The sequence below is a fragment of the Crinia signifera genome, chromosome 6 (assembly GCF_055691185.1).
Source record: "Crinia signifera chromosome 6, ASM5569118v1, whole genome shotgun sequence".
Classification (NCBI taxonomy): Eukaryota; Metazoa; Chordata; class Amphibia; order Anura; family Myobatrachidae; genus Crinia; species Crinia signifera.
The window spans coordinates 214,991,028-215,134,039 of NC_139222.1; the positions used below are offsets into that span (position 1 = coordinate 214,991,028).

Genomic DNA, 143,012 nt, shown 5'->3' on the forward strand with positions numbered 1-143,012 from the left:
AATTTCACCTCAGTGCTACAGCAACCCTGATAATCTCATTCATGGGTCCCCCAAAAGCTCTTCCATCTATTCTGTGCTCTCTGTGCAAATTGGTCCACACACATGACCTTTTCATTTCCAACTCCACCTGGATCTCCTAGGCATTACAGAAACCTGGATTTCACCCTTTGACACCACTTATCCCACTGCTATCTCTGCTTGGGGCTAGGGATGGCAATCGATAATTCAAAATCATTGATGGTTTATGGCCAATGTCAAATACTTTTGTCATCGATGGGGGAGAACCAGAGTTTCCCTCCATCGAGGTTAGTTTGCCTCAACCCTGGCTTTCCAAATTCACCAGATATCTGCAAAAGTATTCACATACCGCTGAGCGGCAATGGAGGAAATTGCAATTTAAAGCAGACTTCCTCCATTTTGAATTTAGGTACTTGTGTATGATCACGGCGCCCGATTTCATCTAAATCGCATACGATATCGCATCTGATTTATCGGCCGATTCGATCTGCGATGCGATTTTGCGGCTGATTTGCTTCCGATTTTTTGCCATTTCCTGCCGATTTGCATGTTATTCCATCCTTGCACACCCCCAGGTACTATGCGATGTGATTTTCGGGAAATTGCCGATTGTACAATTAAATATTGCATAGCATTGCATGCCAGCAAGTGGCATGCGATGAGATTCGCGTCCTTTCGACCTTTTCATACCCCAACTATCCACGTCGGCGTGGAGTTGATTTTAGATAGTGTGGCGAGCCACCGAGCCCGAAGCGTGGCGAGCGCAGCGGAATACATGTAAAGTAATCCGCATCCCCTCGCTACGCTCGCCACACTATCTAAAATCAACTCCACGCCGACGTAGATAGTGGGGGTATGAAAAGGTCGGAGGACGCGTACCGCCACCCCTCGTGGGCTCGCCACACTTCGGGTTGGCGTTGATAGTGGGGGTGGCGTTAACAATGGGGGTGAATTTAACTTTGCGAATCGCATTGCATGCCACTTGCTGGCATGCAATGCTATGCAATATTTAATTGTACAATCAGGGGCATTTTCCCGACATTGTTAACGCCACCCCCACTATCAACGCCAACCCGAAGCGTGGCGGCGGTACGCGTCCTCCGACCTTTTCATACCCCCACTATCCACGTCAGTGTGGAGTTGATTTTAGATAGTGTGGCGAGCGTAGCGAGCCACCGAGCCCGAAGCATAGCGAGCCCCGCATTACTTTAAATGTATTCCGCTGCGCTCGCCACGCTTCGGGCTCGGTGGCTCGCCACACTATCTAAAATCAACTCCACGCCGACGTGGATAGTTGGGGTATGAAAAGGTCGAAAGGACGCGTACCGCTGCGCTCGCCACGCTTCGGGTTGGCGTTGATAGTGGGGGTGGTGTTGACAATGGGGGTGCATTTAACATTGTAAGCACCCATCAGGGTGATTGTACAATTACAAATCGAATCACTTCACATGCATCACATGCCACTATATAGCATGCGATGCTATACGATGGAAATCGGGGGTGTGTAGGGTGTGCAATGATGGAACAGCATGCAAATCGGCCGCAAAATCGCATCCGATTTTGCATGCAATTTGCGGCTGATTTCGTGGGCGCCGTGATAATACACAAGTACCTAAATTTATGTTCTCTTCCTAAAGTGCTAGACTTTTCGTCTTTAAACATACTCTTAAGTCATATTTCAAAAACCTCATCTCGTTCTAATCTAGCCTTCAACGTCTCAACCACTGTAATCTCACTCCTGTGCCAAATCACACCTTGCCCCCCTTCCTCACTATCTGCTGAGGACTTTGCAACCTACTTGACTCAGTGGGCAGTAGTCAGTCGTTTTTCACCAACATTTTAGCTCACTATCCGTGAGGGGCGGTGAGCTGAAATGAGCGAATGCGTAGCTAAAACCTGACTATAATGAGCACGATATGCGCAAAAAAAAATTAGATCAGTAGAATATAGCCATATGATCTCATCATTTTAGATGGAGATTGGGGCAAAAAATAACAAATGAATACCATCCAATATGTCTGAACATTACATCCAAATCCTCAATAGCCTGCCCCCTTCCTTTCTCTAACCACCCCTCACCATACATATATTAACTGACTTCTTCACCCAGTATCTGGAGATGGCACACCCACCCAGATCTGTTCCCACCTCTTCCTCTCCTCAATCATTCTCCTCTGCCTTCAAGCATACCCTTGTCTCTCCTATTCTTAAAAAAAAAAATCTACCCTTGCTCCTAGAACTTATTCTCCTTGGCATCTCTGCTGCTTTTGACACCGTGGAACAGATTCTCCTTCACTCACATGGTCTGAATGCTACTACTCTCTCCAGGCTATCGGATTGCTCTGACCACTCCTTCTGTGGCTCCTCCCCCCCCCCCCAAGGCTCTGTCCTCAGACCTCTCCTCCTCTTCTTTTTTTAATGTCTTCTTTAGATGAAGTCGTTCTACTTCCAATGCCACCTCTATGCTGGTGATACTCAAACCTACCTCCTCTCCTGATCTTTTTCGCTCTCATTCTTATTTTAAACTGTCTCCTTTATCTCTTCTTGGATGACTAAGCACTTTAACATGTCTAAAATTTTGCTGATCTAGAATATATCACACGTGTTGAATAACTAATTCCAACTCCTATTAGTTGTTTTTTTTACCAGTCAAGTTCTTCCACATAACGCAAAATGTATGCAGTACTCTAGCACTGACCCTATTTAAAAACAGATTCACTTTAACCCTAAATTTGTGATTAAGCTTTCCCTTCACTGACCCTTTGGATGAAACCACGAAAACCAGCTCTAGACCATTTTTCCTTTTCCACCAAAGTTTACAGTGGGCAGTACACAGATAGATAGTAATTTGCAAAAGCCTGGAAAATGCTTCCAGACTCATTTGTCGGATGACCAAAAGGCAAAGGGTGATGTCACTCTGGAGCACTAAAAGCATGTTCTCCATAGTCCAGTAGTGGTGTAAATTACATCATATTAATTTGGCATTATACATAGTGATCTGAAATCTTGTACACAGCTGGTGTGATTCTCTGGACAAAACGCATCTGATGTTTGAACTCTGGGCCGGCTTACGAGATGTGCGTAAATCAGCGCAGATGACTTCTTTCTGAAAACTACAGGGTACTCAAGCCATAGAGTGATTGACATGCAGCGTGGGGGCAGTGAGTCACCCCATCCTCTGGGCGTATGTCAACATCACAAATTGCATCAGTAGTTGACCAATTTGCATGCAGATCTCCATTCTTGCACACAGTAGCAGATCAGAAAAGCCAGCTGGAGTCTATTTACATCAGGTGCCTCCTGCAGCACTAGATTATTACACAATGCAGTTGCTGCGAAATGACCACCATCTCCAAAACAGGACCGCTGTTGCAACACTCACCAGACTTGATCTTCTGTACTTGGTGGTCCCAATTTGGGAGCCTGTATGGCCTACCCCTTTACACTTCCACCTCAACATTTTCACGTCACAATACCACCTAGTTGACTGTGGCAGAAATGATTGAATAGGCATCTTAGGGCAGTAAATAAGGTCACCACCCATTCTACTGCTAATGTAGACTACATAGAGGGGACAGTAGTTCTTAAGCTCAACTGATCAGGTTTATGGTTTTCTATCATTTTTGCAGAGGTAATTTAATAAAGGTCATTGGCTCAGTAATTTCCATTCTGCTTTGACAACCATAATTCTTAAAATCTTATCTTCTTTAATCACGTGTTACAGCCTCATGTAAATATCAAATAAATTGGTGTACAGTGGTTGGCACTAATGTTTCACATAGCTAGGACTCATGAGTCCAAATCCAACCAATGTTCTATATACAGTATTAACCCCTTGAATGGGGGGTTTTGCCACCACAGAGTGTAGGGCCACCCCCTACCCCTCTGGCCCTGCCACAGCCACCATTCACAACAGGTGGCAGGCTCGGGGATGTTCGGGGCGGCGGCCGAACTCCCCAAGCAGAACATCCCCAAGCAGAACATCCCCGAGCCTGCCGCTTGTTGTGAATGGGAGGGGAGGTGGTGGGATGCACCACTGGCACACACCATTTTGGTGGTATACCCAGAAAGTTTCCAGGACCGCCCAATGTGGCAGCACAGCTGAGCCCGGAAAATTTCCAGCCATACCACTCAAATGGTTAAGCTACATAAGAAAACTAAAATGTTCAGTTAGCGTAGTTAGTACTTTGTTAGCACTGAAGTTAAGTATTGTGTACATTTGGAGTTTTAATAATGCAATGATCAGTTCTGTCAAGGTATAGGCAATTACCAACATATAGAAATATCAAATTTTCTTAGAGAAATAGAAGACCAGACCACACTTCATTTATATAATATATATTTATAGAATATTTTCCTTTTTTATTCCATCGGACCATATTGACATTCCCAATACATTTTCTTTTAACTTTTTTTCCTTAAAAAATGTCTTAAACAACACAAAAAAAATATTTCAGACAATCTATATACATATTTCCAGGAATTTGGTGTTTTGTGTGTTTTTTTTTTTTTTTAAAACAATAAAAGCATTTAAATGTGACAATTTTTTTAGATACTTAAATTGTCTCTCATTGCCCACTTCAAGTCCCTGCCTAGTTCCCAAGTGCTTTTATTCTCTGTATCCCCCATTATAATTACAAATTATACATAATTCCTAATATTCCCAGCCTTGCCATAGGACACAGTGCATAATTTATATTTTAGCGACAGCAAAATAAGAGGGTATTTCTATCCCAATGATTTTAGTTGTATATTTTTTTTTAAAGGTTTTTTGTTTTGTTAATAAAAACTTTCCAAAAGAAATTCCATATTTACACAGTGAATAAATAGATAATTATTACACCTGATCCTGCCTTTCAGGAAGAAAAGCTGTTAAGAGGTACTGGGGAGAATATGGCTTGAAACTTGAGGCTGTTGACCATAAATTAGGAAGAATACAAAAAAAAAAAAGAAAAAGTAATTACAAAAAAAAAAAAAAAAACTGGTGTTAAAATGGATGGAGCAATTTTGCTAAGAAATATCGAGTTTGATACTTGCATCTCAGAATTAAACATGTGTAAATTTTGATTGTGAATGGATTCACAGCAGTTTCCATAGTCCTTGTGTCTGGGCTCTTGGTTGAGTATGCATTTAGGGCACACGGTCTTGGCATGTTTTCTGAGAAGACTGCTAAGTGCCATAAAATGGAAATAAATACCCTATGGTTTTATGTATCGTTTCTATCGAAGCTTGGGTCTTAATTTCTTTGTAGTGTTTTGAAGTGCTACTGTGTACCACCTGATGGCCGCAGTGTTTTCTGAGGTTTGGATAGATATATAATACTGTAGGCTGGATAAGCAGGCATTTACTGTGGCCATGTATCAAATGAAAAAGACTTCCCATCATCAATGCTTGTAGCCCTTCTGGTATCAGTAGGTCTGTTTTACATTGCTCGTATGGTGTTGTGTGTTCTAGACTCTGACTTTAAAGGGAGTCACTTTGTAGATCTGTGTGAAAGGGACTGATCATACATTGACCGTGTGTTTAATTTGTTTGGTGTAACATATGACCTTATCCTAACACCATGAATAGATCCCTCATATCCAGACTCTGGCCTTTCTGCCATGTGTGATAAGGTTAGGTCACACTGTTTGGTGGACCACTCAATGGCTTCCAGGGCAAGCATTAGATGTGCTTTGTGCAAACCAAGGTCTGGGATAATAAAAAAAGAAAAAAGAAAAGAAAAAGGAAGAGATGCTCAGATTTCCCATGTCACAGCTCCCCTGTAGTGCAGGGTGTCCCAACTGGCTCATGCAGCATGGTGGTATGAAACGTCTTCAGAAATGTGTAACCTTGTCTCTCTGCAGGAGCAGATCTACCTATACTAGTGTGTAAATACACACACTGCATGTTTAGGTGGCTGGGATTTGTGCGTATAAGTTTGCATGACTGCATTTGTTGTGTAAGGATTTAGTGTATGAATTTCTAGATTTGTACATGCTACTTGTGAGCCTGCAATGTACTGCTGTAAGAAGTGCTGTTTAGAAAGTGGTACCCTCCCCCCAGCTAACTCCTGGTGGCATTTCAGCATAGCACTGGCACACCCTCTGCAGTCACCAGCCGCCCAGTTCCTGGGTCATAGGTCCCTGCCAGGTAGTAGAGGTTTTGCCGGTCCTGGTAGCGCTTGCTGTGGCTCATTTTGTCATACTGCTGGCGGCTCACCACCTGGCACTTATGTGAGATTGTCTGTACGTCATTCTCATCCTCATGGGATGACTGGTACAACGCGTTCTGTGGGAACAAGCGGCAGAAGTTAAGATCAAGAATATTTCATATGATTTTATGAAAACAGCGGTGCACATTAAAAAGTTAGCAATGTTGTGTATACGTTTTATAACAAATCATGTCTTAAGGCCCATACACACTAGAAGATTATCTTTCCAATCTGGGAAGTTTTAAGCGCAAATGGCAATTGACCATTTGCTCCTAAACATGGAAACAGACAAGTTAAATCAACTTATGCAGAGGACTGCTTTTGTCCATTTTACAGCGTTTGGGAGCAAACTATATAATTTGTTATCAGAAATTTTCATTCCAACCAGCCAGATTGGAAAAATAATCTTGTAGTGTGTATGGGCCTTACGATGATGCTATTAAATGGTTATCTAGTGGAATAATATAAACGCATACACTATTAGTACAAATTATCTGCAAATCTGGCTGGTTAAATGAACATTTAGTAATGACCATTTGCTCCTAATCACTGGGAAAAATAGGCCCCTGCTATGGAGGATAGGGCAATGCCACCGGCAACAGTCCATAGCTGCAGGTGTCTGACTGGTCAGACATACATTGCCCAGCATTATTGGGATGCTATCTTTTACATAACAGTGCTGATATAGACAGTGCACCCATAGTAATCTAAACTGTCAAAGAACACAATGTATTATTTGGTCCTCATCAAATCATACTTGTCATTTAATAATGCACTTCATTCGTACATGAACAATGCATTAAAAGTGCATAGAAGTAAATAAAGCAATTTAGAAACCTCAAATCCTGTAAATCCTGGAAAATCATCTATATCTCACCTTGCCATCGCTGTGCCTCTTGCCCAACTTTGTTTCTTCAGGATGGTAAAACCACTTTACTTTAACCACCATGTTGCCACCCCAGGACTCCCACATGCTCTCAATGCGTCCAATATAGGGCAAGTTTGGGCGTCCGGCAGATAGGAAAACGGCACATTCCCCCACATGCAGAGTCTCCTTTCCCCGAACTATCGACTTGTAGAAGAGTTTTCTGGCTTTCCCTTTCATTCCCCGCCTCTAGAGGTAGAAGACACAGAACTTGTTAGCCATTAACAGAGATAAACTGATGTACATGAACACTAGTGGAATTCATTCTGGACACTTTCAATGAAAAATGTTTGATTTAATATTTATGCAGAAGATTCATATTCTGTTAAAATAAATCATTATTTTAATCTATGATGTTTCTAATTAATATTTTATTATTTGTCTTGTTAATGCTTTTAATTGTTTTATAAAAAAATAAATAAAAAACACTTAAGATACACCGTGCAATTTTAGGGTTAATTATTTTGATGCAATAACCAATCAGGAAGGCCTTAGCAATCGTTAGGAGTAATTTCATCATTGTTTTAGCCAACTATTGTGTTTCAGAAGTGAAGACGGGAGTTTAACGGATTTCTATGATTTTAACTACTATCAAAGTGGGAACAACAACTACAATGGCTCTGAATACCACGAAACATGTTGAATGGTCATCTGGGAATAGAGGCAATGCCACGACATGTGTATAAGGGTAAACCTACGAAGAGATTACAAAGAGGTTGGGTGGTGGGACAATGAAGTGAGGTGTAAGGAAACTGCATAATGGTTGTGAGCAGTGAATTGACAAAATCAGCCACAAGAACTGAGAGAAAGCCCTCGCTTACAAAACAAGATGAGCGCAGTATCTGTCACCTGGCCCTGCAGGACCACCAAAGGTCTGCAAAAGCAATAAACATAATGAAAACATTTGGTGTCCAAGTTTGTGACCATATCATCCGGAAAAAAATTGATAGCTAATGGTTTGCGAGCTAGGACCCCAAGAAAGAAGCCGTGCCTATACCTGAACAGAGGCAGAAACATATAGATTGTAAGCAGGGCCCTCCTACCTTTTGACTATCTGTAAATACCCCGTTTGTTGTATCACTCTCCTTTTGTAAAGCGCAACGGAATATGTTGCACTATAAGAAACTGTTAATAAATAATAATAAATAAATTGTATAGCTTTGGCACACAAGTGTGGACAGAAAACTCGGAAAAGATTTGGAGCGACAAGACCAAAAGCAGCATCTTCGGGAGTAATTGAGGGAAATTTGTTTGGCGTCGGCCTTGGGTAGATCTTTTGCCCAAGTGCACCATGGCAACTATGAAGCAAGTAAGTGTGAGGGTGTGGGGAAGATGGCTAGCAAGTGTGTATGATATTTTCCTTTTGTTGATGTCAATATCAATGCCTAAAAGTATCAAGAAGCAGTGCTGGAGGTGAAACATTGCCCTCAATCGAGGATTTGTTTGAAGGTGACCCACGGAAGTGCATCTTTTAGCAGGATGGATTGCCATGCCACACTGCGAAGAGTTCCATGAAGTGGTTCGGTCATCATCAAATCACTGCCGCCTTGGCTAGGAAATAGACCGGATTTAAAGCCGATCAAAAATCAAGGGCTTATAGTGATGATATCACGAAAAATATCCAAGTAAAGAAACCATATTCCAGGCCTGGTATCACGTGATTTCACCTGAAGATCTGGGACATCTGGTTCACTCGATGCCTCAGTGAATCTAAAGGTGTCCATACACGTTACAATTATTGTATACAATATTGCATCTCATCGCATCTGGGTTTTGCGAGGAGATAAGATCTAGTACAAAAAGTATGTGCAGCACATACTTTTTGTACTAGATCTCATCTTATCGCAAAACCCAGATGCAATATTGTATACAATAATTGTAACGTGTATGGGCACCTTAAGCTATTCTTAAAAACAGCTGATATCCAACATATCATATATGATTTGTTGGATATTTTTTTCCATAATAAAAGCATACCTGTAAAACTTGTTTTATGGAATTTTTTACTGGAAATTTGACAAATGACAACTTAACCTTTTGCAGTCCAAATTATTTTTGCAATTCAAAGAGTGTTTTAAAATGTAAGGTACTTGTTTCCTAGCATGGCGCCACCAATTTTAATTGTATGCAATTGGGTCAATCGCATCGCATGCAACCAAATTGCATGCAATGCGATTGACCCGACCGACCCGATTTTTTACATTGGAACCAAGTTAAATGGTCCCTTAGACCCGATTTTACATTGGCCCCAATGTTAAATGCCCCCCAGACCCCATTTTTCATTGTATGCCCCCCCATTGTTAATGGCATGCGATGGACCCGATTTTACATTTGTCGGGAAACCTCAAAAAAGCCAGAAATCGGGTCCGTCGGGTCCCATCGCATACCTTAAGTTAAGGTATGCGATGGGACTCGATGGGCACAGTGCTAGGCAACAAGTACCAAATGTAATTTATTTATTTAATATTAAAAAATGGTCTACATTGAATGTTGAACGATGTTAATGTTTTTTTAAAGTGGCTCACCATTGGCTCTGCTACTAGCCCTAGGGATGTTGAGTCTGACTAGACGGACTTGAAAGGGTTAAAAATAAAGATTAATGATTATACTCACATATAGTTTGAATGGAATATAAATTGTAAGTGATTATAATGTAAAAATAATGAATAAATGCATAAAAAATTTCTAAAAAGTGTCCAGAATGAATTTCACTAACGTAGACATTGAACTTGAACTAAATTCTAAACACACAGAATATTAATATTAACATCCCTTAGCTAGCCTTAGGACACCTGTGTTACTGTTTGACAGGTGTACCGCACCCCAGTCAAACTTCCACTGCGATGGAAAAGCATTTATAATATATTTTTTTTTTTAAACCATTTCATTGTTCTTTATATGCTAAATTAATATTTAGTTTTGTCTTTAGATAGTTTACCGACAGGTCTGCTGTTTTTCATAGACAATTCTGCCTGAATACATTTATCTTAGGGCAACACAAATTAAAAGCTGAGAAAAAATGGTCTGTATTGAAAAACAATTTTTTTTTTTATTTCTTGCAAAAAAAAAGCATTCAAGTGAAAAAAGGCTGCTTTCATAGGTTTGTTTTGCCCCGAGGGAGGTGAAAAAAAAATTGCCAACAAGCCACATCCCCCTTTCTGGGGCTAATTGAATAGCCCCCTATGCTGCAATCACCCACGGTAATTATATACCCTCCTTTGTCTGAAGCCGTAAAGACAGAACCATAGAGAAACTAGAAAAATTAAGCCAATGCGCTTTGTGAAAGCTGCAGTTGAACAAGCCCAGAACAAGGGAGATCAGGATCACACATTCTTACCTGAGTAGGCTCTCCAGACCATTTCCAGAGCTGGCGTGCAGGGAGAAAGGCTGAAATCTTTGGCCGATTTTCTACAGAGGGCAGGCGTTGCTGTCTAGGTATGGGCTCTTTGGTTTTAGGAAAGTTTGAAGGGGTTCCTTTCCTCCTCTGTTTTGCTTTCTGTTCTGAGGCAAAGCACCCCCGCGAGCTTTGACCGCTTTCTTCTGTGTGTTGTGCCAGCAAGGTAGGTACAGGGTGTGTGAGGCAGGGCTGTAGGAGCATGGTAGAGTCCACTTCATCTGAACTCTCTGATGAATCCTCATTGTCTGTAGAGCAAATACTAGAGCTGGACATGGATCCAGAACTAGAAGATGAAGATGACCCAGAGGAAGAGGAAGAAACAGTTAGTCCTGCCAGAAATCTTGATGGAACCCTGGCTCGTAGACCCCCCTCATTTTCATCATGGTCAGAGTATGAGCAGTCACTGTCACAGTTCACACCATACTCTGCTTGCCCAGTGTACTTTCCAAGTGCTAAGCCCATGGGTAGGTGGTCATGTAGCGGTGGCTTTCGCTTCTTGTCCTTAGTCAGTCCTGATGCAGAACTGTAGCTCTGTCCAATACGGAGCCCAAAATCTTTATCACACAAAAGGAGAGCTTTACCATTTTTTGTCTTGGGAGACATAACTCCCTCGTGATCAAGTTTCACTAAAAACTCATTTGTCTTCCGTTTACCCACTTTCCCCTTTTCCTCCTCCTCTGGCCTCTCCCCTCTCTTTGTCCGTACAGGCTTCTGCCCAGTTGTAATCCCAGTATTGGCACTGCCTCCAAAGGGACTGTACGAGTTGGCCAAACTGCTGAAGGAATCTGCACCAAAGCCATTACCAAATACATGAGGCTGCTCGCGGCACTTTTGTTTCTTAACACTCCCTTGTGACTGGAAGGGATCATGAAGCCCACTAGTCTTGTTCCCAGCTCTGCGCTTGCCTTGAGAAGGCCATCCCATTAATTCTACGTTCGTTGAGCGGCCTAGGAAGTTGGCGGTAGGTAGCGGAGTCTTTGCACCTGAGTTGAACACATCTATTTTATCTGTAAAATAAAACAATGAAATAAAAATATGTCCAAAAAACGTTTGCAGTTTAAACCATTGTGATCAGTAACATTGACACAGATCTTACACAAAGGTAGGTAGGTCAGCATCATGCTCATCTGACAACACTGAACATTGATAGCACTTCAGTTCACCTGCAGGAACTAACTTACAATTTGTAACCCTTTTATGCTGTGAGTATAGGTTGTATATAGGGAAATGTAAGGCCAGCTTCTGGGAGGACATAAACCAATAGCAACTAGATTGTTTGAGAATAGCTTAGCAAAGGAGTCTGCAGAGAATTCACTAGTGCTGTTTATTTCAGTGTCTGTGAGAAGGTCCTTTCTTTGACCCTCTTCCATGTGCCCTCACTGCCTCAACTCTATGCGCACCTGTTTTTTCTTTGCTCGATGCTTTCCTCCCACTGTTTCTGGAGGCCTCTGCTGCCTCTCGGCTGTCAGGGCCTGGGTTCTGAGAGGACTCTGATGCGGAGGTGGTATTACTGGCAATGCGCTTAGTTCTGCGACTTTCTGCTGACAACAGAAGAGCAGGGGAGGGTTCTGTACCTGGAAATAGATCAGAAAGATAGTATCATACTGATGTCTTCTGGGAATTATTTATGTGCCAAGCAGGGTAATACTAGAAGCATTGCATGCCAACTCCAATAGATCCCACTGTCAGCTCTTTGCTTTTCACCCCATCTAGAGATTATGCTTTTCACCCCATCTAGAGATTATGCTTATCTTATGTTGTGCGTGTGTGCGTGTGCGTGTGTGTGTGTGTGTAAGGGTTGTGCAAAAATCTGCTCACACTGGATGGTGAAGTCAGGAGGCAACAAGCGAATGTTGTTCAGTGAGATTCTTCCCCGATCGCCATCATCAAATGCAACAGTCACAGAGTCAGACTCTCCTTCATCACTCGAGGAACCTGGGGAATATAACACAGATATTGATTGCCATTTTGTATTACTAGATGATTTGTAGAGAATCCTAAAATAAGTGTTCCATTAACACCAGCTACATTTCAGCAGGATTAACATTAACTTGAAAGCTAGGACTTGTCCAAATGGATAAATAATATTAACTCTGATTTTGAATAAGATTAGAAAAATGTAGAAAACTGTTCCGCTAGCTGAACACTCTGGGCCAAATTCATAATTGTACGCGATTTCAAAGTTCACATATTTTGAGCATTTGTCTGCGCATGTGATTACAATAAATAAGGATTACGGACAAATTGAGAGTTTGCAAGTGATTGAGAAGAAGCAATCGTTTTGTGTGTGTGTGTGGGGGGGGGGGGGGCAGCAGAGAGCAACCACAAAAATGCCGGCATGGTCAACTTGCATCTCCGATTCCGTGCCCATATAGGATGTCTTCAAAGTCTCCATTATGTCACCAATGCTGCACAACCATACGTTTACAAGACCTGCATCCGATGCTGCATGTGTACGCGGTTGCGGACAGCTGCAGCGGTGGGCGTTTATATAATTTGACAATATAAGTTGACAGCCGTTGCATTAGCAGATTTTCACACATCCACAACTCTGGAAAAGCGTGGCAGCAACAGAGCACAAGTATGAATCCAACCCATACTTCACTTCTGAGGAGGACACTGTAACTACTCAGCGCCTGGCCTAGTCACTGACACGCACAAAGTTGTGAGCTATCCAGGTAGTTCTCTGTGATAAAGAAATCACTAACTAAAACAGCACTTTTGGAAAGGTATAAATTACACACTTTAATGAGGTTTCACAATGATAGGATTTATTTTGATAAAGGCTTTATTGTTTTAAAACATTTCCCCCTAATACATGTATTTCTTTCTAAATAATATATACACATCATAAGGTTCCATAGTAAGTGTGTTGCATGACTATTATGCTTCTGTCCCATCATCCCCTTCCAGCCTCATTTTTATAAGCAATAATACAATATTATGAGGCAGTGACGTAACTACCGAGTGCAGCTGCAATGGGGCCCAAGCTGTTTCTAGGGCCCGTGGCTCCCCCTTCACCACTGAAGTATTCCATCAATGCTTATATAGCTTCTCTTCCTGCACTGGAGATAGCGGTCACTGGCATAGACCCCTCCTCCTGGCCCCCGCAGAGGCTATAGCAGCGCGATCCTCATCCTCTGGACAAGTTTTCACCAGTCTGGCCAGCTCCCTTTCGTGCTGTGATCCACGGCCTTTTTGGGGGTAGAAAGTACCCGGCCATAACAGGCCTGTGGCTGTCTGCTCTGGCTGCTATAATGGAGGTAATGCTCTCCCCCCTTCCCCCTGGTTATGGTATAAATGGTAGACAAGGTCTAGGTCAACAGTCACTAAGTTGACCACTAACGGTGGTCACACCCAAGCTCGCCATTGACAGAATGTCAACACAAACTTAAGGGTCTATCAGACATGGTTGACCTGAATAAGGTCAACTTGAGCGTTTCACCTTTTTTTTTGTCGTCTATGTTGACATGGACAGCGTGTGGTGTGTGTGTGTGGTGTGTGTGTGTGGTGTGTGTGTGTGGTGTGTGTGTGTGGTGTGTGTGTGTGGTGTGTGTGTGTGGTGTGTGTGTCTGTGTCATCCTGTACCCTCCTATCCGTGTGTGTGTTTGGGATGCCTTGTACCCCCTCTCAATCTGTGTGTGTCACCCTATAGCCACACTGTACCCATGTACCTCCCCCTCTTTGTAGAGGGTTGCTATGGGGGCCACCAAGTTCTAGTTTTGCCTCTGGTATGGGATGTTTTCTATTGTGCGTTAATGTAAAAAAGATTCTGGCATCACTGGGAATAAAAAAAAAATATATATAAAAAAAAAAGCTGAAAATGACCATGCTTTACATTAGGTGCCTCCTAAATATTTGAATGTGAAAGGCAGCAGACATTTCATTTTAGTTATGCAGGTCTTTTGGGATACGTTGCGTCGTTTCAGGTTGAAAAATAAATAAATATTAAGATCACCTAAATGAATAAAATGTGTGCGTGTTCCTTAACCTGACAAAATAGCGCATTGCTTGAAAGTATTTGAACAAGGCAGGGATTAAACTTCTTAAAATACTGTTGTGCTTTCTATCTTTCATTTCATCAAGAAATCAATCTGGATTTCTATAATGGTCATGTGACTGGTCGGCTAGTGGAACTGGTTGCTAGGCAACACTCCCCAGTCCACAAGTGACAATTACTGTATTGAGCGGGAGTGGGTTCTTGAGACTGTAACACAGAGGGAAAAGCCAACTGAAGATGATTGATGTGGTGATATACAGGATTGCATGCTTTCTATGATAGGTGGAGAATTTTTTTATTTTAGCTTCTTTACAGTGTGCAATTTTTTTTAAATAAGAAATTGTGTGCTTGTGTGACATTTTACCAAATTTGTCAGACTTGCCGCTTAATAACCTCCTGCTGCTAGTCCCCAGCTGACAACTGCATTTTCCTTAAGTGTCTCACTAAAATGTGTGCTCTCCCTGCAGTAATTTGAGATAATGCAAGCTATTTATTGGCAAAAATGTAAATAAATGCAGTTTCAGTTTTCAATAGGCTTCATCTGGTGTGAAGTATTTTTAGGAGTGTTTACCAAGATTTTATTTAGTCTGCTGATGTCGGCCTTGGTGTACACTTGTAGGTCAGGATAGATGTCATCTTAAAAACTTCCATTCATGCTGCCAACTAGCAAACGTCACAGGCCAAGTAACAGGGAAATGAATGGGCAACCAATCACCAAGTAACAGGGAAACGAATGGCCAACCCATCACCAAGTAACAGGGAAACGAATGGCCAACCCATCACCAAGTAACAGGGAATGAATGGCCAACCCATCACCGATTATGAAAGAGGGGTATCTATTTAGGCAAACCATTTCCATTGTGAAAATAAGAAGTTACTATAGGCAGAAGATGAACTTCTGAATTTATTAGCAAACATTTACACGAAGGCTTGTATACATGCAGACATTTTCCTTGTATACCTTGACCCTTAATATCTAGTTCCATTTAATGGCAGCACCCACCTTCCCTAGTAACCATTTCAGAGAGCTTCGTACCTCTCACCACGTTTCCTGGGTACAGGCAGCGAGATTTCTGGCTCCAGTAGGCACAGACTCGTGTCCCAAGTGGAACGCAACGTTTTGACTGGGGCCTCACATCCACCACCTGCAGGGACAGTGAAGAAAAAATAAGTTTTCCCAACATATTAAGCAGCAACATATACCTACTGTTCTACCTGACTAATACCCCTTTTACATCACAAAAATAACCCGGGTTATTGCCAGGTCCCCCTGGATAGAAACGCAGTGTGAAAGCACCAAAGTCAACCAACCTGGCATTTCCACTCGGGTTAAGGAAAAAAAAAAAAAGTGTTGAAGCCAGGCCGCAGTGAGAAAAATGGGAGACTTAAGCTATCCGAACATATTAAGATTTACTGTCCACTCTGGATGGTTGGAACAAAAATCTGGTAATTTATGGGAGCAAAGGACAGTTGACCATTTGCTTTGAAATGCTGGAAAACTGCCAAACACACCATATTTTGGTTCTAACCAACCAGATCTGACAATAAATCTTTACGTGTATGGCCATAAGTCAAATAATAACCAGTAAGATATTTGCTTCAATCCACCCAGTCAGATTTAATGTAATGTAAATGTAATGTTGCAACATGCAGCTGCTTCCCAAGGCCAAGTAATTTAGGACACTCAAATTAATAAACCCACCATATATTAATATTAGCACATGGGGAACTGGAGTTAGGGTTGTGGGAATAATGGAGCATGACTGGGAGTAGCTGCCCAGCAGGATCCGCCCCCTGGGGCCTTAGTAAGGAATTTTACTAGCTAGTAGTACAGCTTTAATGAATTGCTGGCGAGACAAAGTCACCAATACCAATATGTTTATTCCCTAAGAACTTAAATTCATGTTAAAGACGATAATTCACAAGTATACAAAAAGAAACATCAAGAGTGGTATTTGTTACACATCATCCAACATCTTTAAAGAAATGGAAAATGGCTTCCGCCATTGGGTGTAGCTGAAAAATCCAGGCGGACTGTTTGAGGAGATGGTGACATTACTCAGACATCATTAGCTCCAAGTGAACCAACAAGTATTCTACAATTCTGGGGAGATCATTTGTGGTCAGATGCATCAAGCTTCAAAAAGTAAGAAAATGGAGAGTGATATACAGCCAGCCAATCAGCTTTTAACTGTCATGTTACAGACTGTGTTTGAAAAAATGGCAGGTAGGAGCTGATTGGCTTGGTCTCCACTTCATCACTTTTTACATGCTGTGTTTGGAAAATGAGGAGTCGATTGGTACTTTAGGTCTCTCCACTACCTGATAAATTCCCATCTTAGTCATTGGTAAAGCCCCGGTTACCAACTTACTGTAAACCAATAACTGTATTTAATAAAAATAGAAAGAATGGACCAAATAATATGTTTGCTGTGTAATAAATTTACAAAAACACTGCTTTGATGCTACTCCTTTAAGTGTCACTTGTGACTATAAATTACAGCTATTGTTTGTACAGCAGAGCGGAGTGAGCGATGCTTCCTGCATCATGCCACGTTCCTACACAAGGAACTCACAGCTTCCTGCAGCAGTTGCTCCTGGGAGTAAACACGAGGTCGGTTTCCTCTCTCGCCTTCTATCACAACGCTGTATCTGTAAGGAAGTACACAAATTGAGAACTGGTACTGCGTAGTAAGCCACTACAACACTGGCAGGAAAATATTTCCTTTTAACCCTGTATTGCGTGAATTCTGCAAAACGCCTTAATTTTTTGTTTTTGTAAAAAGAACCAATATTCCTTAGAAAGTTTGTAAACATTTAAAAGTTATGCTACAGGATTAGTTTTTTGTCCACAGCAAGAAAACCACAATACCTGGTCAGACCCTAAAGACTATGGGGGGTATTCAACCTCGGCTGAAATTTTAGTCAGGTGAAAATTTACACCCCTCCCCTTGGCTTTGATATTACGGTGTATTTATAACAGTCTCATGTGAGACCTAATACACAGGCACAGAGCAGCTAAAGTGACCACAGTGCTAAGTACAGCAAGAGCATTACAGTTGCGATCAGCACCCGTGTACAAGCTAAAGTTAAGGATTTTCAAACCTAGGGGCACAGAGGATGTGACTGCCACAGGTTTTATTGCTAAGTGCATGCCCCATATATGTATTAACCATTTCAGTGCCAACATCTGAGAGAGATGTTCAATATATCCTCTAAAAATGCCAGTGTCACCCACATTTGTCATATAAATTCAAATAAATAGGTTGTGTAAAAATAAATTATATTTCCTATATAAAAAGGTAAACATTACAGGTCGTCATGATAAATAAAATAAAAAAATGTTTGATTGCCAATTTTGACACTTATTTTGACACCTTCACTTGGCACTCAAAGGGTTAAGCAATTACATACTTTTGTGAAGTTAAATGCTGGACTAATTTTTCACTTAACCTTTGTCTAAAAGAAGCTTCCTTTCCGTTCCACGGTGTGGCCACTTACATATCAGGTGGTTGTAGACTCCGTATACTCGCTGCGTACAGTAAATTGTCCTCTTTGGGTATCAAAACATGCAACCCTTCCCTCAGATCCACCTTGGAGAGGGAGCAGATGTGAGCTGGGGAGAAAAACAAAACAGAATTTTTTTTAAAATGTATTTAGAATCCCCACAAGTACTACTTAACATGAGTGTTACCTACAGGGAAGTATCCTTCATCTAGGCAAGGTTAAAAAGGTTTTGCATTAGCCATGTAACTACTTGCACACAAATACAACAGCACAAGAAGTAGGTAAATACAAAGTGTAAGAATTAGCAGGAGGTAAAAATATACTCCTAATAGATTATATATAGATATACACATACACACTATATTTTACATACAGGCAGTTTATAGGTCTTTTGAATAAGTGCCTGAGGCTGTAAAAGGTCTAATTGAGAGATCAAAACACAATGCCCCATCCTACAATCTGTTGGCAGTGAGTGAGACTACATATCTGTCTCTCACACATACACAAACACAAGTTGGAATTGAGCCGGGACATGGCCAAGCCCACATGTGCCATGCAAATACCCACTGACATTATCTCACCTTTTTTCTTGCCCGAAGAGCTGGCTTCCTCTTCTCCTTCTGAAAAACTGCTGTTATCATCAAACTGGAAGTCATCTTCTACAGCAAAGCTCTGCAAGAGTCTACTGACCGCACGTCCTCGTTCCTGCACAGGAAGGAAAAGGAGCAGCTTCGTTACATTAAGGACATACCAATTGTTTGGAGATGGGATCAATAAAAATGAAGAAATGGAAAGGAAAATGTATTACATTCCTAGTTCGACAAAGGATACACATTGGTTATGAAGCTGTTTTACTATGAACTTGTAATTCTTAAATGACGTAAATAAGAATTAGCAACTGGTGCCATGAAGGGCAGCTCATATGCTTCAAAACAATAGCCAGCCTACAAACCTGTTTAGACTTCATCTTCTCCATCTTTATTCCATCTTTCAGAAGATTCTTTGGGGAACGGGTGGTCAGTGAAAGGCTCAGCACTCCATTCTTTCTCTGGGAAGAAACAAGTTTCTTTAATACAGAAAAAAATGATCTCTATTGGCTGTTATGAAACTGCAAGTCCCAGGATGCTATCTCAGTCCATTACAGTAACCACCAGCTGAAGTTCAACCTCCACTCTGGTAAATAGAATTTCAGCTGTAAATTCTGGTATAATCACATGACTTTATTGCATGCAAGCTATCTACTGATATGATTATAGATTATAAAAATAGCATGCCCTTTCACAGAAAAAAAAAATTACTGATTTTTTTACACCAAAAATAGAAGAAAAAAAACCCTTTATTTTAAAAGATCACTTTCCAGTTCACCTAAAAAAGAGGTCGAAGCAAAACGGTGAACCATGGCAAAAATCATGGAGAAAGCAGTTCTCCATCCTAGCACTGAATCCCAGTGAAAACCCCATTGAAATACACCAGCAAATTGCAGAGAGCATGAGACTGAGAACTGGCCGGCATTCGCTTTTGGCGAACAGTGAACATTAAATCGGGTGAATCAGATTTTCAGTGAAAAAGATTCACTGCAAGGAGTGAAAATAGGCCGATTCGCCAAAAAAACAAACAAAAAAAAACCCTGTGAATCGGGGGGCATTGAATACTGGCAAATGTTTATTATATATACAAGGTAAGTTACGTCGGCCATAATTTAAACCCATATGTTTGCATTAAATTACTGTAGGGTTTTACACCACATGTAGAAACTTCGATTTGTTAACAGACCTGGATATTTTTGCTTTTGTCCTTTTTCAGGCCTTGGTTAGCAGTGCAGAACAAACTCTTGTTGGGCGCTCGTGTGTCAGATTGTATTCTATGCCGTATGTTCCCTTCAGGTTTCCCCTTGTGATTCAAGGACTTCTTCATGGGTTTGTCCGGATAAGATCGAGCTTCCAGCTTAGCAGAACGCTTACGGATCTTGACGTCGCTCTCAGTATTGGCAGCACAGCACGAACCTGAAAATAAAACCATATTAATAGCACAATTTTTAAAGGGGTTTAATCCCACACCTTAATTGTGTGTCCAGTAAGCTTACCTAGTAGTCCCTGTCTCTCAATTTTCTTTTTTGCTTTTTGGTTGGCTTCCATCTTCACTACTGCAGATGCAGAAGGACCCACCAGTGAGGAGTTACCGGGACCATTTAGAGATAAGCTAGCCTCATGGTTGGACAATCCGGGGAGTTCCTGCTCCCCATCTTCACTGTCGGAGTCCTCATCATGGTCTTCATCTAAGGAAGAAAAAAAAAAGTAATGTTCAATGTATTATATGTATTAAAAAGCATCTAGGTCCTATAGTGCCAAATTTGTAAAAATCAATTGTGTGGAAACACCCTTAACAAAAAGGAAAGGAGTAAGAAAATATTAATACAGTCTCTACACATTATATGGGACACACACACACACGTTATAGGTATGGGAGCCATCTTGAAGTTGCAAATCTCTTTTCCCCATTTCAGATTAACCTTGACCAATGTGTCCTGATTAATCTGAATACCATCCTCAACAATTTGTTGACACAGATCTTTTATTTCCACAGCATAAACACATTCTCTCAGGTTACCCCACAGCAAGAAGTCCAATGGAGTTAAACCTTGGTAGCCACTGGACTAGACATCTATGGGCAATCGACCTTTGTGGAAACTGCACATCAAAGCCTTTTCTGGCTGCTGCTACTATGCACTTTATTCTTGGTGTATGCTCCTTTATGGACCAAAACATTGACAACTCTTGCTATGTGTGATCACATAGATGTGCTAGGTATTACTAACAAATGGTTGGCTCTTGGCTGTTCACTGGTGAGTGCCCATCTTCATTACTTTACCTTTGGATTATGGGAAGTCAAATTTTCGAATGAAAGGCTATCTCTCTATACATATCTAGATCTATATATCCATCTGAAAAATCTAAGAATGTTAATACTTTCTCACCTGCTTCCCCAGCTGCATCCAAGTTACCAGCTGGCCTGGGTCTCTCCTGCCCTTTCCGTACAGCTCCTTCTTTGACCTTGAGACATGACACTCTGTGACGCGGAAGTTTCTTCTGCATCTTGCTAGTTGGAAGGATTTCCTTATGGTGGAATGTGCTGGTGCTAGAACCCAACGCCTTACTTTTCAACTGAGAAACCTTCCGTGCCAATTTGGATACCAACTTGTTCTGAGGGCACACCATCTTCTTACAATGCACCTTAACCTGAAAGAACATGTTTATAGGTGCTATCCAGATATACCAATATGCTGAAGTAATCTGTCCAGCACATTTCTAAATTTACAATAGTATTGTTTTATATTCAACCCAAAATCAAGAAGATAGAGGTTGGCGAATAGGGTTTTTTAAGTGGAAGTGTTACTGCTACAACCACAACTTATATGACCCTTGGGGTTTGTGGCACAGTAGATAAGTGATGTCAATAACACTCACCTCTCTGTGAGAGTTGTCCTGATCACTGTAGCTTTCCTCTGACAATTTGCGCTTCTTCTTTTTGGGCCCCCCATCGCCCCGTAATTCAGCACACAGGAGACTCAAGCTTCTATTTAAAGACCTGAAAAAAATAAAATCCCTTATGTGAAGCTGTGTAATTCACATACTGAAACAACCATACACTCAGCTAAAACCATCCAGCCATGCAACACTGTGTGTGTTTCACACCGGACCCCGGCTCCTCTCTAGTCACTCAAACACCACAGATTATCATGGATGGCTCCGTATATTTTTTTCTATGGTCTTTCCTACAACTACCAGTTATAGAAACCAAATATCCCTCAAACCTCAATGGATGGACATCAATAATAAGTAGAGCCACAGTCCTTATAGAATGGGGAAGGTTCTGTGTATTCATTAGGTAAATGGCAAACATCCAGGAAAAAAAAAGGCATTTCATGGGTCTTCAAACTGTGGCCCTCCAGATGTTGTGAAAATACTAATCCCAGCATGCCTTGCCACAGTTTTACTATAAGGGAGTAAAAACTGTGGCAAGGCATGCTGGGATTTGTAATTTCACAACATCTGGAGGGCCACAGTTTGAAGACCCATGCATTGGCTAAATCCTGGAAGCAAAGATGCGACCCATCTGGAAGCATTATTCTGGCGTGCCTTCCTACAGCAAAATAGGTGCTATATAATGGAGGATTCTGAGGTAGAAACAGTTGGTACGGTCTCTTCTAACAATTTTTTTTTTTCATATACTTTGAATAAGATTGTGCAAAAAATGTTTATTACCCAATAGTACACAGTAGTAAAAATGTATCAAGGAAATCCCAGATAAACAGACTAATAACCAATGTGCTAATGCTGGCAGCATGTGGAAGTTGGGAGGAGGGGTTGAGGACATCTACAAGACTGATGATAGGATAAGCAGGTACATGCTCACAGTCTGCATTGCTTCTGGGCACAGTAGGGATTAAATGAAGAGCATATCTGAAACTTGTCACTTCCCTACTCACTTCAGCACAGAGAGATGTGACTTCAGCCAGCAAGAAGTTCCCTGCCTGCTGTGAACCTCACCTCCATGTGCCAAATTCCACGCAACTATAAACAGGAATCGGGAATCCCCCTCTGCAGTGCAATCTGCACACAATACCGTTTAGTTTATTTTCACAGTAATCATGTAACAGTAGGCTGGATAGACCCTTCATATTACACAGATCAAATTTAAAAAGTAGTATCAGCCTGACACAGGGCACACCCTAAGCTATTGGGAGCAAATATGGGGAAAAGATGCTCGAATTTTCAGATGCTCACAGGCTCACTGATTGGATATTAGATGTAGGTAAGGTATTAAGAGACCGAAAGGGGTCCAAGTTTGGATGAACAGTTAGCAGCAATTAACAATTGTTTTACATTATGTATTTTTTTTCAATACTGAAAAAATATATTTTTTCTTCTGTTAACTGAAATGAAAGCACAGAAAAAACGTAATGCTTGATGGAAGTAGTTTGGCGTGATACTATAAAAAGATGGAAAGACAAAGCTGGTCCTATAGAATTTGGGATCACTATGGAGCTGGGTCTACCAAAAGGTAGATTGGAGGTCAGTCTGACCATGGGGATTTGTTTACAGACTTTGCTTCTTACAGAGCAGATTTCAGCCAGCTTTTTAAATCTGTAGTAAAAGCATCTCCCGCAGGCAGATCCATCAAAGCCTCTTAAATCCGCTCTGGAATCTCAGCTGGAATGATTTAACTCTTGCAGTGCTCACACTCTCCCAGGATGAAGCTCCCAATCTCATGAAATATTTAGAGACTACGCAATCGGCAAGCCCGAGCACTTTGCAAGTTGTGTTATTCTGCACTTACTCCCCTGCACTTGACTGCAACCTTGTAAATGCTGCAAACATTAATGGTGAGACATTAATACAATATGGTTACATGAATAATGCAAAATGATCTGAAGAAAAGCATCTCTGGGTGTCCACACATTAGAAAGAAAAAAGTGGATTATATGCGATCGCAAGAGGATTCTGAAGTAGCCTTTTACTTGCAGTGATGGTAGGCTAAGACAGGGGTTTCTGAAGCACCATCACCTTATATGCTTTACTTCACATATAACATTGAGCCAAAATTCACCAAACAGCAGGGAAGAGCCGAGGGAGGAAGCAGGAAGGTTGCTAGGCAACTATCTGCGCTCTCGGCCTAGGGATGCATAGCCTCTATGCAGGCAGAGGGGGGGAAGCAATGGATTTCTCATTAAGGGTCAGTGTGAAGAAGAGTGAAGAGAATACATCCATAATGGGAGAAGAATGACCACAACATATAAGCAGGATATAGATAGATATAGATATATACATATTTACAGTTTCTTATATAGCGCAGCATATTCCATTGCGCTTTACAATTGGAAACAGTGATTAAACAGACTGGGTAGATACAAACTGACATGGAGGTAGGAGGGTGCACATGTTCTAGCACAAAAGCTAGAGGGCACTTATTATTTACTAATAATTCTGGACCTTGCTCAGCCCTCTCTCTGACACCGAGTACTATCTCACAGTATGAGTAGAGAGATTGATATATGCACAAAAATACACATACAGGATATTGCGCAGAACAGTTCTACACCAGCAGTATGGCAGTCCGAGCCCTCTTCAGCTCTGCACAATGTATCAACTAGCACCAAAGAGCATGGCTTCTGGGAGATTCTAATGCCAGACAAACCTTTTCATTCAGATCCTGCCTGGTCTGTTTTTGCTTCATTGAACATGTGGTAACTACAACTTGCAGTATAGCCAATAAATACAATTGAAAGTACACATTTCTCATGGACCATAATACTTCATCAGAACAAAAACCAAGTTGCAACTGTTTTGGTATTTTCAAATAAATACAATGATAATGCAGAACAATGAATCTGCACCAAGATTTCCAATAAAAGACATTGATCAATGGATGGGCGATAGGCAATCATGGCCTATAAGCAGAACATGCTATTGTTACATCTGTTACTATGAACACATGTAACTGTGTGGAACACAACAATGTCACTACCTATATTATTTTTTTTGTAATACTAATGATTCAGCCACTTCTTGTGTCCACGGTCTGTAAAACAGCTGCTTGTGTAATAGGGAGGAGGGAAGCACCGAGACGCAGGGGAATGTAGGCGAGCCAGCAGTCGTACAGACACTAGCAAGTCCCTTAATAGCTCAGTGGTTCAAACCTGACCCCCTACAATGGCCAGGAGACATACGCTGCTCCCTCGTCTCAGTGGTACTGCCAAGCAAAACAACATTTTTGTTGAAATTCTTTTCCTTTCCTTCATCCGTGCACCATTTGCTAATGTTTTCTGACATAAAACTCAGACATTTATTTTTTTCTCTCTCTCTGTCTTAATTGAGGGAGTCATTTAGTAGAGATTTAACTATTATTACCAAATCATAGCGCTTGATGCATTGCACAGACTCTCCAATCATGTTTGGACTAGGCTGCAGGATTTATGCAAATTGCCCTTCCGGGAGTGGCAATTTGTAGCAGAGAAGGACAATTATACAGGGCCCGTGAGTGCGGGAATAGCTGCACCAGGCGGTTAATGGGTAATAGCAGAGCGCTGGAACCAGTGAGCGGTGCCGTAATGTGACCAGAGGCGGCTGCATGGCACAGACAGGGGATTTTCTACACAATGCTGTGTGCCACTTTTGTGGAAGTCCCTCCCCCAACAACACAAGCTTGAGAACAGCCATCATTACATCAAAACAAGATGAGGGAGAACAGAAACTCAACAGGAATAGTTAGCATTTGTATATTATAGACATCAATATAAAATCAAATATAAAGTTAAACTGTATACGTTATAACGCGTGTTTCATTTGTAGAACTCATCCTGTGACAAGTACTCAAAGCCATTCTAGGACAGGACTGGGCAATTTGAAATAGCCCTTCTCGCCTTTGGCAAACACACTTAAGCAGAAACCTTCAATAGTTTGCATTGTAAATTATAATTTGCAAGACTTCCTTAATTTCTCATTAACATTAGATACATAATGCCAAACTGTTAATACAGGCAAGAGCAGTCTCTCCATACTGTATTGTTGCATTAAGTGCAGGTTTAATGAGAAGAGGGAGATATTTGCATATAGTGATTATGCTAACTGACTACACAAGGAATACAAACCTCTTGGTATTATTAAGCCTACATAGAACAGTTGATAATGAAAGTATGGACCTGCATTGAGAAGTAGGGAAGAGGAGCTAGCTGTACTTTTTTGGGTCTGTATTAAAAAGGAATAAGGAAGGAACAAAAAGGTGTAAAGCACTGGACCACTGAGGAAGGCTTAGGCAAGCACAAAATTCATGGGCTGTGATTATACAGCATAGTAACATTTGTCTTACAATAATAAAAGGCATAGGAACACTATAAAATATGCCTTCTAGCAACTTACTTGCTTTTTTTAGTCTCATAAAGCCGATGTGAGGAAGGAGCACGGCAGTGTGGGCGTTTTCTTGGTCTTCCTGGCCCCCGTCGGACAGGGCTTCTAGAACTCTCCTCCTTTCTGTGAAAGGAAAGCAATAATCTAGTGTGAATGTTAGTTCCATGGGTCACGGAGTAAAATCATTGCCTCAGTAACTTAAACCTTCAAACACTCTGTGATCTAGGAGTTCATACAAAACTGCTGGAGTTTAGGAGAGAACATCGCTAAATATGATTAAATGGTGGAGAAAATCAATACAAAATTGCCTGTTCTAAATGATCATATATTTTATTGTTATTATTAGAAAATGCAAATTCGAGTAAAAAGATTGGTCTTGTGTGGTACACAATAGATTAAAACTTAAATTTTATTAGTAGCATTATTAAAAATAATACCTTCAAATTAGCCAATTATAAGGTAAAGACCAGGTTTAATAAGTTGCTGAGCACAATAAAATTGCTATTTATATAAAACTGTGGGCCCTTGAAGATATTTTTTTATTTTAAAATATTATCTTTAATCTTTTCCAGTCCAATTTTTTTGCAATGCAAACAGTCTGGTTTAAATTAATTGTAATTATTTTTTTTAAATTAAAAAATGGTCTACATCGAATGTTGAAAGATGTTAATGGTCTTATTTTAAAGTGTCTCACCATTGGATCTGCTACTAGCGCTAGGGCTGTTGAGCCTGACTAGACGTTGGATTTGAAAGGATTACTTTATGAAGGTGCCAAAGTCAAGGGGGTAAACATGAAAACACCACAAAACAGTAAGAAAACAAAAAGTATATACACAACAGCTAACCAAATAGTGTAACTACAAAACATTACTATATTACAACAAACCAGGCAGGACCAACATGAAAAACAGTACAGCATGACTACAGAGAGAATTGAAATACACAATGGACAATCAATAACAGTTTAGAGACTAGACAGATGAGAGCTTACAGTCTTATAGGTAGGCGGAAAGAGACAATATTAACAAGGGGCATTTAGGCTTTGTAATCCAGAATTGTGGCAGATGAGGCTATATTGTCAGAGTTGCTGGAGGGTTGGTTAAGGTTTGAGAGGTACAAGTCAGATTGATAAAATAGGGATGGGAGCAGGATGAGGGGATTATGGAGAAACATGGAACTTAGTCACTATTGTGTGTAAATGTACATGGTAAAAATAGAACAGTTTACATACTGTAAAATGAGGTTGGACAGAACAGTATGCAATGTGGTGTGACATCACAGTACAAACTCACTCATGGTCGTGTCGCCGTTGCAGTCTCACCAGCTCCCTCTGCTTCTCCTTATAACGCCGCTGGATCTCAGCCAGCTTCATTCGCATGTCCACCTCCTGTGTATCCAGGTGGTCAATGGCAGCCTTGAGAGGACAGACCTGAGCACAGGGGAAAAGCCATTGTTACATTTTTTTTTAGCTTAATAGAAGAGCATTTCACATAAAACTACAAAAGTATTATTTATGTTAAATACATAACATTCAATTATGCAAATTGTTGTCATGTGTTTGTAATGGATATAAAAGGAAGCACTAATATCTTGCGCCATTTTAGGACATTGGCACCTTTGAAGAGCTTTACATGAGTGACTAAATTCCTTCATGATTCTCAATCGAAAATGCCAGAGGGTAGATTATCGTGATAAAGCAATGTACTGTAAGTTATAAACTTTGGTTCTCAGTCACTGATAGGGTTTTGCAGGGTCAAATAACTACATATTCTTGTGCACTTACTGGTTTTGTTTTCGGTGTCCAACTGAATGTGCGGCGGGATAGGCGGACACGGGGTGTGGTATTTGGGCAACAGGAGAGATGACAGGTTGGTTTAGCACCTTGCAGGCTATCAGCCTCAGCCAGAGACCAGGCAACAGCAATGGTAGCAAAAACTTGAAGATCAGAGACCACCAATTCATCTTCACTGGCTAAAAAAATAAAAATACTTTGGATATTATAAAGTTATCACGAAAGAACCAATAAACTGTAACACCTACAAGGTGTAGAATTCAGTGATTTCATGAAAACGCAGCGTATTCAAGTGAAACCAATACGTTGCCAGACCTGCATCAAGTGATGTCACTGTATTCTAGCCAGTTGGATTGGCTGCCTTCTCATAAATACTGGTACAGCCTACACACCGGCTGCTCCACCATGTGTCAGCAATGGGCATAAAGGCAATGTGAGCGACCTGTCTGGCTGTCAGGGCATGGGATGCAACACAGAAATAAAAGGCTGTAATGATGGAATATAACCCCGCTCCCAGTACATTTTAAAAGCGTATATAATAAAGATAAAATTAAATACTCTGAATTTACATGAAATCATCAAGATAAAAGAAAAATATATAGAATGTTTTTTTTTTTTTTTTTTAGTTTTCAACTCCTAATTGTATGTACCTGGTGGTCCGATAAAGGCAATAACAAAAAGACAGGCAAAAAACTAAAGAAAAATGGCAATGAACATAAGCAATGGGAAAAACATGACAACTTCCTGACATTAGTAAATGCATAGCATATAGTATACTATTTACTGGGGCTTGAAGGGGATAAAAAAAATGGATTCCCAAATCTAAGTGTACAATTACATGCTGCATAAATAAAAGGTCATTAAGCACTATAGGTGCGCACTAGCTTCTAATATATGGTTCTTTTGTTTCATTTTTCCTTAAGGTTGATGAACCGGTTTAGTTTGGACATTACAAGAGAACAAAGCAGGTGGTCAAAGAAGAGATGTTCCGTTTGTATTACATAATTATATTAAGAGGGAATACAAATTCACTAGTTTCTATGCTATTAAATCAGAGTAATTAAAAAAAAAAGAAAAAAAGAAAAGCAGTTTGATAATGGAGCAGTTCTGTCCCACAGAACAGGTGTAAGATTACATGTTGCCGGTCCCCCTGGACTGAGTAGTTTGCCAGTTCTTATGCAGCTCACTGTAAAGATGCCCACACAAGTGTATAGAGAACCATCTTCCAGACGGTTGATGTGGTTGCATTTCCGTGCATTACCTTATGCACTATGGCAAGAGCAAATCGATGCTAAAAGCTGCTTGGAGAACATTGCCCTATCCAAGTATGGCTTCCTGCGCTATATTGTAGCACATGTACCCATCTGTCTTCCAACTGACAATGTGCTTCCGATGGCTCCCATGACAGACACTAAAAAGGGCCCGGACTGTAATATGCAGCTAATTATCACCGCCACTGCACTACATGGCTTATAATGGCTCAGCTGAAAAAGCATGCCACATTTTATTGGGCAAAGTTTATGCTGCTGTAAATGACAAGAAATGAAAGGGTTAAGACTTTTGGAAGGGTTGCTCCTTTCTGTAACAATGGAGTGGAAAGGTAGGCAGGAATTGGACAAATAGTTAATACTCCACTTTAATCTCTTAATTGTGGGACTATACAGCCTTAAAGACTCTTATATGCATTTTTTCTTTACAGTAATTATAACTTACAGGGGAAAAAATTTGGCCTGTTGTCTACATAGGAGGAGGCTGCAGCACTAGTGCGTCTACCAACTCACTAGGATGAAATTACATCACCTAGGCACCCAACATTGGCTGCATTCCCATCAATATTAGTACAGCCCAGACAATAGCTGCCTGCATCATGTGTAGGAGACTGTCCACTTTCATTTTCTCCTCTTTTTATGGTCTTTTAAACCAGAAGGGCTTGATTCTAAGGTGGACACAGAAGTGTATACTGCAACTTTATGCTTCCCTGGGGTACATATGTGCATATGAAAGCACAAAGACTGAGACTTCCAGTGTAAGTACCTGCTGTAAATCCAGCTGGTGAGTCTTTAGACACAAATGGTCATACCATCAAAACTCAGTACAGATTTTACATCTGAGTATGGCATCCAAACTGAAGATATGAGTGTCTGAGCATGCAAACACTTCAATGACACTCATATAACTTACCCATGTCACCGCCCAAGAACTCCCAGCACTTCTCCAAGACACCTGACACTGTGGGCCTAACTCAGATACCAAAGGATCTGAGACACATGGCGCAAAGTACTGATGCTCAGTACATTGTACATGCACCAGATCCATACTGCGGATGTTCAGTATAGGTCCTGTGATGTTGGGTGCACTATGGCTGCAGACTTCAGTACATTGACAGTGTGCAGCTGTTTGGGGCGTTGGTGACACATTCAGTTTCCCAAAACAGAGTTGTCTAGCCTCAGTCTTGGTTAAGGGCTGGGGCCAGGTTCTCCATTGGAAGATAGGAGATTCCTGGTCTCCTTGACGGAGCTGATTGTGTTGCAGGCGATATGAGCGCTGTTGGATCACTAATGCATAAAGGAGGTACCTACTTATACAAGACACCGCCCACTGCATTACCATACTAGTGCTTTGCTGCCGCTTAGAGCTTAGGACCTATAGGTTGTTTGCACATACACAATAACACAAAAATCCCTCAACGCCATCAACACTGCATACGACATAGACCATGGCCGAATGTAATACCGTATTTTCTGCACTATAAGGCGCAGTCTCAATTATGGTTCTATTTCTGTACTCGACCCATACATAAGGCGCACCGTATTATAAGGCGCATTATAAAACAGCATGTCTCTTCACTGGTGCCATTGTCTGGGGTCATTGCAGTGTACGTATTACGTCCCGGTGTCAGCAGGAAATGGTCCGACAGTCAAACTCAGTGCACACATAAGGCGCACCAGATTATAAGGGGCACGGCCTTTTTTGATGAAAATTTAAGGCTGTTAGGTCCGCCTTATAGTCCGAGAAATACGGTATACAAAATAGTCCATTAATAAGCTATGATGGTAACCAGTTAGAGGAAGAAACGGACCTTAATATACTTCACACAAGTGACCTATGGTAATTTCATAAAACAATTAAGTCCAACAAGTTAAGATGTTGCTAGGGTTCATGATTTATATGCAAATAGAGTATTTCATTTTTTGGACCAATGCCAAGATTTAATTTATGGTGGCCTGTTCTAAAAAGAATAAACGGCCACACATTTCCTTAGAATTTCTGACATGGCTGAAACTTCTGCAGTTTGTCAGGTAGGAGACTGGGAGCTGTGTGATACACATATGCTGTAGCGGGCTTAATAGCTGAACTAAGAAATCAAATCTTCCCATTAATGGCTGCTCTAAAAAAGTGGCTTTGTAGGGTAAGGTTGGGGCTCAGAGTCCCTGTGGAGCAGGAGAGTCTGTGATTAAGTAGCACACTGCACTTAGAGCCCAGGCTGCAGTGTTTGTGTTTAATAATCTCTGAGGAGAAGACAATACTCAGGCTGCAGAGAAATTAATGGCATAAGATCAGTGGCTTTTAGTTGCTCTTAGCATGGGAAACCCACCCCTCCAGACCTTTGTCAAAGCAATATAGCCAAGGACTACTCTTTCATAGCTGCACTAGGATCTTCCGTGTGTCTCACTCCTTTGAGCTAACAGTAGGGTTTGTCAACAACTGTTTAGTAACAAGGAATTTACGTAAACTGTAATCTTCAGTTTCTAAAAGTGCAATATTATAGCACATTAAATAATTCCATCACTGAAATCAAAGACGAAAATCCCCAAGGCAAGTCAGATTCATGTATCATTAGGCAACGTGTCAACTCTGGACGCTTAAGAGAAATGGAAAGAACAGTTCAGGCACCTATCGGTTGTTGTTAGTGCTCATTTTAGCAACAGCCCCTGAAAACCACATAAACGGTTTCTTAGGGCCCAAAATGTTTAGGTGAAGTTTCAATTTTAGAATCAAGAGTTAAGAACTAGGTCATGCCCTAGCAGCACACTAACTTGTATTGTTTTAACCATTTTCCCAGCATGTATATGTGAATGAGCTCTCCGTGTTCTTTTATAAAAAAGACATTAAAAAATTTGGTACTTGTTTCCTAGCACGGCCACACCGATTTACATCGGGGTGGTCGTGCCGGAAAAATTGCGGCGATCGCATCGCATGCGATTTGGTCGCATGCGATCGACGCGACCGACCCGATTTTTTGATTGAATCAAATGTGAATAGGGTCCCTGGGACCAGATTTTACATTGGATTCAATGTAAAATATTCCCTAGACCCCCAAACTTTACAACGTAAACCCCACGATAGACGCCAACACGAAGCGTGGCGAGCGGCGGCGGTGCGCGTCCTCCGACCTTTTCATTCCCCTACTATCCACGTCGGCGTGGAGTTGAGAATATATAGTGTGGCGAGCGCAGCGAGCCACCGAGAGGGGACGCGTATAACTTCACAGGTATATGCGTGCGCTCGCCACGCTTCGGGCTCGGTGGCTCGCTACACTATATATTCTCAACTCGACGCCGACGTGGATAGTAGGGGAATGAAAAGGTCGGAGGACGCGCACCGCCGCCCCTCGCGGGCTCGCCACGCTTCGGGTTGGCGTCTATCGTGGGGTGACGACGGGGCCATATATAATGTGAAATGGGTCATATTGGCCCATTTCACATTTTTTTCAATGTGAGATGGACTTAATCAAGTCCATCTCATCTTGTGCCATTATAATGGCACAAGACCGACGCGATGCTCACGATTTCAATGTTAAAAACATATAAGCCTATGGCAAAATCGGGGGCATCGCGTCGGGACCAATGTTAATAGTCCCGACCGACGCGATGCCCCCGATTTTTTACCTTTGCCGGCAAAATGGACCTGATTTCAAAGGAAATCGGGTCCATCGTTGGGATCATGTACCTTAACTTAAAGGTACACGATCCCAACGATTGTGGCCATGCTAGGAAACAAGTACCAAAAATTTTTCTTCAACATTTTTATATCGACGTTTGTAGAAACTACATCGAGTGCCGTTTTCCTTGACTAATCAAGAGTATGAATTTATCGGATTGATACTACTGCAAAGGTTTACTAGAAGAGTGGAAAATATAATAAAACACTAACCTTTTGAAACTTTTAGCTGGTCCTGAAGAGCCAGGTCTGCTAGCTCGCTGAGCAGAGCAATTCCATGAATACCTGAGCTTGAGGGGAAGGTTGAAGAGTCGGTAACCGGGGACACATTCCCTTCTTCAAGAACTGAGGGTAGTTCTCCCAAGGAAATACTGGCCGCTATAAGTGTATCCAGACTGTATATGGACTCTTGTTGGTTAGTTACAGCTGGGGAGCAAGGCAGGGAAGGAGTAAAATGCTCATCTTTTGTCGTCTGTGTCTCTATCAAGTCCAGTTCTTCACTGACCTTCTGTAACAAAGTCTGACTTAAATCAGTAGAGTTGTTATCAGGTTCCTCTACAGTCACTAAAGCCTCTGGTGGCGCCTTAGAAAGGTTTGGCAACTGCCCAGCTGACGTGCATTCAAAGACACAAACATCACCATCCGGTTCCTTTCTTGCATCCGTTTCTAGGTTTGTAGACTCTAGAACATCTCTCTCTTTCCCATTCTCAACAGTTTCATTAAAACTCCTGCTGGCCTCAGATTCTTGACACTCTTCGAACTTGGGGACCTGGGACTCCTGGCTACATATCTCACTTAGGTCTGTCTCCCCTAAGCGAGGCAACTCCTGGTTAATATCCAATGAGTCCCCTGCAATTGGTCCATCACAGGGGGATTTCTTGGTAGGGGTAAACGTCCTGGACTGCTCAGGTTCTGCAGCAGTTGATGCCGTTTGCATAGTTTCAGGATCAGCAGGTTCTGCAGAGTGCACATGATGGGAAGATGGAGAGGTATAGGATTGGACAACATCTGGGTAGGTGTATCCAGGAGGCAGATCTACAGGACAGAAAAACTAGTAAGCCCATACACTCACATGTTTATATTTTTCACTCTTTGGATTTGTATTTACTTCTCAATATGTACTTTATTGTACTGTATTGCTATTTTAAAAATATAAATCTTGAAGAAAAAAAAAAAGATGAAAAAAAAAAAATTCTAAAATGGTCAGACCAGTACTTCACCTACAATTCCAACACTTAAGATACTTCTAAAAAGGTAAACTATTGTAAAGCAGCCCTTTAAAGAATCAGTGGGAAATGTAATCCCGATGGGGGAAATAGCAGCGGGTGCCTATTCAATGTCGTCTTTCCTGATAGCATCAGCCGAATGTGGCCAACTTTAAAAGCTGTTAGGCCCATTTTGAAATTCACCAGGACACAAGTGACATCACTATGGCACTTATCACCTTATCACATGTTCTTAGCAAACTTATAGGCCATCTTCTTATGCATATAGGCTCATTTAAAAAAAATAGCTACCGATCTGTGTTTTAATGGACAAAAAAAATGTAAACATCCATTCAAAAATGGGAACAGAAAGGGAAAGCAGAAGTAACTTTTCCATCATAAACCAATGGGGTTCTCCCGTGCTGCTAGACCACCAAACTTAGGGCAGCAGCACTCTACATAAGACCTTGGAGGTGTTAAGAAGAGTGCAGACATTGAGGAATGGGGTGGAAGAGGCAAACGTGAGAGAGGAATGATGGACGGAGAGAAAAATAGACATGACCAGACCAAGCATTAGATAGATGAAGTGAGAGACTGCACAAAAAGGGAGGAGGGTAAAGGATTGAAGGGGGAGAAGATAGATAGACAGAAAGGGGGTGGGTGGCTGGGTGTCAGGGATTAGACAGATTTGGAAGATGGATGCAGGCAGCCGGACTCATTACCATGGTTGTTTTCTGGGTGTTTATGCAGCTGACACACACTGAGGACCAGGAAATAAATGTTATCACTCAGTCTTGAGAAGGCTATGAAGGTGCCCTGCGTTGGCAATGTCCCCCCAGGCTGCTCATCGTCAGATGGTTATTAATGGTATCCTCCCACCCTTCTGACAGCATGGCCAGATGAACGGCATATTCTTTCAAGCCTTACCCCTCACAAGGGCTGTTCAAGGAGACGTCAGTGACTCATAACCTTGGGGTTAAGATTCTGGTCTTTGAAGTAGGATTGTTATATTCTATGATCCCTGGCCAATGCTGCATCACTTTAGCCAAATAACTGCCATATATAGTCTAATGACAATACAGGCTGCAGGCTCATCTTGTGCTTGATCAGCCTTTCCCAGAATATGGCTGCTGGAGCTTTAAGATTCTATTTTTAACTCAATAAGTGTGTGATTGTGCTAGAAACACACTGCAATGATACAAGCCATGAACTGGCAGAGCATACAGTGGAACAGAGCAGATTTCCAACCAACGGCAGAGATGATGTGGTGACAAATAGGCCTTGCAGCATGCAAATATGTTTTAATTTAAAAGGCAATCAATAGCACTGCAATTCATTTAACGGGATGTGCAGATCTGCCCCCTCCTACTTTCTTCTGTAGTTTTTTTCTTTCTTCTAGCTACTGTTAACCTCTGTTGTGAAAGACAGAACTACAAATCACTACTATATTAAAGTTAACAGCTGCATGTGGCTTTTGAGCTTCAGTAATACAAGAAGTCAACTCACACTGGATAAAGGTTATGTCATTTTTTTTTTCTACATACCTGGTTCCAGTGATTTGGGATAGTCTCTGGGGGGTTGCCCCTCTCCCCTTCTATCTTCTCCCTCTTTTCCCTTAGAGCTTTGCACGGGCACAGGGCTGACAGCTGGAGAGCTGGGCACCAAGACGGAACTGCCATCTGGGCAGGCCGGTAAAGTGCATGGGGCCAACGGCCGGGGAGTGGGGCATTTGGACGGAGGCCGTAAGGCAGGAGAATGGGAACAGGGAGACAGCTTGGGTGGTGCAGGGGTGGAAGGAGGCGGCAGCAGCAGGCTGGGTGGGGTGTGACTCTTGGAAGTATTTAAGGCATCAACTTTACTGTGGGACTTTAGGATCTTCTCTGGTGGGTCTTCAGCCTCTGGCAAATGCTCCTCAGATTTCCGCTAGAGAACAGATGGTTGAAATGGTACATTAGGACACTATGCATTCGACTAGGAATGGTAGCCACAGGCTCAAAGAGGACCTCAATCTGACATACCTGAAGGTGGCTTTGCCTCTGAAGCTCCAGAGCCTGCGCTGCTCTTTGCTGTTGCAGAGCATAAAGCTCCTGTTGCCTTAGAAACTGCGACCGAGAGTAGACTGGGAGCTGTCCTGGGTGCTGGAGGTGAGAGGTGGGTCCTCGGCCAGGGTACATGGGTGGCCACAGTGAAGCCTGATCCATGACATCAGCTGGGGAGAACACAAATTGTAATTCTCAGCAGTTTGTAGCAGTTTGTGGAGTACTGCAAACACAAGCTTTCATTTGCTAATGTATAACAAATATGACTAGGGTTAAATATTCGTTATTTAATTGAAATGAATAGGGACAATACATTAAACATATAAATCAACAATATGACAGCGCATGGTTATAGAAGTACTGCATAAAATCCTTGTTCTGAATCCAAATAAAAATCAGGTCACTTATCGCAAAACTGAAAGCACCTTAAAACTGGCCAGTTGGAAAGACTGAATGAGATAGACAGAAATAATATGATCTCCTAAAAGACCTGCACTTACCAAGAGAGTGTGGAGCAGTGTGGGGAGAGGGCTCCGGAGGTAGAATGACCAGCTGGGCAGGAGGTTCCTGTGGTAGGGGAAATACTGGTTGCATGGCACTGGGCATAGATGGGGGAAATCCTGGGGGCAAGTTCTGGTGCAGAGCTGGATGGCCAATGCCTGGTAGCAAACAAATGACAGTTAATGAAAAATTTGTTTTGCTGTTACTTTTATCAGACTCAATGTTTTTTTTATAGTAAAACTTGTATGTGCAAGGGCAGGAGGGCACCTCTAAATAGCAGAAACAGACAAGTTTCTAGACACTAAATGTATTGCTTAGCACTACAGCTTTCCAGCACAAACACCATAGAGAAGTCCATTTCCAATACATGCTGTGTCAGCACTTTGGCGCATTGTAATTATAGAGGTCTCTATAGCAGAGACCCTTTTGTCACTCAGCATAGCTTACCGTAAGAATGTCCGCCCATCCAAATGGAAGGGCTCCTTGTTCTGGGCAGCCAATGAGGGTGGGTTGGGTGAGTATGTTGTGTGGGATCAGCTCCTAATTGGCTGGCTTGCAGAGAGGAACCACCTGCTATCATAAGATGAGGGGTAAGATCTCCTGGGCAACCACTGGAAGGATGGATTCTGGCAAACTCAACCAGGTCCTTGTTTTCTCTAAAATGAACATGACATAAAAAAACAGGATGAGAAGTGCACATAGCAAAAATCTGGTTTTAATACAGAAGGAGTTAAGTACTATGCTTCAAGATCAGGTAAGTGGCATGATTTATTTTTATTTACTTTGTATTGCAATTTTCACAAAATTAGGACTGCATTACATTGTAGATCACCATGTTGATAAATTTAACAGATATACAACAGAGAATATTTGCTGTACATATGGCGAGTACTACAATGTCTGCTTATACGTAGACATACATAGATACAAAAAAAAAAAAAGACAAAAATAAGAAAGCGGGAGAGAGGACACAGTAATGGGGCGCAGCTATCGCTACCTTACGTTAGTTGCCTACATTATGAGAGAATGACAACACCTTGAAGCTCCTGTAACTATATATGCAGCACGATGTCGTTATTTCTTGGTACTATTTAATCTAAAACACTACATACAACCGACGATCGTACAAAGAGGAGAAAAAAAAAAATAAGTATTTATGGGATATGCATTTACTTACCCTCATTGGGATACATATAAAATGTGGGCTACTTAAATCGACTTGTTAAGTAACTAAATTCTAAGCCGCATATAAACAATGGCGATATACATCAAATCCTATACCTTTACTACCCAACTAATATTTTCTAAGTGAATTTACATAGACTAGTTTTACTTCACTGTACCGTGCATTCTAATATGTTGTGCACTATCATATGTACATCTTGTGACTAATTTGTGTAACCTACTTATATTATCTTGACACTACTACAAATCACATATATATACTGAAGTTATCGTGAAAAAACAAAACACGGTTTATGGACTACTCATACTGTGCCCCATCGGTAAATGCCTAAATCATGCCACCTATACCATATCTTGGTGTGACTGCGAATTTTATTCCTACTTAAATATATATGTTTCTCGTGTGTAGTTAATCAGTGATATCCATGTCGCAAAGTCGCGGCCGTCCTTGGAAAGATCAGCACTTTCACCAGTGCACATAAGTTAATATGTATGCTTTATCGTGTACATTAATTGTGCTGTCCAACCATGTATTCAAAATGCAGCTTTTAGCACTGATCCCGGTATACCTGAGTTGACCAGAGTTTGTAGCACTTTATCCCGAAATACCTTGAGAATTGCACAATCCCAAACTAAATGCCAAAAGGAACCAGATTCACATTTACATTCGGGGCATATCAGTGATGTTCTACTCCCAATTTTCACCAGCCTAGATGTAGACAGATAGAACCTGTGCAAAATGTGCAGTTGTACCTGTTGTGCCCCAATACAGTTGTTTGCAGTCTGTGTCGAAGCTAAAGCCATCTTCCATTCCTCTGCACTTAAAGTACCTACATCCACCGCCCATCTTGCACTAAGTTTACATAACCCATCAAGTGGCATGATTTCTTAGCGTTTTCCTCTAAATTTAAAGCGGCAGTCATTTATAAGGATGGTTTGCTGCAAAACCAACAAACTTGACTTAATCATGGCCAATTCCATAGTCTTGGAACCTATAGACCTTGGGAGTTACTCACTGCATTAGAAGATCTCTGCTGGGGATGCCCAGCCTCTCATCACAAAGTCGACTCCTGTCATCTTCTGCATCCAGGTCAATCACATGCATTGATCGGCCAGAGCCTGCCAACAGAACCAAAGGCATCAGTCCACACAATGGCACAGAGGCTATTCATCTACAGGACAGCGGCGATTCTCTGTAGGTGGTGCCAGATCTTAAACGGGTACTGAGATAACCCTAATACGCATAAATTGGATATACAAAGGCAAAATGGAAGTATTCTCAGTGGAGTCACGATTTGCAGATATTTATTGACCCTTCATTGCATACGGTTGCAAATTTGCTACATACCCATATACATAAGGTATATGGGTATAGCATTACATGGTGTATCAAATTTGCTAGGGTTTTTTTTTTTTTTTTTATATATAAATCTTTAATTTTTGGCCTGTGATTATTTTCATTAGTTTTCCTTGTCAGTACAATACACAAGCCTGAAAATATAAAAAAAATTACATTAAAAAAAATCATGCAACAAAGGGTTAAATACCGTGCTCAGAAATGGCGCATCACAACTAAGGGCTGTTTTGCTTCACTAACCTGCACAATCATTAATCTCACATAATGTAAATACTTGATGCCAGGGAACGTGAGGTAAAGCACAGTTCCTCCACGAGGACGGCGGCAGGGAAGAATTAAGCAAAGTTTAAGATGTCAGAACTAGTAAGGGATCTGAAGAGAACGCAATTTAGAAAACCTTTCCAATAGTTGTAGTGGTTTCAGTGTACTGTACACTCCTCCAATATTATATACAGGTTACACAGAAGACAGGAGAGCGCTCTGTGCTAGCTATCGTATAGTCTCAAGAGTGTAGATCAAGATTGGTGATAAAGTAGTGTCCCCGGCCCAGATGCGTCTTTCTCACCAGTTTTATGTATTTGCACTTAGTTCACACATTAGTTCTTAGTTGCTGTATCAAGGGGAATCCATGTTCATTATTTCATGCTGAGGTGAGCTCAAGAAGGGGTTAATGCCTTCATTATGAAGGTCTTGCCAGCCGACTAAATTAAAAAAGGCCTCAACTGGAAGCTGTGTCTCATCGGGAGATTGGCCCAGAGGCCAACTAATGAAAGCCATGTGTTAAAAGTGAGCCAAGGGCTTCTGGTAACCCCGGATATTCCATTCTTGCCAACTCCCTACCCCCTTCTCCATTACTCCACCAAACCACATGATGACATCACTCCGGTCACACATCAGACAGGAACCTCACGCCTCTTCCCACTCACAAAATGCTTCCTCCCAGAGGAATCCACTGTGCAAATCCTGATTTAGCAGGTTTCTTTACTTAGCCACCGAATCCTGGCACAAATAGGAGGTTTGGGTGTCTGTACTTGCACGTGCTAACAGCAGTGCCATCCATCTGACACCACTAAGTTTTACATTTAGCTGCGCTGTCTTCAGATTAATTTGCTCTGAAATCACATTTACAAAACTCCCAAAAGAAAAGAAACTTCAAAAAGGATCAACTGGTAACGGATTTAACCATGTACACACTTTTTCCCCACCACAACGCACCTGTAACCAAAAGGCTTTTGTAGCTTGGCACCATTTTACAAATCAGCAGATACACAATACACATTCTGTATTAGATGTGCCACATGCATCGGACTGAAGTGCATTGCTAGCATTTCAGGACTAGATTTAAATGGCTGACCTGGAACACTAAAGCTGGCCATAAATCTACAAAATCGATTGTTACATCTGGCTGGTTGGAACAAAATCCTGGTAATATCTGAATGACAGTTTTTGGCAGTTTTCCAGCATTTCAAAGCAAAGGGTCAACTGTCATTTGCTCTCATCAATTACCAGGATTTTGTTCCAACCAGCCAGATCTGACAATAAATCTGTAGATGTATGGCCAGCTTAAGCTTACAAACAATTTCTCCTTGTAGCTAATTGATACAATTTTTCCAAAAGCAATTGCAATTCAAGCCTATCGTAGGGTCATCAATATATTGGTCTTTGCAGCTCTAGGATATTTAACAACACCTTCTCCAAACATGTTGTGTGATTTCCTTAATGTTAATAGGTAGGCCATTTGCAGATTCCTTAATCTCCATTCAACTAAGGAAATACTCCATACATAACTTGCACAGTGGACAACAGAATTAAGATCAAATCCAGATAAAGGTGCAGATTACCCTGCTGCCATGCAACGGTTGGATGGATGGCAGAGTTTTTCTTTTTGTGGGGAGGGAGGGGGTGCTTGCAATAAACATAGAAGCATTGTAAAGACCTGTTTGGCACTTATATCTACATACAGGGATTTGGATCTATACTAGCACATTTCGTCTATCCGTAGATTTGTCCTCACATAACATTGCTTTGCAAAGATGCAAAGTTGAACTTTCTAGCTGAAATTTCTCCTAACTTTGCCTCTGTGTGGACCTAAAAGGCAGGAAAGATGCTTAGGAAGACAGACTGCTATTATCTTCCATTATGTATCTAAAACCAGTGGGACATTCAGGTGCTCCACTGAATCGTCATTTACAACAGTTGCCCATCTGCATATGTTCTCTGCAAATCACTTATTAACCTTTTATGTTTTTACCCACCTTTCTGTCCCAAGGTATTTCTTTGTCGACTTGAACCAGAACCGTAAGAGGACTCATGGCGGCTGCTGGTGTCTTTCTGACGTGCTACCGCCACTGCAATACCAACAGGGGGCTGTCGGACTTCCCCTTCCCCATGAGAAGCCTCGTTTTCTCGACTTCTGGCACAATCCATTCTCTCTTGCTCTGGCTGGCACTTGTTTCCATGGAATTTAATTTCTTGATGGGAGCAGCTGGTCTTCATGTTTCCCAACCCCACAAAGGGAGTTCTCTGCCCCACAATAAGTGCTTGGTTGCTGTATTTTAGCAGGTTTTTCATGGCAGATACCTCATCTGTTGGGCCTTGCATCTCTTGGCTCAGAGGAGGGCCTGGAGTCATGAGAGCAGCCTGTTGTAAACTTGTGCTGAAAGGGTCAAGGTAAGAGTTCTTTCTGTCCTCACTGATTGAAATGGAGGGTTCTGTCCATGGTGGCAGATGAGGACCATTGTAGCCCAGTGAACTTAATTCAATGGTTTTCCTTTTTCCTTCTTGGCTACTCTGCTCCATATCAGACGGCCTGTGCTGCTGGTGACGTATTCTTGCAACCTTCTGAGAACTGTGCACCTGGGAGTCCTTGGAGGACCTGTCTAAAGTGCAACAGGACTGACTGTTTTTTATGCAATGTGTATCCTGGTTGTTAGGACGGGGACAGTCTTGTGATGTGGGCATCTCAAAGTATGCAGCCTTATCAATGCCCCTCTGCATAGCAGTCTCTGAATTTAAGCTGTTTAAAAATTCCAGGTTTTTGATCCTTGCGGCTGTGTTCTGTGGCCACTCTGACCTCCTCTCCCCTTTTGCCTCTGCTTTTAAGTGGGAGAATGTATTAGAGTAAGACCCAGGAGGGTGGGAATTAATGTTCATTTCGTGGCTCTTGTCCTTTCCATCTCCTCTGTCCATATGGCAGCTCTCCGGGGTCACCTGAAAAGGCCGGCTTTTGTCGGTGAAGTGCCCCACGGAAGGCACGAACGTGGGCCTGCCCATCTTTAGCTCCCTGCCTGATTTATCCTGCAAAGAGCATACAACGTCCGAGTTGGAATGAAGCTGCAGACAGGGGAATGAGCCAGTGGAGGTGTTAAGCGGAGCAGGAATGCTAGGGAGACTGGATGGGACAGTGTATGACACAGAGTGGTGAAGCATTTGCCTCCTCTCTAGGCACTCGCTGTAAGGTTGCTGGGGCTCGTGCTGGGGATATGACCTTTCAGATCGCATATCTTTGGCACATCGATTCTGGCTACTTTGACGAGGCATCCCTGCCCCAACAGTGCAGCTAGACAGCAAGGCTTTGCTGGGGTCCCCATTGAGCACCTTTGAGGTCATTAGGCAAGAATTTAGATGCTTGGTCCGGTTCTCACATGATCCTCTCTGGTGCATATCCTCTTTACAGTGGCTGTCCATAGAAATAGGGAGTACCATTTTCTGCCTCTCCTTGCCTTCCTCCTCCAAGTGCCTCTCTTTCAGGTCCCCTTTTACCATCTTTTCCTTGTTTAAATCTGAGCCACCCAGATAACGGTCATTGTCTTTAGAGGCCTTCTGCATGTGGCTGTTCTCTCTGTCACGACTACAGGAGCCAATGGGATGACCTGGAGCTGCCCGAGCGATACTGGGAAAATTGTGGTTGGCTGACAGGAGGGTGGGTTGTGCTGGAAGGTTCCGCAAATAGAAATTATCTGGAACAGAAGTATAGAAAATAAATATAAAATCAACAGTACAAGTAAAGTAAACAAATTACAAAACTGGTGAAACTCAAAACTTTTTGTATATTATGAATCTCAAAACTTACAATATTTTGTTTTCACCTAAATACTTTAGAGCAGGGATGGGAAAAATTCGGCCCTCCAGCTGTTGTTGAACTACATATCCCAGCATGCCCTGCAACAGTTTTAGAATGACCAAATAGTAAAACTGCAGCAGGGCATGCTGGGATATGTAGTTCAACAACAGCTGGAGGGCCAAAGGTTCTCCATCCCTGCACTAGAGAATAGCCTGAAAAATAAGGTGCTCACGCATGCCTGACATGTCTCCAGTGTAAAGTAAATGTATTACACTGGTACACATACATGACTGCTAACACAGCTTTAACCTGCGCTACCCACTTAGACACTTGCCTTAATTGCAGGGCATGCTGGGATGTGTAGTTCAACAACAGCTGGAGTGTCAAGGTTAGCCATCACTGCTATAGTCCATTGAAAACCTACTTTAGGGGGATTGCAGAAAATATTGCCTACGTCGGTTCATCATTCATACCTTCAGGTTTTTCTTCTGTTTTGCAAATGTTGCTTGATAAATGGGACACCATTCTCCAATCAAAGACAATCTCGCTGAATATACGGTGCTGGGTATTTAATTAGCAGAAAATGCAATTGTGAAGCACAGGACCTCAACATTCCAGATTTGTATCTGCACTTAAAAGGTGGGATCAAATGCCAACCATTGTGAGGAACTGAAATGGTTAGAACACCAGCACCTAGAAGCATCTCTGAAATCGCAATGCCCCTCCTGTCAGTGCTCACGCCCTCCAGATGTTGATGAACTACACATCCCAGCATGCCTTGCATCAGTTTTAGCTTGGCCACAGCAAAACTAATGCATAGCATCCTGGTATGTGTAGTTCACTAACATCTGGAGGGCCGGTGTTGCCCAGCCCTGGTTTAAGGCATAATCCTATTTCTTTCCAATAATACTTCAGCATACTTACTGCATAAAACTGTGTGGGGGCCCTTTGCTACACCTCCCTCTAAAAAGATCTTGTAGGAACTGCACTGGGTCTGCCCCTCTTTGAAAGCCTTACAGTGCCCTTACACTAGTGCGATCTGGCCAATAAATTAGGGGGAAAAAAATGGCAAATTGCTTTTTTTCCACCTATCCACGGCCCCGTGCGCTTCATATTGGAGCCCCTAGATCGCAAGTACTGCACTATACCTATGCAAAAGGACCAAATAAAATATATTTTGCATGTGATCAAGTCACTGAGTCACTGTAGTATCGCATGCGATACCTTGCACAAGTGTATGTGGGCCTTTATACAAAGAATGGCAAATGCTCATTGAAGTAAAACCCCCAGAAATGGGAACACTTCACCTCAACTCGTATTTGGAGATTAGATTAAGCTCAACATTTCATGGTCGGTGTGATGTGCCATTGCCGCATTGCGGCCTGAAATTATGGCCACCCTGTGATGACTTGTACCCACGATATTGCGGATAATAGTATTGACTTTACGTATGTCTGAACGGATTGCCCGGCCAAATGGCACTTACATGTCAACAGCATATACAGCTTTATTCCAGTAAGATGTACGCTTTACTCAATATCATGACTGGTGAAAACAGACTACACAGATTTTCATACTCCCTCCCCCTGCCCTCATGTGGAATATGTTGCAGCAGCACTTATCCGGCAACTATACATGCCGTTTTATTCAAGCAGGTGGTTCCCGGCCTTCCTTCTCATGGTTGGTGGATACAGACTATAAAAAGGACTTGCACATTATGGGTAAGATGTATTAACCTGAAAATGCGGTAAAACCACCGTTTTACCGCATTTTCCCATGTATTAAAACCCGGCCGTACCGATACCGTAGTATGAGTATCGCCACCTTTGGATGGCTATACCCTATTGGCTTATTTTCACTGCCCGTGACAACCCCGCCACCTTGTTGACCGCCCTCTCCTCCTCCCTCCAGCTTACCTTCTTGCAAGTCCTCCTGGACCCCGGAAGGTAAACCCCTCCTCCCCCTAGCAAAGCAGCCTGATGTCCTTACAGCTGCAGGGGGAGGAGGCGGCACCGGGGACAGCCACGCTGAGCTGTCCCGGCTACAGGGGAGCAGTAGGCGTAAGTACATATGTGCTGGCAACGCAACGGGGGCGTGGCAAAGGGCGGCGATGTATATCAATACATCCAGCCCTAAATATCGACATTATTTTCCAGTCTTTATATTGCATCCAGACTGCTGCTCCATATTCCTGCTGACTCCTGAGCCTCAGAATGCATTGAAGGATAGATTAGCGAGGGATTACTGGAGGAATTTCATGTGGCAAATACAGCATGTTGAGAAGGTTAAGCAAACGTGGTCAAAAAAAATTTCAAGTCCAGTCCTGTTATTTCAGCTTCTAACCTTAGAGAAAAATCAGAGCATGAAGGCTTGTGGGAATGCTGTGCCCTGCGCAGACTTTCTGCATGCATGCTTGTTCAGTACTACATGAAATAGCAGCAATGGGTAGGGCAGGTTACTCTCCAGGTGCACAACATAAGAAATTTACCACAAAGTATTAAGTATTTGTAGATCTATATCATCCAAGTAGTTAATAACATCAGCGCCTGCAGTTGCTCTGCAGAGCAATACTTCAACTGCCCCATCGGGTGCCATCTAGAGGCCACCTCCACGCAAGACACTTCATTTCACTCAATAGATTTAAGGAGCAGTGTTAGCATATCAAATAGGATACAGGATTGGCCAAATGTACAATATAACAAATTAGGTGACTATCTTATTTGACCTAATGTATATTAATGTAGCATTGATATGGACGTGGGAATATTGAGGATTTTATCTTCGTGGTAAGTAATGTGGGCAACTATAGCTATAATGGAAGGAAGGTATGGCGCTCCATCATATAAGCAGAAGTTGTATTCACCATCTCAATGCTTAGTGTAGTATGGTCATCAGGATTATGAATGAATCCTGATTTCAATGTCACACTGGAAATTGAAAAGTTGAGAAAAACCTACTGCTTCCTTCCATACTACTATCCTGGACTGTGAGGGCACCATCCAATATTTTGATGAAGTTGCTGTGCTGGATGCACCTTGGATATTTAGATGACTGAATATGTACAATACTGTATATACATACACAGTATTGTGCAGAGGTTGATATAACAATATATTGGAATCGGCTGTTGTGTGCGCTTTAGTAGAACAAGTCAAGGGATCCCTACAGAGTCTGAATTTGCACTCTACTTTTCTCAGTTATGGTATCAAGGGTCAAGTGTTTTGTTGTGGTCAATTTGTAGATTATCATATGTACTCCAAATTAGTGTATGGCTTTGCTTGCCGTGCTTTGGGCCACTGAACCATTCCCAGAGTACACACGTGGATGATATGAAAAAGTGCCCCACAAAAAAAAAAAAAAAACCTCAACTTTTTCATCACCACCATCTCAACCTTTTGTCAGTCACCTTGTGTAAGTTGTCCATGTGGTGTCAACCTAATGACTGTCTACATGACAGTCAACATATTGACTGGACACCGTTTTTTTCACAGCAGTGTTTTAGGTTTGTGTCAGCCAAGGATAAATAATCAGCCTCACCCACCCAGACACCTGCAGCTCACCGTCTGATATCTTAATTACACGTTGTCAGGAGGTACTTGGAGGACACTTTCATTCCTGATTGTATAAAGGGCAGGTCTATAGAGAAACCTTAGTCGCCTCATCCTCTTATTGCTCAGGGTTGAGGGAGGATAACTCAGTACAAATAAAGTACTCAAAGTCATTGCAAGAAAGCATAACAGTGGCGACATTAGGTCCACTGTACTGGAAATATATTTAGCAGATTTGCCTATATTTGTGCAGTTACACATTACTTAAGGCTTCAGCTGTAGTTTCATGATATGGCCTTTAGGAAGAGCAGCACTGTTTTATTTTGCACTCTATGTAAGATACTATTTAAGCTCCTCAAAATATCAGCAATATGCAGATGAATGAACACAATAAATTATGATGCTGAACATTCATATTTTATTACACAGTGACTTGCCTTTTTGGGACTCGTAAAAGCGATGTTGTCCGTACAAAACATTGCCATTTCCGTGGTCCAAGTGGCTCATGGGTAGAAAAGTGGAAAAACGAGGATAGCCTACAAAAAACAAACAAACAATATATAAGATTATCTATATACATTTTATTAAAGTAAATCCCAGTGAATTGGACAAACTAAACCAATAAAGTGCAGTCTATGGTGAAAAAAAAAGGGGGTAGATCAAAAGCCATAAATAAAGCCAGCTGGTGGCTACAGGTGACTAGCAAATTTGAATTCTCTTATTTATTTATTAACAGATTCTTATATAGCGCATACATATTCCTCAGCGCTTTACAGAGTATAGTTGAACATTCACATCAGTCCCTGCCCCAGTGGAGCTTACAATCTATATTCCCTACCACATGTACATGCGCACACAGACAGACAGTCTAGGGTTAATTTTGTTGGAAGCCAATTAGCCTACCAGTATATTTTTGGATTGTGGGAGGAAACTGGAGTACCCCGAGGAAACCCACGCAAGCACAGGGAGAATATACAAACTCCACACAGTTAGAGCCATGGTGGGTATTGAACCCATGACCTCAGTGCTGTGAGGCAGTAATGCTAACCATTACACCGTCTGTGATGCCTCTTCATAAATATCCTGACGCTCTTCTCCAAAATTACCATAAAGAGCTTGCTTACTGTAATACACTTATTGTCGCACATGGAATTGTTGGTATAGAAGATATTGGGATGCCAATCACACAACCACTTGTTGCACACTGCACAGAGAGATGCAACAAAGAGAAGCACCACCTTCCCATGCAATGTGAACTTTCTCCACCACATCAGTTGATTCAGGCATACCATTTCACTAGAATCATACAGAGTTTGAGAAATGTTTAAAAGTTCTGTTTGTCTAAAATTCACGTGTGTTCTATTAGCTACACCTATGCTTATTATGAAGACCTGCAATACATGCTTCATAGTCCTCTGGCAGAGACACCAGCAGTCCTGCAGGCTCACACCAAGTCAAAGGCTGTATGTACCTTGTTGCAGTGAAACAGTCAAATTTCCTTGACCTGAAGTGGAAACATTTCAGTTTACGGAGGAGGACTGGGAAAGAGGAGTTCCAGCCTAGCTAAATTCTTGCAGCTGTCTCTTTTAATTGCTTCTTGTTAAAAGACTTTTACTAGCTTTCATTTAAGTAAACATCAGTCAGTAAATTCCTCTACCACAGATGCCCATTCCCACATGTAACCTTCCACTGACCCATGGACTCATCCACTGCCTCCCAGCACTTTCATATGAATTTACTGGAGGGTGTTGTAGGTAAAACATCTGCGCTCATCCCCCACTAACATCCCTCCAACCTGTTACAACAAAGAATAGAACTTGTAACTTGCGGGTAAAAATCAGAGTTGTGTCAGTACTGCAAATTTTGATTACCGCAAATGTCAAGTTTTATGTTACATCAGTTTGCATTAATGCATCAAGGTAGTATTCCCAACATCTCAAGTAACATAGCTGGACTTCCGTTACAGGCGGTATTACCGAAGGTGCCCATACATGGTGCACTGAACTCTGTGCTTTTATAGTACTAGATTGCATAGCATCTAGTACAACAAGCATACAATGTGCTACAGCACCGTACTTCTTGTACTAGATACGATGCAATTGTAAAAGCACAAGCTGAACAGACTTTATGTGCTGTGTGATGGGATGCCCACGGGAGCGCGCATCACACAGAATCATTGTACCGTGTATGGGCACCTTGACAGTGGGCGGGCAGGCAAGCGAGCGGCCGGACACGCTGCAGGCAAGAAAAGGTGGTCTACAGAATTGGTACAATAACTAAGGAAGCTAAAGACTTCTGAGCGAATGAAGAAACGAGTCTTCCAGTGCAGTCGTATGGAACGGATCCTATGACAATTAAGTTGGGTATAAACTAGACCTGGGGTAGCCAACCCTAGTCCTCGAGAGCTACCAACAGTGCAAGTTTTGCAGGTCTCCTCACAGAATCACAAGTGAGCTAATTAGCTCCATCTGTGTATCTTTGAAAATGTGTCAGTGATTAATGAGTGCAGCAGCTAGGTTGTCTGGAAAATGTGAACTGTTGGTAGCTCTCGAGGGCTAGAGTTGGCTACCACTGAACTAGACGATACATTGGATGATTTGTCCTTTTCAGTTAAATTGGAAAGATAAAATCTGCGACATTGCAGATCTAAAGATATCGTTAAATGACGGCATGTTCCTGGATGCGGCAACGGAATTACATATTGCGCAATAACATTAAGTGTGCAGTCTGAGCAACAATCCACAATTCTCTAGTGCAGCGGCTGTCCAAGTCTGTCCTCAGGACCCCAAACATGTTACGTTTTCCAGGTCACCAGATAGTTGCACTGTGTATCATTAACGGTCACATCCTATAAATCCACAGGTGACCTGAAATCTAAACTGTGTGAAGTTCTGAGGACTGAATTTGAGAACCTGCGGTCTCTACGCAGATTAAGTCGCCCAACATGCCCTGGCCGGCAGCATAGAGGCAATATACCAAGAGACTACTGCACACACAGAATGATAAAATAAAAAATAAAAAAATCGGCCATATAGTTTTCCTCCCCTAGTAAATAGAGTTGCATACATTTACACTGCCCAGTAATGCACAGCTCCATGATGGTAGAAGAAAACTTGTGCCACTTGTCATGCTCACTTTCAGACTAGTATACTTCAGGGCACACAGCAACAGAGCTGTAAAGTATAGCAGAAGCGGTCTCAGCAGCGTGCACAGTGCAACCTCATTAATCGCCTCAAATACATTGACTGTCAAATATCGGTACAGATTGAATTACCACCCCCTAAGAGGACATCAGATTTCAGCAGCACATACAATCATTACTACCCTTGGTCTTAGGCTAGATACATAAAAGTACTAGGCTACTGAGCGTTCTGCCAAAATTACTCTTCTGCAAGTATATGATCAGATGGCCTTGACCGAAAACAGTGGCCAAAAAGTCCCCATATCAATGCAGAGCACACATTCCTCAGAGTGTGCTGATATTTTCTATGACTTATCCTGATAGCCTCATCCTCCAGGTTCAGGCCTGGCCAACCTGTGGCTCTCCAGATGTTGTGAAACTACACATCCCAGCATGCCTTGACAGAGTTTTGCTATTAGGAAATGCTAAAACTGTGCCAGGAGAACAATGGCTCTACCCATATGTACTTAGTTGATAAGAAGAGAGTGTAGTGCCAATTATAAAGCAGCCATTGCTATGCATCTTGCAGTGGCTTGAGACAGATGGAGGCAGTGGTGAGCTTTTTAAGCCATTGCTTCGCCTTCGATATAGTGTAGAAGATGCTGATGCATGTAGAAGATGCTGATCTGCATCTTTGCCCCTATGCATATCTTGCACACACTTCCTCTGCATTCTTTAAGATCAATAAAGTGTGTAGAACGTTACAGTTGGTGTGAACCAATATATTTAATAGTACCGCTTGATTAATTCCAATAATGCTCAGCTCATCTCATACACATGGAAAGTCTCATGAAATATAGCACGGCCATATGAAGTTACATCTGGAAGGGCATGTCTTTGCAGAAACACAGTTAAGTAGACCGCTCCCTCAGCAGGAGATAAGGGATCTTTGAGAATAGGAAGGCTATTGAAGGAAGTGCTCTGTGACTGAATTGCAACAGCTGCCCCTTGGATAAAAAAAAAAAAAAAATCTATCTCATCTGAAGCCCAGGAACAGTACTGGCAATTCTGAGCCCCACAGAATGAGGTTCCGTGCAGCTGTGCTTTAGGAATTCCCAGGGTGAAGGGGCAGAGATGCCCGGGTACAAAATGTGCAGACGCTTTGAAGCTTGGAGCCCACGCCAGGACTGAAATGGTTTCATTCAAGGACAGACAGACAAGTAGCCTTTGTGTGTACAAAAAAAAATGGAGAAAGACAGGCTAGGGAGGGTGCGTAACACAGATAGCATGAACAGACCAGCCCGACATCTGTCTGTAGGAAACAGCACTTGGCATATATACTCATAATGGAATGGAGAAAGCCTGGATTACTTAGATGGGGACGGTAGAAACGACAGTTATATATGTGTGTATTTCCAGAACAAGTCATTTACATAAATTTAGTTTCTTCAGAAAATCAGAAAAAGAGTGCTTCCTTTGAGGGATCTGTAGTGCTCCTGTATGTTATAATACAATGTCCATGCAACATAGTTAGGGGGGCATTCAATGTGGGAGTCACAGCTGTCGAGCTGGCTCGACAGCCGTGACCCTGTCCCGTTTTCGGTCAGCTCGACCGAGAAATCGCAGGCGGGATTCAATGTCCCACCTGCCGCAGGGCGAGAAAGGGGCGTGGTCGAGAGCGGTGCCCAGGAGATTGGCAAATCCCGGCTGTTTGACAGAACGAGCCCGACTGCTTGTGAAGTGGGGCTCGTTCTGAGAGATCCCCTGCTCAATGCGGTCAAGGAAGACAGCATTGAATAGGGCCCGGCAGCCATCTCCCCCTTCGGAAGATGGTCGCCGGTGAATGAATATCCCCCTTACTGTGCGCACATTTTAATATCAACTACAGAAATACTGAATACTGGCCTATGTGCCAGATGTTTATAAGTGATCGCTACCAGCTCTGTCATGAAAGGGTTAACTTTGGAATATGTTAGGAATTTTGATTGTTTGCAATTTTAATTAAATTATTTTATTTCAAGGCCTGAAGACAGGAGGAGGAGGAGAGGAAGCCGTATCAGCAGAGACACATGAAAAATGGATGGGGGAGCACTTGGCGATGTGGTGAGTGAACAGAGGGTGTGATGTTTAGAAAATACAAAGGTGTAATTTCTCTTGATGGCATTACAAAACGACTTCCAGCGGGCACCTAGGGAAAGGAAACTCTCTGGAGAATTTGGAGGATGAGGTAAGGAGCTTGTTAACCAGCAGTGGATATGCACATTTTTTTTATTTTTTTCCAAATATTGGTTAACACAAATAAACATTACATAGGAGAACAGAGGCAAGTGAACAGTTAACAAAAAGCGTGCCCGTAAAATATGGGGTGTGGGGTGGAGAGAAACCATCTGGTGCCTTACCTCTACCAACCGCATCCATTTTGGGGGGTTATAAAAAGGTGAACCCTTTTAATTGCAATGTATGCAGTGCGCTGCACTGTACTACATTTGTAGTTTAAAAAAAAAAAAAAAATCAAAATAAATTGGTGCTCAAGGACTGCAAAATAGCTTTGGTCAGTCCCGTAGCCTGAACCCCAAGCACTTCCATAGGCTAAAACAGTAGAAAGTCTGTCTCCGAAAGTTTTTTTTTTTTTACTTCCGATAAACTACAACTATTTGGATGGGTGATACAGAGTTTAAATGCTGAACAGCAGCAGTCTGCCCACAACTGTCCTAACCAGGAGGCAGAGAAACTACTAAAATGTTTGACCATCAGTCAAACCCAGCAAAGAGACTGTTAAAAGAAAAACCAGGCAACTCTGCTAATCTACTTATGCTGCGCGAGTATGGCTGAAGAACACAAGAAACTGCTGGCTGCTTTGGCAGATACATGAAAGGTAACGCCAGGTATTTCCTTGACACCCAACCCCACAGGAGATTCCGGGTGGATATGGGAGGTGTAGCAGCCACTAGTGCAGTCTTGGTTTATTAATACACAGGTGACTGTGGGAAGTCTTGCAGAGAGCTGGCACAAATACACTCTGCCTTCGCTGCCAAAGAGCGCACCGCCTGCTGCAAGTCACCATCCAGGGATGGAAGCCATATTTATCATCTCCTGCCACCCCCCCATGTCCTAAAGTATGCATATTTTAGGAGGTTTTGACAAACAGAGAATATTACAGAACACTGAATAATCCAGTAGCAGCATACATATACCAATAAGTACATGAGCAAAGTTTCTATATATAATTCATAAGACCTTCTCATTTACAAAGTAAAAACTACAAAAAGATATGTATTAAACACATTTACCAGTTATGTTGAAGTAGGAAGTACACGTTCACACCCCACCCATTTAATACAAAGTTACTTCTACGCTATAAAAGGTGCCAGGGCCCAGCCCGGTCACAGATGACCAGACCAAGGATTAGATATCGGAGAGAACAACTGTGTCAATAACAACATCTGTATGTGGGCTCATTTACATCTGCCAACTCCCTTCTCCCCACATCCCAGACACACCCGGGCCCCCTGGCGGCTGTAGCAGCACGTAACCCACGCTGTGCTGGAGAGCAGCAAGGAAATTTGCACTATAAATACACATAGCTTACAGTACAGTAGGGGCTATATAACCCGGGAAAATTCAGAGAGCAGGATCTAGAACTGAAATTCTGGTTTCACCTTGTACACAAATATGACACTTTGCATAGAATGGGGCAGATAAATTAAGCCTTAAAAAAAAAAAAGAAATAAAAAAATTAACATGAGGGTGATAAATGACCAGCCAATCCACTCCTCTCATGTTACAGGCTGTGTTTGAAAAATGGTAGTTAGCAGCTGATTGGCTGGTTGTTTATCACTCTTGATCACCCTCTTGCGTCCATCTATTTTTAAGGTTTAATACATCTGCCCCAATGTCTTTTTAATATACCATGCAAAGTAACATTTCTCAGCATATCAGTAACTTTAGCATCTAGCTGGGAAGTAAAACAGTGGCACCTGCCTCTGACATTTATATACAGAGGGCATATCCCAATCCAATCCCATTTAATTCGAGAAAGAGAAGGGAACTGCAGCGACCCACACAAACGTGACTTATCACAGTAATATCAATAAACCAAGCCACGGTAACAATGCAAACCAGTCACCTACACAGAGTGAATGTGGCAATTTAGTAGGTGTAAACTATAGTCATGGGAAAACATAAGTTACTAGAGGCATAAGTGAGGCTTTTGAGGAGTAGCGGCTGGCAACAGTGTTCTTGACACTGGTACTGCTATAGAGATCTATAGATAGGATTCATCTTGTGCCGATGTATAGTCAAGACCTCACTTAACATGGACGTGACAAGCACCAACCAGAACTTGCAAAAGCGCAGTACATATATAATGTATATAGATTTTATTTACAGTTAATATTGACATACATCAAAAAGGCCAGACAATAAGTGTAATATAAGTTCAATTCCCCAAATAACCAGCAGAAACAAAGGGAGTTTTGTATAAAAGCTTGGGTGATGAACTGGAAACTGGTAGCCACGCTCCTAATGCCACAACAGGACTCCGGCACGTGCACACAAGACTGTGAAAGAGGCTTTTTAACGCTGCACTGCAATCATGCAGCTGGCACCGCTCACATGAAACTTCTACTCAAAGAACTATAGGGGGTTAAAAAGGAGATGCCTCTGCCAATCCCGCTCACAGCTCTTGGTGATGAGCAAGGCTGGGCAGCAGGAAGTCCTCACGGAGAAGGGATAAGCAGATGTGAGCACTGCTACATGACTGTGAGCTTGGGAAGGGTGTGTGAAAGCTGTGGGAGTACTGAAGAGCTCCAGGATATGAAGGCAGCCCAAAAAACGAATCACTCAACCTTACAAAACACAAAATGTTATGTCCCGCAATTTCATCTAGCCAATATATGAAATGGGAGGTTAAAAGCGTCCAGCTGCAGACTGCAGCCCTTCAATGGATTTAAGGCAAAACATTCTACAGGCTTATGTTCAATGCTGCAGTTCACCCACAAGAACAGATTGTGGCAATCCGTAGCACTCTAGGACTGTAGGTTTTTGGCCGTAGAGCATGCTGGTTCTTGTAGTTCCACAACAGCGTTAAAGCCAAACTAGTCTGCTCTAGAGATTCTAGATGTGATGCATAGAATAACCGGACCAAAAGTGACAAATGAGTGATGCCAGGTCTTCCAAGACTACACAACCTTCATGTTCTGAACTGAAAACATCAAAATTTGACCCTTTCAGTGCAGGCCAAGCAAGTAAAAAAAAAAAAAAATTGTATCTGATATATGGCACATGTCAGACGTGGCAACCAAATAGTTAAAGGGTAAGACTATCTATTGCCACACCCCAATTCCTCCCAAATTAGTTCAGTCACAGACAGACAGAAACACGCAGAGTTAAAGAAAGTGAGAGCGGGAGGTGGTATTGGCTCAAGGCCCTGGCATCATGCCTGGCTGCTAGTCTGAAAAGATGCCAGCTGGCTCGTTCCACATCAGAAATATCCCCCCCTACTCTCCTCCCTTCTTCATGCTGCATATTAAAGAGACTGAGGCAACCCAGTCATTGGAAGAAACAGAAACCGAATAAGAAGGTACATACTAGAGAAAGACAGTGAGCCTAGGTCAGACATAAGTAGCTTCTGCGCAATAAAGAACAAATCAAAACACTGAAACTCTACATAAACAGTGACAGGAAATAGTTTCCAACAGGAAAGCTAGCGCGTGTCTGTTGCAGAGGTTTTATGCAGCATGTAGAAGGGTATAATATAGATTCTAAAATATACTAGTTACCAGCCATAATGAGTTTGCACACTAGCACCATGTTCTTACTGCAAGGGAGATCAACCTGGCTTTTACCTGGCATTTAAATGCCGGGGACTGCAGCGCCGGACCCCGTTCTTACTGCTAGGCATGATTTGTCACTCCACAGAAAACATTTCCACTGCTCCACAGAACAGCGTATGTGTGCTGTACATCGCTCCAGCCGAGGCTTGACATTGGTGATGTGAGGCTTCCCATGTAGCTGCTCGGCCACAGAAACCCATTCAATTAAACGTCCACTGCACAGTTTTTGTGCTTACATAACTGCCAGTGGAAATTTCAGAACTCTTCAGCTTTGGAATCAGCAGAGCACTGGAGCCTTTTTATACACCAAGTGCCCTAGCATTCCTTGACCCTGCTCTGTGATTTTACGTGGCCTTCCACTTAGTGGTTGAGTTGTTGCTAAAGGCTTCTACTTAAAGCGGACCGTGGAATATCCAGAAGGTATAAATTATTGCACGGGTGGCATCCTCTCACAGCCCTGAGCTCTTCACAACGCCCGACCCATCTTTTATCACAAATGTTAGCGTATGGATAGTGCATGGCTTGATATTTTAGATTATAGAAATACACCAAGGCTGAAAAAGCCATGGAGAATGTATATGTGTTAGATTTTATTTTGTATAGATCTCAAACCTATTACATGTGCAATGAGTCCACACACAGGTGTTAATTATATGATACATTTTCATGTAAATAAAATGCTTAGGAGAAGATTTAATAAAGAGAGAGATAGTCCTATCACTTGTTATGCATGTTAAATGGTGCTGAAGCCAATCAGCGAAGTGTCAAACATTACAATTAGGAGCGGATTGGCTGGAGCACAATTTAACAGACATAAGAGTAAGAAGATCACTCTTTATTAAATCTGCCCCTCATTCTCTTAACTTTCCACGGTAGAGACAACTGCGGGTGATTTACCAATGCATACATCAACATATCACTACTATTTAACCAACACACAAGTTTCTGATCTTGAAAAAAACAAATACAGGTTGAGTATCCCGTATCCAAATTATTCCAAAAACCATACATTCCAGAAAGTGAAAAAACTATTTTTTTTCGCTAAAATCTTACTGGGGACATATGTAACAGCCCTACTGGGGACATGATATGTAACTGCCACTATATATGTGCAAGAAAATGATTGCTTGGCATTCAAACGCAGTGCCTGACATGGTACACAAAATTTGTTTCATGTTTGGAAACCTTGTTTTTTGAACAAATACAATATATTTGTGTGTATTTCATGTGGTTGATGTGTTTATACAGCATACATGCCAGATAATTCAAAATACATAATTGAAATATTCAAATATTCCGAAATACAGAATAATCTGTTAACCAAAATTCTCCTGGTCCGGAGCATTTTGGATAAGGGATACTCAACCTGGGCTCAATTTTAATTTGTCAAACAGAATGGAGCATTTCTGAAGGAACATCAGCACTTTCTAGCATTTTTTCTGGAAAGAACATAATACCTAACATATATTACAACTTTAAAAAAAAAAAAAAACACATGCAATTCACAATAGGCATCTCAAAAATCTACCTAACAAACCAAGATAGTACACTTAAAAAAAAAAATACATTTGTTGCTTTGTTGACTAGCAACAACAGAACCACCACACACACACACACACACACACACACACACACACACCACACACACACCACACAAATGCACAGAATGTACCAGAGAGCACGGGTTTCAAATGTGGAACTACCATTGGTGCAGCAGGTACAGTACACAAGTCCCCCTGAGGACTAAGTGCCCCACTGCTGCCCATGTCGCCCTCTTCCAGTCACCCCTGATCACCCACTGCCAAGTGAAGTTGGGGTGGAAGAGGGGGGCCAAATGATAGATTATGCACATAGGCCCACAACCCTTAAGTTCTACCACTGACAGGTCTATTTGTTAAACTCCAGGAGGTAGATTTAGTAAAGGCTGATATTCATAGGTTTAGATCCATTTTAAAATCACCACAAATCCAAATAAATCGATGTTGGGTTCAGGGGCTCAAAATACACATACATATTGACAAAACAAAAAAAATACTGCCCATAAATGTGCCTTAGCCCCTGAACCAAGGATATTGATTTTCTTGGGTTTAAAGACTGACGACAAGAGATACAAAAAAAACACATTTCGTAGATATACCACCATGACTGACTTTGGTACCCAGAACAACGGGAATAATTGTAACGATGGGTACAATGTGAAATTGGGTTTACAGCAGCCTGTATACTAGCTTATGCTATTTAGCAAACATGACTATTAGAAGTACAGTCATTGGCATGCTGATCAGGTCAAGGGATATCTAGTCAAAGCTCTTTGAATGAAGACTAGAAGCCTCTGCCTGCAGGTGTCTGTAGACAAAGCTGCTAAGCAGGTTTTTATGAGGAGGAGATGAGGGCATCAGAGTGCTGGGCTACAGTTCACAGACTTTGTTGCTGACATTCCATGCACAAGAGGTCAAAAGATACAAGAGGATGATAGATCTCCTCAGGCAACAACAGACTTCCAGAGGTCCCTTATATGTTTCACAGGCTTCTGGAGGGAAAGTGAGGACATGTTCCCAAACCAATATTCAGAAGTAACCGCTTTCTATACAGTATACTTACTCGCCACTTTATACAGTGTATTGTATATCATTTACACGCTACTGGTCGCTACAACTATATAAACTCTAAAACGAACAATGGTTCTGAAAGGTTTGTAGGGTTGGAAAGAAGTTTGTTTATTGTACAGAAGTATTTACTACTGAGGTGTTCCTTAAACTCTCCAACATTTCAAGTAGATCAATAAAGGGGCCTAGCTGGCATACCCCTAAAGTGACAGAACTAGGAGTAGCACTAGCTACACAAGAACAAAAATGCTGACTGGTATACTTCTGTGTGATTGGTCAACAGCAACTGTAATACCGCTACACAAAAATGGCAGAGGAGAAGAAAATGATTAGAAACCTGCAAGTCTCAAATCAATTCATTGAATTACTTAAATTGAACGATCAAACATTTACAGTTAAATTAGAACAGTCAAGACAGCATAGATGGCTGCTGGAAGATCATGTCAAAAAGATCTAGTTGGTTTCTTTTCACTGAGTAAATAAAGTGACATTGCAGGGTAGATCAGTGGATATAGCTTATTCAGATTTCAGCAAAGCACTTGATATGGCATGCCGCAATACATGAATTCAGAAACATGAAATCCTTGGACTGGTCTCAAAATATAGCAGAATTAATAAAGTAATTGGCTAAAAAATGTTTTAGTCTATGTTGTAAGCTCAGGTAAAAGGTCCGACATGTGGTACCGTTTTCTAACTACATGTACCATTCTTATATAAAAGTAAAGCACTCAGGAAGGCAATATTAATAACTAGAGTATTTCCAGGAAACGGATACCGATCAGTCTGCCTCCTCAATGTGTAACATGAGATGGAACAAGAAGATTCAGTGGTCCATGGGATAGTCTCCCTGCACTGTATTGGGAACTACATAGGATAAAAACGACTAACTACCCCCAACCCTTATTAAAAAATAAATTACATAGTTCCCTCATTCACCAAATAGAATTGCACAGAAAGGTGGACAGTCATTTATGATACACTATATAACATAAGAGATTGTTTTTCTAGTACAGTTGTTAAATATAGAACAAGGGAAATGGTCAGCAACAAACAGAACACTTTCAAAACCCAGGCCTATTCTCTACTCCAGTACAAACTGATAAACACCCTGTCTGCAGCCATGTTTCCTATATCAAGCCTCTACCCTGACAGAGGAAAAGGAAGCAGCAGCCTCCACCTTCTGGTATTCAGATTTAATAACAATAGGTAAAGTGCTACTGACCTTCATGGGAGTGAGAGAACCAGATCTGGGAGGCACCAGCCCCATGCGGTCCCCTGTAGGTGTTTTCGGAAGGGGAGGAGGATGCGGCCGCTGGGTGCGCTGATGCTGCTGCAGAGCCCAGGCTGCTGCTCAGAAAACTTCCCATGAAAGATGGTGAGGAGTTCGCCATCAAACCGGTGCTGGCTGCAAGAGAGACAAAAAAAGGGCTTGTGACTTTGATTGATTAATCGGCAAGTACTGGAGAGTAATAGAAACAGAAAGTCCCAGTAGAGCAATGTAAATATACATGATCTTGACTGATAATAGACCACACAACACATTGCGGAATACCATTAGCACCGGAGAATGTACCTACAGAAACATCAAACTGGTTATAATTACTAAGTGTCCCTTTCTGAGATATATTGTTAACAAGATCACCTAGGGCAGGGGCCCTCAAACTATTTTGCTCTGGGACCCCATCAGACAATAAAAATAATGACAGGACCCCGGCAAGTTCCTGCAGAAGGTCATCACATCACATGCGTAGTCAGCAGACAGCACATACATGGCAGCATTGTGGAGGCACAGAGTGATGGGAGGAGTCTGATATACCATAACATCACATGTGTAGTCAGCAGACAGCACATACATGGCAGCATTGTGGAGGCACAGAGTGATGGGAGGAGTCTGATATACCATAACATCACATCACATGTGTAGTCAGCAGACAGCACATACATGGCAGCATTATGAAGGCACAGAGTGATGGGAGGAGTCTGATATACCATAACATCACATCACATGTGTAGTCAGCAGACAGCACATACATGGCAGCATTATGGAGGCACAGAGTGATGGGAGGAGTCTGATATACCATAACATCACATCACATGTGTAGTCAGCAGACAGCACATACATGGCAGCATTATGGAGGCACAGAGTGATGGGAGGAGTCTGATATACCATAACATCACATGTGTAGTCAGCAGACAGCACATACATGGCAGCATTATGGAGGCACAGAGTGATGGGAGGAGTCTAATATAACAGACAATTCCACAGATTATTCAGACTCCTTGAATCACTGACTGAGATTAGAAAAGTCATCAGCCTGATGGTCAGCAACATGGAGTCGCAACCCCATGCGGAGAAGGTCAGGACCCACAGTTTGAGAACCGCTGACCTAGTGTGTATGGGGCTTTACGTGTTATGGGTTGACTATTTAGGTTGACATGCATTGGGTTTGGAAGGTCAACAGTCAAAAAGGTGAACGTGTGTTTTTAATTTTTTTGTCCTGAATGTCAACATAGTCGACATGGACCCTGTCTAATGCTGGGTACACACCAAAACTATTTGGATTGGATGCAAATCGTGCGATCTGATTTGCATATGATCCAATCCCAATCCCATCCGTATTCAGATGAATGGATCTAATACAGGTAGGACCGGAATCGGATCCAATCAAACGATTTTGACCCAATCTGCATCCAATCGGTCTGACTTGGATCTGCATCCAATCGGTCTGACTTGGATCCAGATTGATGGAATTGTGCCCAAATTGTTTTGGTGTGTATCCAGCATAAGTGTACAGCTGCACTCATCATGCTTCGGGCACGGCACACTATTATATTCTGCCACCATGCCATAGTGGATGGTAGGGTATGAAATACCGCCTGTCAGCAGAGGTCTGCTCAAAGAAAAAAAAACATGACTTAGACTGTTGACCTAATGCTTGTGTCAACCTTCCAACCCTGTCAACCTTAGCCACATCGTATTAAGTAACAGCAACAGAAAATGGACACAATAGCGTAACACAGGAGTTGGAAAGAACCTGAATAGACCATAATTTATGAATGTCATGTGCAATAGCTGCACAGGGTGTGTACTGTATCATTGGATGATCAGTTCCCTTCACTCCCAGCCTTCGGGGCACTATAAAAATCTCACATCTTGTAGGAGGCCTCCCCAGCTCTCATGACTTCCCCTCTTTTCCACCAGCTGCTTAAGTCACCTGACAGAGAGAATCCCAGATGTGCGATTCCCAGCTAGGCATCATGAACATCTATCCAGATTAGACTTCCTTTACACAATCCTGCACCATGATTATATTTATATGGAAACCTGTGTAACATTCCAGATGGTGTGGAACTACAAGTCCCAGCATTCAATTGCAGAGGTAATCAAATGATCCTTCCCTCTACTACAGACTATAAAGTCTCCTATACTCATGGATAATTCCCATCTGGTAGTCTAAATACATTCCCTGTTCCTAGGTGTGTCACTCAACAGATGAAACCTGTACAATGTGTTCTCTATTATTGTATGCCAGCTTTGCTTAGTGAGCAGTGAACATTTTCCCATAGTTATGACTGTTTGTGACCAACCTTTAACTAACAGTACCTCAGTGTTTTTAAATACATTTGTCATATTGTTCCCAGTTGTATCCGTGCAGTGCCAGTTCACAGACAGCTGTGAGAAAAGAATGGAGTCTGTGCAGCACAGACCTAAGGGACCAGTGCAGTACTCACACAGTATCTGCTCGCTGGCCTTTCCAGAAACGTTCCCAACAAAAACTATGCCGAGCGGAAGAATCATCAGACCCACATCCCAAGCCACGCCCATGGCACTTGAGAGGGGATTTCCAATCCGTGTCAGTCATCCATAGAGCATTTGAACTACTTTTAGAATCTCTGCAATTAACATGCATGCACAACTGTTCTGGGAAACATAAATTAGTTATAATCCCAACCTAAAGCTCTAGAACGTGCAGAGGGGAAAAAGATCACAATGGACAGTATAGGTGTATCAAAAGGACAGCCTTTTAGCTTGATCTATCAACACAGCTCAGGGGTGCAAATCTGCACTAACACCACAGCGACCAGTTACTGTAATCCTACATTATTACGCCTAACACCCACTAGCAGGTGTATTCTTTGTACTAATATAGGCTCAAATGTATCAGTGCCGTGACAGGTCATCTGTGTTCTAAGCTGGCTCTGTCCATTTACTGCAAGTTACACAATGGAAGCAAATGGATCGGGTTTTAGAACAATGTTTGTAAATAACTGACAGAACACATTCGAACAAACGTGAATGGATGCCACATATACTGTAGCAGAAGATTCAAATGACAATTACAGCAATATATATATATATATATATATATATATATATATATATATATATATATATATATATATATATATATATATATATATTTTTTTTTTTTTTATTAGAAGCCTACAGTTAGCCAAAAGTATTCACCAACGGTTAATTCCAATGTGGGCTGCAATGCCTCACTACCTCTGCTAGCGGAATACGACAAAGTAAACACAGGATTTTAAAATGAATATGCCTTTACCACCTCTGCTGGTAGGCGGTTTCATAACAAAGTTGGTGGAATCAATAGCTCCGAAGCTTTATAAAGCCCCTGATGTTATAAAGGTAATTTAGCAAACTACAACGGTTAAGCTCTGAGGCTTGCAATTAGAGTTGCAAGCAGAGGACGAAACACCATACCGCCTCATTACTTACCCCAGAAGTACATGATCCACAAGATCCTAATACTCGTCTTGTGCTGTTTATCACATGGACCATACAGGGCTAATAAGAGTTTGATGAAGAGGAAGCAGAGGGAGAAACAGGACCTGCCAGGCCAGCAGCAGCCGTTTACAGAAGAAAATAGCAAAGGAAACAGTTACACGGACCATAAAAAAGAGAAACTTTTATTGTGAGATCATATGGCAAGTATCTCTCATGGGAGCGCAGTCCTGGAAACACGGACACAGTAACCCCATGACGGCTGGATGGAGCATCGTAACGCATTGTCTCATAATATTTAATTGCTCTGCAATGCTCTTCTGACTGCTTTGGCAGTAAGGGGTTTATCCAATATGCAGCCTACAATTGCAAAATTACAGCCCCCCCCCCCCCCCCAGACCGCCACCCCCTTCCGATTCCCCCTTGTGCAGCATGTGTTGCTAAACGTAGGAGCGCAGAAAAGAAAAACACACAGAAAGCAATTTGCCTCTGATAGAAAACAGGTCTGGGCTGCTGGTGATGGGAGGGAAGATATAAGGAGGGGGGTCCTCCCACACTACCAAACTGCTTGTGCCTGGATGCTTTGGAAGTGAGTGTCCCAAGTGCGGTTTTTGAGTAGGGAAAAAGGGAAAATGTTTCTATTTAACCCCATAAAAACTATGCTAAAATATTCATTAAATTAGCTCAGTATCATATTATACTCTAAGGACACATAGCCTAGTTCTAACAAGCACAGTACATGGCGTCTGCTGGTGCAAGCAAGGGATGCTCTTCATGCTTCAAAGACCACTCTAGAGTGTGGAAGAAAATGTTATTGCCTTTAAGACCTGGTGGATGGGACACAATGGAGAACTCTATAAACAAGGGGGCACCCAGTAAAATAAAAATGGTGGTGGTGTTTCTCCGTTTTAAAAGCATCATTACCTCTCAGCTACTGCCCAGCCTTCCTGTTCTCTAGAACATAATGTGCTTCTTCTCTACTGGCAGAGACCTGGTCAGATTTCTGTTTGGGTGTCTGCAAATTAAAAATGAGCAGCACCATGTGTAGAGCAGGTGTGGAAAAGAAATGCAGGAGACATGTTCTTTTTTTTCTGCTGTGTTAACTATTGGCATCAGAATGAGAGGTTCTGAATTTCTGATTCAGTTCCAGGTATAGGCCAGGATAATAATTAGCATGGCGAAAGTATTTGTTTCAGCGCATCAGAAGATCCGTTTAGTAACTTATGACAAATCTCAAGGTTTGATGTAATGTAAATGGACTATATATTTTTAGTGGTATATCCTATGAATTCAAGATATTTACCTGGTAAAATCCACTTCAAAATGATAAAAAGTTAAGTTTTATGATTACTGCCTCCACTGCATGAAGGGAATTGGGAAGTAGCACTCTGAGGTCCAGTCATCATGGCACGGCTAGATGATTACTGGTGCACAACTGTTTTGAGAATAAGCGGATGGGACTACAGGTCCTAGGTCAGGAAAGAAAACCTCTCTATTAAATGCACTGTCCGCATCATGTCATCTCACAGCTGTATATAGCAAAGCTGCATCACCCATTTGAAAGACTGAACCCATCTTGGATGAAAGTGATAACAGTCTAGTATGGTTTAAAGAAGTTTAACTAAAGGAATGGCAATAATATGAACAGCTGACCACAAGCCAAGTACTGAACACAGAGCCAACTGCATGATACAAGAGAAGCCATATGTAGTAGGCTTTAACATTGTCTGTTTTAGAACAATACCTTATACATTCTCAATTTAGGAACTGCTATAAAAACAAGGGGGGAAAAGTAGACGCAGTAGGCTTTAATAAAGTAGGTTGTAAGCAGGAGTGGAAGGAGAGGCAGCAGTCATCAGCTGATGAAATTGGTTGCAGAGAGTGTGGAGGAAGAGAATGACAAATGTACAGGGGAAAGGGTTAAGTGAGGGCTTTATCGGCTAGTGTGAGGTGTTTAACCCCTTCAGTGGCAGTTCCAGAAAATTTCCGGCCCAAGCTGCGGTGCCGCAGTGGGCAGTCCCAGAAAATTTTCGGCATGCCACAAATCTACAGGTGGTCTCTGCACGTTACATCTGCCCCACCTGCAGTGAACATGGTTTTGCCCATTTTCCAAACAAATTTGTAATGTGATCAGATCTGAATAAAGGCCAATGTGTGGTTTAACCCCTTCAGTGGTGGGTTTTTTTTTTGGGAGCGCTCCCCACTGGGCGAGTTTTTTGGGGGGAGCGCTCCCTTTAAAAAAAAAACACCACTACCCCCTGGGTCCGGGCAGCGCCGCTGAACTGTCAATCAGCGGCTGCCAGGACCTGCGCCCCCCCCCCATTGCATCACTGTCCCCGGCAGCCGGCTTGTCATAAGCCGGCGCCAGGGACTTCTATTGAAAACCCGGAGGGGAGGGGGGAGGAGGAGGCGACGCCGCAGAGGGGAGGGAGCCGGGCAGCGCGACGCTGCCTGAGATCAGAGTGAACTCAGCAGCGCTGCCCGACTCCAAACAGTGGCAATACCGAGAATTTTCCGGGCTTGCCAGACTGGGCACTGAGGCACAGCCCGGAAAATTCTCGGGATTGCCACTAAAGGGGTTAAGGAGAGATCGCTTAGAAAATGGCTAAGAATCGCTGTGTGTAGGAACCATTAGACCTGTAAGTTTCAAAGGTGCTCATACACCAGTGTTATTTGGGCACTTTTCATCTGATACTGATGGTTTAGTCAGACAAATCAGTTCAAAAGTGTAAAATTACAAAAAAACAGAATATGCTGCGCTATATAAGAAACTGTAAATAAATATCACATGTGTCGCCTCAGATTCCGATCCAATTCCCGTGTGTATCAGATTGGAGCCAGAGAAGGCAAAACTGCAGTATAGAATTATATGAGCCCGCAGGCCTTGCTGGGATTGCATACGATACATTGTATGCAATAGGACTGCCTTAAATTTGTTGTATGTCATTCTGTCGCCTGGCAAGCTGCCAGGAAGTTCAAGGAGGAGTGAGACGTCTCCCCTTGGAGAAGTCGCATAGTGTATGGGGCCTTAAGAAGTTCTGGGATATCCGGTAGGTAATAGTAGAGTGCTAGTGGTTAGATGAGTGAGGGGGAGGAGTATAGGAGAGTACTACAGTTTAATACTTAAAAATGTCTCATCTAGAATACTGTACCCAGTTCTCCAGAAGCATATATCACATAGATCACATTTAGAGAGAATACTAGAGGGCAACATATGTACAGTTTGGAGCAGAGAAGGGAAAGGGATGGACATAAGACTTCCAAATAAACCAAGTGTTTTGACAAGGTACAGGAGGTAGTCATTATTTAAAGGAAGATAAGAATTATAACTTTAAGACGCCTTCAAACTGGAGTGATGTAGGTTCAGGGGAAATTTGGGAGCAAACTAATTCACAGAAAGGGTGGTGGATAAGTGGAATAGCATCCATTTAGAAGAGGTAGAGGCTTAGACAGTAGAGCACTGAGATATCCATGGGATAGGCAATATGCATATTCTTGCAAAGAACTATGGATCAAAAATTGTTGAGATTAAACCTAAAAAAAAAAAAAAAAAAATGAAACTATATGGGCTTAGTGGCAAACCATGAGTGGCAACAGAAAGAGCGGTCAGAAGTAGGAAGACAACCTGGAGAGGGCAGTGTCACCCAGACCAAAGGAGTGAAGGATTAGCAGGAGAAAAGTGTGGCCCAGTGTCAAAAGTACTAGAGTAGTGTCCCTTGGCTTTGGCAAACACAAAGGTCATTGCTGACTTTAGTAAGGGTAGTTACTATAGAGTGGAGAAAACAAAAACTGAAGTGTGTCAAGCAGGGAGCAGGAGAGAGAAAAGTGATCAAAAATCCACTCAAGAATCTTTGAGACGAAGGGGAAGAGCGTTGGAACCGGTAATTAGAGATTGTTAGGGTTAAATTACGTATTAAAAAGAACTGCAGTGACACTAAAATACAAAAAAAAAAAAAAATTAATGACTGATGAGAGAAAGATTGAAAAGATGGGTAAGATGGGAACAGGCAATAGGAGAGACGGTAGGGAACAAAACAAACAGCAGAGGTAGAAGGATTGGAGGAAAAGATAAAGGGCCATGATTTCGCTTACAGGAAGTAGGGAAAAGGAAGTCATAGTTAGCAACCTGGAAGGATAAGATGGCAAGTAGCTGGAGCCGAAATGAGAGGGTGGGTTAAGAAGGGCCTATAAGGGGTGATGTCCTGAAGAATGGATTTACTTTTAGATGCAAAGTTGGTGGTAAGGTGAAAGGCCATTTACTGCATACCAACCAAGCAGACATGTGCCCCCAGATGTCAAAAACATCCCATCTTAAAGGACAATTAATATCACTCAATACAATTGGGAAGTATAATCACAAAATCAACTTTGCAGGTTTTCAGTTTTGTGCTGTATATACTAGATACTACTGTAGAATGAATCTTCCTATAAATAAATATTTACAAAGTTTTGGGGTATTTTTTTTTTGGGGGGGGGGGGGGGGGGGTTGGCCATTTGACAAAACTTACATCTACATTTATATCACAATCAAATTCTCAGAAAGGAAATTGAAATAAAAAATTCTCAGAAAACATTATAGAAAAAAAATAAATTGTAAATCTCACTTTTGGTCCTGTGTCAACTTATGGCATATATATATATATATATATATATATATATATATATATATATATATATATATATATATATATATATATATATATATATATATATATATATATATATATATATATATATATATATAGTAACAAATACATGCTATGGAGGACAATACAGTATTCAGCATATTGGAATTTTACAATCAAAAACTATGGAATGTTTGACTCTTAGGACAAATTCCTCTCCGTGTTTCTTACATTTACACTGTCCCCATTCCCCTCCTCCCACATGGGTTTCTGCATAGTCTACAACTGGTGTCATGGCCTCCACTGTTTTTGTATGATGCTTATCTGGCTGGGCACTGTGCCTGACCACATCACGCACTCACAAACTGAGCACTTCTCGTGTCATGTACACAAACAGTACTTCTACTGATAGGCGGCGGCACGGTTAGGGCGATGCGCATACAGGATACTTCTGGTGTCATGCATACGGTGGACAATCAACCACATTACAAGTGACCATGTGCTTCACAGATTCTAATCACATTTTGTGCTAGTGTTACTCTGGAAGATGCAAGTATGGATGAGCTTATTTCTGTTTCTTCAACTAGTTAGAAGAAAGAATTATAGGAATAAAAAGGAAAACAAATTAAAAAACGTATTTAAGTGTTACAGCCTGGATAGAATTAAATAATGTATTAGCAATGTCAGTGATCCATCTGGACTTTGGTCCACGTATTTGTCTAAAATGTGTGCCAAGAACTTCACTTATAGCCCTTTCACACCAGAAATGCAGAGACCAACCCAGGTATACACACATACACACACACACACACACACACACACAATAGACCAGGGGTAGCCAACTCCAGTCCTCGAGAGCTACCAACAGTTCATGGTTTCCAGCTCACCTCCTTGGTTCACAGGTGCACTCATTACTGATAACACATTTTAAAAGATCCACAGGTGGAGCTAAATTCTTCACCTGTGAGGAGACCTGGAAAATATTAAATGTTGGTAGCTCTTGAGGAATAGAGTTGGCTACCTTTGCTATAGACCATGGGTCCTCAAACTGCGGCCCTCCAGATGTTGTGAAAGTACATATCCCAGCATGCCTTGTCACAGTTTTTCTCTAAGGGAATGTTAAATCTGTGGCAAGGCATGCTGGGATTTATAGTTTCACAACATCTGGAGGGCCGAAGTTTGAGGACCCATGCTATAGACAATACCCCGTATTGTGCTAAATTCAGTGTTCTTTATGGGCAGCTCAATACCACTTCCTCCCTGTTGTAAGGAATCGCAAAGTAAAATGTAAAGGTAATAGTGGTTTGGCGCCTATAACCAGGTCACAATTAAGTGGCTCTAATAACAGTCACACAGTTATATGATCACACAGATAAAAATGGCATTTATTCAAAATCCGCAATTTGGTACATCAATTTGGTACATCCGCAATTAAAATGGTACATCAATATTAAAAAAGTTTCATAGTTTCAGGGTCACATACATTACACTTTATGTGATATTATTTTACACATACAGAAATACCAACTATCTAGAATGATATATGACAGTTGCAACGTAATAAGTAGAACTGTGACAACCATGTGACCAGCTCCCCCCCAAAGCTTAGGCACAGGGGAGGACATCACATTTGCTTTCAGTTACAGGGAGAAGCCTGAGGATTCTGGGACTAATCCCTTCTAGGAGAAGCTGTGAAGGAAGCAGGGAACCACGGGGCTCGTCTGCGGGTTCCTGAGAAGAAAGCTGAAACTTTGGATCCCACACCCAGCACTAAACACCCCCCTTGCTGCATAGAAGGACCAGTCCCAGAGGCTCTCCTCCAGCCTGAACGTTCGATCAGTTTCCCAGGCTCATTCGCACAGTTCACACACACATCTCTCTGCCCCTTCACACGACCTGCTCCCCCTGCACAACTGGCTTTTGCCAGATACAATCCAAGGATCCTGCAGTTATTGCAGATTACAGTCTATATTAATATCACACTAGGTCACAAATCAAATCCAGGCTGGTTGGCTGCGCATACATGCTTACGGAGAATGCAGAAATCAGTCATAACCTCAGCTACATAAACGTTTAACATACCCATGTTAGATTAGCCCACAAATAAAGGGTACAGGTTTCTTTGTTTTCTATACATGGAAACCCGGGACAAACACCTCATAAAAGGCAGCAAATACAGAATTAAAAACGTGAAGCATTTGAGAGCAAAAATAAATAAAGCAAGTCCTTAAGGTGCCCATACACGGAGCAAATGTTTTATGTAGATCGCATTGCATCTAGTATTATTTACTGACAGTTTCTTATATAGCGCACACATTACGCAGCGCTTTACAGAGAATATTTTTCAACATTCACATCAGTCCTCGTCCCAGTGGAGCTTACAATCTATATTCCCTACCACATGTACACACGCACACAGACATTCAAGGGTTAATTTGTTGGAAGCCAATTAACCTACCTGTATATTTTTGGATTGTGTGAGGAAACCAGAGTACCCGTCATTTGTGGGAGAGAGATAGACTGCACAAGTTGCTAATGTGGTTGAATACATTATTCACCCAATGGTCTGAATGAAAGTCGTCATTTTACAGTTTTTCTAGAATTTAAACTTTATTCGGCCGTATAACTTTGAATGGATAGAGTTTGTTTTCCGATGCGTGCATTGCAGCAGTGCATGCATGGATACAAAATATTATATAGTGCTAAATTAGAAGGATTCAGTTTTGCACGTCATTGCTGATGTCAGCACCCACCCCCCTTTTCAAGAATAAATGTATTTTATTTACAGTTTCTTAAATAATGCAACATATTCCATTGCACTTTACAATAGGAGACTGTGATACAACAAACTGGGTATTCAGACAGTCAAAAGGTAGGAGGGCCCTGCTTGCTAGCTTATAATCTATAGGGAAATAAGCATTGGCACACAAGGATAGGTATTCTGTATTGCATAAAGTGTACCAGAACACAAAATATTCCTGGTGTGCTGCATGGTATGGTATGGTGACCCAGCAGTTTGCCAGGGATCAGGACAGAAAATGGGAAAAAGAAAGAGTGAATGTGTGTGTACTGTTCAGTGGGGATGTGATTAGATAGGAACGGTATATGAAGGTTAAGTGGTTGGTTCTAGAATTTGATACGCTTGCCTGTAGAGGTGAGTTTTCAGGGAACGCTTGTAGGTTTGGAGAATGGAGGATTGTAGGAGAGCATTCCACAGAGTGGGTGCAGCCCGAAGAAAGTCCTGCAATCGGGAATGGGAGCGAGTAGTGAGTGTGGATGAGAGACGCAGATCTTGTGAAGAACAAAGGTCGAGTTGGAAGATATTTTGAGAGAAGAGATGTATGTTGGTGTAGTTTGGTTTATGGCCTTGTGTATAAATGAAAGTATTTTGTACTGAATATGGTAGAATACATGTAACCAATGAAGTGACTGAAAGTAGCTTTGCAGACGATGAACATCTGACTAGGAAGATTAGCCTCGCAAGGAAGACACCTAGGCAGTTCACTTGAGTGGTAGTAGTGATTGTCAATTTCCCAACAGCAATAGAAATATCTGGTTGGTAACTACTATTTATTGGTGGAAAGTATAAACTAACTTATCTACGAATGGAGGAAACATCATTTGATGGTCAGCGACCATGCTAGCGAGGAAACTATCACACTGACATTGGGGCTCAGATAACATCCTCTGCAATGGACCTCATAAGTAGATTTCATGGAAAAATCTGTAACCCAACTCTTCCCTCCCCTGACCAGTTCAGTGCTGGCTCCTAGCTAGAGGGCTAAAGCACTGACTATTACAATTGGACAACTGGATGATATCTGCATGGGTGAGAAACTATGCCTACTGAAGAGGTCAAACATAGCAAAGGCTTTCCGCTCAGTTGTGTGGATGCAGCATATTACGATTGTTATCCTGAATACTGTATATGACTTGACATGCAAATAACAAAGGCTTTACGAGTAATACCTTGGGCATTGGTGCCTATGCAATCTATAAATTGGTGAACTGAAGCCTTATAATTGAGCACTATTAATGTCAAGATGGTGGGATTACTCTGATTAATGTATTAATATACATTACTACTATTTTATTTTAACTTAAAAAAAACTGTTTATTAGTAAAAATCAATATTTTGTATTTGACCTTGCATTATATAAGCATTGTTATTTATGCAAGTGACCAGTTTACTTGTCAGGAGCAAAATATCTTTTGAGACTGAAGAACATTTTAAAATATTTGATTGCAAATCCCACCGTGTGTATACAACTTAAGAATTAATTTGGTGCAAAAGCATTCTATTCAATCCATATTTGATCCCATTTTAATCAGGATCGAATCGCACTGCACCATGTACACATTCGATTGAGACTATATATTCTTGCCTGCACAGCCTATTTGTCAAACCGATTTTTGGTGATGCGCATCGGGATCGAATCAAAAGCTTTTGAATCAATTTTGCTTATATAAAAAGCAAAATATAATTGAAAAATACACTACATCGAACTCTGTGTACACCCTATTATTATTACCTTTGGCACTAGCCTGACCTGCTGGTCTGTACGCAAGCACTTGGGAACGAAAATATATTAAGGAATTTACATCTAAACGACAACTTGTTTGAAAAGCACGGATTTCATCCATTCTTAGCTCACACCAAAGCGATACAGCTGGTTAACCAAGTGCTCTTAATAATTATTTGGCAATGTATCTATTGCAGTACCTACCTTTTAAAGTGTCTCAAAACACACATGGGAATAGCGGTTGCACATTTGTACCCATAATAGGGAGAAAAATCTAACAAAGACTAAAAAGGGCGGTGGGCGGGTGTGTCAGATTCACTGGGGAAGGCCTATCCCAAATAGAAGGAATCTCATTATTATTAATAGTAAAAACACAGTGGGTCCTATTAACTGCTTGCTCTCTGGCCATGGCTGATAAAACACACATGAATGCATGTCCTGCCAGAACAGTGTGTGCGGAAAACAAAACCAACTGTATTCTATAACACAATGTGTATTATAACGATAGGGCTGCTAGAGGAGGTTCCAGTGCTCTGGAATACATTTAAAAAAGAGGAATCAAAAGCGGTGACAGTATTTTCAGATAACACTGTTGCCATGTATAGGGCGCCCAAGGCAACTTTTACTAATGAGGATTCACAGACTGAAACGTCTTTAAAACAGCCAGGTTGCTACCCTGGTCTAAAATGCATTACATGCAAGAACGTGGTAGTGTGCAAATCCTTCCAGCATCCGCATGACAAACCTACGTTCTCCATATGACCACGATTAGTACAGCACTATGTACCAGAAAAGCTGTTCAACCGGTTGCTAGATGTTTCTTTGAGGCCGATCACATGCTAAGTGATCTGAAGCCTCATAGACCATGTCCCTCTCCCTATTAGAGGAGGTGATTGGGACATGAGGATCTGATGATTAGAAGCCAAATGGATTCACCAACTGAAAACTGTTCATCCACATGGACTGAGAGATTTAATTAATCTTTTTCAAAAATCTAGTCTTTATAAGGCCCATAGTTGTTCCAAACACAGTTCTCTGCTAGTATAAATTAAAGCTGGCATAACAGGCAACAGAATGATCCTTTGCATGTTCTGATGTAGCTGCACTCCAGTGTTTCATTTAATTAAGTTACACACTTTAGTTCATATATGCCTAGAAGTAATTAACATGATCGCATAGTATTCACATGAATATGCACCATTCTCATTACATAACTTTGTGAGGTGAGCCCTTGCCAGTATGTTCGGCAGCCAGGGATACCATCGAGAGATGCTGGAGGTTGCCATAGCAATGTACTCGCTTAGACTACGTCAGCAGCGGGGGACAGTGCTTCCTGGACCAGACACTGCGCCTGAGCTGCCGGGCGTACCAGGAGGGGCTACTATAAATGCCCGTTGCAGACAGTTATGACAATTTTCCCCGGTTCTTGATAAAAATGCTTTGAGGGCATGGACACAACGGCATCCACTTTCACCTATATTTGTCTTCATGCAATATATTTTTGAAAAATTCAATGGATTGTTACACTGCTATTTAAGTTTTGTACCATGAAAACACAAGCTTCCACTTCATTATATCAATACAGGGCATGAAAGCACACAAGAAATGGGAGGTATTTATATAGATTAAAAATGTTCTAAGCTTCAGTGGGCCTGAATCACATTTATTTCAGCAAAGAGTCATTGTGCACCAGCCTGTCTCTAATGGGAGCCACTTAGTCACATATATGGGTTACACTACACTTACATACAATGTTGGCAAATATAAATTTATGAGAAAAAAACATATGTAATCAGAATTTTGGCTATATAATTTTGTGCGCATCAAGATGCCAACGCTGTACTTCCTATAGTGTTGCTATGATTGCCTGTAATGCTGTGGAGTCATATGAATGAGTTTTGTGCCAGATAATAATGAATGAGTGAGCTGTCATTACACAGACATTCTTGACTATCCCGTCAGCCGGAGATTCCCTAAACTCTCCACTGAGTCACCTATGCTGTTAACACTATCCATGCAGTCAAATGCAAAATGTGAGGATTAGGTCCATCCAAAATAACTGCAGTATGAAAGGGTGTACTACTCCAGTACCACCAATAGTAGACAGAATTATATGTAGGAAGGTAAGGGTAGGAGAAAGGTGTTTGTCTGTGTGTGTTGGGGGGGGGGGGGGACACAGAATTTGATTGTATACACTAGGTTTCCCATGACAATCACAAAATAAATGAAAAAAAGCCCAATGCATTAATGGTAATAAAATAGAACCATTAATACGGATTTTGTTTTCTCTTTGCGATGCTATTTATTCATTTAAAGCTCTACTTGAGCTGGGAATTGCAATCTTAAATCAGTTGGTAACACTCTCCGCTTCACAAATTCATCTCCCTAAGTGGGGGCTGCTGGATCATTTCTGCCCTTCACGGTTAATGCGAACAAGGCAGCCTAAAAAGTAATGGGTCAGGAAGGCACGTACAGCTATGAGCTGGCAGTGCCAGGCTGCAACTTGCCTCATAAAAAACCATGGCAGAAAAACTCGATGCTTATAACATCAGCACTGTTTATTGCACAAGGAATGTAAGTCAGGGAGCAAAGTGAAGCAACCGCAGCACAGCATTCCTTATTCCCATTAACAGGCTATTATAGATGGAATATTACTCCATCAACCTTTATTTAGGAAGACCCGATATGCTCTGTAGTGGCTGAGGGGCTCCACCATTACACCAAATCTATACTTTGTATCGGTACTTGGTGACGGGTAACATTTTTTTGCCGATGCATATAACTAGTTTGAGAACATGAATAAAAATATTAAATCATGGGACCAGAAACGTGCTTACAATGGAGTAGAGGAGAATGGACCATAAAACAATGACCCAGATAACGTAATAGCCAAGGAAATGGGTACCAAATACCTGGAATGTCTGCAGTGTTCTCCCCCGTATTTCATTTTCTACCGGTACAACTACCCAAATGGCTGTAGGAAGCTGCACCACAGTCCAGCACTCAACCACTCCAGCTGGAAAGCAACCGCTTTGCACACGTTTGAGAATCTAAAAACTGAACTCAGCACACCCCCATTCTTTAGTCCAGGCATGTCCAACGTTGGCCATCCAGATGTTTTGAAACTACACATCCCAGCATGCTTTGCAATAGTTTTAGCATTCTCTAATAGCAAAACTGTGGCAATGCATGCTGGGATGTGTAGTTTCATAACATCTGGAGGGCCAACGTTGGACATGCCTGCTTTAGTCGGAGCATGCCTCAAAAAGATTGCATAAGCCGCAGCTATTGGGGGGGGGGGGGGGAAGGAAAAACACAGATAATCGCAGGCTTTTTTGGGACTGTGGTGGTGAAAACACATGGTTTCACTGAACTTGAGTGTTTTCACATGAAAAAATAATATTCTAATGAATACACAGTAAAATATTGGTGAAACATTGGAAAACGATTGCAACAAACTCTAGTTTTTCGCTCTTCATGGTTTCATTGCATTTAATTAAATACCTCCAATAATCGTATTTGGATTGTTTGTAGATATATAAAAAACAAAACTTGCTATTTATTTTTACCCATATTCATTATTACCATGCTTTCATATGAAGACAGAGAGCTGCTCAACTATCCCCAGAACAAATTGAGCTACTTGCCATCACTTGCTTAATGCAAAAATATTTTTGCAGAAATTTCATTATCAGAAAATCTACACCAGTAGACTTACATTACCAAAGTCTCTAAAAAGTTAAAAAAAAGGAGGCCTCACCTTTCTCCCAAATGCCTGTGAATCTGGTTTTTCTTCATTTTTGCATAATCACTTCATTCATTTTTTTGTCAAGCAACAGCCCAAAACTAAAAATCAAAGCATTCTCTACAATAAGTCACAATTATATATTTAAAGATAACATACCATCTAATCACACACTGCCTCTTAGCAGTAGCACACAATGGTCACAATCATCTTTCAAGTACCCATATATGCATACAGTTGGGATTGAAAGTTTGGGCACCCCATGCAAAAATTCATTTTAAAGTGCAAAAAATAAAACAAGAAAAGATGGAAAAACCTCCACAAGGCATCAAATTACAGATTGGACATTCTCATAACATGTCAAACAAAGTTTGATTTTATTTCCATCATTTACACTTTCAAAATAACAGAAAACAAAAAATGGCATCTTCAAAAGTTTGGGCACACTGCAGAGTTTATAGCATGCACAGTCCCCTTTGGACAGCCGAGACCTGGCAGTGTCATGGATTGTTCTCAATCATCGTCTGGAAAGTCCAGGTGATGTCAATCTCAAAGGCCAGACTCATCTGACCTTGCCCCAACAATCAGCACCATGAAATCCTCTAAGTAGTTGTGTAGAACACGGAAACTGAGAATAGCTGATTCTCACAAAGTAGGAGAAGGCTATAAGAAGATAGCAAAGTGTTATCAGATGCCCATATCCTCTGTTTGGAATGTAATTAAGAAATGGCAGTCATCAGGAACAGTGGAAGTTAATGCAAGATCTGGAAGACCAAGAAAAATATCAGACTGAAGTCAAATACCACGTTTGACTGCACGATCCCTCCAGGAAGATCTGGCAGACACTGGAGTTGTGGTACACTATTCCACTATAAAAGAGATACTTGTACAAATATGGTCTTCATGGAAGAGTCATCAGAAGAAAACCTCTTCTATGTCCTCACCACAAAAATCAGCGTTTGAAGTTTGCAAATGAACATATAGACAAGCCTGATACATTTTGGAATCAAGTTCTGTGGACCGATGAGGTTAAAATAACTTTTTGGCCGGAATTAGCAAAGGTACGTTTGGAGAAAGAAGGGCACATAATTTAATGAAAAGAACCTCTGTCCAACAAGCATGGAGGTGGATGAATCATGTTTTTGGGGTTGTATTGCAGCCAGTGGCCCAGGGAACATTTCACAAGTAGAAGGAAAAATGGATTCAATAAGATTCCAGCAAATTTTGGATACTAACTTGATGCCATCTGTGAAAAAGCTGAAGTTAAAGAGAGGTTGGCTTCTACAAATGGATAATGATCCTAAACACACCTCAAAATCCATGGTGGGTTACATCAAGAGGGGTAAACTGAAGGTCTTGCCATGGCCTTCACAATCTCCTGACCTCAACATCATTGAAAATCTATGGATAGACCTTAAAAGAACAGTGCGCCACAGACAGCCCAGGAATCTCAAAGAACTGGAAGACTTTTATAAGGAAAAATGGGCGAAGATACCTCAAACAAGAATTGAAAGACTCTTGGCTGGCTACAAAAGGCGTTTACAAGCTGTGATACCTGCCAAAGGGGGCAGTACAAGGTATTAACTCTTCAGGGTGCCCAAACTTTTGCAGACGCCATTTTTTTTCCCGGTTACTTTGAAAGTCTAAATGATGGAAATAAAATCAAACTTTTGACATGGTATAAGAATGTCTAATCTGTAATTTGATGCCATTTGGAAGTTTTTCTATCTTTCCTTGGCTTCTTTTTGCACATTAAAATAATTTTTTGCCTGGGGTTCCCAAACTTTCAATCCCCACTGTAACAGAACAGTTTTCTGCTTCTCTTTATTCAAGAAAAGTTTTGTTTTTAATGTATATATTTAATAATGCAAAATAAAAATAAGACCAGGATGCACCATTAAATTACAGTGAGATTATAAATAAACACAAATGATAGGAAAACATTATTATAGTATCAAATTATGTTTTACCCTATCATTCATTAGTCTATTCAGGGAACGTAGCCATTAGGTCCACAATAACAATGTGGACATCGAGCACAACAGCAGAGGGATTGCTGTATATATCATCAGGGACTCCACTATTATTTCATGGAGTTTGCTGCATACAGGAAGAGTAGGGAAGTATGTATTCCAAAAACCTTTTTGCATTGACCATTTAGTGAATGCCAGCAATCTAGAGGAAGTGATCTCCGTAATTATTAAAAAAAAACACACACACACACCAATATGCATTTGCAATCCACACACTGACTGGCATAGCCAGGCAGACATTATCTAGACTTAGAAAACATTTTAATGGACTAGTTGAAAAAGCAGCCAATCATTTAAAACATATGTAATGATGTCAGAGATTATCAATAAAATTTACACACTGTCATATTTCAATTAGTTATTTCTACAACTAAGCAGTTACTAGAAATTGATCACCTGTTTAAAATGACTTTAGAAAAGGTATGCAAACTGGAGAGCTTTCAAGACTCAGCAGACTTTCACATTTGACCCATTCTTACAGAGTAACTATAGGAGAGAACAGAATCATGGATAGTGCATCATGCAGGATCACATCTACAGGACTAGGGTGATCTCAGTCTTCATAGGTTGCATTACCAAGCCTTTAATTGCAAGCAAGGCTGTGTTGTGTTGGTAATTTTAATGGTCGGGTCTACACAAGAGTGTTATGGAGCACTGAATATTTATTTATTTATTATCAGTTTCTTATATAGCGCAGCAGTTGCGCTTTACAAAAGGAGACAATATGGAGGATCAATTGCTAGAATCAGCATTTATGGTCAGGAAGCAAGTCAGGCTAATATTTGTTGAAGTTGCTGGATTACAGGTGGTCTTCCCAACTCGATTCTCCAAGTACCGGCAACAGACCATGTTCTGTGGATTTATTTAGTCATGCAGCTGTGAGTTAATCTATGTTGCTGGGTAATTATCCCACCTGCTTTCCCAAGCTGAAATCCTCAAAACATGATCTGTTGGGAAACCGTAATGCTGGGTACACACCTACATATTTATCGGTTCAATTTATCTGGTGGGAACAAAAATCTGGCAATGTATGGGAGCATAGGAGACTGAACCATTTGCTCCCAAATGCTGTAAACAGACAATAGTAATTCAGATAAAATGGTTCAAGTAATTTTTATCCATTTTCTAGTCTTAGGGAGCACTTGATCGATTGTCATTTTCTCACATACATTTCCACATTTTTGTTCCCACCAGACAGATTGTACAGATAAATCTGTAGGCTTGTGTGTACCAGTTTAAGGGCCTCCATACACTAATCAGATTTTGCCAGATTCTGCAAAATCAGCCCAAATTGGACCTCATCTGACCCGATGCACGGTTGCGTGTGCATCGGGTCAAACCTACTGCAGGTTCAATCTGTCAGATCGGACCCATCAGCGGCACATCGAGTGTGCTTTTTAGCACATACTTACTATACATACTGTATAGGTGATCTAGACACCAGGAAGTTCAAAGACTTCGCAATAATGATCATGGCAGGACTGGCCACTTATTGCCGCAGTTATTCTAATCAGCATGCCACTAACTACTAAAGAAGCAAGCAGACATGCAAACAAAACTAGGGCAGCGATGCCCCAACCACTGCAGGGCACTTAAGTTGGAAAAAGGACGGTACTCGTGCCTAAAAAGCCCGCGAGTACTGGTATCCTCCAGCTTCGCAACACCCTGATTAGAATAGCTCTAAAGCGGTGTCAGCACATATCGCTCACAATATGATCGACCATATTGCCAATGATTTCATGTGCTGTGGGAGATAAATTGCCTGGGGAGCGCTCCGTCGCTGGTTGCAGGAGCATGCTCCTCAGATTATGGCTAAAAATTGCTGGTGCACAATCCACTGTGCACCAGAGACCAGCGATTTCTAGTCAAAATGAGGTAAAGACAGAATAGCTTGCAATTTTCAGCCAAAATAATAAAAAAAAAAACTATACACTGAGCAATATATTGCTGAGCAATTTTAATCCAAAATTGCTCAGCGACCAAATCGCACCGTGTGTACACAGCTTTAGAGCTCCCTCCCAGCGCTGCACACTGTATTGAATTAACCCCATGGTCTAAAAAGAAACCACTAGATCAGTTTATTAACATAAGTAGAATCAATGGTCTTCAAACAAATGATGGAAAAAAAAGTCAACACCCGTAAGAAAATGAATGCAATAGGCCAGAATTTACAAACAAGAATTGAAAAGCAGAATAGAAGACTAAATATGAGGCTTCTCTTAGTACCAAAGGGCTGCAAGCATTCCCTCCACACGTAGTAAAGAACAAATACTGGAATGAGCCAAGCTCTCCCTGACCCCTTCCCTCTGCCTACTGTCCTCTGTCCCTCTAAATCTCCTTCACATCAGCACTGGGTCTCCTCCAATCTGCTGTTCTTCAGTCATAAATCAATTTGTCCAATAAAAGTAGCCTGACATGCTGAAATATCGGCTAAACATCCACTCAATCTGTTTATGCTAATGGAATAAATCTATCTGCCCTTTCTAAACATTGATTATATTTCTTAATATATTGCAAATAAATTCAGGGGTGGCATGCAAAGTTGGGGGAGCGAGAGAGAGCAGATATTTTTTGGAGGATTCAAAAGTTAGCAGCTAGAAATAACAGGTCTACAGTATAGGACAAGAACTGTAAACCAGTAGACAGTACAAAGTTTTAAATTGACATAATTATAGAAAATTCATACCCATGTGTTATACCACACAAAATAAAGAGTTAACTTGTATAAATTCCTAAATCAGCACTACGGGGACTCCGTGATGTTTAGAAGAACCGCCTCTGCTGCATGCTCACATGAGGAGGTGGTGTTCCCTGGGCACACGATGGAGTGACCATACATTGATGTGTGTACTGTATGCATCTTGGGCCTGGTCTCATCTGGCTCCTGTCTGCCCCTCCCCTGCAGCTATAACATTGGCTGATTAGACAAGGACACAACTAACTCCTCCTCTGCTAAAGGAAGCACCATGCTTCAGACTGATCCGTGCACACATGGGGTGCATATTATCATATGACAGGGGGAACCCCGCCATAGTAGCTGTAAACCTATCTGTACCATTACCTCTTGGCAAGGTTTTCTGTCTGAGCTCAACTACAGCCTGCACTACCATTTGCAGGTCTGGGAATTAAAGTGTGCAGTGTAAAAAGTATCATAAACAACATAGTGGGCTGTATCCTCTTATCAAAACACAATTCATTATACAATGCTAAAGTTAAAAACATTCATTTTTAATTTGGACACTGGAATGGTGTCAAATGGTAAAAATGTATTTTTACAAAATGTAATATTTAAAAACACCAACAACCCCAGTTAGGCCATAACAGGAACCTTTGACTCCCCAACACGAGGCCATACGTGCAAGTGCAGTGGTCTATTACACAGCAGTACAACCATCTCATACGCTAGTAAGCACTACAACATAAAAATGGGGCGCACATACAGAGTTGTGCTAGGCGCGATTTGAGCCATACAATGTGTGCTATGCAATCTGGACTGCACACACTGTGGGATTTGAACCACAAGTGGGAGCGCACATTGCATGGCAAGCCAAATACACACGTGCGATAGGAACTTAATATAATCAAACCGCATGCACTAATCGCACCATGTGTGGGCCCTATTGGTCTATATCGGTCACTTAAATAGTATAATTTAATAATGTAAAAATGCCTGGCATAAAACGTAAGGGCGCTGCATACAATTGTAAATACTAGGTAAAAATATCATGTCACCCACCCCCCACTCAGTACATGCATCATTGACTATACAGTATCAACATTGAGTTGCATGTACATATGATGGGGGAGGGGGGCACTGGGGTCATTGATGTGTGAGTTTGGATCGTAGACATTTAGCACACATACTAGACATTTTGCACTAATATCTATCTAAATATATTGCCCAGTGTGTACTCTGCACTAGGGATTCCTCATATATGAACAGAATAGGTAAATAACAGTAGGGCAGTGATGGCTAACCTTGACACTCCAGCTGTTGAACTACACATCCCAGCATGCCCTGCATCAGTTTTAGGGCCTTATTTTGGTTCATTCTTTCTGACAAAATCCTTCTTAGATGGACAAAACCATGTGCACTGCAGGGGGGGGCAGATGTAACATGTGCAGAGAGAATTAGATTTGGGTGAGTAATTTTGTTTCTGTGCAGGGAAAATACTGACTGCTTTATTTTTACACTGCAATATAGATCTCACTTTGAAGTAAAACCCCACCCAAATCTAATTCTCTCTGCACAAGTAACACCTGCCCCACCTGCAGTGCACATGGTTTTGCCCATCTAAGAAGGATTTTGTATGGCCAAATAGTAGAACTGTAGCAGGGCATGCTGGGATGTGAAGTTCAAGAATAGCTGGAGTATCAAGATTAGCCATCACTGCAGTAGGGGCAAATGGATTTCGGCTTGCACCCGTCCTGGGGTTTGAACAGAAATCATTCAAAACTAAGGCGGTGATATGCCCTAGAACCATGGGGCACTTGTTGAAATATGCTGGTAGCCACGACTAAGCATCCGCAAGTACCAGCATTCTTCGATTTAGCAGCACGCTCAATTGAATAGCTCTGGCATCTCTCTCCTGGCACTATTCATATCTTCCCCATCTGTTTTGGAAAAGCTTTAGTATGTTCCTTTAGGCGCCACACCTAAGGAAAACCATCCATCCAATGCCCATATACCCACCTCTGCAAATCTTTAAGAGTGTCAACCCGCCATCACAATGGTAGTAGGCTGCTGACCACATGACCTGCAACACCTATACTCAGATCTGGCACCAGGTCAGAGCAATCCACAAAATGGTCAGTAAATATTAACACTGTATAGAGGTTTTGAAAGGATGAATAAAAGTGTATAACATTACATAACTACATCAATTTAAGTACATTCATTTAAAACAAACAAAAAAGTAAAGTAATATTACTATAATGGTATTCACATCCATCGCTGTACTAACAGAATTGCATTAGGACAGATAACCCCAAACTTAGCAATTGCACTGGCTCCCCCTACTGTCATAAGAACGTAAACTAAGAAATTAACTGCCGGATGAGTTCTATTTACAAACACACGACATCAATGCCTGTATAAATACATGATTATGCTCGGGGTGAGGTCACTTTGCCAAGATACTTATTTTGAAAATGATCTAGAAAAAAAAAATAGCATCGAAGTCTCAAATGCGGCCCACAAATATACTGTACACTGCAAGTTATATTCCATGCACCAAAACTGAGCTTTGTTTTGCAGACCACACACACACACACACACACACACACACACACACACACACACACACACACACACACACACACACACACACACACCTCTTCTTTGCCAAGACATTGGATTTGGCCATGACACCGGGAAGAATGCTGTCTGTATGTAAAGGTCAGGTGAAGCATGGAGAACTGCCAGCAATGATAGCTCAGCTGAATATGACAGTGGAATTAGAGATCACTGTAGGCTTAAAAAGGGTTGTGAGTTTCCTGGCTAAAATGTATGGAACAATGCCAGAATCTCAGACTCTCATACACATGGCAACACTTTCAAACTAATTAACTGTTCATTCACAACTTTTGTTTTTGTTTAACCCCATCCTATCCTGAAAGTTATTCCTAATTAGGTAAATATGAAATACTAAAACCAGAAGGAATATAAAGCCATAGTATATTACTAAAACAAGTGGTATATGTATACAGTTATATACATATACCTCTCTGTATAAATGGAGAACTCTGATCGGATCACTTCGGTGTTCATTAAACACCTGCAGCTTTTAGATGGCCTCAGGGACTACTAATATTCTTATCATTTACAATATAGTGGGCATTTCCCCAGGAATTTTTACATTTGAAAGGCAAACGCTTATGACAACTGGACAATTTTTCATAAATGTGGACGCAATGTTAAGTGTATGAAAATCCCCGGAGGAGTATTGCGGGGTACACTTTAAAGTGACGGATTGTCTGACAGAACTTTGTAAGTGTTCCCAAAATTATATTGTGCACAGACCCTTACCAATTGGCAGCACGCCCTGCACTAAAATACGGAGCAGCCGTTTGATGGTCTGTATACACAATACAATGTTATCGATATATCTGCGAAAGGCATCGTTCAGATATATTCTTTGTACACATGTGCAGGTGGGCGATAGGATATTGCCACCTTGTACACATAGCACAGCTTAGACCACGCAGCATCACCTACAGCGAGAGCCTAAGCTGGGCTATGTGTACAAGGTTGCAAGCTTAAGCTACTCCTGATGATGGTCCCGAGAGGACAGAAACGTTAAGTACCTATACATCATGGATTGGATGCTTTTTTCATAAATAAACACACAGCGGTTTTTAAGTGCATTTCTTGAATCTGGTGAGTGCTTCCTAATTTTCTCTGTATTGTGGACGTCATCCCAGTTGATGGACATTTCTCAGATGTGAGCGATACAGATAGATATCTCTATATACACACACACACACACACACACACACACACACACACACACACACACACTGTGATGCAGCACCTTTTATTAGGAATGTACAGCAAAACCACCTTGAACACCTATTCACCTTCTTCAAACATCCAGATGAAATCAGGACAGCCATGCAGATTTTTGCACAGTTTATATCCTGGACAATGGAAGCCCAACATGTATTGGCTTCTGTCACAGGGAATTGTCAGACATACAGTGTTGGTGATATTCATGGCACAGTTTAATCCAAGTGCTAATTGTAATCCCATTATAGCAGAGAAATTCATTAGAATTCACAGCTCATCAAGCTAGCAGCAATAATAGTTAGTGCGTTATTCTAAAACTGACAAGCATGTGAAAGGCAAGCAGTAAACAAGAAGCAGGTTCAAATTTGGCAAAAAATAAATAAAAATCAGAACAAAACTAAATGAGAATGTGTACAGTATATGCACAGTGTGTATACAGCACCATGTAATCTTGTAAGGGTGACTGAGGGTACCTCAGGAGGGGTGTCGGGCTCTGAGCTAAAGTAGAGCTTGAGGGTGGGAAAGGCAACATTTAGAAAGCAGAGTTAAGTAGAGACGTGTATTTAAGTTATTTTTAAGCACAGACAGCTTTTCTTAGTTAAAGTGAAGAGGACGTTTACTCAAAATGAAAGAATGTTTATAAAACAATTTATCTGTACATAACATACATCATTTATATCTCTTTCTAAATCTGGGTATCTGCTGACATTCAAGGGTGGGGGGTCACAATGATTGGTGTCATCAGTGTAGTCCACCATAGAATAGAATGAAAAAGCATGTATTTTTCAGAAATATAAAACTATGGGATTTAGGAGACTATAATATTTTTATAACTCAGTTGTAGGTTCATACAATCGCCTACATTTTTTTTCCCACATGGTCGCAAGGTGTACTGGCCCATCATGCTCATTCTGCCTGCTTCAATAGTCAGAATATACTTATTAATGCCAACTACTATTTGGCAGATTGGGACTGTCAATTTGTGCAACATACATTCGAAGAAGAAAAAAGTAGAACCATACTTTTTGACAGACATATATACTTATCGACAGACGTTATGGTGCCCATACGCGGTGATATCACGTGTGATTTGATCTTTTTAGTTCAAATTGCATTGTGTCTAGTTCATATCACATCACAGTGTGCACTGGTGAGTCAATATTACAAGGCAAAACAATATGTGCATGCAGGTTATTTGTACTGCATCACATGCTGTTGTACTACATACTATTGTAATGTAGTCAAAATCTAATGTAGTGCAAATCGCACCTTGTGTACAGTCCAATTTGCATAGCACACTGTTCCGGCACAAATCTATACGGCCTACTTCACGTTGGGCCGACTTAATGACCGATACCCCTTTTGCTTCATAAGTTGCACATGTTAACCTCTGAAATACTGATTCCAAGGAGTTTTAAATGTTACCATTAAAATAACAGAACCTCCAGAATACTGGAGTACATCAACTAAGTTTGCCTCCTCATCTAAACATATTGTAAAAACCTACACAAGAATGAATATGCAAAACAAGTGATCTTTGAGCATTGCACACACTTAAGTTGCCTACACACAGAGCCAATAATGCATGCTAGTGTTCATTCTAGCACCCGCCATCTTGGAAAACTCATTCAGTTCCTCTTCCCTGCCTGGGGTGTCACTGTCTGTTGTAGTGTTTCTAGCACAGGTCTGGGGTTTGCATATCAGTGCTGATATACAGACCACACTGTGATAGAAGCAGTACAGCAGACAGCGACACCCCAGGCAGGGAAGAGGAACTGCATGGGCTTTCAAAGATAGCGGGTGCTAAAATGAACACTAGCATGCACACATTGTGTAATTTTGCCTTGTGATGCGATGTGCACCCCCCGTGTAGTCCATATCACAAGGCAAAAAAGTATGTGCAGGCATTTAACTAGCTCGCATGTACCCTGTAATTGACTATTGTAGTGTAGTTCAAATCGCACCCAGTGTACAGCCCAAATTGCACCTAGCACACATCTCAGCATGAGTGGGCACCTTTAGAAATGGTTGCCTGAAGCATACATGTAAAAGATATTGCAAAAGTAACTTTTAAAACATTTTTCATAGATTGTTGATGTAACGGTTTATATGACATGTGGTAAGCCAGGTTGTCAGGATAAATACACTACACATGAGAGTCAGAAAACATTTTCCTGCTTATAGAACTAATGGAGCTACTACCAATGCAGCAATCAGGAGAAAGGAGTGCTCCCTGCCATTTTCACAGTGCATGGTTTGCCAACATCAAAAAATGGCAATTATCTTTATCAAATTCAAGTGCACTGTCCACCAACAGAGCACGGCCTTCTATCCTGCCCTTGAAAAAGGAGTCGAGGGGAAAAAAATTAGCTAAATGCAATATATAATAAAAAATATAATAATTATATATAGTGCACAATGTCCAGGCATTAGTAAATCAGTATTACAAGGAAATATAAAAGTAACGCCAATTCAGTGTTCTCAGGAATACCCCATGATCCCACATCACTTCAATTTCATTTTTACTTTACAGTACAACTATACAGACAAGCAACATATTTTTTTTTTAGGACAGACACGACTAGATTTTCCTTATTATTTGACACATAGCCTGCCCATTGCACTATTATTTATCTAGATCACATGGGCTCTGACATCTGTAGCAATAAAACTTGTCAGATTAAAAAATTAAATCCAAACATAAAAAAAAAAAAAATCCTGTCAAATTAAGAATTTTGGAACATAGTCACTTAGAACAAAGTGATCACTTAACCGTTACCAATTAAACAAGCATCCAAAACCACCAAGAAAAATAGCTAAAAATCAAAACAAAGAATAATTATATCCATTAGTCTTAAGCAGTGGTTCCCAAACCCCCCAACAGGTCACTCCTCCAGGTCACCAGGAAAGTGCACTCAATGACTAATTTAAAAAAAAAAAAAATCCAAAAGCTAATTTATTTACTTGTGAACCTGTGAGGAGATCTGGATAACATGCACTGTTTGGGGTCCTTGAGAACAGAGTTTGGAAATGACTGGTATAAACAAAAGGGGTTTATTAGGAAATAGTAAGGTTGGCGGAAATGGATTCCTGCAATATTAAAATTAACAACTATATAAATTCCATGAGAACCAGAGCATAGGTTCTCAAGTTTTAGCCATAGGCAAGCAATTCTCAACTCCAATCCCTAAGTATCCCCAAAAAGACCATCTCTCTGGTCACCTGTTCTAGAGAATTGCTGCATCTGTTGACCCACAACTGCAGATAAGTCACCAAGATTTCAGATTATTCCCTTGCTCATTTGTTCTCTGCCGAATCAAAGCAACTTTGGCCTTACGGTAAATCAGTGGTTTTTATCCTAAACTTTCCTAATAGGTCACGTTTTCAATACTTTTTATCTGTGGAAGCTGGTGCAATAATCTATATTGTAATTAACTCAAAACAGCAGGATTCAAGACCACCACAAATCTGTTGTGTATTTGAGGACAAAAATTGAGAACTGCTGCCGTATACAAGAGATATAACTGTAACAGGCTATTCTGGAAGAGGTCATAAAATATCTGACCTACCATGGCAATTCTGTTCATAATAATGTCCAATATTCTTACCAGTGTGGGTGGCCATTGGGAGAGGGGAGGAAAAGTACTTGGTGGCCTGGAAGTGTCCAGGGTGCTGCACCGCACTGTGGCCTGCAGGCGGGTTCATCCGGCCAGGTCCACGGTGGCTCAAATGAGGAGGGGGGACAAACTCCCGGCCGTCCATCCCGGGAGGGAACGTTATAAAGGGAGGTACTAACTAGTGGGAAGTCCCGGGGGCGGTTCCGGGCTCCTCTTGAAGCTCCGGGATCATTCTCTATAGGGAAGAAAAGAAAAAAAAATGTATTAAATCAAAAATCCTGATCTGAAAAGCCTAGCACATTACAGTTACTTATCAGAAGTTAAACAATAAGCGATCTTTCATTGACCACTTCCAACACATGCTTTTGAAACGCCAAATATGCCTCCAAATTTTTCTAAAATACCTACTTTGCAGAGCAAATTCAGTGCCAAACCTGGACACACACATCTTAATTTAGGTATAATGAGCCAACCATGCATACACATTTTAGATCACAATTAAACAAATATTTGGCGTATAAGTGGATCAGAGGTGACCATCGTCTTGAATTTTTCTTCTAATTGGAAGACTTGGCTTTAATATAGATACAATTTAGAACGGCTATACATTTTCTTTTCACCCTTTTCTCCCCTCTATTAATGCCACTGAATATTGAGCTACTTCAGTGCTTTGCCAGTTGTTACCATGGGTTTCATTGTTATTAGCTGTCAAGAAAGGTTTTGCATGTTGCTGATATGTGAAAGTCTCACATTTAAAAACATTTTGATAACTGGTTTTATTTAAGCAGGTTAAACAGTCAAAAGAAATCAAGCCCGGATCAGTGGTAGATTTGTCTGCCGGTTATGCATTCAGCCACCCTTGCACTGACTGGGATGAAAATAACATGAGGTTGGCCCAGTTGGATAATGGCCATGTTTAGGGTCCCTATTAGACCTCAAGGTGGAATGCAAAAGAAAGTACTTTGACCCAGGGAGTCTGTTCTGTGCATGCCACTGAATGGATTTAGATGAAAACTTTAATGAACTGTAGTAACTGACAGAAATAACTAATACAAAGACCTGAAATAACTGAAGGAAAAAATATATATATGTACACCAAAGCCTTGGAATAGCAATACTGATAAAATAAGGAAAACTTTAAATAAATTTAAAAAAAAGACATCGCAATGGAATTGGTTATTTTTTTTTGTTTTATACACTGGCTTCCAGCTAATCCTGCAGGCAACATGAATCCGAGTCAGTCCTAATGGTAAGGTGAAGACATTACATTCAAAGAACTAGTGCCTAAAAGTCTCCAGCTCTATGGGAGCAAAGTTATTTTTGAACAAAGTAAATCACTTATTTTTAGGTTAGACATTCTATAAACATAAGTGTAAACCATTTTAATTTGTTTGTGTGCACAGATACTTCTTGATTTACAGCCCATGTTCTCTGTCAGGGTCAAGATGGCATCAGGGAATTTGGTAAATGCTCACAATGTTTCAATTCAGCACCCCCTTCAAAAAAAAAAAAAATGCCATTCTTCTGTCACCATTTCATTAGATTGAGCACATATCGCTGTACCGCCCGGTGATACGGAAACTTTCATTTTTGGAACTTGAAAGCACAGATTGATCCATTTGATAGGTGTAAACAAAAGATATATAATTTATTGTTAAGAGAATTTTATGTTTTTGGTTTCAGGTGTGAAAATCTAAAAAAAAAAAATATGACAGTAGAACTACTGCTTAGTAGCTACATCGTACAACAATTTCTTAAGGCATGTACACATGGTTCCATTCTGCCTCATGGCAGATTTTGACTAACTGCACTTTAGCTTTAAGCAGGGTACACACACACACACACACACAAAGGGGGGTATGCAATCTGGGACCACGGCTGTCGATCCCCACCGACAGCCGTGATCCTGGCCCGTTTGCGGTCAGACTGAATCCCACCTGTCATTATGCGGTCAATGTCCCGTCTGCCGATAGGCGCAAAGGGGGCGCAGCCACGAAAACGGCCGTGGATTGTCGATCTGCGGCCCACATAACGACAATCCACGGCTGTTATCGGCAGAACGGGCCCGACAGCTTCTGAACTCGGGCCCGTTCTGCCGTGATCCCGCATCAATGCTGTCGTTAATGACCGCATTGAATAGGGAGCCGCCGCCATTTCCCACGTCGGAAATAGCGGCGGCACATTGCATAACCCCCAAATACTTCTGTCCAATCTGCCTGGTGGGAATAAAAATCTGCTAATGTGTGGGAGCAAATGAAAATAATTTACTCACAAATGCTGGAATGCAAACTATAGTCAGACAAAGTGGTTAGAGCAGTTTGATTTCATAAATATATCCAAACAATGGATTATCTGTTTTCCAATGTTTGGGAGCAAATGATTGATGGTCATTTGTTCCCTTTTATTGCCAGATTTTTGATCTTACAGACATCGTTAGGTGTGTACTCAGCATTAGACTATCTTGTAACTTGGCCCTAGGCCAAATTCCACAGACAAGATAGTCAAAATAGACGTGCATATGTAGTCTATTTTTCTATTTAATACTGACTAAATGGAGGTATACATTAAGATCAAATCGGAATCGAATGAGACTGAATATTGCAATTCTGACTAAATTTCTTAAATTTTTAATATATATATATATATTTTTTTTTTACAATAGCCAAAAATCAGTGTGTCCACAGCTTTAGAAATATATATCTTGATATATATTGTTGCCTCTAAGCTTCTATTGCAGGGTGCAGGACCCTGCCCGTTTTTAAAACCTCAAAATGCACCCTGCCTTGTGTGTGGCACTGTGTGCCCTTACGCTGCCGCCCACCGTGCTGATATGCCATTGTGAACTTTCGGTGTGTGCCATCATGTGTAAGAGGTATTACAGTGTGTGCCATAATGTGTCATTGTCATTACAACAAAATCTGTAATGAGCAACGTTTAATGGGCGTAATCCTAGTGCAGTATGCAATTTTTTATATCTTTTTTTTTCTAATATAAAATGTGACCTCCCCATTGAAAAAAAAGTGCCCTGCCCTAAAAAAACCTAGAGTGTATGATATTGAAAGGTTGTTAATAAAAGTGGACGATTGAAGTTATCGGTTGGAGTGCTGCATATCTCCACACACATACACTTATACCTATGTATAGAGAGACAAACTCTGCTGAAACATTTCTGGCCTACCTAGCAACTATAAAAGGCATCAGGGAGAATGGCGAAAGCGACCATTAAACCTGCTTAAACAAAAATTAATTTAGTTTAAAAATTTTTTTTTTTTTTACATTTGAGCATTTCACATATCAGCAAAATGCAAAGCCTTCCTTGACAGCTATTAACAATTAAACATACAATCCTTGCATGGTAATAACTGGCAAAGCAGTGAAGCAAGTTCAGTGGCAGTAATAGAGGATAAAAAAGGTTGGGCGATAGGGTGAAAAGAAAATATAGCAGTTGTAAATTTTATCTATATTTAAAGCCAAGTTTTCCAATTAGAACACAAATTCAAGACGATGGTCACCTCTAACCCACTTATGATATAGACTGCAATTATTTGTTTTAACGGAATCCACATTAACTATATTATTGTAATACTTGAAGGAGCAGGGGCTGGTGGGTGCTACATGCAGCTTTAATACAATCTACTGTATTAACTCTGTCATTGCTAGAGAGACTCTCCAAATGGGTAAAGAACAATGTAGAGCAGTCAAAATCAATACACTATATAGCCACCCATGAATTAAATGAACATGAAAAAGGTATATAAGGAGAGACAAAAAAAAAAAAAAAAGATATGTATTTTACAACTTAATTATAGGAAAGCTGGCAGAAGCTGTACATTTTCACTTACTAGAAATCAAAGGGGTATATTCAATTAGAGCCGGATCCATTCCGACAGGCAATTGTCAGAATGGATCCTATTCAATGAGCGCCGAAATCCGACTGTCCTGTCTTGCTGCTGTTGTGAGATCACAGGGAGCCGCACTCAGTCATGTAGCTGCCTGCCAGCCAGGGACCGCTGCCGGGAATGAGGAGCCTGGCCAGGGGGGGTGAGAGCGTTCCTCCGACCATGGCTGCAGCTGCCCCCGCCAGTAAGCACCATCTCCCTTGCGCTGCTCCCCTAACACATCTCACAGCAACGCTGGCACTCAAAGGGTTAATAGAAGATTTAGCCAATTAAATTTGAGCATAACGATGATATATATGGAATTTAATGTATTTAATGTATTGGTTAATGGTTCACCTATTAGTTGACAAATGTCACCTGCAAAAAAATAAATAAAAAAAAATGGCACCTATTTCATTATTCTCTGAAACAGCAATACAGTACTTTGAACATGAGGTAAAAGTCTTAAGATAGCCAAGTTATACCAATAATATAGTCCCTATCCCCTGCACCTTAATTTGGTATAAAACTAACTCATGTAGAGAGATCAATGTTACTCTCCGCAGCACATCTTGATTTATTCATCAGACCTATAAAGGCACAGACACCTTGAAAGGAAAAATCGGGACAGGGGAATCTGGGTACTAAGAGTTACAAAAGGAGATATGAAATAATTAGTACACTCGTACATGAAACATTTGCAACACAAATTAAACACATTTCTGGATATTCTCCGTTTAGAAAAGTCTCACAAAACAATGTTTTATAGGCTGATATATAGTTGTCATATACAAGAACCTTATACCAGGTCTGACCAACTGAAACCCTGCAGGCCCAATACAGCACTCCAGGGCTCCTTTGTGAAGTGAATGTTTCCTTGACAACCTCCATGGAGACCATAGAATGAATTTAACAGGCCCATATAGTTATGGTTATAACATGTATTCAGCCACTACCACACAAATATCACACATTACCAAAGTTATTGCCTATCTATTACTAACAACTAAATATTTGCCAACTAGTCACCATTATTTTATTGGGATGAGATGAACATAAAACTGCAGCTACCAATCCTGTTTACAAAAAGCAAATTGATGTTCCATCTGCAGAATAACATTTAAAATCTTCAGCAAAACCAAGTAAAAATTCTATGAGTAATTACAGTTAACAAAAAGGAAAAAAAAAAAAGGGGGGGGGGGGGGTGGAGTAGAGGTGCAGGCGATAGGTGATGGGTACTAGACAGGGAAACTGACAAATGCAAAAAGGAGGGTAAAAGTGAAAAATGTTCTATAAAGTGATGTTAACTCCAGATCACTTTATAGACAGGTGTAACTGATTAGCGGCAGTGGGGTTTATGCAAAGTTTTACTTAAATTATGCTAATGCCATTAGAAAAACCCAAGTTGCGGAGTTTGATATTTCTACTGTGTACTTAAGACATGCCAATCATGTGATCAAGCACCTATACTAAAACGTCATTAAGCCTCAGCTAGCTGAACTGTAAAATTTACCTCTAAAATGGACAGTTAAGGCATGGATCAGCAGGTCTACCAAATCCCATAGCCAAATGGTCACACATCAACCCATATCGTGTCTTTGTGATCCATGGGGTCACCTGCTGCTAAATAGCTAGATCTTGGTCTGGATTTAGTGCTCATGTACATCATAAATACATTGATAAGGGAGTGAGGGGCTACCCCAGTTTTTCTGTAACACTGGTCCATCAATTATACACAGAAGCAGTAAGTGCTACTAAAAGGCAGCCATTTTAGATTCATTCTACGTGTGCCTTAGTGACTACACTGCGTCATAGAGCATTGAACAGATTACATTTTGGTTAACACACAAGCACAATGTATGACTGAATACAAGTCAAACAATGTGATTTTTTTTTTTTTCCATTATAGTCAGGTTATCTTGTGAACCATTTAAAAAAATAAGAAATTATAGATATATATATCTATATCTAAACATGATTTTTTTTTCATCTAAACTAATAGAGAGAGTGCCGGAATCTGCCCCAGAAAATGGATGCTTCTTAACAACTGTGTTTTAATATTAGATTGATCCCACCCTTGCTCCCCTGAGATGGATCACTAAGATCATAAATAAGACAAGCTTTGAATTTCTTATGAGAGTACGCATACTCCAGATGCATTACATATGAGGCTGTAGTACACAAAATATCATTCTACGCCTTGAGGGAAGGGCAACTATGGAACAGTCGTTACGCCACAGTGAATACAGTATTACTGGGCAAGCCAATATACATGACACAAAATACAGAATGTATCCTAGTTACCATAGGAGGAGTCTAGAGATGCCCATGTACTGTACAATTATAAGTGTTAATGAGTAGGGCCCATTCTATTGTCTCTGACACTTAAATGGTTTTGAAAATTAGATGAGCACATAACATACAAAAAAAAAAAATTGTAAACTAGGTTTAGGAATAAAATAATTTAAGTTTGTAACCATAATGCATATTTTTAAATTCATAGCTGACATGCAATTTACACTGTTCAAGGTAAATAATGTGTTAAAAAAAAAACACACACACATTAAACAGTGCCACACAGTGGTTAAATCATGGAATAGTCAGCACTGCATAATTCAGTGTGTTAAAAAAAAAAATCTCAATCCATATTAAGAAAAAAAAAAAAAAAAAAAAAAAAAAAAAGCGTACCGGAGTACCCCTTCCCTTTTTCATTCTCTCTCCTGACTCTTCTTCCTTCCTCTTCATACATAACACTATTTCTGCACCAATATCTGTGTATCTTACTATGCAAATATACTATTCTGTACTTGTCAACATAATATCTGAATGAGATTGTATTTGCTGTACTTAAAACCAATAAAAATTTAATTTGCATTAAGAAAAAAAAAAAAAAATAGAAACAGCAATAGGGGTCTATCCGATTTTAAAATTATTTTTTTTGTTTTGTTTTAAAACTTGTATGATGCAAAGGTTTTCCACCTAAAATACACTAACTGCGCATCTCCCTTATTTTATATAATTCAGTCAAATTGATCAGACTTCTCAGATCTGGTTAAGTGACCAGAAAGTTAAACAATAGAACCAGTACACAATTAATCCATTTACATCAGGGAAAATAGCAGATCCAATTGCTCTCGGATCATTCCGAAATGTATTATGCTAGACCCAATCAATGCTGCGATGACACAAGAACAAATTTTGATTATCAACCGTCTATTTACCCATGTTCAAAAGAAGTGCATCTGATCAGGATTAGATTACAGGAAATTCCACCCCACACATATAATTACCTGCATTATATTCCATGGAGAGAATAAAATATTCACTATAACTATTGTTTATATATAAAAAAAAAAAAAAAAAAAAAAAAAATCTACCACTACCAAGAAAACTCTGCAAATATCTGTTTGTCTTCAAATACACTATGTTCACACATACACATATATACACACTATGTTCACACATACACATATATACACACACACACAACTTGTGAATTAAACTGCAAGCATACAGCATTGGACATCTACACAGTACAAGCTCAAATATAATGTACACATACAATAATATTTTTGTGAGGGGAAATAAACTACTGCTTTCACTAACCATGATGCCAGGTGTCCCATATTAAATCTGTATACAAACAGTACAGTTTCTAGATAAACCATAATCTATAGTGCATAATACTCTGATTTACTGAATACATACATACACAAATCTCCAAACAGAATGTATGCTGCTTTTTGTTGCAATTACAAATTAAGCAGCTGATCTGACATTATGATCCCCAAATGGGAACACAACTAAATACATGCATTGGTAATTAAAATTAATAAAAGTGTCTAAAAAAAGAATGAATGGATGACCAAATGGAAATTATTATTATTATACACTACATGGCGTTTTCGTATTTCCCAGATATGAGATGTATATCGATGGATATCTATCTATATGCTATGTGTCCAGAAAGTAGCCAGGGAATGTGGAACAATTACTGGCCTATTGGTGTGGTATATTTCACTGGCCTGCCTCCTCTCCCCTTGCCGAGGTCTGCACTCGTTTCCAGATACGCTGCCTTACTGTGGGACTGCTCCATAAAGTACCTCTGGGACATATTCAGCTGTTTCCAATACTCATTTTTATAATCTTACCACTTATATCATTGTAAGGGCAGTGGGAAAATATACCCAGTATACATAGGAAGTGTAATCTTAATATTCTTTCTGGAGAACATTTAATAACGACATAACACACATTTCATACACTGGATGAAGATTATAGCCATCATTTCTACTCACACTGACAATGGCATTATTTAATAAAATTTGGAAAACTACAGACATTCTGACAGTGAGCGTAATAAAAAGGTATGAAACTATCTGGCACATATGTAACGTCATATAGACTAAACTTGCGCTAAAAATTCATATTTATTGAATTGAATGCCAAATGCTATGAATTTGTAAGACTCGTTTCAGGAGATACCAAATAGAAACTCTCTCTCCAGGAAATCTGAATAACCTGTACATTTGCTTTCCACAAGAAAAAAAAAAAAAAAACACTATATATACACACACACACACACCCCACCTTACTTTTTTTTTTTTTTTAAATCTTTCATTGTGCTTCTAGTGCATGTCTATGTATAGCCCATGATGCTGTGTGATATGTAAAATCATGAATTAGGCCAAAAAAAAAAGGGAACACATTCATGTATTGTATGAATTTCACCACCCTGATTGCCCAATTATTGCAGGAGTTGTACAACAGAACCGGGCTGACACTAACACAACTTGAATATGTTGCAGAGATCTCAGATCGGTCTATTATAATATTATTGTATGCACCATATAAAAAGCTGTTAATAAATAAATTATTTACAATGTGTTTTATAACTGGAAGTGAAAGAAAAAAAAGACAGTGATATATCGGGGGTTTTTTTTGGGGGGGGGGGGGTGTACAATCATGTATAAATACCGTAGTTGTATACTGTAACTGACATAAAAACAGGTTGGTACAAAATGTGTACTAAAGAAAGATTTGAGAAATACTGATAATTCTTTGTCCTTAGGGCTGATAGGAAGGTAATGGGAAGCTTCCCCCTAGCATGTACAATCCATTATCTGTGCCCCATATCTAGCACAAAGTCAGCACTGTGCATTAACCCTTTGTGTACCTGCAGGGGAGACTATTTGACCACCTAGGAACACCTCATTCAAGGAGTGCAGCCAATCCCACGTTATACAGTGAAAGCTCACCCTGCTTTCCTAATGGTATGGTTACTAAGCCAGGGTGATACTCTTTGGGTACAGGAAAGAAACTGTATTGGAGGTATATGATCAAAATATGTACAAAAACAGGGCTTTTGCTGTGTTGTAAAAGTCACAGCTGCAGCCATTACTCAAGGAAAAAAAAAATACATACATATATATATATATATATATATATATATATATATATATATATACACACACACACACACATCCTATTCTGTGTATCTGTTTTATGTAGTGCTATGAATAAATCATTCAGGGTGTCACCTGAAAGCTTACATGACTGAAATGGATGCAACGTCAACAAAAAACCTCTACAAAATGTCTTCATAAAAATAGTTTAGCAATAATATGCAAACAAGGACTGAAAATATTAATAGAATATAATACACTGCGTGTGTGTGTGTGTGTGTGTGTGTGTGTGTGTGTGTGTGTGTGTGTGTGTGTGTGTGTGAACTGCAGCATTATTGGACAAAAGGAGGCAATAGAGAGATGATTTTGTCATTGCTATCAGCACAAGCATGAGAAGGAGAAGGCAGCCGATCTCCCTGATGGCCACCGCTGGCCAGTTATTAGGAGCCTTGGCTTTGGAAATGCCAGCACTGGGGACATGTATGCAATAAGGAGCCAGTCTGCACCCTCCTAGAAGAGCAGGAATAGGATGGCCCTCATATGTGTGTGTTATATTAATATAATTACTATTTCAGGTGCTCTAGCCAGATCTAGTCCTCCTCTAGGCCGCTGTAATTGTGCGAGTTGATGTAAAGTGACACATCCCTGCCAGTGAGAATGTAATCTCTGTAGGATCCTCAGACTGCATTGTGTTCATATTTATTGGAGCACAGAGGAAATAAAGAAACGATGCATCGCCAATATACACAATAGCCAATGCAAAAAATATATAAGAATTTCTGCTTGTTGTCCACCATTAGGCAAATCAATCCAATTATTCCAAAAACAATAAAGCAAACTCAGCTAAATATATAATTTACAGAACGTTCAAAATGTATTATCTATCTCACACACACACACACACACACACACACACACACACACACTGTATCGCTTAGGAAAGGGACATATACAGCGGAAGTGTCACAACTTTCACCAAGCCTTGAGTGCACGCACTATTCTGCATATCAACCTTTCTTCAGAGGAAAACATTTATACACACACACAAAACGTCACTGTATATTACACACACTCACAACTGGTTTGATATTTATTTTGTTTAAGTCTTGTTTTACAGGAGGAGTTTCCCCCAACCCCCCTGCTCTGAAACCTATTGTTTTCTTGCCCTTTCCCTGCAATGACAGAGAATAGGAGAGCACAGCATTACATGGCCGGGGCTCTCCCAGCAGCGGCCGCCTGTGTACGAGAGCTCTGTGCGGGTAGGGCAGTAATGGGAGCGCACACTGTATACACAGTCACTGCACGATGCAGCGCGGCACCCAAACACTAACAAGTCATACAGAATATGGAACAGAATATGTAGAAGATAATCAAAAATACTATTATTATTATTATTATTATTATTAATTACTACTAGTAATAATAATTATAATAATATTGTATATATAGACGTGTATTATAGTGCGGGTCAGGCAGGCGTCACTGCGGCAGGATGCAGCCATCCGCGGCGTAATCCCGGCCCGGAGAGCGGGCATGTGCCGGGGAGGTCTTCCAGTCCCCGGGCTCACTTCCCGCATCACCCAGCGCTGCCAGCAGCAGCCATCCTAGGGGGGTGACGGGCCCGGTACTGGGCGGATGAGTGGATCCCGCACAGGGGCTTCCTTTCCAGGCCCCAGCCAGCAGGAGAGCAGCCTCCGGCCCCGGGCGTCATGCGGGCAATTGTATTCCACGATCCGGCAGGAGTGACGGAGCCATCCTCTGTGCGGGGCCCTGCTGCGGGAGCCGGCGCGCACTCCCCGACCCCGCGACGTAGTCCACGGCGGCAGCGGGCACACGGCTCGGACACCGCGGCGTGTGTTCCCCGGTGGTGCCGCACAGCCACGCACACTGCCGCCCGCTCTCTTCCTTCTGTCCGTATATATTTTAGTGCGGGTATACCGCGGTCCTCGGCGGCCTGAGGAGATGAGCGAGCGGCCCCCGGGGCTCCCCTGCCGCCCCCATCCTGTGACCGCACTCCCCTACGCGGTCCTAATTACCGCCGCGGGATGGCTGCACCGATGTCCGGGCACAGTGATTTATTACAGGCAGGCCCGGCTCACCCGCACCAGCCTCCCGGAGCGGCGCCACGGCACTGATAAATAATAATAATCCCTGCGGAAGCCGCTGGCCGCCGGGTGGAGCAGTGCGGGGGGCGCGGGATCCGGTGGGGAGGATGCACTGTGTGCGGAGGGTAATACAGGGGGCCAGTATTATTATTAGTATAATTACTAGAATATATACATATATATTTATTATTCAGGCTCCGGTGAGCGGCCGGCGTTGCGCCGTACTATGCAGCACGGATGCTTTATGACGGTAGAGCAATGGGGAGCGGAGGGCACAGGAGGCTACTTACTGTGGCTGCGGTGGGTGCAAGGGCAGCGGCGGGCGGCTGGGCGCAGTGCTCTCCCCGGGTTCTGCATGCAGTGACTGGACTGGGCGCTTCCGGCCTGAGCCTCTCTGCAGCCCTCCCCCCGCTCTCCAGAGCAGCCCCCCTCTCCCGCATACTAATGAACCGCTGCCAGTCAGCCGGGCCCTGCTTCGCTCCCATTGGTCGGCGGGGATGCAACTCGTGCCGCTCTCCTGGCGTAAACAGGCGCCGCTATTGGACAACACCAGGAACGTGAACTGCCAATCACCATGTACGGCTGCTGGAGGGAGGAGGGACTTCAAGCTGCCAATCACGGCGCTGGAGTGGGCGTTTCTGCTGCTCGGCACAATGGCGCCTAATTCAAGTGTGGGGGAGTGTGCGGCGGCGGCATCGGCTGGTGGGGGAGGGGCAGAGGGGAAAGGGTCAGGGGAAGGGGTTATGTGGGGGTGATGGGGGAGGTTGGTTGTCAGTCACTCCATCATGGGAATGCTCACTGGCACCGCAGGGTTAATGGATCAAATGGGTGGGGGTCAGCAGCACTGGGCAGGCAGGGTGTTTTGCAGTGTGACATGTACCATCGTTCCCTGTGTAATAATGCATGGGGAGAGGTAACTTGTGATTTGCCAGAGACAGGTGTACTACAAGTCTCAGCAGTCGTGTAACTACGAGTCCCAGTAATCTCCCCAGGTAGGTGCTACTGAAGCTAGCAGTGTAGCAGCAGCTTCCACCCTGTGTGTGTGCTGCATGTGAGGCTGGGTGCAGGCGCACTAGTCTCTAGGGGAGCGGTGGATGCTATCAGCACTGCTCTCCTGGGGTGGTCAGTGATAGGCTTCCAGTGTGAATTAGGGATCGTAGACCCTGGGGATGGGTGTCTGCGTGCAATATACATTGACATCTGGATATTGGGGGAGCCGGATACTGCTTGTTAGAACAGGTATGGGAGATCAAATAAGAAAGTACTATGTATAACCCTCAGCCATGTGTATTGTGTACAGTGATTTTTCCAGTAGAAGGGGCGGAGTAGCAAATCCTCAACTTACATTATGTTCCAATTGTGATAAATCGGAGGGGTTTGTTTTTGGAAAATAATTAGAATTTAGCTGTGAATGTGCCATAAAGCCCCAAACAATATGCACAATAATAATATCGTTAATGATATATCATTCATATCGTCCAGTGTGTAAGCTCAATGTTGTTAACATGCAGTTTGTTAATGATATCTACTGTCACCTGTACATGCAGTTCAATGTTCACTGTATTGTCAACGACTGACTGTTCAAGAAGGGGCTGTGTGACGTCACCGCGTGTATGCACTATATCATGGTTTAAAGGTGCGTACACACCTACAGATTTACCTGTCCAATCTATGTGGTGGGAACAAAAACCTGGAAATGTATGGGAGCAAATGACAATCAAAAAAATGTTCCCAAACAGACAGTGATCAGTCAGACAAATTGTTTAAATCATTCTGATATAACACATTTATCAAAGCATATATTTTTTTTCTGTTTTCCTGCATTTGGGTGGAACATTTTGATTGTCATATGCTCCTATACATTTCCAGGTTTTTGTTCCCACTAGGTAGATTGGACAAATAAATCTGTACGTGTGTATGCACCTTAACACGGTTTCCTAAACACCACTATTAAAGTACAGGTTTTAAGGACATCCAGCGATTGTCCAGATCAGGCATTCCCAACCACGGTCCTCAAGGCACACCAACAGTGCAGGTTTTAGTGTAATCCAGGCTTCAGCACAGATGGCTTAATCAGAATCCCTCAGATACGAATTAAGTCACCTGTGCACAAGCCTGGATATCTGCAAAACCTGCACGGTCCAGATAGTGAAACTGACTGAGGTACTAATCAGATCACCTGTGCGCAAGGAATGGAATTGTGTGTGTGTGTGTGTGTGTGTGTGTGTGTGGAGATATATATATAGATAGATGGTAGTATATATATATGTATATATATATATATATCCACACACAATATTAAAGCACCTCTGCTGCAGATGGTGATATTTACCATTGCACTATTGACATTCACACCCCAAAATGTGAATTTCCACCTTGACTTCTCTATGAATTTCTATTGTCAGGAACTACAGTAATTCAATTAGAATCTAGGATTTTATCCAGTGGGAAGGAAAAACCACAATTAAATGGCAGATGAAGAGTTAATCCAGAATCTGAACCCTCCTCCTCGAGACGCAGATGATTGGCTGGCACGGCGCCAGCCAGCTGTCAATCACCGATTGTAAACAAGGCGCTGATTGGCTGCTGGCCAGTCCGCACTGGGCTGCCTGAAAAAAGCAATTACTGGGCCTGGCTGTTTCCAGGCTCCCCCGAATGCGCGATGAAAGGAGATAAGCTGGACCCAGTTTCAAGGCTCCTCTCAATAGGTAGACCCCCATGGCCCCAGAGCCAAGAAGAGAGCAAAGTGTGAGAGCTTCAAAGGGAAACGATGCATTTACTATTAGAGGAAACTAAAAATAATACAGGGGGGTTTGTGTGCATCTCGTGCTGCTAGAAAGCACGGGGACAGCTTTTTACAATGGATAAAACGGAGGGGGGAGATGCAAAACAGGGGGATTGCATCCCTTCCCCCACTTAAAATGTGCAGAGGACCTGATCGGTATAGACGTGTAGATGCAAAGTGAGGACGGTGCGGCCGAAATATCTGCAGCGTCTCTTCTGCTTCGAGATGGTATGGAGAGGAGTTGTATCCGACAGCCTAACACAGGTATGGAGGGTTGGGGGTTGAAGAGGGAGGAGGGGGTATTATCTGTATATTTTATTCCCCTGGACTACTCTTTGGACGACATAGGCTGAATGGAACATGCCGTAAGACTGAGCTGTGTGAATCCTGGGGCGAAACTGGTTCATGACTTGAGGAATGAATATTTTCCCTAATACTATAACTACATTTGTGAATTGTAACTCCCAGGAGTATAGAATATAGATGTGGATGAGCTGTGCTGGAATCATTCTCACCACTCCAGGGATGCAAGGGTTACTGATCTCCAGGAGGGGAGGGCTTCCCAGGCCTTGTAAACTGCTTGAATAAATGATGACTTTTGTGGGTATTATTACGTAACAGAAAGTATACTTTAGCTATATGTACATTTTGCAATTCCAATAAACTATGGTTTTAAACACGTGGCTTTATTCTCATTTTTTTTTTTGTATTAATGATTGATGGGGGGGGAGGGGGAGGAGGTAAATTTCAACTGCTTAGATAACATCTCGGAACAAAGGACGCGAACATGACAGAGGGTTAGGTCTAAACAGTAAAATAAAATACATAAGCAAAATCTATTGCACAAGATATAAAACAACAACAAATAATTTATTTAAAATAATTACTAAAAGCATACTGTTTTCACCATAAATTGCGTGCCAGCCTTAAGACGTGTTCTTAGTATTGTTATTGCGGTTTTGTTTTATGTATATTTACTAAGCATTGGCTTTTTGAAACCCTTGTTTTTTGCTGCTTTTGCCTGCCATATTTAAAAGGGCAAAGATCTTGACTACAAAACGTGTGTTCTTTTATTCGTTTATTATTTTTTACTTCTTGATCTTTTAAATCTAGCAGGAAAACTCGGCAACCGTCGCGGGTTTCAAAAAATCCGTTGTTTAGGAAATATACTTCTAATGTTTTCTAAGATATTCCAAAAAAAAAAAAACAATCTAATGTAAACTCATTTTATTTATGAACATTATTACACAGATTCAATTTCTCGGATGTCTCATTTGGGCAAGCATTCATAACTATATAAAATGCGAGAGGTTTTCATGTGGCCTACTCAATATATTGTTAAAATGAGCAAATTAGTCCTTGGCTACAAAAACATACAGGTGTTTAGCAGATTTACATTCACAAATACGAGTGTATATAAAATGTACGGTATGTATGTGTCTATAATGAGGACATGTCTCTTGGAGATCGCTATCGGATGTACGAGGTACATTGAATACGCCACAATGCGCAAAAAAAATGCACTTCATACAAATATATATTCTACTAAAAATACCATACAGAAGGAATGACAAAGTGCAAACATAATATACTGAGGGTGAACGGCTCAATGGGATATAACGCTGAATAATGTATGTATGACACGAGTCTATAGAATCAAATCGCATGAAAAATCGACAGTCTACAGAAAATAAACAGGTGATATATACTTTTATGTAAATTGCAATCCGTAAAATAAGTTAACACAGGGAAGAAATGAAAAATGTAATTATATTTATCTTCCATCTAATGTCATACTACTACACGGAAAAACCTATTACTGGATTAATGAGATGTCACATTACCCAGAACAAAGAAATCGTCTGGACAACATTGTGCTGGCTGAACCCTAGAAACTGACCCATACACTGACTCACACTTTGTGATCTTGCAGTAAAGGCTGCTTTTGGGTGGAGCAGAGGTCACCATATACCAACCACAGTGTCTCCTAGTCTCTCCTATTTTCTGTTTAGGATTTTACCTAGATATTTATAGGGATTTTTTGGCATTAGGAGGTACTGACAGCCTGACCTAGATTATTCATTCCAGTATTTTACCTAAATTGTCGTCAATCTCGGAATCCATCTTCTCAACGGGTTAATATGATTTATTTACAAATACCGTTGACATTTCAAAGGCATTAAATCCAAGTCCGTTTGCATCTGAACAATTTTGGTAAAGTTAGGGATTACAGAAGAGAGGCATAGCTAATCCCCCTCCGCGCACCCTTCCTACAGCCAGGGGAATGGGGGAACCACATCACCTATAGAAATAAAAGTTCATTGGAACAAAAAGCTACCCAAAAAAAGGACCATCTCCCCCGAAAAGTGGGTATAAATTGTACATGAGCATGATCAGCATATTGTCTCCATTGGCAAATAAATGAGAGCACACAGATTCCCAATGAGCTTTCCCTATTACTCCTGAGTGGAAGGGGGGATTACACAGAATGCACGGCTGGGAATCATCACAGTGATGACAACACAATATACTTGGTGGTCTCAGTCAAGGCCAAAACACTTTTATACATTGGTTTGTACTTTGGGATTACTGTGTATTCGTATTTAGTTAAATAAGATAGTTTATACGTCCTGCACGTTTATAACAGGTACTAAATGCGTTGTATACAGTATGTGTGATATGGTGTCCCTTCGCATACTATTAGGTTTCCCTGGAGAGGAACATCTATGACCTGGGTGAATAGTGAGTATACTAATATTAACCCCTTCATAAAGCCATGAAACTGAAGTATACAACACAATACTACTCTTTATGGCACCGATTTACTGTATCTTGAATAAATACTGACCAATACTCAGTGTACATATCATTTATATTATACATATTATAATGGAATTGTCAAAGATATAATTTAACAATGACCCATAAATATCTTCGACCAGTCCAGGTTATGCTCGATATAAAGAGCTCCCATCTTCCCCCAATATCTGACAGGTCTATAGAGAATACATGTAAATGAGAATATAATACATTAAGACTGTGTTCCTCTAACAGATCCAAAACCGAACATGTCTATGGAAGAGAAGGGTGCTCGTTCTGGAGGAATAACTGCAGGGGAGCCAAGGACATCTGCGGAATAAACTGCATGGATCTAGGGCGTCATTGTCAACGATTACCATAGAAATCGCTTTAGGGATATTTGGGGACGCAGCTCCTTACAACTGATATTTAACATACGAGTGTTTCTGCATTTATAGATACAGGAGCTAAATAACATCATATTTTCCATGATGTAAACAGAGGGTCACTCCCATACCATTGTGCCCCTCAGTACAAGCCGTTTCCTGGCAGTACAGATAGCCTTGTGTCCAGCACGCTGCAATAACCATAGTAAGGTCTCCCTTCCTGTTGGATTGTGCTGACTCCAAATATAATGAGTATATATTGTACACTTCCCTTCCACTAACACAAATAATGCTGTTTTAGGTAAATATTTACTCTTCTCATCTGAGCAAGCTAGCCTAAATCCTTCATATGGAGTTCTATTACCTGGGGCAGTAGTAATATTTGCCATTCTACTCCTACAGTACTTATTTATTTATTATTACCAGTTTCTTATATAGCGCACATATATTCCGCAGTGCTTTACAGAGAATATTTGAACAATCACATCAGTCCCTGCCCCAGTGGATTTTACAATCTATATTCCCTGCCACATGTACACGCACACAGACTTTCTAGGGTTAATTTTGTTAGGAGCCAAATAACCTACCAGTATATTTTTGGATTGTGGGAGGAGACCAGAGTACCCGGAGGAAACCCACGCAAGCACGGGGAGAATATACTAACTCCGCACAGTTAGAGCCATGGTGGGAATCTAACCCATGACCTCAGCGCTGTGAGGCAGTAATTTGCAGGCAGACAGATTTTTGTTTTACTTTATTATAACTTTTCAGTGTACATTTGGGTTTAACCCACCATGCATATTTTAGGTGGCACTGTTTTCGGTGTGATCCATTTGTGTGGGTAAGTGCACTGTGTAAGATTACACGGTATATAGAAAAACACGAGCTTAGGTGTCTCCCAAAAGGACACTACATTACTATTAGTGAATACGATTGAGAAAGATCACACTTTTGGACGTCATGGGGCAATTGTCTCCGTGTGGCTTGGTTGGCACCACTCTGCCACGGAGTGTGCCCAGCACTCAACGGTTTATTCAGAAATATGTCAATGCACGCAGATTTGCGTTGATGCGCATTTGCGCACTATTATCACCATGACTGCGCCGCGCTCTTGGGTGCTGCGCACATCCACCACCTATTTGGGTCCTGAAGAAATAGACGTGATGCATGTAACATTAACACTATGGTAAAACCTCACAGCTAAATGAGGTGCTTTTATCAATATTAGGGTATACCTTTACTTCTGGGGTATTAGTAAACTATCGCAGAGGGAGGTAGAAGAGTCCGAATACAGATGTTAAATACATCAAATGGAGTATAAATTATATAATCCCCTCCTTCCAGTTAAAGTGGCCCTGGGGATACCCTGCTTCAAACCTGAAGTGTGATTTGGCATTAAATGGATGCGCAGGGAGACCCCGTGAAAATCCTGGCAGATTCAGTGCGTTAGCTATTTTGTGTCAGGACTTGAGGTTTGCTGGAGGATGGGTCTCTCTAGAGGGACGGAGTTAAATTATAATGGGGTGGTGGAATAATCTCCCTATTTGCAGGGCAGTTTAACCCTTCGTTATTGCGCTGTAATCTACTTTAGAGGAGATAGCTTTGCGCAAAAGCGTGCCAACAATTGCGCAATGTATGCCACCCATCAATCCGCCCTCAGAAGGCCATATAGCCGCCTACATATACTCTGCTACATTATGTATTGTGTCTTAATAGAAGAGAATTTTCTGCTTTAACAGTAGAACCCAATAGATTTCTCACTTTCTTCCAAGTACCTGGGAGAATGCCCATTATCACACAGGTACAGTACAGCAAATCTGACTTCTTTGTCTTGTTAGGTGCATAGAACGCAGTCATAATGCACACCTGGGTTCTATATAGGAACAATCATGCTCATTTTAAGCCATTTTGGAGATTTGTTTTATTCTTTCTGATGTATTTTTTTTTACTGACCAATCAGTATTAAGGTATGACTAAAACCAAGCCCTTTGAAATGTGGCAATCAGTTACTGATAGATAGATAGATAGATAGATAGATAGATAGATAGATAGATAGATAGATAGATAGATAGATAGATACGATATTATAAAGCATTTATTCTTTTCAGAATCATTGGAAGAAAATGCTTATTAGCACAAACAACAAATATTGTTTATGCATATTCCAGTCTATGAACATTATATGTAGTCCAGATTCCAAAAAAACAGAAGTAAGAATTTATTTTTTGTTTAGCACTAGAAAATCCAATTCAGTGTCACGATCTGCTCTAGCCTTTCTCAGTGTAGAGATTTTTATTACATATTGTCATGCTTTATCTTGGATTAAAAAAAAAGGATAGACTATTTAACAAACTGAATAAATACTAAACATGCATCGGAGATCCATTTGGAAAAGTTACAGTAATGGTCCCACAAACACACGGTATTCAAACGCTAATCTTGCTAGATACCATTAATTGACAGTATTTAGATAGACGGAAAAACGTTATTAGAATATTTCTTAATTTACAGAATTCTATATTACTGTAATGTGGAGTAGGGACCTCTAGACTCGAAGGTGATTTCAAATCTAATGTTGTCATTTATTAACCATTTCTAATTACTGAATACTTCTATAGCACCAGCGGTTTGCAGAGTAGTAATCATTCACATCAGGCTCTGTACCTTTGGAGTTTACAGCCATACTTGAATATACAAGTAGGGTTATTTATTTCGTCAGTCAGTCAGTCATACCCTACTAGTATGTTTTTGGAGTGTGCCAATTAAAATGAGCACCCGGAGGTAACCCACCCAACGTACAAACTCCTCCCTGATAGGACCATTTTTGGTAATGCACTCATGACCTCAAGTTGTAATGCTAACCACTATGCCACAGTGTTGCCCAAATGTACAGTAAAGTTACATTATTCCTTTTAAATACACTCCTCTCCATTAAAAAGACACCATTTATTTCAATTAATGGGACTGCGATCCTTGTTCATATCAAGTGCTCACAAAATGACTCCAGGTCACACATTACAGATAGTGTGAAACACACATGGTACAACTTCATGCAAAATGACTTTTGACAAAATAAGGAGAGAGGAGAGACAGGATACAAAAGCTGTATCAGGAAATTGAAGGGGACATGGCCTAGCCACAGCTCCCATGCAGATGAAGCATATCAATGGGGGCAATGGACAGGAGTGTATTGTTACATTACACAGGACAGGCACCTTACAGCCCATTGTCCCTATTTATTGTGTTCACCTCCCCCAGGCTTTTATTGGAATGTACCCTAACATCCGGGCACAGATGGGGAAAAAATAGACACGACAACATTTATTGTCTGACTTCCAGGATACATATTAAAATCAAATAAACTGGGGAAAAAAAACGTATGAGCGACAACATGGGTTCCAAAAGGTGACTATTCTCAGCACATAAAATGAAGCACATCCCCTACTTACAACATGTAGCAGTCATTGATCCACCCATGGATATTATATTACTGATTTATAGAACCCCTAATAAAATGATCAGAAATTATTATACTCAGCAAAATTCGGAGATGTGTAATATATATATATATATATACACATACATATACATACACACACACACACACACACACATCACACAGTGGTATATATAATGTGCACCCCACACTCACCAGTAACCAGCTATGACATTGTACAAACTGTATATGTATCTATCTATCTATCTATCCTGTTGCGCTATATAAGAAACTGTAAATCTATCTATCTATCTATCTATCCTGTTGCGCTATATAAGAAACTGTAAATCTATCTATCTATCTATCTATCTATCTATCTATCTATCTATCTATCTGTACTCTGGAATGCACCCACACAAACAGCCAATCTGTGTTACTGTATTACTGTATACTAGCCTTCCAGGACATAATAGGGGATTCAAATATGCAAGGCTTCTGTCTTCAGCCCCACTGACCAACACCCCAGTGTCTTGCGTGCCCAACAAAGTGTAGTGAATTCTGTATTCCTGGGATTCAGCATCAAAGCCATTCACCGCTACTTCACTTGTAAAATAATGCGTTCCTTCTCCTCTCCTGTCAGTCTAGACAGGTTTACATTGTAAATGAGACTTGGAATAAAACAATAAATATATTTCTGCCTTGCTGTAGAATTTAGGAACAAATATAACAGGAGAATATCCTAGTTTAAGTTGCTCTGTAGCTTCATTATGCATCCACTATAATAATTCACTGTTATATTAATGCACATACTATACACCACACTATAATATATATATATATATATATATATATATATATATATATATATATATATATATATATATAAATAAAATATCTTAATTTATGTGTGTGTGTATATATATATATATATATATATATATATATACATACATACACACACACACACACACACACATATATATATATATATATATATATACATACATATATATATATATATATATATATATACATATATACACACACACACACACACACACACACACACACACATACATAAAATGCATTCCATTCTAAGATTTTGGCGCTGATGGTTAATTTAAAATATAAAAATATATTGCAATTTGTAAAACATACATTTCCTATTATTACGTGGAGTTCAGTGGGAGTGTTGGATGTATTTGTGAGCTTCGTTCATTTTGTGGGGTTTAAACAAAGTGTTCACACCCCTCTTGTACCCTGGGAATGGTAGTGGGGAGTGCAGTGTACGAGACCAGATTTAGATAGATAGATAGATGTGTACACACACACACACACACAGACACACCAATATTATTATTTTTGTGGCAAAAGTGGCAAAGTAAATACTGGGTAATCCGTGGTAGTACAGATTATACATATATATATATATATATATATATATATATATATATATATATATATATATATCTCTTATATGCCGTATATGTACAAGGCAAACAGCATGTTAGATCCACATCTGTGCTGTAGAATAGGGTCTTCCTTGCGCTTTCAGTGATGCTTATAGGCTATGTTCTTCCTCTTTCGCACGATTTATTTAATTCCTCGTTAAATGTAGAAGCTGAATATATGCAGTGTACACACACACACACACACACACACACACACACACACACACACACCTTAGTACAAAGAGCAGGGCTGTATGAAGTTATCAGAGCTAGGCTCCCATCTGTTTTGAATCACATTTTATTTTCATGTATGCTAATATGGTAATGATAATACAATTAAAATGGCCCAAAAATACCATTCACCGGGTAATTGATCTATAGCAAAGAAAAACACAATAAAAAAGTCACGGGACCATGTATCTAAGTAAGGGCACTGTAGGCAGAGCAGGGCCTGGACACATGTTCAGGAGCCATAACACTTTCGTAGAGGCCCCCAGCAGATACAAAAAAAATGTCATACTGCATGGTAATCTATCACCCCCACCTGCCACATCCCCCCATACCAAAGACTTCCCGATCCAGGCAAAGATTTGGGAAAACGGTTCCATGAAGCGAGTTGTTGCATGTCAGAGGGAGCATGTTGTGATAAACAGGTAATTAGTGGCAGTGATGTGAGACAGCAGACAGCAGAGGCTGCTTCACACACCCAAATATTCATAGTATTTGCAAACGCGGCTCTGAGTGATCATTACAGGCTGCCTGAACAAGGGATGCAGCGGGACTGCGCTAGATCCGGTGGCAAATTGCAAAGAGGCAAAGATAAAACAGGATAAGAGTATATATGGAAGGGAAATGAGGTGGGGGTGGGGGAGAGAAATCTTTACATCTTCCCACGTTGTTTAAGAAAAGCTGGGAGAGCACATATACACACACACACACATATATATATATATACACACACACACACACACACACACACACAGTATATCACTGTTTAAGAGTTCGCGTTAACCCTTTCGTACTGAGATCCATAATCGGTATGACCCTCGGACTAGCCTTCTCACAGATCCTTGACAGGGAGCCTTTTGTCCCTACAGAGGCCCAGATAAGATCAGCCCAAGAACGTTAGGGGGAGGGTATGGCACGATGTGCTGCATGTGTCTATCCAGCGAGGGTTTATTACAGCCCAGTCTTGTTAGTTATTAATTATCAATGCAAACACGGACTTTGGGCAGATCAATGCTATTGAGTGCAGCTGATGTTTGGAATCACGGACAGCTAGGTGATGGATGAGCTGCCCAGATGGGATTGCATGCTGGAAAGACCTCTATTTCTTCCTGTAGCCGTGCTGGGGATGTAGCATGAGCCTCTTCCCTGTAGGACCAAACAGCTCTTAAAAATCTGCCCAAAGGGAGGTGGACGGGGGAAGAGTAGCGCTGCCTCTTGCGCATTTACGCAGAGCGCACACCCCTAACTCCAGATTCCAGGGACCCATTATCTACCCTGCCAGCTAAGTGATCCTCTGCTGAAGAAACTCTCATACGTCAAAGCACAAATCAATCTCCAACTGCTCATTTTTTTTTTTTTTTTTTTTCACGAAAATATTTGAAAAACAAAGATGCATAAACGATGGGTCCCACAATTGTAATGAAAATAAAAAAATATTCTCCCCAACACCTACCATTGTGCCCAAAAATGTAGTGAGAGCTTCTAGAAATAAAGGCGTTTCTAAAATAATTCTCTACGTAGCCGTTTTTGGCACATGGGGATGAGATAAAAATACACTGTAAGACATAGGCAATAAATAGAAGTACGTCCAGCATAATGTGTACGTTCCCAAATGTCACAATGTGGCTTCAATTCACATCAGAATAAATACTGATGGAATCGAGCTTCACGTATGGATTCATTTAGACGCCAGGAATATTTTTACACATTGGAGCACACACCAGGAATATTTTCTACGTTATTTAATATTCCTAACGTGTGTCCCTTTCATCTCAGGCCGAACCCGGGTAACACTGATCTGGGATAGAAACTCACATTGAAATACTGCGGTCTCTGTTTGTGGTGTCAACACACCATAAGCCGATTTCCTGATTAAAAAAATATAACGCCTTTATCTGGTCCTTCTACTGAAAGTTTGCTTCCAAATCAAGATATACAATTATCAGAGCGGAAACAAAGACCTCATGAGGACTCCCCGCAGGCAGGGTACATGGCACCCACCCGGCTCACACCCGGATCTACTCGCCCTGCTCATTCCGATCTCTCTGTTGCCACACACACTCCAGAAACTGCCTGAGAACAGACACGTTATAAGTCTATTATAATAAAGACTCATAATTATATATATATATATATATATATATATATATATATATATATATATATATATATAGTTATTTATCCTCTACATAAGGATTTATATAATGTACACTTCTATCACAAAAACGACAAAAGCACACATTCTAAATATTATGAAACCGAAAGCAAAATGTAACCATTTCACAGTGTTACATATATTGAAAAAAAGGAACTAATATTGGTTTTAAAGCACAGTATTGTATCATTCTAAACAATTTCGTTTAAAATGAGAATTCATTCTGCATAATTTAGACTCATATTTTATTTTTAGAACCCAAGATTCTCTAATTTAGTCCATCGTTATAAATTGACTTTATAGCAACCAGCAGAAGCCCTATCAATAATGAAATATAAAAGAAACAGTCTAACAAACAGCTGCCTGTTAAAAAAGGCTGGGCAATAACAAATGCTAAAGGAAAGGAGGTTATTCAAAAAGAGTCAGAATCAGATGTATATTATTAAAAGCTTTTTTTTTTTTTTTTTTAAGAGAAATTTAAAAAAAAAGTGCTAAAAAATAAGACGATTTAGCTTTCATTTCTCCTGACTTCATTATAAAGTGAAAAGTCAATGAATTTAATTAAAAATCATTAAATAAAAATCTATTTTATTTTCAGCTAAAGCAGTATAATTTCTGCTCTGGATATATACGTAGGGAATCAATGCAAATTATGAAAAAAAAATGAGCTAATTTACTCTCCTGATTAATTGTTTCTACTAAAAATATAAGATGTTAGTGAAAGGGGGGAAAAAAAGCTAGGATGAGCGTTTCCTAAACGAAACGTTCACTTTCTTCTTGAATTAATATTAAATACATGACGCGAAATCAGTCATTGCTTGTATTAAACTCATGAGCAACAATGATCGTTGAAACAAAATAATCATCCAATGTCACTTTACTTGCATATATATATATATATATATATATACACACATACATACACACATATATATATATATATATATATATATATATATATATATATATATATATATATATATATATACACACATAAGGTTGTTAGATCTGCCATGATGGATTGTTTTCTAATTTTAGAATTGTGGGCCAGTGTTATGTGATCTTACTTTTTCCACTGCAGAATTCTTCTTTTATCCTTTCTTCCTTATGTGATAGGGTAAAAAATCCTTACGTGTGAAATATTTTCATTTTTATATCCCCCACACATTAAAAAAATTGTACCAAATCGATCCTTCTGAGAAATCACTCGCTGTGTATAATATCTTAATATCTCTATCCATCTATATATCTCTAGCTATACATAGAGATAATTGTTTACGTTTTTATTATCATTCAGTCAGCGTCCATTACCAGTCAGACAATACCATTATATAGCAAAAAAAAAAAATTGAGATTTATAATTCTAAAAAATAAAAAAAACAAAGACACGACAAATCACCTACCTACAAAGACTGTTGTCTTGACTCATTTCTAGCAATCCCTGAAAAAAAATGAAGCGGGGGGAAGGCTTGAGCAGCACAGAGCTGTACAACAGGGTGGGGGAACCGTTCCTGATCAGCCAGATTCCTCAGCCGCTTTTATTGTTGTTAGCAGAAAGGGGAAGTTGGCCTTGATTGCTGCGTGGTCACTGTACAGATCCTTTGTGCTTGGGTTTTTGCTCTGATATTATTTTGTTTGAGGTTTGAATTTTTTTTTTAGGTATCTTAAGCTCAGGGGTCTCTACCTGCCTGCATGGAGTAAATCCATTCAATTAGAGCAGAGGCTGCTGGTAGCTGTATAATCACAAATTTATGGCTGTGTGACGTATCTCCTCTCCCACAATGGAGTCCCAGTGACATTAAACAGAAAATTGATGAGAGAGAAGCGAAATTTAATCTCTTTCCCCCTCATCCAGGCATTTAAATGTTGTTTTCTTTTCCTGGCCTTTAACTCTCTACATGCCAGGGTGCCTAGGCAGTGAGGGGTAGTTTAGCCTCTGTGGAATGGAAAAGGGTTTTACCTCTGACACGAATACATGACATTACACACACACATAGACACACACAGACAGCTGTGCAGGGACATCCGTGTCTTTATTGGGGGAAATGCACTTACCTTAGCTAAAAGAAACAGAATTAGGTCCATAGAGAAAGTATGCATGTCTATTCCACCCCCCACCCAACCCCCCATGGTGCAATGCCTGCCCTCTCCCCACCCTCTCGCCAGTCCCGGAGCTCATGCTCCGCAATGCCTCGGGAAACAGGGAGTCCTGCTGTGGGCCCGGCAGCGGCCACCGTGTACAGGCTGGGATCCCCCGGGGGGGGTCATCAGTTGGCCGCCGGTTCCCGGTGCGCTGTGCCCCGAGGCAGAGACTTTTCTTAAAGCAGCCGCGCGATATTCCCTCCAGGCTCCCGGGGCCGCTATTGTCCATCATGCCTGCCTGGCCCCGCCCCTGGGCGGGACGTCAGGGACTCCTCCCTGGGTTGTAACCGGTTTGTTAGCTGCTGAGGAGTTGTCTGTGTGTGTGTTGTGCTGGCACTGCTGGGAGGAACATTCCATGGTCTATACTGCACTGTGAGGAGGACGATGTGTAATCAGCCTACATTCCCTACACTGCAACATGCGCAGCACATTTTAATTTTGGTTTTAACTATATTTAACTCCGTTATAGTATTATTATTATTATTATTATTATTATTATAAAACTACTAATAAATGTTAATGAGAATAATTACCATTTACACCCTCTATAAAATAAGACTGATTTATAAGACTGATTTACATTAAGGGCTAACTGAAAGCAGCCAATCAGATATCAGGTGTGATGACTACTGCGTGTGATGCTTATGAAAGGTATTATATAAGTAATTGTACTGAGTGTCACGTTTATGTTATTTGGACAGATTTGCATTATGGTCACTTTATTAAATAGTCTCAAGTCTACTCATTCATGTCAATGTTGTATGTTTACTAGTAATTGACAGTGACAGCTCCAGAGGGTAAATGGGGCAATTATTCCTCTCCACCACTTCCTCCTGTTCGTAGCAACAGAGCCTCTTTGCTGCAACATACAATTTGAGTGATAGGTGAATCACATCACGTGAATGGATGAGGTGCAGTGGGGTAAGATACATTGTATTGGTCCAAAATGGGAGGGTTGATAATTGTTATGTGATTTAGCGCATCTGTCCCAACCTCAAAAGCACGCAAAACCTACATCTGCTCCTCAGTGGAATTGAAGCAATTATGATCCTGTTGAGCCCATGCAAGGTATAGAATTGCTGTTCCCTGTCACGTTAGTGGGGTTTTTTTTGTGGACCCGGCTGAAAGTATTGAGTTCTGATACAACTGCAGTTTTGCAGGCTTTATGTAGTGCTTGTGCATCAACGGAAGGAATTGCAGTAACTAGTGAAAGAGGTTGTCCTGAACCAGTTTCTAACACGAAGGGTGGTCTTCACCAAGAACCTCACAAGGATGTGTGGACTTTAGCAGCCCCCAGACATGCGGGACCTTAGTCCTTATCTCACTGAACTGGCACAGTCAACAAAGAATAGTTACGAGCTAAAGACTGGATCAGAGTGAAGTGTAAAGACTGAAGAGTATTATCTAGAGAATTACCAGAGGAGTGGACCAGAACCGAAGAATGAGGAATACTGACCGGAGCTGAAGACAGAAGCCTTAAAAATATAATTCCAGAGGAGTAACCGGATTGACAGGACTGGAGCTGAAGACTGGAGAAATCATTCCAGAGGAGAAACCGGATTGATCGGACTGGAGCTGAAGACTTGAAGAAAAATTTCCAGAGGAGAAAATGATTAATCAGACCAAAGCGGAAGGGCTATTTCACACGCTCCGGCTCCTGCCGGGCGGCAAAACCCTGCACGGTCAAGAAGCCGTGCCGCACTCAGGAGTTTAGAATGGTGGGGATGGCCAAAGCCCAGCAGCCGTCCCTTCTAGTGGTGGAATCCGGCTGCAACCGGGCGGCCGGGCCGTGGCCATCCCGTGTGAATGGACATAATGGTGTTGAGTATTAACTACGGTGTGCGGCACGGCTTTTCGATGTGCGGGGTTTCGCTGCCCAGCAGGAGCCAGGGCGTGTGAAATAGCCCAAAGACTTGAAGAAATAATTCCAGCAGAGAAACCGGATCAACCAAACTGGAGCTGATTCAGAACAGTTGATGAGAGCTCAGGACACCGCTGCAGTCAAGCTGAAGGATAGGGTTGCACTAGCAGCAGATCCTTGTGGATTGAACACCTTTATACCCCCTGGTGTCTGTTGATTGGCTGACAATGACAATGGCTGCAGATAGAATTTGTTGGTGCTGTCATGTGATCCAGGAAGATGGCAGCACCCATCTAAGTGTCATATGGACCCTGAACAGCAACACCTGCCGAATCGTCTGGATGGGTAAGCACCTGAGCCGCCAAATCGTGACCTCCTCTCTCTTCTAATGCTCATGGCAATCATTTTTTCCACCATAACATACTTATTACAAGCCCTTGTTAAAATTCAAATAACAAGACAGAACTCCTCTCTAATCTACAAGGAGACTTAACAGGGGTGCATCCAGAAGGAAATGAAAGGAAGGCACCAGGATAGGAAGGATTCTGTTGCATGTTCCAGCGCACATGTTCCTGGGAAAGTGGACATAACCTCATCAGAATCAGAATCATCTTTATTGGCCAGGTATACTTGCGTATGCTTGGAATTTTTTGTGGTAACAGTGCAGCATCAATCAGGTAACACAAAGGGGGTGGGAAGAGAGGCATAAACATACATCACATACATTTCACATGTATCTAGAAAAGTTTGAGTTAGTATTTAGTATTTGGTACGTTCAATACGGTTTAGTTGGTGGACAGCTATTGGGAAGAAGCCTTTTGTAGTTCTTGTCGTCTTTGCTGGGATGGACCTAAAACGTCTGCCTGACGGAAGGGGTTCAAACAGGTTGTGGCCAGGGTGTAGCTTGTCCGCCAAGATCTTTCCTGCACGCTTATTGACCCTGGCTAGGTATAGTTCTTGGACAGTGGGGAGCTCCGCCCCAATGATCTTTTCTGCCATCCTCACCACTCTTTGCAACCTTCGTCTGTCATTCTCGTTTGCTCCTCCGAACCAGATTGTGATCGAGGAGCAAAGGACAGACTCTACTATGGTAGTGTAGAAGATGAGCAGCAGCTCCTGCTGGATGTTGAATTTCTTGAGTTGCCTCAGGAAGAACAACAACTGCTGAGCCTTCTTGCCAGTTGTAATGATGTTGGGACCCCATTTGAGGTCGCAGGAAATCTTTGTTCCTAGGAATTTGAAGGAGTCGGCCCTCAACACTACTCTGTCAGATAGTATGAGTGGGTGCATGGCATTTGGTTTCCTTCTGAAGTCCACCACCATCTCCACCGTTTTGAGGGGGTTGAGGTCAAGGTTGTTTCCGCTACACCATTTAGTTAGCCGATCCACCTCCCGTCTGTATGCCGACTCGTTTCCATCCATGATTAGGCCGATAACCGTTGTGTCGTCTGCTAATTTTATAATTTTTACTGACTGTTCTCCTGAGGTGCAGTCGTTTGTGTAGAGGGAGAAGAGCAGGGGGGGAGAGGACACATCCTTGAGGGGCACCGGTGCTAATTGTGCATGTGTTTGAAATGAATGTGCCTGCTTTCACCACCTGTTTCCTTTCAGTCAGGAAGTCAGTGATCCAGTAGCATGTAGGTTCAGGGACTCCTAGTGAACGGAGTTTTGGCTCCAGGATGTGAGGGATGATAGTGTTGAATGCCGAGCTGAAATCAACAAATAGTATCCTTGCATAGGTGCCTGGACTGTCCAGGTGCTGTAGAATGTGGTGCAGCCCTAGGTTGACTGCATCCTCGACACTTCTGTTTGCTCAGTAGGCAAACTGCAGGGGGTCGAGGTGAGCATTTGTAACAACTCTCAGGTGGTTCAGCACCATACGTTCAAGCACTTTCATGACCACTACAGGCAATCAGCCTGTAGTTATTGAGGTCTTTCGCAGTTGAGCTCTTGGGAACCGGGACGATAATTGAGCCTTTGAAGCAGGTGGGGACCTTGCACATTTCTAGTGAAGTGTTGAAAATCCTGGTAAAGATAGGGGAGAGCTGTGTTGCACAGGTCTTGAGGGCAGATGGAGACACTCCGTCTGGGCCTCCAGCTTTCCTAGGGTTGACCCTCTTGAACATTCCTTCTACCTCTGTTTGGTCCACCCGGAGAGTATGGGGGTGGCAGTTTTGGAAGGAGGGTGGGCAAGCCATTTTGCCCCGGTCAGGGGTAGGACTTATGCAGGTAGCTTCCTTCTCGAACCTGCAGTAGAAATCGTTCAGCTCGTTCACTAGTTTCTGGTGCATGGTGGAGGGGGTTCGAGAGATCTTGTAGTTGGTTATAGCTTGCATGCCTCTCCAAGCTGACGCGGGGTCGTTGGTTGACAGGTTGTTCGCCAGCTTGTCTGAGAATCTTTTTTTTGCCAGCTTGATTTCCCGTGTTAGGGAGTTCCTGGCCTGTTTGTACAGGACAATATCACCACTGCGATAGGCTTCTTCCTTTGCCCGACGGAGCTTCCTGAGTTGACCGCTGAACCATGGCTTGTTGTTGTTGAAGGTGCGTGTTGTTTTGATTGGCACGCACAGGTCCTCGCAGAAGCTGATGTAGGCTGTCACTGTGTCGGTCAGATCGTTTAGGTTTGTAGCGGGGGATTCAAAGACTCCCCAGTCTGTGCATTCGAGACAGGCCTGGAGCTTCATTTTTGCCTCGTTTGTCCAGCTTTTGACTGATCTGACCACTGGTTTAGCTGACCTTAGCTTCTGGGTGTAAGTTGGTAGAAGGTGGACTATGCAATGGTCAGAGAGGCCCAGAGCTGCCCGGGGGATAGCCCGGTAAGTAGACTTGATAGTGGTGTAGCAGTGGTCTAAGGTACGTCCTTCCCTGGTGTGGCATCTGACTTGCTGTCTGTACTTCGGTAGCTCTTGGGACAGGTTGGCACTGTTGAAGTCGCCCATCACTATAAGCAGTGCTTCCGGATGTTTGAGTTCTGTGTCTGTTATCCTGTTATCATAACAAGGGGCATGACCTCACAGGGAATACCGTAGAAACAAGGCACACCCTCATATTCATAACCCTGGGGTCATCACTGAGTACTTACAGTACATACAATATCCAATATACAAATTTATGTCCTACCTGCTAGCTGGTATTCTAAGCTTGTTTGTAGTTGTCTAAATGATGGGACATTTCGGAACTGTCTTGAAAAGAGATATGGAATAAATACCTGCATTTAAATAGTGTCCAACAATTTAGATTTTTATCACTGCATCTGCAACTCAATAGCTGCCTCATTGTTCATTTCATATCACACAGACACCCCCCCCCCCCCGCCACTGACCTTCTCTCTGTACACACTGACACACAGCACTCACTGACACCCCCCCTCCAACAGCTCTCACTGACCTTGTCTCTGTACACACTGACACACAGCACTCACTGACACCCCACAGCTCACACGGACTCACTTCACATACGGCGGGATGCAGTAAAGCATTTTTATTATGTACCACAGCCCTCATACCACGGTACCACTGCAGGGGGTATTGCCAGTTAAAGATGGCAATACCCTATAGAAGCCTATGGGCTTCTCTCCGCAGTGCTGTGAGAAGGATCCGTCACGGATCCCTCCCAGCATGCTTCGCGGCTGGCCACGTCAATCTGCACATGTGGAGAGGGACACACAAGAGCTGTTCTTTGCGTTACTAATCTCATATGTTAGTGCATATGCGATTATTATGGATGCAGTAGCCGGCGAATGCTGGCAAAGTGGGGCCGGGGATGTTTGAGCATCCCACTCATTACCATATACTGTACTATCACAGAGCACATATTACCCCTTCACTGTTTTTCCCACAGCAAATACTGCCCCCTTCAATGCTCACATCAGAGTCCCACATATTGCCCCCTATTACAGAACATAATGTACACCTTGCAGCACATGTTTATAATTAAAAAGAGTGTGACATCCATTATCCTATGAGGAGGGGAAGTCAGCCACAGAAGTGACATTAACTGATCAAACTTGCAGGGGAGGAGAGGTGCCCCCTTGCTACCAGAAGCCTGGCGGCAGATGACTCCATTGCCTCCGAGAGTTACGCCTCTGCCTTATGTCAGCCTCAGCATCCTCACCCACTCCCCTTATGCCAGCCTCAGCCCCCTCATTCACTCCCCTATTTCAGCAGCATTCCCCCTCCCTCATGCCAGCCTCCTCCTCTCCCCTCATGTCAGCCTCCACAGCCACTCACCCATGCACAATTTGGGACACCACCAACCTTCTACTGCTTTGTATTTTACTAATGCAGTATTAATGTTGGTTATCAGTATATGTTTTATCAGATTAAATGTTTATGCCACCAGCCAGTGCCAACCCTCTTTAATATTGCGTTCACTGCACAGATCATGCCAAGCCCACAAAGCTGAAAGCTGGAGGCCGAGCTGGGCTGATCAATCAAAGCTGCAGGGGGAGGGCTAACAGGCTGGCAGCAGCAGCCTCACCTTGGTGGCTGCAATTCAAATAAAATATATATTTTTTTACTGCACCCCTCCCCTCCCACCACCACCACCGCCTGAATCCACTTATGGGACGCAATACCACTAAAGTTCCAATTGTAAAGCACAATAAAGTGTACATGCCCCTTGTGCCTGTTCTCTAAAGCAGGGAGATACTAGATGAGTCAATTACTCATCTAATATCTCACTGTTTTCTTATTTCTCTCATCGTACCATGTGGAGGAAAAATGAGAGCAAATAAATATGTGTAAAGGTGTGTACACACGGGGGCGATATTGGCTAATATCGCTGGGAATATGGTCGCTGAGCGACCATATTGCCAGTGATTTGGAGTGCTGCTGTCGATAACTCGCCAGCTGCGTGCTCCCGTGTGTTCTCCCATGCTCCCAGCAGCTTCCCCCATCAGTGCCAGGGAGGACAGCGGTAGAAGGATTCCTGGTACTTATGTATTATCTGGGCTCCCATGTTAAATGCACCCCATTTTTTAATACCCCTACTATCCAACTACGCATGGAATTGATTTTATATAGTGTGGCGAGCGCAGCGAGCCACCATGCCTGAAGCGTGGCGAGGGGACGCGGTCTAATAAGAAAAACGGGAGCCCAGATATTACATAAGTACCAGATTCCCTTCTGCTGCTGCTCCCCCCTTCCAGATGCTGCCCCCCGCCCGTGACGCTGCTCCCGACCTCCCCCCTTCCAAGTGACAGCAGCAGCGTCTGCTGCTCCCCCCCCCACCCCGTGATGCTGCTCCCTCCCTCCTCCCTTCCAAGTGACAGCAGCAGCGCCCCCCCCCCCAGCAATATATCGCCAGCAATCATATCGCCCAGTGTGTACACACCATAAGATTGCTACAAACTCCATGATTCAACCCCTGATGGTTATCAATGAATGTACCCCAACTCATCCTCATTTCCTTAAAAGGGCCTTAATGGTCAGCGTACCCTTCTCACAGTTTGAACAAACAGAAATAACACATTGGGGTGTTTTCGTAAAAATCCAAAAATACTTTATTAAGGCACTATCTGAAAGAACAGGGACAAGATGCCATGTGAATACATAATAAAAATATAAAAATGGCCAGGCGTACCCCCACTCACAGCGTGACCACAATGGTCACAAGCAGCTGTATACCGTAGGGGACAGTGGCGTAAGTTCATGCCAGGTGCCCGGTGGTGACACAGATAGAAGTGCCCCCCAAATACACATACATGGCATTGGTGACCCCCAGATACCACAGATAGCATTGGTTACCCCCATATACTACAGACATATTATCAGTGGCTCCCAGATACTGCAGACCGCACCTGTGACCCCCAGATCCTACAGACTGCACCTGTGACCCCCAAATCCTATGGACAGAACCAGTGATTTCCAGGAGACACATGTGACCGTCTCCCAGGGCTCTTCTATTCTGTGTCAACTGCAGCAGCTGAAGGTGTTCTACCGCTACACAAGCAACAGTTATAGATGTTAGGGGCAAAAGCACATGAGGGGGTTTCTAGATACTGTATGTGTGTGTATATATATATATATATATATATATATATATATATATATATTATAAAAAGAAAGAGGGATAGGAGTAATAGCGACCAATGGTGTCATGACAGTGTACACACCAGATCGATCCTGATTGTTAGTAGATCGTTAGCAGATTGTGTGATGGTCGCACGATCTGTTGGAGCACATGATCTGCTAACAATCTGCAGTACTTGTGGATTATCACGGCTGCCATCGCATGCCATATATAGTGGCATGCAATGGCATGCGATTGGATGCGATTTTTGCCGTTTTTTACAGTTTTTACAAAATCGCATGCGTTTTTTAACAGAAAAGCATCCAAATGCATTGAAATTAGTATGAAACATGTTCAATGGCCCCCAAATGTCATTTTTGAGGCTGTACCACCCCCACTATCAACGCAAACCCGAAGCGTGGCGAGCACAGCGAGCCCGCGAGGGGCGGCGGTACGCGTCCTACGACCTTTTCATCCCCCCACTATCCACGTCGATGTGGAGTTGAGAATAGAAAATGTGGCGAGCGCAGCGAGCCCGAAGCGTGGCGAGGGGACGCGGACACCTGTGAAGCCCGTGAGGGGACGCGTATTCGGGCTCGGTGGCTCGCTGCGCTTGGATGCTTTTCTGTTAAAAATCCCAACAAAATTAACCCTAGAATGTCTGTGTGTATGTGTGTGTACATGTGGTAGGGAATATAGATTGTAAGCTCCACAAATGCGGCCTACCCTGACGCAATAATTACTGACACGCACAAGCGTCTGAGACGCTCCTGCATCTCAGACAGATGGAGCGCCTCTCCGCCTGCGCCTGCATGATCCCTTCTCTGCCAGTGTCCACCAGGGACACCGGGGACAGAGCTGCAGCTTCAAGGGACAGTACGGTGACTAGCTGCCTGACGGGGACACTACGCTGACTACACAGGGCTGCCGTGGAGTCACTACGCTGACTACGCTAGGCAGCCGTTGGGCTATGCTGACAACGAAGCTTAGCCTATGCTGAAAACGTAGCGTAGCCTGCCACCGTGAAACTACACAAGTACTGTATATAGTAAGCAGCCACCTTGGAAGCAGTGGTGTAACAACGGGTCTGCAGACCTCACAGCAGCTTGGTAGAGCCAGCGCTGGTGGAGTCTGCAGGGAGCGCCCTCCATGGGGGCCCCAGAAAGTTGTTGTACCAGGGCCCTTGGCAGCCCTGATTGCATGTTATATTTCACCCAGAAGTGGTTGAGTTGCTCCATGTTCACAACACAGATGCCTCAACAAAACAGGGTGAGGAATATCCTACTGCTAAACTTTGTCATGTTAGTTTCATGTGATAATGTGATAAGTGTGACTGTTTCAAATTTGAACAACTGTACTTTTAGACAAATCTGCATAGTACATTACAAACTTTAAAGTGTTCTATGTTGGCCTGGACATATCAATTAGTCAGGTTAGTAAGTATATGTGTCCACAACTGTTTTGTGAGGCCATCTTGGTTTTGATTTGTTTAAAAAAATCTAACTATATTACTGTCAATGCAAAAAGGCATTTTGGTTGTAGCCATCTGTAAATACTTTGCAACTTCAACTTGGTTGAATTTCATTAATGTATAATAAACATAAAAAACTTTTAAAACATTTTTTTTTGCTCCTCTCCCCCCCCCCCCCCCCCCCCAATGTCAACATCACATAACAGGTGACCGTGACAAAGGGAAGAGGAAAGCATTCCATGCACCCCAAAAGCAGTTAGTACATTTCCAGGATTGGGTTGTGGTAAGTCTCCCAAAGCAATATTATCTTTTTAATTTCAACATTCTTCATATGCCAGAGTGCCACCACCACTGTTGGCACCATTAGTCAGGAGTAGAGAGGAGCTTAGTAATAAATGGATGAAGTCAATTGCTCAGATTCAGATTGCGATTGGTAATCCAGGTTGTGCTGATTGGAACCAAGATGGCAGTATCCAATAGATGTAGATACACGGAAACCAGGGTGCACTTTGGGCAGAGGCAGGGTCCAAGGGATTGATAGCAAATGCATCCATATGATCTCTGCAGTGCAGGTCCAACTAAATATAAGGATAATATTGCTGCAATCAGGAAAGTGCAAAACACACACACACACACACACACACACAAACTCTCAAGTGAATAATCAGCCTGGAAGGAGATGTAGTAATCAGTAACAGTCTCATGCTCAAACAGAATACTGTGTTTTTAAAGGTGGCGACATTCCATGCCCAGAATATTGATTAGATACAAAAATGAAACATAAATATCATGCAAATTTGTGTAATCTCGACAGCAATCTTTCTGAAATAAATGCCAATTTCCTGATTTTAAGTCAAAATGTGACCATTCTGAATGCAAATGTCTGTAATGTCAAAACTAATTTGTCTGTAAATTTCTGCATGATGTCCAGGATTTTTGAGGCACTAACCAATTCAAACATGGCCTTTCAAGAAAATTCATTATGCCTCACTGAAACCCAAAACAGCCCCCTGTTGCCTCCCTAAGACCCCAAGTACTGGCAGTTGTAGTACCAACCCCTCACCTGCACCAACCACCTTACAGTCTAGGGGCCCTCCTGAGAGGTGGTCCTTGCCACCCCTTTAAACAATCACCTAAAAGGAATTAACACAAAATATGACACACAATTATTGGTTTTGTTTTTCCAATAAATTACATTATCATTATTTTTTTAAATGCTAAAAATAAAGCAATAAATATCTTCTTTTGTGAGTCCTAATTTATTATGCTTAAAAAACATTGAAAATATTATGCTGATTACAAAGCACTGGTCTTAATAATATTATTATAGTCCTTTATTTATATGGCGCCACACAATACATAAATGAGCAAAAAAAAAAAAAAAACAGTAAAAAAATTAATTATAGTACAAGGCAATTTAGGACAAGTACATGGTAAATAAAGATAGCTGCATCAGGGAACAGGACACTAATATAGGATCACATATGCAATGCAATCTGGGTGGCCTTTACCACCCAGGATCACAGTGCAATATGCGATCCTTTAACCCAAATGTATATCCCTGAGAAAGAAGCCCGTCCCTGCAGTCTGCTTTCTGGGGGTGCTGGTGGGTCTGCACATGCGCGCTCAGGGCTGACCCCCTACCGACCTGCCCATAGGCTACAATGGGCTATCGTAGTTCAAAATTGTGGTAGCCCAAGGGACCCACTGCGATGCTGCCCGATATTGATACATTGGGCAGCATCGATTCCCCATTAAAACCTATGGGGGATGCGGCTGGTGGCGGGGCAGCAGGGATTGACACATAGTTATATATTTAATTATATATTGTTAATAGGAAACATAATGCATCTTGAATAAGTGTAAGCTGATTGTGTGTGTGTGTGTGTGTGTGTGTGTGTGTGTAGGGGGGGTACAAATGTGAAAATACACTATGTTAAGCACTGTTTCAGAACAGGTAACAGCACACATTTCACTAGTGCAAACCAATGTCATCACAATGGGTGTGATTGGGGTCTCCTGGGTCGGTGTCACCAAAATGCCAGCTTCTGCTCAGTGATAGGAGCTGGGTGTTGCACTGTAACATTACATGCATCAACTGGCTCCTGTCACTGTGCAGGAGCGGACACTGCAAAAAGACAATCGCCATGGGCAGCCCAGCATCTCTGAGATCCCTGAGATGACAAAAACAGGGGTCGGGCAGTGAGGTCACACCTATTTACCAGGAGGTCACACCCTCATTGTTTTATCAACGGGCACCTAGGGCATGCTCATGGAGTCAACCTCATGTATCAGATGTCACTACGGCCAGTGACAGCCCTGGGAATAAATGCTATGCACCTGGAATAAAAACTTGAATTATGAGGGGCATCACCTGTGTAGATTTTGCTAGGATAAGTGGCTAACCACAGGTGATTTGAAACATTTCTTTAGAGTGAAGGAAAGAAACAAATCAGTGAACACTTTGTAAAATGGATACAGGAGGGTGAGTCATTTTTAAAGTTTAGACATAAATAGTAATGTTGGGTCATATACCTATTGTGAAGTAAACTCGCTAACTCCCTAACCTGCCTCCCACCCTCTGTGCTCAGTCACCAGATGAAACCAGGGCATGCCGAAAAGAACGTTGGGAGAAAACGCATGCGTCCCAAATAGTGTTAAGGGAGGGTGTGTGTGATGTCAGCAGCAGCGCGGATATGCCTGTTTTCCTCGCAGTCCCTGTGTAAGTCCTGGACTACGCGGGACAATGGAGTCTATTCAGTGAAACAGTGGGGCTGGGGGAATGGCCAGCAGCTGATACAGTTCTGACTATGACCTCATAGTGCTGACAATAGAGCTGCAACATCCCTATGAGGACACGCCCCCTTCTGCAGATGCCACGCCTTCTTTTTGGGCCCACATGTGGCCAGGGCTGGCCCTAGCCTAAATTACACCCTAGGCAAGATTTTGACTGTTGCCCCCTAGCACCGCCACTAGTTCCGTCTCTGACCCTGCTCCCCTTTCCCAGCACCATCAACCCTCATCATAGCAGTCATCATTTTGGTGTCCCTACCCGCAATATTTTAAATAGAACCAGCGCACCCATTTGGTGCCTTTTTAGCTGAAAATTCATCTTATCTGCAATGTTATGACCAGCACACACAAGGAGCTTCTGATGAGTAAAATGATATGCAGCATGCCTATATTCTGTGTGCGACTGTGGCTGTACCTGCATACGGAATGCTATGTTACAGTAATTTCCATGAATACACTATTTCATATGCAGATACAGCCTCACTCACACACAGAATATAGGCATGCTGCATATCATTTTAATCAGCAGAAGCTGCTGATGCCCCTAGGCATTCCAAATGCCCTAGGCAGTTGCCTAGTTGGCCTATGCCTAAGGCCGGCTCTGCATGTGGCTGTGCCGCTTGAGCGTCCTGATCTACAAGGTAAAAATGTTGGGAGGTATGCAAGTCCCCTGTAATGTAATAAAAACATAAGTGTAGGTTAGCATGAAAGCATTTGCAGGTGTGTAGAAGCGGAAGTAACCAGAGGAATGTGTACTTATCAGTCATCCATCCCTCCGGCATTTTTCCCACCTCAAACTTAGTACACAGGGATGACTGACTGAGTATGAAGGAAAAAGCCCGGACAGTCAACCACAATGCTCATGATGTTTTTGGCTTGCATAACAAACCATCTGCACTTTGCTGGAATTGGTGTGGTGACGATTTATGAACACATGGGCTTGCTCCCTAGGTGGTCTTACAGTAGCTTATAACACCCAGGATATACAGCTAACCTGACATGGGTATGGATCATTGGGTAGACAGCAAGTTGGTCGACAAGCATTAGGTCAACACCACAAAGTCGACATGCATTAAGGTCAACATGCAGGAAGGTCGATATGACTGAAGGTCGACATGGGTTAGATTGACAGGTCATTAGGTCGACATGGGGAAGGTCCACAGTCAAAAGGTTGACATGGGGTTTTCACTTATTTTTTTGTCCCAAATGTCAACACAGTCGACATGGACACAGAAACATAGCACTGTGTCCCCTTGCATGACTCGCTGCACTTGCCATGTTTTGGGCACGGTGACTCGCTACGCTCGGCACACTATCATTTTCTCCCACCACGCCCTAGTTGATGGTAGGGCATGATATACCACCTGTCAGCTCAAAAAAAGAGTGAAACTCCATGTCGACCTTGACTGTTGACCTTCACCATGTCGACCTAATGCTTGTGTCGACCTAATGACCTGTCGACCTAACCCATGTCGACCTTCAGTCATGTAGACCTTCCCGCGTGTCAACCTTCAGTCATGTCGACTTTAATGCATGTCGACCTAGTGGTGTCGACCTAATGCTTGTAGACCTAGTGACGTATCCCCCTGACATCAGGCCAATGTGACTCCTGGCTTGATTGCAGCATGGACTTGGTCCTGGTAGTGTGGGAAGGTGGCTTGTGAGATTTTTTCCACACCCCCCTCAGAAACCTCGTGACCATGCAGTGTCTGGCTCAAGCTGAGCTTTGACAAGTTCATACAGGTCTATATGTAAACCGTTTCTCTGTGCTATTCAGACATAGGATTGACATGGATAAAAAAAAAAAAATATTAATTGACAATATATAACATTAATTAGACAAGACCAGTCTCAATTAAGAAAGTTTCATAAAATAAGGGCCCGAATATAAGGCACCTCTCAGGGCCGGCGCCTAACTGCTTTGCAGGCTGTGCTGAGTAGCACCAGCCCTGAGAGGTGCTGCACCCCCTGCTTGATACTGCTGGTCCTAGCCTGGGAGAGGTCAGGAATGAGTTGCTAAAGCTGCTGTCTCTGTTACTGATGGAACTGGGCAGTCGGAGTGGCAGATAGCAAGTGCAGGCTGGCCTTGAAGGTGACAAGCACCAACAGGGTGCTGCAGCTAGGAAACAAATCTCCCAGTGCAACAGTGAGCCAGACTCAAAGCCAATCAGGAAGATTCGCTTGGTGTTGGCTCCAAATTTAAAATGCTGCTGTCCAGGCCCATGAAAGATGTAGTGGCAGTATCCCCTTAAAGGCAGAACTGCGCAACAGTAGGGATGGCCATCGTTGCCTTTGCCATCGATGGCCAAAGTTCAACTGGCCATCGATAGTGTATAACCATTCAATGGATGACCATCAATGTTTTTGCATATCGATGGTCATCCATTTTCTCTGATTGAGTGGCCTGTGGGCCAATCAAAATACGGGGGCGGGGCTTCATGGGTGTCAGGGGCGGAGCTATGCTCAGTGTCCTGGCACTTTAGGGAAAAAGCAAAAACAAAACTATTTGTTTAAGCTTTACATCGATGGTGGGAAACCATCTGGTTCTCCCCCATCGATGGCAAAACTATTCAACATCGGCCATAAGCCATCGATGATTTCTAATCATCGATGGTTGATGGCCATCCCTATGCAACAGTGCACTCGGGAGGGAGGGTGGGAAGAGCCGTTGCGGGGCTCATTGCTATGCCACTGCGCGCACACACACACACACACACACACACACACATCCTGTTCCCCTCAGTCCCTACACAAGTACACACAAATAGCCTGCTCCCCTTAGTCCCTACACAATACACACAAATTGTTCCCCTCAGTCCCTGCACAAATACACATACACAGCCTGTTTCCTCCCACATATCACACACACACACACACACACACACACACACACAGACACACACCACTTTCTGACCTCCTAGTACCAAAATAAGCATTACCTTTTGCTCCAGAGACCGCAGGAGCCAGCAATAGTAAGGACCAGTGGCCAAGGACCAGGCTGGCTGCCGTGGCACTCAGAGTCTCAGACTGGCTGGGCCTAGGTAGGGATGGCCATTGACTATCGATGTTCCCAAAACATCAATGGTTGGGACCTAGTGCTCGATGTTTTGGGCATCGATAGTGGATGGTCGAATAGTTTTATGCCATCGATGGATGGCTTCCGATGGTAAAAGTTGGGGGCGCATGCGCACTTTGCATCATTGCGTCCAGCGGCGTCGCTGCAGGTGGCCCAAAAGAAACTTAAACTGGATTGATGGCTAAAGTTTCTTCTGCGCATGCGGCTAAGCGATGGCAGGAACCATCGATGGTGTGAGGTAGAATGGTTTATAGTTATTGATGGTTCCTGCTCTAGAAGCCATCGATGGCAACCATTGATGGGGGATGTGCCGATGGCCATCCATAGGCCTAGGTAAAGTTGGGGGCATGGCCTAATCGCAGACCCCCATGGCCATGCCCCTTTCAACCACAGCACTAAAAACAAACAGCATCTGGCTGCAGGAGAAGCCAGGAGCAGGCTCCGCTATCCGTGGGGGAGGTGTGACCTGACCTCATGCTGCTGCTGAGCGTTGACAGAGGTGTGACTCGGGGAGAGGGGAAGGAGGGAGGAAATAGCCCCTGCAAGTGCATAGAGCCGGTCCTATGCTAGGCAGGCTTGAAAGCCCCTTGGCATTGCAAATGCCCTAGGCATTTGCCTGGTATGCCTATGTCTAGGGCCGGCTCTGCACATGGGGTTTCTGGAGTAAATGTTCTCTGGCATCAGGATTCATTTTTTATTTAAATGCTTGTGCATCATGATACTTTTAAAATGTGTCAATATTCCCTCTATTTGATGATGATGATGATGATGATGATGATGATGATTAAATGTATCTTTCTGTGAAAATAAAAAAATAATAATGCATTTACCATGAGACTTTGGACTGGTAGTGCCAATTTGGAAGTATCACAGAAGGTGGCTTTTCCCTCAAAAATCCTAAACCAGCACTAGACTATGACAGGATGGGCTGGTGACAGAAGAACAAAAAAAACACCAGTGTGTGATATGTTCTTGTCATAAAGTTCCCAGCTTGTCCAGCAAAGAGCTGAATTCTTTAGAGGCCTACTATAATCACCTTATCTAAATATAACAGAAAAAGGGAATGCTTTCGGCAGAGTGAGTTTTGGGAAGAGGGGGCCAGAAGGACCACTGGTGGCGTGGAAGAGGACGGGCAGAGGAGTAGCGTGGCGCTAGCAGGCAGCGGGGGTAAGTGGTGGCAGCAGAATCTTAAAACACTGGGCAGCCCTCTGATTGGCTGAGAGAGCTCAGCCAATCAGAGGGCTGGCTAGCATTTTAAACAATTCTGCCACCACCGCTGACCCCAACTGCCCACTAGCGCTACTTCTGTCCTCATCTCGGCACCTGTGTGCCCTGCCTGGTTCCCAGCACCCGCAAACTTTAGCGCTAGTGGGCGGCAGGGACAGCATTGGCGGCAGTATTGTGTAAAACATTGGGTAGCCCTCTGATTGGCTGAGCACTTCAATGTTGCATCAAATCCAATTGCATAAGTGTATGGGCAACAGAACAGGAGTTATAGGGGTACATTTACTACAGCTTCTAAAAATAAAAAGAGGTGATGTCAATCAGATTCTATCTAGCATTTCTCTCTAGCATCCTAGAAAATGATCGACAGAATCTAATTTTCATTTTTAGAAGCTTTCTCCAGTAGGCAGAATGAAGTATAAAGCCGAAAAAGGATGGGACAGCTGAGCTCCTTCTTTTATGGCCAGTCTGATTCTCGTAGGTATGTGATCTTTATTTGGCTGGTCTCTGATAACAATGTCTTGCTGGATTGGGAACTTGCATAGCTGGGGGAAGCTACTGAACCTCCTCCAATTTCTTGGATTTTAACAGGCACCCTCTGGAGAGTGAATCTGGGAAATGTCTCTAGATTCACTGATGAACAATGAAAACACATTTGTCAGGCAATAAAGGAAATTCACTTAGTTAAACCCTCAATATCTTTTAACCAAATATGGCCGTTTTAACCAACATGGATGCCCACTAGTGTTGACGTATCTCATTACCTAAAAATGCCTTATGCCTACAGGAAAGGAGGCAAGCTTATTTAGGCATATATCTAATTAAAGGTAAAAATTCATTCCAACAACTTGCAAGAATTTTTCTTGTTCTCATTTGGTAGATATTCTTTTTTTTATTAAAAAGTTGTATTTTTTATTTTCAAATTTATTTATACAGAGTTACCATTACAGAGGGTAAAACAAACAAATAAACAAACAAAAACAGGAATAATGCACATTGAGAAATAGATGCAAACATAAAAATTATACAGAAGACATTCATCTGATGGAATCAACAATGATTAAAATGTAAGGTAATGAGAAAAACAACAAATGAAGAAGAGAGGGGAGGGAATAACAGTATAAACAAAACAAAAAACTCACAACAAAACAAAAAAAGTCAAAGAAAGTAGGAACAGAGCTCTAATCAGCTTTAAAGGTGTGCATCAAGTTACGTCCATAGAAGTTTAGAACACGATATACAGGAGATTCTGGGAAGCTGCACCAATAAAGAGAGATTGGCAAAAAGTACACCAAGGGCTCCATATTTGGGAACATTTAAATGTCTTATAAAGGTATATCATTACCTTCTCCACAGTGCCAATGTGCATCCACACTGCAAGTCAATAGTGATGCTGGAGTTACCTCTAAAACATAGACATGGGCACAGATATGGTAGAAGTCCATGTTCCAGTCTAGTATCCTATTGTATCTGCTACTCCATAGTGTACCAAATCCGGCCTGGTGGATACAGAGACTCAGTATTTTAACACATGCATGGTTACAGTCTGGTTGCCTCTCCATTTCCAGTCCAGTCACCTAGGAGGCGTGCAGCCAAATAATGTAATTTAACATTTGGGAATACTCAACCTTCATTGGAAATCACTCTCTTCTTTCATACAATTTGCCAAAATAATTTGTGAAGCTGGGAGAGGACAGTATCTGGTACGCATAAACAGACAAGATTGGTTCTAATTATGATTTACAAGGAATAAAAGTAAGGTGACTAGTAACTAGTATAACAAAAAGTCTGTATAAACTTGAAGTCTCATGAACAGTAGATGTTGGGATAGCATCTAGATTTAAACTCGGGGTAATGAACACCTGACAAGTGGGTCTCCTGCAGAAACCCTACATCACCCAGAGCTATTTAAGTGTTAGAAACAGTGTAGACCTCTTATGGGGGCTCTTGATGCCCCAAATATTCCCAGAGACTAGTTTAAGGGCCATTAAGGCTTGTAATAAGTGGAGGCAAAAAAGAAGCACTGTGAGAAGAAGCAAGAGAGGCAATGGCAGGAGAGTGATTGGGAAAGATAAGGAGAAAGTAAGGAATATAATAGAATAGAATCAACTTTATTGGCCATGTGTGCTTGCGCACACTAGAATTTTTTTTGTGGATTTCAGTGCAGCATCAAGCAGGGATGAAGGGGGGGGGGGGTGGCATTACATACGTTACATTGGGACATTACATAGGGGGGAACATGCCCACCAAGCTGCGCGGTGCCTAGAGCTTCAGAGCTCTCTCTAAATACTGGTACTAGGAAGGCTAGGAAGACTATAATGTCCAAAGACACACCAATAATGATTGTATGGGGGTGGATGGCAAAAAGCCAACCAAGATCTATCGAACTTGTATGAATATGTGTGCAGGGAAAAAGTTACTCATGAATAAGATAACAGGGTAGGGAAACAGGGAGGCAATAATAATAGTTAATCATTAAACCTAAGAGTGAAGGGAGAAGAGAAACCAATAAATAAACGACAGAATTTAAAGTTAAAATAACATCACAAGTCAAACATAGCAATTTCCTATCAGCAAATGACGATGATGATGATAATGATGATGACAATAATAATAATAATAATAATAAGTCATTTATATAGCACTTTACTTCAGCCCCAGATGAATTAAAGGAGATTACGAGTACTGTTAATAGTCCTTCATCTGCAGATTGCTGTAACTGAGTAGGTAAGTATGGAATCAGAAGCTGCTTTCAGGTACTTTACGTCCTGATCATGTAGGTAGCCAGTGAAGGTAATAGAGATTGGGTGTTATGAACTTATGTGGCTGCAATGGGGATGGTTGGTTAACAGCCTGACAGCTGTGTTTTGTAGTATCTGTAAGCATTGCGATGTGACCAAGACAAAAGGCATCTCAGTAGTCCAGGCACGATGACACAAATGCATTTATGACATTAGGAAGTTCTTCAGATGGAATGAATTGCTTGATTGTGGCTATGTTCCTCAGATGAGGATTTGATTGTGACTGATACCTGATGATTTAAGTCAAGCCACTATCCAGGCCAATGCCAACATTCCACACATGATGAGTGTTTTGTAATTCTGAGCCACCAAGTGCAAGTCCTGTTGGATGGCTACACTACAGTCTGAAAAGAGCATGGAATTATTTTTGCAAATACAGGGCCAATTATGTCCATATACTGTACACTATTAAAGCTTGGTTTAGGCAGAGTCCAGATCACAAGTGGTGGGACAATTTCAGCTGTGTCTTTTACATCCATTTGGTTATAGCTGTTCTATGTAGACAAGTGGCTTACAGTGGCAGGCTTGGTAGTTTGGTTCTCCTTTGGTGGCTCTGTGGGTGTTCACGCCCAGTGGTTACTTTATCTGCAAAGAAGTTTGCAAACTCGCTGCATCTTGAATGGGAGAGGGTTTTATCAGGCTGCAGGCATGCTGGTTTGCAAAGCAGATCACTGTAAGGAAAAACTTGAGCTGGCCTATTGTTTCATTTGAAAGGAATTTTGATTCCTTATAGCAGGGGTTCCCAATCTTTTTTGAATCACGGCACCCAAGAGTATCCGAATTTTTACACGGCACCCTAGGCCCAAAAAAAATAATTTGATTGGGTTTAAATGCGATTCTTAGGGTCAGTTATGTGGTAAAGGGCAGGATTTGCTTCTGTATGTACACATTTTATGATTGGTAGCTACCAGCACTGGATTTGCTCATAAATAACTTACCATTAATAATTTGAGTTGGTCCTGGACCACCAACCCAGGGCACCCCTTCATGTGTCCCAAGACACCCCAGGGAGCCACGGCACACAGTTTGGGAACCACTGCCTTATAGGTATTTTTTCATTGATATTTTCCAATATGTTATTATCCTCCAGGTCCACACAAAGTAATTACATTTTCATTGGTATAGTGGAGAAAGCTTGTTGGGTGGTCGAGGGGACTATAAAATTACGGGTCTGAAGAATGTGAAGAACTTCATCTTGTTACAGGACCTTACCATCTCATCTGACAACTATTTCTATTATTATAATTTCAAATGATTTTGCTAATGTTCTTAATTTCTCTAAGGTTTACAAGTGTAGTAGTTGATAAATCTTGAGAGATGAAAATGTAGTCTGTGGATTGTCAATAGACTTGATCTTTCACCTGGAGTAGTGGAACCATAAAATAACATCATTTGGTTGGGCAGAGTCTTGACCACAAAGAGCCCTCTCCAAGATAAAAAAAAATCATCTTGAGCATAAAAGTCAGAGAGAAAAAAGCAAAGAAGGTAATCCTCCAGGAGCATAGACTCCACAGACTGAAGATTATTCTATATCCTTAGTTTTATTTCCTCCTTCAATTGTTAAGATCCTCCTGTTTATCAGTTAAGAGGAGACTTTTATGCCGGATTTGATGTCTTGTCTAGACATCTGTTGGAAATGAGAAAGTTCATCCGGCTTCCTTTTCAAGGCATCAACATGTGTGCACAGGACATCAACTTTGGTTTGGAGAGCTGATACTGTGCTTTTCATTGGGTACAGCCTGTCACAGCCCGGCAGTCCTGTATCTTACCTGCTCTGAACGCCGGGCTGACCTTCTCCCTGCTCTGGTGGCCAGATACCGGGACTCATGCTTCACTGCTTCTCTCCAGCTGTATGCAGGCACGGCATCTCATGGCAGTGTCTGGGTTCAGGCATTGCATATTCTCATGGCCCTGCCAATAGGATGCGGTCTCTTCCACCCTGGGCCAATTGGCAGAGCCTGGGAGGTTTAAACTCATTGCACTGACACCAGGCTCATGCCAGTACATTGCCATCTGCCTGCTGATAGGATCAGTGTCCTTAACTCCAGCTAGGTCTTTGAACAAGCACTACTCTCTATTCAGCTTCTTCAGTAGCTGTCCAGTTCCTGGTAATTATCCGGATCAAGTTATCTGTAGCTTCTTCAGCTCCGGTTAAGTGTCTGGTAATTCGCCGGATCGAATTACTCTTCAGTTTCTTCTGCTCCGGTCAAGTTCATGGTTATTCTCCATATCAAGTTATTCTGTAGTTTCAGGTATGGGTGAAAACCGGACCAGGACAAAACCCCCGGACCGCCGGACCGGACATCAAACTCTGCATTTTGTAGCTTGTAGCCTCCGGTCCGGGGGGTGTCCTGTCCGGGGGTGTCCTGTCCGGGGGCTGTCTGTGACACCTGTCACCTGGTAGAGGAGGAGGGGTAGAATAAAGCCTCCCTGTATGGTCCGGGCATGTAGCAAAAACCGGACAGTCCGGACCACCCGGGGAGGCTGTATTGTAATCTCCCCTCCCCCATGTCCCTGGTGATAGCTATCACAGGGACACCCCACCGGACAAGACACCCCCTGGACAGGACACCCCCTGGACCGGACCCTACAAGCTCCGGACTGCAGATTTTGATGTCCTGTCCGGCGGTCCGGAGTCTAGTCCGGGTCTGGTTTTTACATAGTCCCTGCAGTTTCTTCTACTCTGGTCCAGGTCCTGGTCTTTCTCCGGATTAAGCTATTCTTTTAGTTTTTAGAGCTGTTACATTTAATGGGAGTGTAAAAGATGTGTGGTGGGCATGTCACGGAAAGGGATTGCGTACAAAGACGCTGAAACGCTCATACAGGAGTCCATGTGCATATAGAGAAATTACACTTACAATAGGGTCCATTGTACTCCTCAGTGAGGCGGTGATCTCTGACTTAGTACGCTACAAGAATCGCAGTTTACCGAGCCGACCAGAATCACCCCATATGGGGGTATTCAATCCCGGCTCACGACTGTCGATCTGGCCTGACAGCCGTGACCCTGGCCTGTTTTCGTTTTGTTCGACCGCAGATCGCCAGGCGCGATTCAATGTCCCACTTCGCGATCTGCTAAAAGGGGGCGTGTCTGCGTAATCGGCCATGGATTGTTGATATACGGCCGCGATCATGACAATTGATGGCCGAAATCGACAAAACGGACCCGACTGCTTTTAAAGTCGGGCCCATTCTGTCGATCTGCCTCTTCAATGCTGTCGGGAAAGACAGCATTGAATAGGCGGTCGCTGCTATTTCCCCCTTCGTAAATAGTCACCCAGATGGAATACCCCCCCCATAGTGTAATACAAAACAATACAATGACATAACACAAATTGACATTCTGTAATATGTGTGTCCCCAAATAGCTGACAAGTGACCATTACCAGTTCTTTAAGAGCATGACTAAATGTCATTTTCCATTGTCAGCCTCTGATCCACGGCTGGGTCAATCCTCCTATGCTCGATACTGTGTCACAGTCATCATATGAGATCCCCACCAAACACACGTGGTAACTCTTCCTAGGGTTTTTTTAAAGGTATGTCACAAGCAAGAATCATTTATATGGGACCTTAAGCTGGGAAAACAAGACAAACATTAAAAGACAACAAACACATTTACAGGCCACTTTTATATTTTTAATAAATACAATATTAATTGTATTCAATGGATGCTGCATATAAAAAAACTCAATGAATGCAATAATTGTGATATGTTTTAAAAACAATAACTAACTCATTTATTAACCCTTTTATGCATAAATTGTGATAGCCTAATGCAAATTTTATTTAAGGGTTTATACAAACTAGGAGGACCAATCCCAGGTACATTGTTCAATCCCGTTGCACTAATCTAATCTCTAACATCACGCTGCACAACTCTACTGTGTAAAAAAGGGTCAAATGACCATGAACATTTTGATCCCAAAATCCCCGGATTGGAGGCTCCAATCCCGGGATGGAAATCCTAAAATTGCCTTAAAGCTGAATACCCACTATAAGACTATGGGTGAGATTTAATAGGATGAGAGATTCAGAAAGTGAGAGATGTGGTAAGAAATACCCAGTTTTTTTAAAACGGCAATCATTTACAGGGCAAAACCAGTTTGATTTTGCAGTGTAAAGGATTGCTTCTTTAAAAAAAACTGTAGATTTCTTACCAAATCTCTCACTTTCTGAATCTCTCTTCCTATTAAATCTCACCCAATGTTTCCAATCTGATTGGTTGGAATGAAAATGAAAATAGATAAAAATGGTCATTCAGACAAATTTTTAAAATCAATTTAAGCATACAATGTCCATTTTTTAGCTTTTGGGAGCAAATGGTTTATTGTAATTTGTTCTCAGACTTTAACAGATTTTCGTTGCAACCAGACAGATTGGAAAGATAATCTTATAGTGTGCATCTAGTTTAAATTCTGGGATCCCACTGATCACAAATTTAATTTAAGCAAGATGTGATGGCCCTTCTCACATCCTGGATGATAGAGTGCCAGCTTGCTGAGTCATATTAAAGGTATCCTAAACTATACTTAACTGAAGTATTACAATGTTTGGAGAAACAAAGTTCATATTGATAATATGACTGATTATTGGAGAATTGCATATTGCAAGATTATTCATAGTATTGCAAAATCTTCTATTTATTTGGGCAAACAATGACATTCATAGACTATGCAGAACTGCAAATGCCTTTACTGATAGATAGGTGGAATTATTGCTATCACAGCCCACACACAGTGAAGGGTTTTTCTGAAAACATGGTAAGTTCCTGACAAATATCTGGTTTGATATTACAGCAAAATCAAGTAAAATTAGGGAAAGAAAAATCCACACAATTCACTTAATCACTGATTCATATTTTTATTTTCATATTCCCTGATGTGCCAGGGCAATGTGATAACAGACCTGGCTAACTCACAGTTGGGAAACAACCATTTCATTTCTCTAAATTCAGGTCTGTACAAGAACCTTTATATGGGGTTTCCATAATATTTCTGTAATCCAGGACCCTACGATTTACACAGGGACTGTGCCTACTTTGTCCAGATTAAAGGCATAATTTTGGCAACCCCAGGGGAGGATTAGGATAGCAAACCAAACCTGGAAATACTTCAGTTAAGTATAGTTTGGGATACTTTTAACCCTTTAAATGCCAACGTTGCTGTGAGGTATGTGCAAAATATCTGCTAAAAATGCCAACATTGTTTAACAAAACAATTCATTGACTTCAGATCATTGTCGGCAATAACTAAAACGATTCATATTCCTCGACTTCGTCCGTGGCATTTTTAGCGGATATTTTGTACATTTCTCACAGCAACGTTGGCAATCAAAGGGTTAATATGACTCAGCATGCTGACACTCTATTATATTGATCATCCAGGATGAGAGGAGGACCATAAATGACACATTTACAACTCGATAAGAACAGTTTGGAAACATACCAGACATTTTTTTTTCCCACAAGAATCCGGATCGCCGGGATCCTAAGGTTTAAGATGGATTCACACTATGGGCCTTATTCTAGTTTACTCTTTCTGACAAAATCCTTCTTAGATGGTCAAAACCATGTACACTGCAGGGGGGGGGGGGGGCAGATGTAAAATGTGCAGGGAGAATTAGATTTGGGTGAGTTATTTTGTTTCTGTGCAGGGTAAATAGTGGCTGCTTTCTTTTTACACTGCAATATAGATCTCACTTTGAAGTAAAATCCCACCCATCTAATTCTCTCTGCACATGTTACATCTGCCCCCCTGCAGTGCACATGGTTTCGTCCATCTAAGAAGGATTTTGTCAGAAAGAGTGAACTAGAATAAGGCCCTATATGATTATTTTTCCAATCTGGCTGGTTGAAAGAAAATCTGGTAATTGTCAGTAAAAACATTTTACAATCAACCATTTTCTCTAAAAAGCTGAAAAATGGACATTGTTTGTTGAAATTGATTTAAAAAATACAAGGTATGTCTGAATAACCGTTTTTGTCTGTTTTCCATGTTTTGAAGCAAATGTTCATTTGCTCCCAGAAATTACTGGATTTTCATTCCAACCAGTCAGCTTGGAAACATAATCTTATAGTGGGTATCCAGCTTTTGGCCAATTTTTCCTCCAATCCAGGGATTCTGGGATAAAAATGTGCTTGCACTTTTGACCCTTTTCTGCAGGTAGCGCTGAGCATCCATTTAATAGAATTAATATTGTATTTATTATAATAAGTAAGTATAAATAAGTGATCCACTGCTGGACCACCAAAGCGAGAACAGCCCAAAATCAGTTGGCGCATGACAGAGAGATGTTCCCTCTTACAGGCATCTTACAGGACCCGCAGGAATAATTACTCTCGTTGATAGCTGAGCAGCCTTGATCCCCTTTAATATGCAGATGGACATATTATTTTAGACACTGTCAGGCACCAATATGGAAGACTAGAAACCGTTTCCCCGTAGCTTCAGGGTGTGTGCCCATTCCACACCTCCCACTCTGTTGTGATGAGGAGGGGGGGGGGGGGGGTTTCAATTTCAGGGCCTGCAATCTGTGTGGGGGGTATGTGTGCAAGAGATGGTGGGGCACTTAGACAACTACCCATTAAGCTCATATCAAAAGACAGCCCAGTTCCTGCTTATGGACTTTTTTTGTTTGGGTTGATGAATGGTATAGATTGACAGTACTGATGTTGATGTAAAAAATTCCTTTACATTGGTTTTTATTGTGATAAGAACAATTATTAGTCAAGATAACATTGTGTCTATAACACGAGTTACCTTAAAATTGGCCATGTCTTTACGCTATACATTAAGGGGCCTTTTATCAAAGACAACAGATTCCATATGATTTTGATTATTGGGGCTATTTAACAAGCAGTCTAACGCAAGAGATATCAGAGACCTAACATTGTTATTGTTCTCAATGTTATTCTCATTGCGGACTGTATTTGCCAAGCCATAAACTGGCTGGATTGTGACATCATCAGCTAATGCCATCTTATACTTTGTTTCAGAGAGGGATCCTTCTGACAGTCTTATGGGCCCCATACATCAGCAATTAATTGTGACAATTTTCAGATATGGAGATGATTGCCACAATTAATTTTAGATGTGTGGGCTCCCCCTTTTGGCAATCCCAATCAAAATCGCCAATTGATTGCTTAATCAGGTTTTTAAACATGTTTAATAATCTGGTATTATCTGCAGATCTTTTTTATATGTGTGGGCATTCCCAATTCGTCTTCTTCATCTATTTACATTATGAACAGCAATCGATTGGGCAATTTCCAGATATGAAGATGCAATCTGTAGATGGAAAAATCTGCCGATCACTGAAATAAATCTGTAATGTGTGGGCAAGTCAGATAGATTGTAGAATCCATTTATCTGGCCAAAATATCCCTATATCTGAAAATCCATAAATTGTGATTGCTGATGTATGGGGCCCATAACATGCACATACATCATTAAACTCTTACAGACGCAGATATCCACTGCTCAGTAGCATGAGTGATATATAAATATTGATGTCCCAATAGACTATCATTGTCTGAAGTAGTACAAACACTAGTGTATTGGGTATAATACTCACAGGGATAAAGCATCCAGCAGTTTTCTATGTTAACAGTTTGCAATGAGGTGCTAGGATTTATATTTATCAAAAAATGTTTCTAAGATAACAAGAAAATGATCATTTTCAGATCCCTCCCCAATCGCCCTGCCTCCCACTCATTACAACCCTACATAACACCATCCTGCACACTTCCCAGTGATCCAGGTTGGATAAAAAGAACATGCTATTATTTCAGTTTTTCTTTAACATAATTGTATTTAAAATGTGATAAATATGCCACCATGTATTTATCCTGCAAAAGCAGCTGGCTAGACAATTCCTGGCATGGGTGGTAGATGAAGTACTGGTGCAGAATTTTGTTTGTTTGAGTGTAAGACAATGAAATAGTGCAGCGGTTCTCAAACTCTGGGTCCTGACCCCAGAGTGGGTCCCCACCTTCTGAGCATGGGGTCGCGACTCCATTTTACTGACCATCAGGCTGATGACTTTTCTCATCCCAGTCAGTGATTCTAGGAGTCCGAAATATCTGTGGAACTGTCTGTTACTTCAGATTCCTCCCATCACTTGGTGCCTCCACATTGCTGCCATGTATGTGCTGTCTGCTGACTACACATACATACCTCCCAACTTTGCCCCGTGCACTCTCTTACACTTCATATGTCACGCTCACACACGCCTGGTGCCATCGCCAATCTCCTCCCTCTCCTCCACGCGCTATCACACAGCGCGCCTGGCCACCTGCAGTGCGAGGAGGAGGCAGCAGCTTACCCGTCCCGGTACCCCACAGCCACAGGTCAGCGCCGAGTATCCCTCACCAGGTCAGTGGGACTGGGACTTCCTGCAAGTCAGGGGCGCAGGGTCACTGTGATACGCCGCCAGTGGGGGTAGACAAATACCTTGAGTCGCTGGATACTCTTGGTTCCACACCGGTTCTTCGCCGTGTCGGCCGCAGAGAACACACCACCCTAGGAACTCAAGCAAGGCGCTCAGCAGTACAACTACTTACGTTTTCTTTAGTGCAAAGTGTGAATAATACAATTATCATGTACTTTAACAGCTGTAAACGGCCTGGGACAGCTTAACACTACAAAGCTCGACTTGCGCCCGCCTAGCAGGTTTCCTTTCTTCGACTTTATATAAAAAATCTTACATTCAAGTGCGCCGCGGTCTTTCCGCGTCTTTGGAAGTGGGAGCACTCAACCCGCGGACCGTCAACTGGGTCGGGGAAAATAGTGCCCTCACTTGGCGATACTGGCAACTCTATGTGGGCCTAGCCACCTATTCACATATGCTAACAATCTAACATAGATAATGCATACCAAACGCAGGAACAAATAACGTACAATAGGACAATCAAATATATCTTATCAATATTAATCCTGAGTAAGTCCCCCCCTGAGAACACACTTCAAGATGCTGTCCCTGAGTAAAAAGGTGAATGCTGGATAGTTTAAATGAATTAAACAATAACTCCTTGCCTCCTGGATTCTGGCCACAAGATGGCCGTGTTCCCTAG

At 41.8% G+C, this 143,012-nt stretch overlaps 1 protein-coding gene across 7 annotated transcripts; it reads right to left on the reverse strand.

Annotated features, from left to right (window-relative positions):
* Positions 1-4,340: 4,340 nt before the first annotated feature.
* On the reverse strand, positions 4,341-114,920 carry BAHCC1 (BAH domain and coiled-coil containing 1). Of its 7 annotated transcripts, none has more exons than XM_083148800.1 (28): positions 114,615-114,920; positions 87,923-88,166; positions 59,359-59,541; positions 47,013-47,111; positions 41,220-42,923; positions 38,624-38,726; positions 36,870-37,078; positions 36,422-36,580; positions 35,901-36,091; positions 35,427-35,805; positions 32,891-33,712; positions 27,728-27,915; positions 27,237-27,373; positions 25,957-26,067; positions 21,505-21,625; positions 21,015-21,276; positions 20,124-20,315; positions 19,814-20,043; positions 18,993-19,088; positions 18,622-18,745; positions 18,035-18,149; positions 17,110-17,185; positions 15,537-15,678; positions 12,352-12,468; positions 11,934-12,107; positions 10,474-11,540; positions 7,089-7,325; positions 4,341-6,288 (listed from the first exon to the last, which is right to left on the reverse strand). In XM_083148800.1, the coding sequence occupies exons 2-28, from the start codon at positions 88,074-88,076 to the stop codon at positions 6,082-6,084; spliced, it is 7,599 nt and encodes a 2,532-aa protein (XP_083004926.1). In that variant the 5' UTR covers positions 88,077-88,166; positions 114,615-114,920; the 3' UTR covers positions 4,341-6,081. The 7 variants fall into 7 exon arrangements, with proteins under 7 accessions (XP_083004926.1, XP_083004925.1, XP_083004927.1 ...); XM_083148799.1 differs by lacking the exon at positions 114,615-114,920 and adding an exon at positions 113,963-114,286; XM_083148801.1 differs by lacking the exon at positions 114,615-114,920 and adding an exon at positions 99,610-99,764 and having other exon boundaries at positions 15,570-15,678.
* Positions 114,921-143,012: the final 28,092 nt, after the last annotated feature.

Bases quoted from the DNA above. Each gene is read 5' to 3' on its own strand.
- BAHCC1 (XM_083148800.1), bottom strand. From the start codon at position 88,076: ATGGACGGCCGGGAGTTTGTCCCCCCTCCTCATTTGAGCCACCGTGGA. The intron at 36,581-36,869 runs GTAAGCTATGCT...GTTTGCTACCAG, and splicing joins GATGGGCGGACATTCTTACG to GCATTGGCCATCCAGCTCTG. The intron at 17,186-18,034 runs GTAAGTGGCCAC...ACTTCCTTACAG, and splicing joins AGTCTACAACCACCTGATAT to ATACAGCGTTGTGATAGAAG.